Genomic DNA, 144,179 nt, shown 5'->3' with positions numbered 1-144,179 from the left:
GATACCATAATGTGTATACAGCCATAATGTGTATACAGCCATAATATATAGATACCATAATATGTATACAGCCATAATATATAGATACCATAATATGTATACAGCCATAATATATAGATACCATAATGTGTATACAGCCATAATATATAGATACCATAATATATAGATACCATAATATATAGATACCATAATATGTATACAGCCATAATGTGTATACAGCCATAATGTATAGATACCATAATATGTATACAGCCATAATGTGTATACAGCCATAATATATAGATACCATAATATATAGATACCATAATATATAGATACCATAATGTGTATACAGCCATAATATATAGATACCATAATATATAGATACCATAATATATAGATACCATAATGTGTATACAGCCATAATATATAGATACCATAATGTGTATACAGCCATAATGTGTATACAGCCATAATATGTAGATACCATAATATATAGATACCATAATGTGTATACAGCCATAATATATAGATACCATAATATATAGATACCATAATATGTATACAGCCATAATGTGTATACAGCCATAATATATAGATACCATAATGTGTATACAGCCATAATATATAGATACCATAATGTGTATACAGCCATAATATATAGATACCATAATATGTATACAGCCATAATATATAGATACCATAATATGTATACAGCCATAATGTGTATACAGCCATAATATATAGATACCATAATATGTATACAGCCATAATGTGTATACAGCCATAATATATAGATACCATAATATATAGATAACCATAATGTGTATACAGCCATAATATATAGATACCATAATATGTAGATACCATAATATATAGATACCATAATGTTTATACAGCCATAATGTGTATACAGCCATAATATATAGATACCATAATATGTATACAGCCATAATGTGTATACAGCCATAATATATAGATACCATAATGTGTATACAGCCATAATATATAGATACCATAATATGTAGATACCATAATATATAGATACCATAATGTTTATACAGCCATAATGTGTATACAGCCATAATATATAGATACCATAATGTTTATACAGCCATAATATATAGATACCATAATGTTTATACAGCCATAATATATAGATACCATAATGTTTATACAGCCATAATGTGTATACAGCCATAATATATAGATACCATAATGTTTATACAGCCATAATATATAGATACCATAATGTTTATACAGCCATAATATATAGATACCATAATGTTTATACAGCCATAATGTGTATACAGCCATAATATATAGATACCATAATGTGTATACAGCCATAATATATAGATACCATAATGTTTATACAGCCATAATATATAGATACCATAATGTTTATACAGCCATAATGTGTATACAGCCATAATATATAGATACCATAATGTTTATACAGCCATAATATATAGATACCATAATGTTTATACAGCCATAATGTGTATACAGCCATAATATATAGATACCATAATGTTTATACAGCCATAATATATAGATACCATAATGTTTATACAGCCATAATATATAGATACCATAATGTGTATACAGCCATAATATATAGATACCATAATGTTTATACAGCCATAATATATAGATACCATAATGTGTATACAGCCATAATATATAGATACCATAATGTGTATACAGCCATAATGTGTATACAGCCATAATATATAGATACCATAATATATAGATACCATAATATGTATACAGCCATAATATATAGATACCATAATGTGTATACAGCCATAATATATAGATACCATAATGTGTATACAGCCATAATATATAGATACCATAATGTGTATACAGCCATAATATATAGATACCATAATATATAGATACCATAATATATAGATACCATAATATATAGATACCATAATATGTATACAGCCATAATATATAGATACCATAATATATAGATACCATAATATATAGATACCATAATGTGTATACAGCCATAATATATAGATACCATAATGTGTATACAGCCATAATGTGTATACAGCCATAATATATAGATACCATAATATATAGATACCATAATATATAGATACCATAATATATAGATACCATAATATATAGATACCATAATATATAGATACCATAATATGTATACAGCCATAATATATAGATACCATAATATATAGATACCATAATATATAGATACCATAATGTGTATACAGCCATAATATATAGATACCATAATATATAGATACCATAATATATAGATACCATAATATGTATACAGCCATAATATATAGATACCATAATGTGTATACAGCCATAATATATAGATACCATAATATATAGATACCATAATATATAGATACCATAATTATAGATACCATAATATGTATACAGCCATAATATATAGATACCATAATGTGTATACAGCCATAATATATAGATACCATAATATATAGATACCATAATATATAGATACCATAATATATAGATACCATAATGTATAGATACCATAATATATAGATACCATAATATATAGATACCATAATGTGTATACAGCCATAATATATAGATACCATAATATGTATACAGCCATAATATATAGATACCATAATATATAGATACCATAATATATAGATACCATAATATATAGATACCATAATATATAGATACCATAATGTGTATACAGCCATAATATATAGATACCATAATATATAGATACCATAATATATAGATACCATAATATATAGATACCATAATATGTATACAGCCATAATATATAGATACCATAATGTGTATACAGCCATAATATATAGATACCATAATATATAGATACCATAATATATAGATACCATAATATATAGATACCATAATTATAGATACCATAATATATAGATACCATAATATATAGATACCATAATGTGTAGATACCATAATATATAGATACCATAATATATAGATACCATAATGTGTATACAGCCATAATATATAGATACCATAATGTGTATACAGCCATAATATATAGATACCATAATGTGTATACAGCCATAATATATAGATACCATAATATATAGATACCATAATGTGTATACAGCCATAATATATAGATACCATAATATATAGATACCATAATATATAGATACCATAATATATAGATACCATAATGTGTATACAGCCATAATATATAGATACCATAATGTATACAGCCATAATGTGTATACAGCCATAATATATAGATACCATAATGTGTATACAGCCATAATGTGTATACAGCCATAATATATAGATACCATAATATATAGATACCATAATATGTATACAGCCATAATATATAGATACCATAATGTGTATACAGCCATAATATATAGATACCATAATGTGTATACAGCCATAATATATAGATACCATAATGTGTATACAGCCATAATATATAGATACCATAATTATAGCCATAATGTATACAGCCATAATGTGTATACAGCCATAATATATAGATACCATAATATGTATACAGCCATAATATATAGATACCATAATATATAGATACCATAATGTGTATACAGCCATAATATATAGATACCATAATATATAGATACCATAATATATAGATACCATAATATATAGATACCATAATATATAGATACCATAATATATAGCCATAATGTGTATACAGCCATAATATATAGATACCATAATATGTATACAGCCATAATGTGTATACAGCCATAATATATAGATACCATAATGTGTATACAGCCATAATATATAGATACCATAATGTGTATACAGCCATAATATATAGATACCATAATATATAGATACCATAATATATAGATACCATAATATATAGATACCATAATATATAGATACCATAATGTGTATACAGCCATAATATATAGATACCATAATGTGTATACAGCCATAATATATAGATACCATAATATATAGATACCATAATATATAGATACCATAATATATAGATACCATAATATATAGATACCATAATATATAGATACCATAATGTGTATACAGCCATAATGTGTATACAGCCATAATATATAGATACCATAATATATAGATACCATAATATGTAGATACCATAATATGTAGATACCATAATATATAGATACCATAATATGTATACAGCCATAATATATAGATACCATAATGTATACAGCCATAATGTGTATACAGCCATAATATATAGATACCATAATGTGTATACAGCCATAATATATAGATACCATAATATATAGATACCATAATATATAGATACCATAATATTAGATACCATAATATATAGATACCATAATGTGTATACAGCCATAATATATAGATACCATAATGTGTATACAGCCATAATATATAGATACCATAATATATAGATACCATAATATACAGCCATAATATATAGATACCATAATATAAGCCATAATATATAGATACCATAATATATAGATACCATAATGTGTATACAGCCATAATATATAGATACCATAATGTGTATACAGCCATAATATATAGATACCATAATGTGTATACAGCCATAATATATAGATACCATAATATATAGATACCATAATATGTAGATACCATAATATGTAGATACCATAATATATAGATACCATAATATATACAGCCATAATATATAGATACCATAATGTGTATACAGCCATAATATATAGATACCATAATATATAGATACCATAATATGTATACCATAATATATAGATACCATAATATATAGATACCATAATATGTATACAGCCATAATATATAGATACCATAATGTGTATACAGCCATAATATATAGATACCATAATGTGTATACAGCCATAATGTGATACCATAATATATAGATACCATAATATGTATACAGCCATAATATATAGATACCATAATATGTATACAGCCATAATATATAGATACCATAATGTGTATACAGCCATAATATATAGATACCATAATATATAGATACCATAATATATAGATACCATAATATGTATACAGCCATAATGTGTATACAGCCATAATGTATAGATACCATAATATGTATACAGCCATAATGTGTATACAGCCATAATATATAGATACCATAATATATAGATACCATAATATATAGATACCATAATGTGTATACAGCCATAATATATAGATACCATAATGTGTATACAGCCATAATATATAGATACCATAATATATAGATACCATAATATATAGATACCATAATATATAGATACCATAATATATAGATACCATAATATATAGATACCATAATATATAGATACCATAATGTGTATACAGCCATAATATATAGATACCATAATGTGTATACAGCCATAATATATAGATACCATAATGTGTATACAGCCATAATATATAGATACCATAATATATAGATACCATAATATATAGATACCATAATATATAGATACCATAATATATAGATACCATAATATATAGATACCATAATATATAGATACCATAATGTGTATACAGCCATAATATATAGATACCATAATATATAGATACCATAATATGTATACAGCCATAATATATAGATACCATAATATATAGATACCATAATATGTATACAGCCATAATATATAGATACCATAATGTGTATACAGCCATAATATATAGATACCATAATGTGTATACAGCCATAATATATAGATACCATAATATATAGATACCATAATATGTATACAGCCATAATATATAGATACCATAATATGTATACAGCCATAATATATAGATACCATAATGTGTATACAGCCATAATATATAGATACCATAATATATAGATACCATAATATATAGATACCATAATATGTATACAGCCATAATGTGTATACAGCCATAATATATAGATACCATAATATGTATACAGCCATAATGTGTATACAGCCATAATATATAGATACCATAATATATAGATACCATAATATATAGATACCATAATGTGTATACAGCCATAATATATAGATACCATAATATATAGATACCATAATATATAGATACCATAATGTGTATACAGCCATAATATATAGATACCATAATGTGTATACAGCCATAATGTGTATACAGCCATAATATGTAGATACCATAATATATAGATACCATAATGTGTATACAGCCATAATATATAGATACCATAATATATAGATACCATAATATGTATACAGCCATAATGTGTATACAGCCATAATATATAGATACCATAATGTGTATACAGCCATAATATATAGATACCATAATGTGTATACAGCCATAATATATAGATACCATAATATGTAGATACCATAATATATAGATACCATAATGTTTATACAGCCATAATGTGTATACAGCCATAATATATAGATACCATAATATGTATACAGCCATAATGTGTATACAGCCATAATATATAGATACCATAATATATAGATACCATAATGTGTATACAGCCATAATATATAGATACCATAATATGTAGATACCATAATATATAGATACCATAATGTTTATACAGCCATAATGTGTATACAGCCATAATATATAGATACCATAATATGTATACAGCCATAATGTGTATACAGCCATAATATATAGATACCATAATGTGTATACAGCCATAATATATAGATACCATAATATGTAGATACCATAATATATAGATACCATAATGTTTATACAGCCATAATGTGTATACAGCCATAATATATAGATACCATAATGTGTATACAGCCATAATATATAGATACCATAATGTTTATACAGCCATAATATATAGATACCATAATGTTTATACAGCCATAATGTGTATACAGCCATAATATATAGATACCATAATGTTTATACAGCCATAATATATAGATACCATAATGTTTATACAGCCATAATATATAGATACCATAATGTTTATACAGCCATAATGTGTATACAGCCATAATATATAGATACCATAATGTTTATACAGCCATAATATATAGATACCATAATGTTTATACAGCCATAATATATAGATACCATAATGTTTATACAGCCATAATGTGTATACAGCCATAATATATAGATACCATAATGTTTATACAGCCATAATATATAGATACCATAATGTTTATACAGCCATAATGTGTATACAGCCATAATATATAGATACCATAATGTTTATACAGCCATAATATATAGATACCATAATGTGTATACAGCCATAATATATAGATACCATAATGTGTATACAGCCATAATATATAGATACCATAATGTTTATACAGCCATAATATATAGATACCATAATGTTATACAGCCATAATGTGTATACAGCCATAATATATAGATACCATAATGTGTATACAGCCATAATATATAGATACCATAATGTGTATACAGCCATAATATATAGATACCATAATATGTAGATACCATAATATATAGATACCATAATGTTTATACAGCCATAATGTGTATACAGCCATAATATATAGATACCATAATGTGTATACAGCCATAATATATAGATACCATAATATGTAGATACCATAATATATAGATACCATAATGTGTATACAGCCATAATATATAGATACCATAATATATAGATACCATAATATGTATACAGCCATAATATATAGATACCATAATGTGTATACAGCCATAATATATAGATACCATAATGTGTATACAGCCATAATATATAGATACCATAATATATAGATACCATAATATGTATACAGCCATAATATATAGATACCATAATGTGTATACAGCCATAATATATAGATACCATAATGTGTATACAGCCATAATATATAGATACCATAATATATAGATACCATAATATATAGATACCATAATGTGTATACAGCCATAATATATAGATACCATAATATATAGATACCATAATGTGTATACAGCCATAATATATAGATACCATAATATATAGATACCATAATATATAGATACCATAATGTGTATACAGCCATAATATATAGATACCATAATGTGTATACAGCCATAATGTGTATACAGCCATAATATATAGATACCATAATATGTATACAGCCATAATATATAGATACCATAATGTGTATACAGCCATAATATATAGATACCATAATGTGTATACAGCCATAATATATAGATATCATAATGTGTATACAGCCATAATGTGTATACAGCCATAATATATAGATACCATAATGTGTATACAGCCATAATATATAGATACCATAATATATAGATACCATAATATGTATACAGCCATAATATATAGATACCATAATGTGTATACAGCCATAATATATAGATACCATAATGTGTATACAGCCATAATATATAGATACCATAATGTGTATACAGCCATAATATATAGATACCATAATGTGTATACAGCCATAATATGTATACAGCCATAATATATAGATACCATAATGTGTATACAGCCATAATGTGTATACAGCCATAATATATAGATACCATAATATATAGATACCATAATGTTTATACAGCCATAATATATAGATACCATAATGTGTATACAGCCATAATATATAGATACCATAATATATAGATACCATAATGTGTATACAGCCATAATGTGTATACAGCCATAATGTGTATACAGCCATAATATATAGATACCATAATATGTATACAGCCATAATATATAGATACCATAATATATAGATACCATAATATATAGATACCATAATATGTATACAGCCATAATATATAGATACCATAATATGTATACAGCCATAATATATAGATACCATAATATATAGATACCATAATATATAGATACCATAATGTATAGATACCATAATGTGTATACAGCCATAATGTGTATACAGCCATAATATATAGATATCATAATGTGTATACAGCCATAATATATAGATACCATAATATATAGATACCATAATGTGTATACAGCCATAATATATAGATACCATAATATGTAGATACCATAATATATAGATACCATAATGTTTATACAGCCATAATGTGTATACAGCCATAATATATAGATACCATAATATGTATACAGCCATAATGTGTATACAGCCATAATATATAGATACCATAATGTGTATACAGCCATAATATATAGATACCATAATATGTAGATACCATAATATATAGATACCATAATGTTTATACAGCCATAATGTGTATACAGCCATAATATATAGATACCATAATGTGTATACAGCCATAATATATAGATACCATAATGTTTATACAGCCATAATATATAGATACCATAATGTTTATACAGCCATAATGTGTATACAGCCATAATATATAGATACCATAATGTTTATACAGCCATAATATATAGATACCATAATGTTTATACAGCCATAATATATAGATACCATAATGTTTATACAGCCATAATGTGTATACAGCCATAATATATAGATACCATAATGTTTATACAGCCATAATATATAGATACCATAATGTTTATACAGCCATAATATATAGATACCATAATGTTTATACAGCCATAATGTGTATACAGCCATAATATATAGATACCATAATGTTTATACAGCCATAATATATAGATACCATAATGTTTATACAGCCATAATGTGTATACAGCCATAATATATAGATACCATAATGTTTATACAGCCATAATATATAGATACCATAATGTTTATACAGCCATAATATATAGATACCATAATGTGTATACAGCCATAATATATAGATACCATAATGTTTATACAGCCATAATATATAGATACCATAATGTTTATACAGCCATAATGTGTATACAGCCATAATATATAGATACCATAATGTTTATACAGCCATAATATATAGATACCATAATGTTTATACAGCCATAATATATAGATACCATAATATGTAGATACCATAATATATAGATACCATAATGTTTATACAGCCATAATGTGTATACAGCCATAATATATAGATACCATAATGTGTATACAGCCATAATATATAGATACCATAATATGTAGATACCATAATATATAGATACCATAATGTTTATACAGCCATAATATATAGATACCATAATATATAGATACCATAATATGTATACAGCCATAATATATAGATACCATAATGTGTATACAGCCATAATATATAGATACCATAATGTGTATACAGCCATAATATATAGATACCATAATATATAGATACCATAATATGTATACAGCCATAATATATAGATACCATAATGTGTATACAGCCATAATATATAGATACCATAATGTGTATACAGCCATAATATATAGATACCATAATATATAGATACCATAATATATAGATACCATAATGTGTATACAGCCATAATATATAGATACCATAATATATAGATACCATAATGTGTATACAGCCATAATATATAGATACCATAATATATAGATACCATAATATATAGATACCATAATGTGTATACAGCCATAATATATAGATACCATAATGTGTATACAGCCATAATGTGTATACAGCCATAATATATAGATACCATAATATGTATACAGCCATAATATATAGATACCATAATGTGTATACAGCCATAATATATAGATACCATAATGTGTATACAGCCATAATATATAGATATCATAATGTGTATACAGCCATAATGTGTATACAGCCATAATATATAGATACCATAATGTGTATACAGCCATAATATATAGATACCATAATATATAGATACCATAATATGTATACAGCCATAATATATAGATACCATAATGTGTATACAGCCATAATATATAGATACCATAATGTGTATACAGCCATAATATATAGATATCATAATGTGTATACAGCCATAATATATAGATACCATAATGTGTATACAGCCGTAATATGTATACAGCCATAATATATAGATACCATAATGTGTATACAGCCATAATGTGTATACAGCCATAATATATAGATACCATAATATATAGATACCATAATGTTTATACAGCCATAATATATAGATACCATAATGTGTATACAGCCATAATATATAGATACCATAATATATAGATACCATAATGTGTATACAGCCATAATGTGTATACAGCCATAATGTGTATACAGCCATAATATATAGATACCATAATATGTATACAGCCATAATATATAGATACCATAATATATAGATACCATAATATATAGATACCATAATATGTATACAGCCATAATATATAGATACCATAATGTGTATACAGCCATAATATATAGATACCATAATATATAGATACCATAATATATAGATACCATAATATATAGATACCATAATGTGTATACAGCCATAATATATAGATACCATAATATGTATACAGCCATAATATATAGATACCATAATATGTATACAGCCATAATATATAGATACCATAATGTGTATACAGCCATAATGTTTATACAGCCATAATGTGTATACAGCCATAATATATAGATACCATAATGTGTATACAGCCATAATGTTTATACAGCCATAATGTGTATACAGCCATAATATATAGATACCATAATATATAGATACCATAATGTGTATACAGCCATAATATATAGATACCATAATATGTATACAGCCATAATATATAGATACCATAATATATAGATACCATAATGTGTATACAGCCATAATGTTTATACAGCCATAATGTGTATACAGCCATAATGTGTATACAGCCATAATATATAGATACCATAATATATAGATACCATAATATGTATACAGCCATAATATATAGATACCATAATGTGTATACAGCCATAATATATAGATACCATAATATATAGATACCATAATGTGTATACAGCCATAATATATAGATACCATAATATGTATACAGCCATAATATATAGATATCATAATGTGTATACAGCCATAATATATAGATACCATAATATATAGATACCATAATATATAGATACCATAATGTGTATACAGCCATAATATATAGATACCATAATATATAGATACCATAATATATAGATACCATAATATATTGATACCATAATATATAGATACCATAATGTGTATACAGCCATAATATATAGATACCATAATATATAGATACCATAATGTGTATACAGCCATAATATATAGATACCATAATATATAGATACCATAATATATAGATACCATAATATATAGATACCATAATATATAGATACCATAATATATAGATACCATAATGTGTATACAGCCATAATATATAGATACCATAATATATAGATACCATAATATATAGATACCATAATATATAGATACCATAATATATAGATACCATAATGTGTATACAGCCATAATATATAGATACCATAATATATAGATACCATAATGTGTATACAGCCATAATATATAGATACCATAATGTGTATACAGCCATAATATATAGATACCATAATGTGTATACAGCCATAATGTGTATACAGCCATAATATATAGATACCATAATGTGTATACAGCCATAATGTGTATACAGCCATAATATATAGATACCATAATGTGTATACAGCCATAATGTGTATACAGCCATAATGTGTATACAGCCATAATATATAGATACCATAATATATAGATACCATAATATGTATACAGCCATAATATATAGATACCATAATATGTATACAGCCATAATATATAGATATCATAATGTGTATACAGCCATAATATATAGATACCATAATGTGTATACAGCCATAATATATAGATACCATAATGTGTATACAGCCATAATATATAGATACCATAATATATAGATACCATAATGTGTATACAGCCATAATGTTTATACAGCCATAATGTGTATACAGCCATAATGTGTATACAGCCATAATATATAGATACCATAATATGTATACAGCCATAATATATAGATATCATAATGTGTATACAGCCATAATATATAGATACCATAATATATAGATACCATAATATATAGATACCATAATGTGTATACAGCCATAATATATAGATACCATAATATATAGATACCATAATATATAGATAAGATAATATATAGATACCATAATATATAGATACCATAATGTGTATACAGCCATAATATATAGATACCATAATATATAGATACCATAATGTGTATACAGCCATAATATATAGATACCATAATATATAGATACCATAATATATAGATACCATAATATATAGATACCATAATATATAGATACCATAATATATAGATACCATAATATATAGATACCATAATGTGTATACAGCCATAATATATAGATACCATAATATATAGATACCATAATATATAGATACCATAATGTGTATACAGCCATAATATATAGATACCATAATATATAGATACCATAATGTGTATACAGCCATAATATATAGATACCATAATGTGTATACAGCCATAATATATAGATACCATAATGTGTATACAGCCATAATGTGTATACAGCCATAATATATAGATACCATAATGTGTATACAGCCATAATGTGTATACAGCCATAATATATAGATACCATAATGTGTATACAGCCATAATGTGTATACAGCCATAATGTGTATACAGCCATAATATATAGATACCATAATATATAGATACCATAATATGTATACAGCCATAATATATAGATACCATAATATGTATACAGCCATAATATATAGATATCATAATGTGTATACAGCCATAATATATAGATACCATAATGTGTATACAGCCATAATATATAGATACCATAATGTGTATACAGCCATAATATATAGATACCATAATGTGTATACAGCCATAATATATAGATACCATAATATATAGATACCATAATATGTATACAGCCATAATATATAGATACCATAATGTGTATACAGCCATAATATATAGATACCATAATATGTATACAGCCATAATATATAGATATCATAATGTGTATACAGCCATAATATATAGATACCATAATATATAGATACCATAATATATAGATACCATAATGTGTATACAGCCATAATATATAGATACCATAATATATAGATACCATAATATATAGATACCATAATATATAGATACCATAATATATAGATACCATAATGTGTATACAGCCATAATATATAGATACCATAATATATAGATACCATAATGTGTATACAGCCATAATATATAGATACCATAATATATAGATACCATAATGTATAGATACCATAATATATAGATACCATAATATATAGATACCATAATATATAGATACCATAATGTGTATACAGCCATAATATATAGATACCATAATATATAGATACCATAATATATAGATACCATAATATATAGATACCATAATATATAGATACCATAATGTGTATACAGCCATAATATATAGATACCATAATATATAGATACCATAATGTGTATACAGCCATAATATATAGATACCATAATGTGTATACAGCCATAATATATAGATACCATAATGTGTATACAGCCATAATGTGTATACAGCCATAATATATAGATACCATAATGTGTATACAGCCATAATGTGTATACAGCCATAATATATAGATACCATAATGTGTATACAGCCATAATGTGTATACAGCCATAATGTGTATACAGCCATAATATATAGATACCATAATATATAGATACCATAATATGTATACAGCCATAATATATAGATACCATAATATGTATACAGCCATAATATATAGATATCATAATGTGTATACAGCCATAATATATAGATACCATAATGTGTATACAGCCATAATATATAGATACCATAATGTGTATACAGCCATAATATATAGATACCATAATGTGTATACAGCCATAATATATAGATACCATAATATATAGATACCATAATATGTATACAGCCATAATATATAGATACCATAATATATAGATACCATAATATATAGATACCATAATGTGTATACAGCCATAATATATAGATACCATAATGTGTATACAGCCATAATATATAGATACCATAATATATAGATACCATAATATATAGATACCATAATATGTATACAGCCATAATATATAGATACCATAATATATAGATACCATAATATATAGATACCATAATGTGTATACAGCCATAATATATAGATACCATAATGTGTATACAGCCATAATATATAGATACCATAATGTGTATACAGCCATAATATATAGATACCATAATATATAGATACCATAATATATAGATACCATAATATATAGATACCATAATATATAGATACCATAATGTGTATACAGCCATAATATATAGATACCATAATATATAGATACCATAATATATAGATACCATAATATATAGATACCATAATATATAGATACCATAATATATAGATACCATAATGTGTATACAGCCATAATATATAGATACCATAATATATAGATACCATAATGTGTATACAGCCATAATATATAGATACCATAATGTGTATACAGCCATAATATATAGATACCATAATGTGTATACAGCCATAATGTGTATACAGCCATAATATATAGATACCATAATATATAGATACCATAATATGTATACAGCCATAATATATAGATACCATAATATATAGATACCATAATATGTATACAGCCATAATATATAGATACCATAATGTGTATACAGCCATAATATATAGATACCATAATGTGTATACAGCCATAATATATAGATACCATAATATATAGATACCATAATATATAGATACCATAATGTTTATACAGCCGTAATATATAGATACCATAATGTGTATACAGCCATAATATATAGATACCATAATGTGTATACAGCCATAATATATAGATACCATAATATATAGATACCATAATGTGTATACAGCCATAATATATAGATACCATAATGTTTATACAGCCGTAATATATAGATACCATAATGTGTATACAGCCATAATATATAGATACCATAATGTGTATACAGCCATAATATATAGATACCATAATATATAGATACCATAATATATAGATACCATAATATATAGATACCATAATGTGTATACAGCCATAATATATAGATACCATAATGTGTATACAGCCATAATATATAGATACCATAATGTGTATACAGCCATAATGTGTATACAGCCATAATATATAGATACCATAATGTTTATACAGCCATAATGTGTATACAGCCATAATATATAGATACCATAATGTGTATACAGCCATAATATATAGATACCATAATGTGTATACAGCCATAATATATAGATACCATAATATATAGATACCATAATATATAGATACCATAATATATAGATACCATAATATATAGATACCATAATATATAGATACCATAATATGTATACAGCCATAATATATAGATACCATAATATATAGATACCATAATGTGTATACAGCCATAATATATAGATACCATAATGTGTATACAGCCATAATATATAGATACCATAATATATAGATACCATAATATATAGATACCATAATGTGTATACAGCCATAATATATAGATACCATAATATGTATACAGCCATAATATATAGATACCATAATGTGTATACAGCCATAATATATAGATACCATAATGTGTATACAGCCATAATATATAGATACCATAATGTGTATACAGCCGTAATATGTAGATATCATAATGTGTATACAGCCATAATATATAGATACCATAATGTGTATACAGCCATAATATATAGATACCATAATATGTATACAGCCATAATATATAGATATCATAATGTGTATACAGCCATAATATATAGATACCATAATGTGTATACAGCCGTAATATGTATACAGCCATAATATATAGATACCATAATGTGTATACAGCCATAATGTGTATACAGCCATAATATATAGATACCATAATATATAGATACCATAATATGTATACAGCCATAATATATAGATACCATAATGTGTATACAGCCATAATGTTTATACAGCCATAATGTGTATACAGCCATAATGTGTATACAGCCATAATATATAGATACCATAATATATAGATACCATAATATGTATACAGCCATAATGTGTATACAGCCATAATATATAGATACCATAATATATAGATACCATAATATGTATACAGCCATAATATATAGATACCATAATGTGTATACAGCCATAATGTGTATACAGCCATAATGTGTATACAGCCATAATATATAGATACCATAATATATAGATACCATAATATGTATACAGCCATAATATATAGATACCATAATATATAGATACCATAATATATAGATACCATAATATATAGATACCATAATATATAGATACCATAATGTGTATACAGCCATAATATATAGATACCATAATGTGTATACAGCCATAATATATAGATACCATAATGTGTATACAGCCATAATGTGTATACAGCCATAATGTGTATACAGCCATAATATATAGATACCATAATGTGTATACAGCCATAATGTGTATACAGCCATAATGTGTATACAGCCATAATATATAGATACCATAATATATAGATACCATAATATGTATACAGCCATAATATATAGATACCATAATGTGTATACAGCCATAATGTGTATACAGCCATAATATATAGATACCATAATGTGTATACAGCCATAATGTGTATACAGCCATAATGTGTATACAGCCATAATATATAGATACCATAATATATAGATACCATAATATGTATACAGCCATAATATATAGATACCATAATGTGTATACAGCCATAATATATAGATACCATAATGTGTATACAGCCATAATATATAGATACCATAATATGTATACAGCCATAATATATAGATACCATAATATATAGATACCATAATATATAGATACCATAATATATAGATACCATAATATGTATACAGCCATAATATATAGATACCATAATATATAGATACCATAATATATAGATACCATAATGTGTATACAGCCATAATATATAGATACCATAATGTGTATACAGCCATAATGTGTATACAGCCATAATATATAGATACCATAATATATAGATACCATAATATATAGATACCATAATATATAGATACCATAATATGTATACAGCCATAATATATAGATACCATAATATATAGATACCATAATATATAGATACCATAATGTGTATACAGCCATAATATATAGATACCATAATATATAGATACCATAATATATAGATACCATAATATATAGATACCATAATATGTATACAGCCATAATATATAGATACCATAATGTGTATACAGCCATAATATATAGATACCATAATATATAGATACCATAATATATAGATACCATAATATATAGATACCATAATATGTATACAGCCATAATATATAGATACCATAATATGTATACAGCCATAATATATAGATACCATAATGTGTATACAGCCATAATATATAGATACCATAATATATAGATACCATAATATATAGATACCATAATATATAGATACCATAATGTATAGATACCATAATATATAGATACCATAATATATAGATACCATAATATATAGATACCATAATATATAGATACCATAATATGTATACAGCCATAATATATAGATACCATAATATATAGATACCATAATATATAGATACCATAATATATAGATACCATAATATATAGATAACCATAATGTGTATACAGCCATAATATATAGATACCATAATATATAGATACCATAATATATAGATACCATAATATATAGATACCATAATATGTATACAGCCATAATATATAGATACCATAATGTGTATACAGCCATAATATATAGATACCATAATATATAGATACCATAATATATAGATACCATAATATATAGATACCATAATATATAGATACCATAATGTATAGATACCATAATGTATAGATACCATAATATATAGATACCATAATGTATAGATACCATAATGTATAGATACCATAATATATAGATACCATAATATGTATACAGCCATAATATATAGATACCATAATGTGTATACAGCCATAATGTGTATACAGCCATAATATATAGATACCATAATGTTTATACAGCCATAATGTGTATACAGCCATAATATATAGATACCATAATGTTTATACAGCCATAATGTGTATACAGCCATAATGTGTATACAGCCATAATATATAGATACCATAATGTTTATACAGCCATAATGTGTATACAGCCATAATATATAGATACCATAATGTGTATACAGCCATAATGTGTATACAGCCATAATATATAGATACCATAATATATAGATACCATAATATGTATACAGCCATAATATATAGATACCATAATGTTTATACAGCCATAATGTGTATACAGCCATAATATATAGATACCATAATGTGTATACAGCCATAATGTGTATACAGCCATAATATATAGATACCATAATATATAGATACCATAATATGTATACAGCCATAATATATAGATACCATAATGTGTATACAGCCATAATATATAGATACCATAATGTGTATACAGCCATAATATATAGATACCATAATGTGTATACAGCCATAATATATAGATACCATAATGTGTATACAGCCATAATGTGCATACAGCCATAATGTGTATACAGCCATAATATATAGATACCATAATATGTATACAGCCATAATATATAGATACCATAATATATAGATACAATAATGTGTATACAGCCATAATATATAGATACCATAATATATAGATACCATAATGTGTATACAGCCATAATGTGTATACAGCCATAATATGTATACAGCCATAATATATAGATACCATAATATATAGATACCATAATATGTATACAGCCATAATATATAGATACCATAATATATAGATACCATAATATGTATACAGCCATAATGTGTATACAGCCGTAATATGTAGATATCATAATGTGTATACAGCCATAATATATAGATACCATAATATGTATACAGCCATAATATATAGAAACCATAATATATAGATACCATAATGTGTATACAGCCATAATGTGTATACAGCCATAATATGTATACAGCCATAATATATAGATACCATAATATGTATACAGCCATAATATATAGATACCATAATATGTATACAGCCATAATATATAGATACCATTATATATAGATACCATAATGTGTATACAGCCATAATGTGTATACAGCCATAATATGTATACAGCCATAATATATAGATACCATAATATGTATACAGCCATAATATATAGATACCATAATATATAGATACCATAATATATAGATACCATAATATATAGATACCATAATGTGTATACAGCCATAATATATAGATACCATAATATATAGATACCATAATATATAGATACCATAATATGTATACAGCCATAATGTGTATACAGCCATAATGTATAGATACCATAATATGTATACAGCCATAATGTGTATACAGCCATAATATATAGATACCATAATATATAGATACCATAATATATAGATACCATAATATATAGATACCATAATATGTATACAGACATAATATATAGATACCATAATGTGTATACAGCCATAATATATAGATACCATAATATATAGATACCATAATATATAGATACCATAATATATAGATACCATAATATGTATAAAGCCATAATATATAGATACCATAATATGTATACAGCCATAATATATAGATACCATAATGTGTATACAGCCATAATATATAGATACCATAATATATAGATACCATAATATATAGATACCATAATATATAGATACCATAATGTATAGATACCATAATATATAGATACCATAATATATAGATACCATAATATATAGATACCATAATATATAGATAACCATAATATGTATACAGCCATAATATATAGATACCATAATATATAGATACCATAATATATAGATACCATAATATATAGATACCATAATATATAGATAACCATAATGTGTATACAGCCATAATATATAGATACCATAATATATAGATACCATAATATATAGATACCATAATATATAGATACCATAATATGTATACAGCCATAATATATAGATACCATAATGTGTATACAGCCATAATATATAGATACCATAATATATAGATACCATAATATATAGATACCATAATATATAGATACCATAATATATAGATACCATAATGTATAGATACCATAATGTATAGATACCATAATATATAGATACCATAATGTATAGATACCATAATGTATAGATACCATAATATATAGATACCATAATATGTATACAGCCATAATATATAGATACCATAATGTGTATACAGCCATAATGTGTATACAGCCATAATATATAGATACCATAATGTTTATACAGCCATAATGTGTATACAGCCATAATATATAGATACCATAATGTTTATACAGCCATAATGTGTATACAGCCATAATGTGTATACAGCCATAATATATAGATACCATAATGTTTATACAGCCATAATGTGTATACAGCCATAATATATAGATACCATAATGTGTATACAGCCATAATGTGTATACAGCCATAATATATAGATACCATAATATATAGATACCATAATATGTATACAGCCATAATATATAGATACCATAATGTTTATACAGCCATAATGTGTATACAGCCATAATATATAGATACCATAATGTGTATACAGCCATAATGTGTATACAGCCATAATATATAGATACCATAATATATAGATACCATAATATGTATACAGCCATAATATATAGATACCATAATGTGTATACAGCCATAATATATAGATACCATAATGTGTATACAGCCATAATATATAGATACCATAATGTGTATACAGCCATAATATATAGATACCATAATGTGTATACAGCCATAATGTGCATACAGCCATAATGTGTATACAGCCATAATATATAGATACCATAATATGTATACAGCCATAATATATAGATACCATAATATATAGATACCATAATGTGTATACAGCCATAATATATAGATACCATAATATATAGATACCATAATGTGTATACAGCCATAATGTGTATACAGCCATAATATGTATACAGCCATAATATATAGATACCATAATATATAGATACCATAATATGTATACAGCCATAATATATAGATACCATAATATATAGATACCATAATATGTATACAGCCATAATGTGTATACAGCCGTAATATGTAGATATCATAATGTGTATACAGCCATAATATATAGATACCATAATATGTATACAGCCATAATATATAGAAACCATAATATATAGATACCATAATGTGTATACAGCCATAATGTGTATACAGCCATAATATGTATACAGCCATAATATATAGATACCATAATATGTATACAGCCATAATATATAGATACCATAATATGTATACAGCCATAATATATAGATACCATTATATATAGATACCATAATGTGTATACAGCCATAATGTGTATACAGCCATAATATGTATACAGCCATAATATATAGATACCATAATATGTATACAGCCATAATATATAGATACCATAATATATAGATACCATAATATATAGATACCATAATATATAGATACCATAATGTGTATACAGCCATAATATATAGATACCATAATGTGTATACAGCCATAATATATAGATACCATAATGTGTATACAGCCATAATATATAGATACCATAATATATAGATACCATAATATATAGATACCATAATGTGTATACAGCCATAATATATAGATACCATAATATGTATACAGCCATAATATATAGATACCATAATATATAGATACCATAATAAATAGATACCATAATGTGTATACAGCCATAATATATAGATACCATAATATATAGATACCATAATGTGTATACAGCCATAATGTGTATACAGCCATAATATATAGATACCATAATATATAGATACCATAATATATAGATACCATAATATGTATACAGCCATAATATATAGATACCATAATGTGTATACAGCCATAATATATAGATACCATAATGTGTATACAGCCATAATGTGTATACAGCCATAATATATAGATACCATAATATATAGATACCATAATATATAGATACCATAATGTGTATACAGCCATAATATATAGATACCATAATGTGTATACAGCCATAATGTGTATACAGCCATAATATATAGATACCATAATATGTATACAGCCATAATATATAGATACCATAATGTGTATACAGCCATAATATATAGATACCATAATGTGTATACAGCCATAATGTTTATACAGCCATAATGTGTATACAGCCATAATATGTATACAGCCATAATATATAGATACCATAATATATAGATACCATAATGTGTATACAGCCATAATATATAGATACCATAATATATAGATACCATAATATATAGATACCATAATGTGTATACAGCCATAATATATAGATACCATAATATATAGATACCATAATATGTATACAGCCATAATATATAGATACCATAATATATAGATACCATAATATGTATACAGCCATAATATATAGATACCATAATATATAGATACCATAATATATAGATACCATAATATGTATACAGCCATAATATATAGATACCATAATATATAGATACCATAATGTGTATACAGCCATAATATATAGATACCATAATGTGTATACAGCCATAATATATAGATACCATAATGTGTATACAGCCATAATGTGTATACAGCCATAATATATAGATACCATAATGTGTATACAGCCATAATATATAGATACCATAATATATAGATACCATAATGTGTATACAGCCATAATATATAGATACCATAATGTGTATACAGCCATAATATATAGATACCATAATATATAGATACCATAATGTGTATACAGCCATAATATATAGATACCATAATATATAGATACCATAATGTGTATACAGCCATAATATATAGATACCATAATGTGTATACAGCCATAATATATAGATACCATAATATGTAGATACCATAATATATAGATACCATAATATGTATACAGCCATAATATATAGATACCATAATATATAGATACCATAATATATAGATACCATAATATATAGATACCATAATGTGTATACAGCCATAATATATAGATACCATAATATATAGATACCATAATATATAGATAACCATAATGTGTATACAGCCATAATATATAGATACCATAATATATAGATACCATAATATATAGATACCATAATGTTTATACAGCCGTAATATATAGATACCATAATGTGTATACAGCCATAATATATAGATACCATAATGTGTATACAGCCATAATATATAGATACCATAATATATAGATACCATAATATATAGATACCATAATATATAGATACCATAATATATAGATACCATAATATGTATACAGCCATAATATATAGATACCATAATATATAGATACCATAATATATAGATACCATAATGTGTATACAGCCATAATATATAGATATCATAATGTGTATACAGCCATAATATATAGATACCATAATATATATATACCATAATATATAGATACCATAATATGTATACAGCCATAATATATAGATACCATAATATATAGATACCATAATATATAGATACCATAATATATAGATACCATAATATATAGATACCATAATATGTATACAGCCATAATATATAGATACCATAATATATAGATACCATAATATATAGATACCATAATGTGTATACAGCCATAATATATAGATACCATAATGTGTATACAGCCATAATATATAGATACCATAATATATAGATACCATAATATATAGATACCATAATATATAGATACCATAATATATAGATACCATAATATATAGATACCATAATATATAGATACCATAATGTGTATACAGCCATAATATATAGATACCATAATATATAGATACCATAATATATAGATACCATAATATATAGATACCATAATATATAGATACCATAATGTGTATACAGCCATAATATATAGATATCATAATGTGTATACAGCCATAATATATAGATACCATAATATATAGATACCATAATATATAGATACCATAATATATAGATACCATAATATATAGATACCATAATATATAGATACCATAATGTGTATACAGCCATAATGTGTATACAGCCATAATATATAGATACCATAATATATAGATACCATAATATATAGATACCATAATGTGTATACAGCCATAATATATAGATACCATAATATGTATACAGCCATAATATATAGATACCATAATATATAGATACCATAATATATAGATACCATAATATATAGATACCATAATATGTATACAGCCATAATATATAGATACCATAATATATAGATACCATAATATATAGATACCATAATGTGTATACAGCCATAATATATAGATACCATAATATATAGATACCATAATGTGTATACAGCCATAATATATAGATACCATAATGTGTATACAGCCATAATGTATAGATACCATAATGTGTATAAAGCCATAATATATAGATACCATAATATATAGATACCATAATGTATAGATACCATAATGTGTATACAGCCATAATGTGTATACAGCCATAATATATAGATACCATAATATATAGATACCATAATGTGTATACAGCCATAATATATAGATACCATAATATATAGATACCATAATGTATAGATACCATAATGTGTATACAGCCATAATGTGTATACAGCCATAATATATAGATACCATAATATATAGATACCATAATATATAGATACCATAATGTGTATACAGCCATAATATATAGATACCATAATATATAGATACCATAATGTATAGATACCATAATGTGTATACAGCCATAATGTGTATACAGCCATAATATATAGATACCATAATATATAGATACCATAATGTGTATACAGCCATAATATATAGATACCATAATGTGTATACAGCCATAATATATAGATACCATAATGTGTATACAGCCATAATATATAGATACCATAATATATAGATACCATAATGTATAGATACCATAATGTGTATACAGCCATAATATGTATACAGCCATAATATATAGATACCATAATATATAGATACCATAATATGTATACAGCCATAATATATAGATACCATAATATGTATACAGCCATAATATATAGATACCATAATATATAGATACCATAATATATAGATACCATAATATATAGATACCATAATGTATAGATACCATAATATATAGATACCATAATATATAGATACCATAATATATAGATACCATAATGTGTATACAGCCATAATATATAGATACCATAATGTGTATACAGCCATAATATATAGATACCATAATATATAGATACCATAATATATAGATACCATAATATATAGATACCATAATGTGTATACAGCCATAATATATAGATACCATAATGTGTATACAGCCATAATATATAGATACCATAATGTGTATACAGCCATAATGTGTATACAGCCATAATATATAGATAACCATAATGTTTATACAGCCATAATGTGCATATAGCCATAATATGTACAGTTGAAGTCAGAAGTTTACATACACTTAGGTTGGAATCATTAAAACTAATTTTCCAACCACTCCACACATTTTTTGTGAACAAACTATAGTTTTGGCAAGTCGGTTAGGATATCTACTTTGTGCATGACACTAGTCATTTTTCCAACAATTGTTTACAGCCAGATTATTTCACTTAAAATTCACTATCACAAATCCAGTGGGTCAGAAGTTTACATACACTAAGTTGACTGTGCCTTTAAACAGCTTGGAAAATTCCAGAAAATTATGTCATAGCTTTAGAAGCTTCTGATAGGCTAATTGACATCATTTGAGTCAGTTGGAGGTGGATGTATTTCAAGGCTAAACTTCAAACTCAGTGCCTCTTTGCTTATCATGGGAAAATAAAAAGAAATAAGCCAAAACTTCAGAAAACAAATTGTCGACCTCCACAAGTCTGGTTCATCCTTGGGAGCAATGTCCAAACGCTTGAAGGTACCACGTTCAGCTGTACTAACAATAGTACGCAAGTATAAACACCATGGGACCACGCAGCCGTCATACCGCTCAGGAAGGAGACGCCTTCTATCTGGGTAGATTTATGGGACTACAGTTCAACCCCTATTACAGCTCCATGATTAGTGAGGATCAGGGTAGATTTATAGGACTACTGTTTAACCCCTATTACAGATCCATGATTAGTGAGGATCAGGGTAGATTTATAGGACTACTGTTTAACCCCTATTACAGCTCCATGATTAGTGAGGATCAGGGTAGATTTATAGGACTACTGTTTAACCCCTATTACAGCTCCATGATTAGTGAGGATCAGCGTAGATTTATAGGACTACTGTTTAACCCCTATTACAGGTCCATGATTAGTGAGGATCAGGGTAGATTTATGGGACTACTGTTTAACCCCTATTACAGCTCCATGATTAGTGAGGATCAGGGTAGATTTATAGGACTACTGTTTAACCCCTATTACAGATCCATGATTAGTGAGGATCAGGGTAGATTTACAGGACTACTGTTTAACCCCTATTACAGTTCCATGATTAGTGAGGATCAGGGTAGATTTATAGGACTACTGTTTAACCCCTATTACAGTTCCATGATTAGTGAGGATCAGGGTAGATTTATAGGACTACTGTTTAACCCCTATTACAGCTCCATGATTAGTGAGGATCAGGGTAGATTTATAGGACTACTGTTTAACCCCTATTACAGTTCCATGATTAGTGAGGATCAGGGTAGATTTATAGGACTACTGTTTAACCCCTATTACAGTTCCATGATTAGTGAGGATCAGGGTAGATTTATAGGACTACTGTTTAACCCCTATTACAGCTCCATGATTAGTGAGGATCAGGGTAGTTTATAGGACTACTGTTTAACCCCTATTACAGCTCCATGATTAGTGAGGATCAGGGTAGTTTATAGGACTACTGTTTAACCCCTATTACAGTTCCATGATTAGTCAGGTCAGGGTAGATTTACAGGACTACTGTTCAACCCCTATTACAGTTCCATGATTAGTGAGGATCAGGGTAGATTTATAGGACTACTGTTTAACCCCTATTACAATTCCATGATTAGTCAGGTCAGGGTAGATTTACAGGACTACTGTTTAACCCCTATTACAGATCCATGATTAGTGAGGATCAGGGTAGCTTTACAGGACTACTGTTTAACCCCTATTACAGTTCCATGATTAGTGAGGATCAGGGTAGATTTACAGGACTACTGTTTAACCCCTATTACAGTTCCATGATTAGTGAGGATCGGGGTAGATTTACAGGACTACTGTTTAACCCCTATTACAGCTCCATGATTAGTGAGGATCAGGGTAGATTTACAGGACTACTGTTTAACCCCTATTACAGATCCATGATTAGTGCGGATCAGGGTAGATTTACAGGACTACTGTTTAACCCCTATTACAGTTCCATGATTAGTGAGGATCAGGGTAGATTTATAGGACTACTGTTTAACCCCTATTACAGTTCCATGATTAGTGAGGATCAGGGTAGATTTATAGGACTACTGTTTAACCCCTATTACAGTTCCATGATTAGTGAGGATCAGGGTAGATTTATGGGACTATTGATCAACCCCTATTGTACACTTTTCTCACCTTCCAATTGATTGATTGATTGAACTTCAATATGGCAACTTTCAGAATGAATCAAACCACCATTTTTGATTCATCAATATATTTGGTGGTAAAGGCTTTCCAAACCTGTTTAAAAAAAAAAGATTCTTACTTTCCTAATCCTGCCTAAATAATCTACAAAATCTGCTAAATTATGAAAATAATATGTATATACAGTACCTTCAAAACTATTCAGACCCTTTGGATTTCTTCACAAGTAGGATTAAAATTAATTGAAATGTAATTTTTTTGTCAACAATCTACACAAAATACTCTCGTGTCAAAGTGGAAGATTTTAAAAACAAGTTTATATAAATAAAAAAATCATAACTAAAATAGTCATTGTATAAGTATTCAGACCCTTTGTTATGTCAAGCCTAAATGAGTTGAGTAAAATGTGGTTTAACAAATCACATAATAAATGATCAATAATCTTTGAATGACTTCCTCTGTCCCCCATACAGACAACATCGGTCCCTCAGTCAAGTATTGCATTTCAAGCACAGATTCAACTACAAAGACCAGGGAGCTTTACGAAAGGCTCATAAAGAAGGACAGCGATTGGTAGCTGCGTAACAATAACAAATCAGACATTTGAATATCTCTTTAAGCATGGTTAAGTTAATAATTATGCTGTGGATTATACACTCACATGACAGTTTATTAGGTACACCCATCTAGTACCGGGTCAGACCTCCAGAACAACCTGAATTATTTGGGGCATTCTACAAGGTACCAGAAACGTTCCACAGGAATGTCGGGCCACGCGATAGCATCACGCAACAAGGCACTAAAGTCATATAAATACAAAAAGGAAAATAAATACACTTTTTGGTCTAAATGCAAAGCCTAACAGCCTCATGAACAACTTCTATCCCCAAGCCATAAGACTGCTATATAGCTGACAGCATGGACTCTCTGAGTTGACCCTTGTATTTTATTTTTGCACTGTCTCTATGTACACTCTCACACACTAGTTCCCTTCCCCCTACACATATATACCTCCATCACTCCAGTATCCCCTTCCCCCTATACATATCTACCTCCATCACTCCAGTATCCCTGTCTCCTTCCCCCTATACATATCTACCTCCATCACTCCAGTATCCCTGTCTCCTTCCCCCTATACATATCTACCTCCATCACTCCAGTATCCCTGTCCCCTTCCCCCTATACATATCTACCTCCATCACTCCAGTATCCCTGTCTCCTTCCCCCTATACATATATACCTCCATCACTCCAGTATCCCCTTCCCCCTATACATATCTACCTCCATCACTCCAGTATCCCTGTCTCCTTCCCCCTATACATATCTACCTCCATCACTCCAGTATCCCTGTCCCCTTCCCCCTATACATATCTACCTCCATCACTCCAGTATCCCCTTCCCCCTATACATATCTACCTCCATCACTCCAGTGTCCCCTTCCCCCTATACATATCTACCTCCATCACTCCAGTATCCCTGTCTCCTTCCCCCATACATATCTACCTCCATCACTCCAGTATCCCTGTCCCCTTCCCCCTATACATATCTACCTCCATCACTCCAGTATCCCTGTCTCCTTCCCCCTATACATATCTACCTCCATCACTCCAGTATCCCTGTCTCCTTCCCCCATACATATCTACCTCCATCACTCCAGTATCCCTGTCCCCTTCCCCCTATACATATCTACCTCCATCACTCCAGTATCCCTGTCTCCTTCCCCCTATACATATCTACCTCCATCACTCCAGTATCCCTGTCCCCTTCCCCCTATACATATCTACCTCCATCACTCCAGTATCCCTGTCTCCTTCCCCCTATACATATCTACCTCCATCACTCCAGTATCCCTGTCTCCTTCCCCCTATACATATCTACCTCCATCACTCCAGTATCCCTGTCCCCTTCTCCCTATACATATCTACCTCCATCACTCCAGTATCCCTGTCTCCTTCCCCCTATACATATCTACCTCCATCACTCCAGTATCCCTGTCTCCTTCCCCCTATACATATCTACCTCCATCACTCCAGTATCCCTGTCTCCTTCCCCCTATACATATCTACCTCCATCACTCCAGTATCCCCTTCCCCCTATACATATCTACCTCCATCACTCCAGTATCCCTGTCCCCTTCTCCCTATACATATCTACCTCCATCACTCCAGTATCCCTGTCTCCTTCCCCCTATACATATCTACCTCCATCACTCCAGTATCCCTGTCTCCTTCCCCCTATACATATCTACCTCCATCACTCCAGTATCCCTGTCTCCTTCCCCCTATACATATCTACCTCCATCACTCCAGTATCCCTGTCTCCTTCCCCCTATACATATCTACCTCCATCACTCCAGTATCCCTGTCTCCTTCCCCCTATACATATCTACCTCCATCACTCCAGTATCCCTGTCTCCTTCCCCCTATACATATCTACCTCCATCACTCCAGTATCCCTGTCTCCTTCCCCCTATACATATCTACCTCCATCACTCCAGTATCCCTGTCTCCTTCCCCCTATACATATCTACCTCCATCACTCCAGTATCCCTGTACCCTTACCCCTATACATATCTACCTCCATCACTCCAGTATCCCTGTCTCCTTCCCCCTATACATATCTACCTCCATCACTCCAGTATCCCTGTCTCCTTCCCCCTATACATATCTACCTCCATCACTCCAGTATCCCTGTACCCTTACCCCTATACATATCTACCTCCATCACTCCAGTATCCCTGTCTCCTTCCCCCTATACATATCTACCTCCATCACTCCAGTATCCCTGTCTCCTTCCCCCTAGAAGGATTCTATATTCTGAACCTGTTCTCTAGGTGATTCTACAATTCTAATTAAAAGGTATTTAAAGGGATGGCTGAAGATACATGTATTGAAAACCCTGCTGTATGAAAACTCCACAAGAAAATCTGTCGCCCAGCAAGTGGGAGGGTTTTCAGCGGTTTAATTAAATGTATTCAGCGAGCTCAAAAGAAAAGCCCGTTACACACCTTCATAAGTTAAGTCTGAATACCAACTACTGAAGTGGGTATGAAAGGCGTCCTAAGTCTGAATACCAACTACTGAAGTGGGTATGAAAGGCGTCCTAAGTCGGAATCGGGCTTTCATGAATTGGAAATATGCACAATTTCAATTCACTTCCTGAATTGACTACATTAAAAAGTGAATTGACCCCAACTCAGATTCAAACGCATAAAAAGTATATAATAACTATACTGAACAAAAATATAAACACAACATTTAAAGTTGTGCACAAATTAATTTACATCCCTGTTAGTGAGCATTTCTACTTTGCCAAGATAATCCATCTACCTGACAGGTGTGGCATATCAAGAAGATGATTTAACAGCATGATCATTAAATAGGTGCACCTTGTGCTGGGGACAATAAAAGGCCACTCTAAAATGTTTGTCACACAACACAATGCCACAGATGTCTCAGGTTTTGAGGGAGTGTGGAATTGGCATGCTGACTGTAGGAATGTCCACCAGAGCAGTTGCCAGAGAATGTAATGTTCATGTCTCTACCATAAGCCACCTCCAACGTCGTTTTAGAGAATTTGGCAGTACGTCCAGCCGGCCTCAACCGCAGACCACTTGTAACCAGGCCAGCCCAGGACCTCCACATCCGGCTTCTTCACCTGCAGGATCATCTGAGACCAGCCACCTGGACAGGTGATGAAACTGAGGAGTATTTCTGTCTGTAATAAAGCCCTTTTGTGGGGAAAAATGTATTCTGATTAGCCACCCATGACTGTGCCCCTGCCCAGTCATGCAAATTCAATAGATTAATGAATTTATTTCAATTGAGTTAATATGAACTGTAATTGTTCATATTGTTGCATGTTGTGTTTATATCTTTGTTCAGTATACATACATCGGCTGAGTCCCAAATGGCACCCTATTCCAGATATAGTGCACCACTTTTGACCCAAATGGCACCCTATTCTAGATATAGTGCACTACTTTTGACCCAAATGGCACCCTATTCCAGATATAGTGCACTACGTTTGACCCAAATGGCACCCTATTCCAGATATAGTGCACTACTTTTGACCCAAATGGCACTCTATTCCAGATATAGTGCACTACTTTTGACCCAAATGGCACCCTATTCCAGATATAGTGCACTACTTTTGACCAGAGCCCTGGAAGACAATAGGGTGCCATTTCGGAGGCAAACACACTGTGCTTCATCTTCAACTCTGACTGAGAGACAATCTCAGCTCCTCCTCCCTGGCACTCCTATCCAATCGGTGTGTCTCTGACTCCAGCACAGAAGGGATTGGTTGCTGCGAGACCAACACCAGAGAATCAGTCAAGTCTTGGCGAAGAGACACCAGCCATTGGTTGTTCCTGGAGGAGTGTTGGATAAACTCCACCCTCTCCCGGTGGTCGAGGACGAGTGTCAGCTGTAGGTAGTGTACCTGCAAGGTCAGGGAACGTTCAACATGAATATAAAGGTGTATCGTTCAATCACCTTGATAAATGAAGATTAAATAAGCATGGAGAAATCATAGTATACACCTGAAATGACAGTTATAGTTATGATCTATAATGATTAGACACCGTGGTCAATAGTTATGATCTATAATGATCAGACACCGTGGTCAATAGTTATGATCTATAATGATCAGACACTGTGGTCAATAGTTATGATCTATAATGATTAGACACCGTGGTCAATAGTTATGATCTATAATGATCAGACACCGTGGTCAATAGTTATGATCTATAATGATCAGACACTGTGGTCAATAGTTATGATCTATAATGATCAGACACTGTGGTCAAAAGGACACTGTTCTGAACTCTGATGAGCCCTGAAGGGAAGTGGATACAGATTGGGACACAGGTGACCTACCTGGTCCTCTAGCTCCTTCACCTTGGTCCTAAGACGTCCCAACTCCTCTGTTTCTATACCAACCAAGCCCCTGGAATCCTGCAGAAGAGAAAGGAGTTAACGCCCTGTCTAAAGTCAGCAAAATTCAGGGGGGGGGCGGGGGTTCCCCCGAGTGAGCCTCCGTGCAGATTCCCCCCCAGAGTGAGCCTCCGTGCAGATTCCCCCCCCAGAGTGAGCCTCCGTGCAGATTCCCCCCCAGAGTGAGCCTCCGTGCAGATTCCCCCCCCAGAGTGAGGCTCCGTGCAGATTCCCCCCCCCCAGAGTGAGCCTCCGTGCAGATTCCCCCCCAGAGTGAGCCTCCGTGCAGATTCCCCCCCAGAGTGAGCCTCCGTGCAGATTCCCCCCCCCCAGAGTGAGCCTCCGTGCTGATTCCCCCCCCCCCAGAGTGAGCCTCCGTGCAGATTCCCCCCCAGAGTGAGCCTCCGTGCAGATTCCCCCCCCCCCAGAGTGAGCGTCCGTGCAGATCCCCCCCCCCCAGAGTGAGGCTCCGTGCAGATTCCCCCCCCCAGAGTGAGCCTCCGTGCAGATTCCCCCCCAGAGTGAGCCTCCGTGCAGATTCCCCCCCCAGAGTGAGCGTCCGTGCAGATTCCCCCCCCCAGAGTGAGCCTCCGTGCAGATTCCCCCCCCCCCCCAGAGTGAGCCTCCGTGCAGATTCCCCCCCAGAGTGAGCCTCCGTGCAGATTCTCCCCCCAGAGTGAGGCTCCGTGCAGATTCCCCCCCCCAGAGTGAGCCTCCGTGCAGATTCCCCCCAGAGTGAGCCTCCGTGCAGATTCCCCCCCAGAGTGAGCCTCCGTGCAGATTTCCCCCCCCAGTGAGCCTCCGTGCAGATTCCCCCCCCCCAGAGTGAGCCTCCGTGCAGATTCCCCCCCCAGAGTGAGCCTCCGTGCAGATTCCCCCCCCAGAGTGAGGCTCCGTGCAGATTCCCCCCCCAGAGTGAGCCTCCGTGCAGATTCCCCCCCAGAGTGAGCCTCCGTGCAGATTCCCCCCCAGAGTGAGCCTCCGTGCAGATTCCCCCCCCCCAGTGAGCCTCCGTGCAGATTCCCCCCCAGAGTGAGCCTCCGTGCAGATTCCCCCCCCAGAGTGAGCCTCCGTGCAGATTCCCCCCCCCCAGAGTGAGCCTCCGTGCAGATTCCCCCCCCCCCAGAGTGAGCCTCCGTGCAGATTCCCCCCTCAGAGTGAGCCTCCGTGCAGATTCCCCCCCAGAGTGAGGCTCCGTGCAGATTCCCCCCCAGAGTGAGGCTCCGTGCAGATTCTCCCCCCCAGAGTGAGCCTCCGTGCAGATTCCCCCCCAGAGTGAGCCTCCGTGCAGATTCCCCCCCCAAGAGTGAGGCTCCGTGCAGATTCCCCCCCAGAGTGAGCCTCCGTGCAGATTCCCCCCCCAGAGTGAGGCTCCGTGCAGATTCCCCCCCCAGAGTGAGCCTCCGTGCAGATTCCCCCCCAGAGTGAGGCTCCGTGCAGATTCCCCCCCAGAGTGAGGCTCCGTGCAGATTCTCCCCCCCAGAGTGAGCCTCCGTGCAGATTCCCCCCCAGAGTGAGGCTCCGTGCAGATTCCCCCCCAGAGTGAGCCTCCGTGCAGATTCCCCCCCCAGAGTGAGGCTCCGTGCAGATTCCCCCCCCAGAGTGAGCCTCCGTGCAGATTCCCCCCCAGAGTGAGGCTCCGTGCAGATTCCCCCCCAGAGTGAGGCTCCGTGCAGATTCTCCCCCCCAGAGTGAGCCTCCGTGCAGATTCCCCCCCAGAGTGAGGCTCCGTGCAGATTCCCCCCCCCAGAGTGAGCCTCCGTGCAGATTCCCCCCCAGAGTGAGCCTCCGTGCAGATTCCCCCCCAGAGTGAGCCTCCGTGCAGATTCCCCCCCCCAGAGTGAGGCTCCGTGCAGATTCCCCCCCAGAGTGAGCCTCCGTGCAGATTCCCCCCCAGAGTGAGCCTCCGTGCATGTTCCCCCCCCAGTGAGCCTCCGTGCAGATTCCCCCCAGAGTGAGCCTCCGTGCAGATTCCCCCCCAGAGTGAGCCTCCGTGCAGATTTCCCCCCCCAGTGAGCCTCCGTGCAGATTCCCCCCCAGAGTGAGCCTCCGTGCAGATTCCCCCCCAGTGAGCCTCCGTGCAGATTCCCCCCCAGAGTGAGCCTCCGTGCAGATTCCCCCCCCAGAGTGAGCCTCCGTGCAGATTCCCCCCCCAGAGTGAGGCTCCGTGCAGATTCCCCCCCCAGAGTGAGCCTCCGTGCAGATTCCCCCCCAGAGTGAGGCTCCGTGCAGATTCCCCCCCAGAGTGAGGCTCCGTGCAGATTCTCCCCCCCAGAGTGAGCCTCCGTGCAGATTCCCCCCCAGAGTGAGCCTCCGTGCAGATTCCCCCACAGAGTGAGCCTCCGTGCAGATTCCCCCCCCAGAGTGAGCCTCCGTGCAGATTCCCCCCCCCAGAGTGAGCCTCCGTGCAGATTCCCCCCTCAGAGTGAGCCTCCGTGCAGATTCCCCCCCAGAGTGAGGCTCCGTGCAGATTCCCCCCCAGAGTGAGGCTCCGTGCAGATTCCCCCCCCCAGAGTGAGCCTCCGTGCAGATTCCCCCCCAGAGTGAGCCTCCGTGCAGATTCCCCCCCAGAGTGAGCCTCCGTGCAGATTCCCCCCCCAAGAGTGAGGCTCCGTGCAGATTCCCCCTAAGAGTGAGCCTCCGTGCAGATTCCCCCCCAGAGTGAGCCTCCGTGCATGTTCCCCCCCCAGTGAGCCTCCGTGCAGATTCCCCCCAGAGTGAGCCTCCGTGCAGATTCCCCCCCAGAGTGAGCCTCCGTGCAGATTTCCCCCCCCAGTGAGCCTCCGTGCAGATTCCCCCCCAGAGTGAGCCTCCGTGCAGATTCCCCCCCAGAGTGAGCCTCCGTGCAGATTCCCCCCCCAGAGTGTGGCTCCGTGCAGATTCCCCCCCCAGAGTGAGCCTCCGTGCAGATTCCCCCCCAGAGTGAGCCTCCGTGCAGATTCCCCCCCAGAGTGAGCCTCCGTGCAGATTCCCCCCCCCAGAGTGAGCCTCCGTGCAGATTCCCCCCCAGAGTGAGGCTCCGTGCAGATTCCCCCCCAGAGTGAGCCTCCGTGCAGATTCCCCCCCAGAATGAGCCTCCGTGCAGATTCCCCCCCAGAGTGAGCCTCCGTGCAGATTCCCCCCCCCAGTGAGCCTCCGTGCAGATTCCCCCCCCCCAGAGTGAGCCTCCGTGCAGATTCCCCCCCCCCAGAGTGAGCCTCCGTGCAGATTCCCCCCCCCCAGAGTGAGCCTCCGTGCAGATTCCCCCCCCCCAGAGTGAGTCTCCGTGCAGATTCCCCCCCAGAGTGAGCCTCCGTGCAGATTCCCCCCCAGAGTGAGCCTCCGTGCATGTTCCCCCCCCAGTGAGCCTCCGTGCAGATTCCCCCCAGAGTGAGCCTCCGTGCAGATTCCCCCCCAGAGTGAGCCTCCGTGCAGATTTCCCCCCCCAGTGAGCCTCCGTGCAGATTCCCCCCCAGAGTGAGCCTCCGTGCAGATTCCCCCCCCCAGAGTGAGCCTCCGTGCAGATTCCCCCCCAGAGTGAGGCTCCGTGCAGATTCCCCCCCCAGAGTGAGCCTCCGTGCAGATTCCCCCCCAGAGTGAGCCTCCGTGCAGATTCCCCCCCAGAGTGAGCCTCCGTGCAGATTCCCCCCCCCCAGTGAGCCTCCGTGCAGATTCCCCCCCAGAGTGAGCCTCCGTGCAGATTCCCCCCCCAGAGTGAGCCTCCGTGCAGATTCCCCCCCCCAGAGTGAGCCTCCGTGCAGATTCCCCCCCCCCAGAGTGAGCCTCCGTGCAGATTCCCCCCCCAGTGAGCCTCCGTGCAGATTCCCCCCCAGAGTGAGGCTCCGTGCAGATTCCCCCCCAGAGTGAGGCTCCGTGCAGATTCTCCCCCCCAGAGTGAGCTTCCGTGCAGATTCCCCCCCAGAGTGAGGCTCCGTGCAGATTCCCCCCCCAGAGTGAGCCTCCGTGCAGATTCCCCCCCCAGAGTGAGCCTCCGTGCAGATTCCCCCCCAGAGTGAGCCTCCGTGCAGATTCCCCCCCAGAGTGAGCCTCCGTGCAGATTCCCCCCCCCCCAGTGAGCCTCCGTGCAGATTCCCCCCCAGAGTGAGCCTCCGTGCAGATTCCCCCCCCAGAGTGAGCCTCCGTGCAGATTCCCCCCCCCAGAGTGAGCCTCCGTGCAGATTCCCCCCCCCCAGCGTGAGCCTCCGTGCAGATTCCCCCCCCAGAGTGAGCCTCCGTGCAGATTCCCCCCCAGAGTGAGGCTCCGTGCAGATTCCCCCCCAGTGTGAGGCTCCGTGCAGATTCTCCCCCCCAGAGTGAGCCTCCGTGCAGATTCCCCCCCAGAGTGAGGCTCCGTGCAGATTCTCCCCCCCAGAGTGAGCCTCCGTGCAGATTCCCCCCCAGAGTGAGGCTCCGTGCAGATTCCCCCCCCAGAGTGAGGCTCCGTGCAGATTCCCCCCCAGAGTGAGCCTCCGTGCAGATTCCCCCCCAGAGTGAGCCTCCGTGCAGGTTCCCCCCCAGTGAGCCTCCGTGCAGATTTCCCCCCCCAGTGAGCCTCCGTGCAGGTTCCCCCCCAGTGAGCCTCCGTGCAGATTCCCCCCCAGAGTGAGCCTCCGTGCAGATTTGCCACTCACATAATTACTGAACTTATTTGGGATTTGTACATGAGTTATTGGGGCGGCAGGTAGCCTAGTGGTTAGAGCGGCAGGTAGCCTAGTGGTTAGAGCGTTGGACCAGTAACCAGCAGGTAGCCTAGTGGTTAGAGCGTTGGACTAGTAACCAGCAGGTAGCCTAGTGGTTAGTGTTGGACCAGTAACCAGCAGGTAGCCTAGTGGTTAGAGTGTTGGACTAGTAACCAGCAGGTAACCTAGTGGTTAGAGCGTTGGACTAGTAACCAGCAGGTAGCCTAGTGGTTAGAGCGTTGGGCCAGTAACCAGCAGGTAGCCTAGTGGTTAGAGCGTTGGACCAGTAACCAGCAGGTAGCCTAGTGGTTAGACCGTTGGACCAGTAACCAGCAGGTAGCCTAGTGGTTAGAGCGTTGGACCAGTAACCAGCAGGTAGCCTAGTGGTTAGAGCGTTGGACTGGTAACCGAAAGGTTGCAAGTTCAAATCCCCGAGCTGACAAGGTACAACTCTGTCGTTCTGACCCTGAACAAGGCAGTTAACCCACTGTTCCTAGGCCGTCATTGTAAATAAGAATTTGTTCTTAACTGACTTGCCTCGTTAAATAAAGGTTAAATACATTTTGGTTCAGCACGATAGTAGCGCATTGAGTTGTAGATATGTAGTTAGTAGACGGTTGATGACCAACCTGAGCTCGGTCTCTGGGGCTGCTGGAGGACAACTCATCAAGTGATGATCCTCTCTCCGTCTTTAAAACAAACCACATCAGAAGTATCATTCTAAAGAGTAAGGTAACTGGTTCTGAATTATCCAAGTCTGGGACTCAAAAACAGGCAAGTGTGAGGGCACCTCCTTTCTATTCGGGATCTGAAATCAGGTGAATGGATGATTCATTTAGCCGTTAGTTGTGCAGCTAAATAAGGTAGAAACCAAGGAGGATCAGTATACCTGTGTCAGCATCTCTCTGAGGTGTTTCCTCTCAGTCTTCAGTCTGTCAGTGCGTTGCTCCAGTTGTGTGTTCCTCGTCTGTAGCCGTCTATGGTCTATCTCTAGCTGGGCCACGGCCCTCTGTAGGACAGACAGACGCTCCTGGACCACAGGGTCCATCTCTAGCTGGGCCACGGCCCTCTGTAGGACAGACAGACAGTCTTTTACACCAGGGTCTATCTCTAGCTGGGCCACGGCCCTCTGTAGGACAGACAGACGTTCCTGGACCACAGGGTCTATCTCTAGCTGGGCCACGGCCCTCTGCAGGACAGACAGACAGTCTTTTACACCAGGGTCTATCTCTAGCTGGGCCACGGCCCTCTGTAGGACAGACAGACGCTCCTGGACCACAGGGTCCATCTCTAGCTGGGCCACGGCCCTCTGTAGGACAGACAGACAGTCTTTTACACCAGGGTCTATCTCTAGCTGGGCCACGGCCCTCTGTAGGACAGACAGACGCTCCTGGACCACAGGGTCCATCTCTAGCTGGGCCACGGCCCTCTGTAGGACAGACAGACAGTCTTTTACACCAGGGTCTATCTCTAGCTGGGCCACGGCCCTCTGTAGGACAGACAGACGCTCCTGGACCACAGGGTCCATCTCTAGCTGGGCCACGGCCCTCTGTAGGACAGACAGACGCTCCTGGACGACAGGGTCTATCTCTAGCTGGGCCACGGCCCTCTGTAGGACAGACAGACAGTCTTTTACACCAGGGTCCATCTCTAGCTGGGCCACGGCCCTCTGTAGGACAGACAGACGTTCCTGGACCACAGGGTCTATCTCTAGCTGGGCCACGGCCCTCTGCAGGACAGACAGACAGTCTTTTACACCAGGGTCTATCTCTAGCTGGGCCACGGCCCTCTGTAGGACAGACAGACGCTCCTGGACCACAGGGTCCATCTCTAGCTGGGCCACGGCCCTCTGTAGGACAGACAGACAGTCTTTTACACCAGGGTCTATCTCTAGCTGGGCCACGGCCCTCTGTAGGACAGACAGACGTTCCTGGACCACAGGGTCTATCTCTAGCTGGGCCACGGCCCTCTGCAGGACAGACAGACAGTCTTTTACACCAGGGTCTATCTCTAGCTGGGCCACGGCCCTCTGTAGGACAGACAGACGCTCCTGGACCACAGGGTCCATCTCTAGCTGGGCCACGGCCCTCTGTAGGACAGACAGACAGTCTTTTACACCAGGGTCTATCTCTAGCTGGGCCACGGCCCTCTGTAGGACAGACAGACGCTCCTGGACCACAGGGTCCATCTCTAGCTGGGCCACGGCCCTCTGTAGGACAGACAGACAGTCTTTTACACCAGGGTCTATCTCTAGCTGGGCCACGGCCCTCTGTAGGACAGACAGACGCTCCTGGACCACAGGGTCCATCTCTAGCTGGGCCACGGCCCTCTGTAGGACAGACAGACGCTCCTGGACCACAGGGTCTATCTCTAGCTGGGCCACGGCCCTCTGTAGGACAGACAGACAGTCTTTTACACCAGGGTCCATCTCTAGCTGGGCCACGGCCCTCTGTAGGACAGACAGACGTTCCTGGACCACAGGGTCTATCTCTAGCTGGGCCACGGCCCTCTGTAGGACAGACAGACAGTCTTTTACACCAGGGTCTATCTCTAGCTGGGCCACGGCCCTCTGTAGGACAGACAGACGTTCCTGGACCACAGGGTCTATCTCTAGCTGGGCCACGGCCCTCTGTAGGACAGACAGACAGTCTTTTACACCAGGGTCTATCTCTAGCTGGGCCACGGCCCTCTGTAGGACAGACAGACAGTCTTTTACACCAGGGTCTATCTCTAGCTGGGCCACGGCCTTCTGCAGGACAGACAGACGCTCCTGGACCACAGGGTCCATCTCTAGCTGGGCCACGGCCCTCTGCAGGACAGACAGACAGTCTTTTACACCAGGGTCCATCTCTAGCTGGGCCACGGCCCTCTGTAGGACAGACAGACGTTCCTGGACCACAGGGTCTATCTCTAGCTGGGCCACGGCCCTCTGTAGGACAGACAGACGTTCCTGGACCACAGGGTCTATCTCTAGCTGGGCCACGGCCCTCTGTAGGACAGACAGACGTTCCTGGACCACAGGGTCTATCTCTAGCTGGGCCACGGCCCTCTGTAGGACAGACAGACAGTCTTTTACACCAGGGTCTATCTCTAGCTGGGCCACGGCCCTCTGTAGGACAGACAGACGCTCCTGGACCACAGGGTCCATCTCTAGCTGGGCCACGGCCCTCTGTAGGACAGACAGACGCTCCTGGACGACAGGGTCTATCTCTAGCTGGGCCACGGCCCTCTGTAGGACAGACAGACAGTCTTTTACACCAGGGTCCATCTCTAGCTGGGCCACGGCAGTCTGTAGGACAGACAGACGTTCCTGGACCACAGGGTCTATCTCTAGCTGGGCCACGGCCCTCTGCAGGACAGACAGACAGTCTTTTACACCAGGGTCTATCTCTAGCTGGGCCACGGCCCTCTGTAGGACAGACAGACGCTCCTGGACCACAGGGTCCATCTCTAGCTGGGCCACGGCCCTCTGTAGGACAGACAGACAGTCTTTTACACCAGGGTCTATCTCTAGCTGGGCCACGGCCCTCTGTAGGACAGACAGACGTTCCTGGACCACAGGGTCTATCTCTAGCTGGGCCACGGCCCTCTGCAGGACAGACAGACAGTCTTTTACACCAGGGTCTATCTCTAGCTGGGCCACGGCCCTCTGTAGGACAGACAGACGCTCCTGGACCACAGGGTCCATCTCTAGCTGGGCCACGGCCCTCTGTAGGACAGACAGACAGTCTTTTACACCAGGGTCTATCTCTAGCTGGGCCACGGCCCTCTGTAGGACAGACAGACGCTCCTGGACCACAGGGTCCATCTCTAGCTGGGCCACGGCCCTCTGTAGGACAGACAGACAGTCTTTTACACCAGGGTCTATCTCTAGCTGGGCCACGGCCCTCTGTAGGACAGACAGACGCTCCTGGACCACAGGGTCCATCTCTAGCTGGGCCACGGCCCTCTGTAGGACAGACAGACGCTCCTGGACCACAGGGTCTATCTCTAGCTGGGCCACGGCCCTCTGTAGGACAGACAGACAGTCTTTTACACCAGGGTCCATCTCTAGCTGGGCCACGGCCCTCTGTAGGACAGACAGACGTTCCTGGACCACAGGGTCTATCTCTAGCTGGGCCACGGCCCTCTGTAGGACAGACAGACAGTCTTTTACACCAGGGTCTATCTCTAGCTGGGCCACGGCCCTCTGTAGGACAGACAGACGTTCCTGGACCACAGGGTCTATCTCTAGCTGGGCCACGGCCCTCTGTAGGACAGACAGACAGTCTTTTACACCAGGGTCTATCTCTAGCTGGGCCACGGCCCTCTGTAGGACAGACAGACAGTCTTTTACACCAGGGTCTATCTCTAGCTGGGCCACGGCCTTCTGCAGGACAGACAGACGCTCCTGGACCACAGGGTCCATCTCTAGCTGGGCCACGGCCCTCTGCAGGACAGACAGACAGTCTTTTACACCAGGGTCCATCTCTAGCTGGGCCACGGCCCTCTGTAGGACAGACAGACGTTCCTGGACCACAGGGTCTATCTCTAGCTGGGCCACGGCCCTCTGTAGGACAGACAGACGTTCCTGGACCACAGGGTCTATCTCTAGCTGGGCCACGGCCCTCTGTAGGACAGACAGACGTTCCTGGACCACAGGGTCTATCTCTAGCTGGGCCACGGCCCTCTGTAGGACAGACAGACAGTCTTTTACACCAGGGTCCATCTCTAGCTGGGCCACGGCCTTCTGCAGGACAGACAGACAGTGTCTTTTACATCAGGGTCGTGTACTGAACTGTACTGGGCAGACAGGTCTGACAGGTACTCACCAGAGAGACACTGAATTGCTGCCCACAACTGGAAAACTGTGTGGGGGGGGGGGTTATAATGTCCCTGGGGGGGGGGGGTTATAATGTCCCTTGGGGGGTTATAATGTCCCTTGGGGGAGGTTATAATGTCCCTTGGGGGGGTTATAATGTCCCTTGGGGGGAGGTTATAATGTCCCTTGGGGGGAGGTTATAATGTCCCTTGGGGCAGGTTATAATGTCCCTTGGGGGAGGTTATAATGTCCCTTAGGGGGGTTATAATGTTCCTTGGGAGGTTATACTGTTCCTTGGGGGTTATAATGTCCCTTGGGGGGGTTATAATGTCCCTTGGGGGGGTTATAATGTTTGGAGGTTATAATGTCCCTTGGGGAGGTTATAATGTCCCTTGAGGGGGGTTATAATGTCCCTTGGGGGGTTATAATGTTTGGGGGGTTATAATGTCCCTGGGGGGTGTTATAATGTCCCTTGGGGGGGTTATTATAATGTCCCTTGGGGGGGGGGGGGGTTTATAATGTCCCTTGGGGGAGGTTATAATGTCCCTTGGGGGGTTATAATGTCCTTTGTGGGGTTATAATGTCCCTTGGGGGGGTTATCATGTTCGGGGGATTATAATGTCCCTGGGGGAGGTTATAATCTTTGGGGGGTTATAATGTCCCTTGGGGGGGTTATAATGTCCCTTGGGGGGAGGTTATAATGTCCCTTGGGGGGTTATAATGTCCCTTGGGGGAGGTTATAATGTCCCTTGGGGGGGTTATAATGTCCCTTGGGGGGGTTATAATGTCCCTTGGGGGGGGTTATAATGTCCCTTGGGGGGTTATAATGTCCCTTAGGGAGGTTATAATGTTCCTTGGGAGGTTATAATGTTCCTTGGGGGGGTTATAATGTCCCTTGGGGGGGTTATAATGTTTGGGGGGTTATAATGTTCCTTGGGAGGTTATAATGTTCCTTGGGGGTTATAATGTCCCTTGGGGGGGTTATAATGTTTGGGGGGTTATAATGTCCCTTGGGGGGGATTATAATGTTTGGAGGTTATAATGTCCCTTGGGGGGGTGTTATAATGTCCCTTGGGGGGGTTATTATAATGTCCCTGGGGGGGGGGGGGGGGTTATAATGTCCCTTGGGGGGGGGGGGGGGTTTATAATGTCCCTTGGGGGGTTATAATGTTCCTTGGGGGGTTATAATGTCCCTTGGGGGGGTTATCATGTTCGGGGGATTATAATGTTCTTTGGGGGGGTTATAATCTTTGGGGGGTTATAATGTCCCTTGGGGGGGTTATAATGTTTGGGGGGTTATAATGTTCTTTGGGGGGGTTTTAATGTTTGGGGGGTTATAATGTCCCTTGGGGGGAGGTTATAATGTCCCTTGGGGGGAGGTTATAATGTCCCTTGGGGGGGTTATAATCTTTGGGGGGTTATAATGTCCCTTGGGGGGGTTTTAATGTTTGGGGGGTTATAATGTTCCTTGGGGGGGTTATAATGTTTGGGGGGTTATAATGTTCCTTGGGGGGGTTATAATGTTTGGGGGGTTATAATGTCCCTTGGGGGGGTTTTAATGTTTGGGGGGTTATAATGTCCCTTGGGGGGGTTATAATGTTTGGGGGGTTATAATGTTCCTTGGGGGGGTTTTAATGTTTGGGGGGTTATAATGTCCCTTGGGGGGGTTATAATGTCCCTTGGGGGGGGGGGTTATAATGTCCCTTGGGGGGGATATAACGTGTCTTGGGGGGGATATAACGTGTCTTGGGGGGGGTTATAATGTCCCTTGGGGGGGGTTATAATGTCCCTTGGTGGGGGTTATAATGTCCCTTGGTGGGGGTTATAATGTCCCTTGGTGGGGGTTATAATGTCCCTTGGGAGGGGGTTATAATGTCCCTTGGGAGGTTATAACGTGTCTGGGGGGGGGGGGGGGGGGGTTATAACGTGTCTTGGGGGGGGGGTTATAACGTGTCTTGGGGGGGGGGGGGGGTTTATAACGTGTCTTGGGGAGTTATAATGTTTACTGGGGAGTTATAACAGCTGACATGTTAATACATGGGTCCCGGTCTAAAGTAGTGCACTATATAGGGGATAAGATGTAATTTGTAAATAGTGTCTGGTCCAGTCCCTTCTCCTGATCAGCTCAGACACCAGACCAACTGTCCTCTCACATCCTCTACCTACAGACACCAGACCGACTGTCCTCTCACATCCTTTACCTACAGACACCAGACCAACTGTCCTCTCACATCCTCTACCTACAGACACCAGACCAACTGTGTCCTCTCACATCCTCTACCTACAGACACCAGACCAACTGTCCTCTCACATCCTTTACCTACAGACACCAGACCAACTGTCCTCTCACATCCTCTACCTACAGACACCAGACCAACTGTGTCCTCTCACATCCTTTACCTACAGACACCAGACCAACTGTCCTCTCACATCCTCTACCTACAGACACCAGACCAACTGTCCTCTCACATCCTTTACCTACAGACACCAGACCAACTGTCCTCTCACATCCTCTACCTACAGACACCAGACCAACTGTCCTCTCACATCCTCTACCTACAGACACCAGACCAACTGTCCTCTCACATCCTTTACCTACAGACACCAGACCAACTGTCCTCTCACATCCTCTACCTACAGACACCAGACCAACTGTGTCCTCTCACATCCTCTACCTACAGACACCAGACCAACTGTGTCCTCTCACATCCTCTACCTACAGACACCAGACCAACTGTCCTCTCACATCCTCTACCTACAGACACCAGACCAACTGTCCTCTCACATCCTTTACCTAGACACCAGACCAACTGTGTCCTCTCACATCCTTTACCTACAGACACCAGACCAACTGTGTCCTCTCACATCCTCTACCTACAGACACCAGACCAACTGTCCTCTCACATCCTCTACCTACAGACACCAGACCAACTGTCCTCTCACATCCTCTACCTACAGACACCAGACCAACTGTCCTCTCACATCCTTTACCTACAGACACCAGACCAACTGTCCTCTCACATCCTTTACCTACAGACACCAGACCAACTGTATCCTCTGTCACCCTATTCCCTATATAGTGCACTACTTTAGACCAGAGCCCTATGGCACCCTATATAGTGCACTACTTTAGACCAGAGCCCTATGGCACCCTTTATAGTGCACTACTACTGACCAGGGTCCATAGGGGTCATTTGGGGCGCAGCCATAGAGAGTTGTACTAACCTCAGATCCCGCCCCTCTGCTCTGCTCCTGTTGGTGGGCTCTGTCCCGGTAGCCAATCATGGTAGCCTCAGTCTTCTCCAGGGCAGCTGTGACACGGTCTCTGTCCTTACTGAGTTCCTCTACTCTGTCTCTCAGGGTGTACAGCTCTGTCTCTCTCTGTTTCAACAGTCTAAGACTCTTCTGGCTCTCCTCTTCTCTCTGTCTCAACAGTCTCTCTCTTTCCTCTCTGTCCAGGAGCTGGGAGGACACTCTCTTCCTCAGAGTATCTACCTCGTCCTGAAGCCAGACCTCTCTTCCTGGACCCTCCTGACTTCCTTCTCCTCTCTTCTGGTCTGTGGCCTCCCTTTGTTCCCCAGGCTCTCTCAATCTCCTCTGTTCATCTGTCTCCTCTTTCTCCAGACTCTCCAGTTTCACTTCCTCCGTGTCTCTCTTCCTCTCCTCCAGTTTATCTTTCTCCTCTCTGTAAGCATTCTCTCTCACCCTCTCCAGCTCTGTCTCCTTCTCTCTCAGCATGTCCGTGACTAACTCTACACGCCTCAGGCTCTCCTGCTCCCTTAGTTTCAGACTCTCCCTCCTCTCCTCCTCTTCCTGTCTCAACGTCTCCATCTTCCGCTGAAGCCTCTCGATCTCTCTCTTCTTGTCTTCTCTCACTCCCTCCATCTCTCCCTCCACCTCTCTGATCCTCTCTCGGAGCTGTGTAACTGCCTGACTCTTCTCAGCAGCCAGACATCTGAGCTCTGTTCTCTGTTTCTCCAGGACATCCAGTCTGGCCCTGGTGGTGGTCATCTCAGCCTCCATCTCCTTCTGTCTCCTCTCCTTCTCTCCCAACACCTCCTCCATCTCCTTCTGTCTCCTCTCCTTCTCTCCCAACACCTCCTCCATCTCCTTCTGTCTCCTCTCCTTCTCTCTCACTACCTCCTCCATCTCCTTCTGTCTCCTCTCCTTCTCTCCCAACACCTCCTCCATCTCCTTCTGTCTCCTCTCCTTCTCTCCCAACACCTCCTCTATCTCCTTCTGTCTCCTCTCCTTCTCTCCCAACACCTCCTCCATCTCCTTCTGTCTCCTCTTCTTCTCTCCCAACACCTCCTCCATCTCCTTCCGTCTCCTCTCCTTCTCTCTCACTTCCTTCTCTCTCACTGCCTCCTCCATCTCCTTCTGTCTCCTCTCCTTCTCTCCCAACACCTCCTCCATCTCCTTCTGTCTCCTCTCCTTCTCTCCCAACACCTCCTCCATCTCCTTCTGTCTCCTCTCCTTCTCTCCCAACACCTCCTCCATCTCCTTCTGTCTCCTCTCCTTCTCTCCCAACACCTCCTCCATCTCTTTCTGTCTCCTCTCCTTCTCTCTCACTGCCTCATCCAGCTCCTCCTCTCTGTCTCTGAGCTTCCTCTCCACCTCCCTTTTCTCATGCTCCACAGCCCTGGTCCTCCCTCGCAGCTCCTCCACCTCCCCCCGGGCAGCACGCAGGCTCTCCTCCCTGCTCTTCACCATCTCCTCTTTCCTCTCCTGCAGGAGGCTCCTTAGCCTCTCCCCCTCCCTGTGGCTCTCCTCCAGCAGCTGGTTCAGGGTAGCCATCTCCTGCATGGCTGTCTTCAGCCCCTCTCTCATCTTCTGGTTGTCCCCCTCCTTCTGCTGCACCTCCTTCCTGCTTCTCTCCCTGCTCCTGGTCATCTCTGCTCCCTGCTCCTTCAGGGTGACCAGACTGAGGGCCAGCGCCTCCCTGCTCTCCTTCAACTCCTCCTCCATCCTTCTCAGTGAGGAGCCAGTCCTCTCCTTCTCTCTCCTCTCTTTGTGAGTCTCATCCTTCAGGATCCCAGCCTCTCTCTCCTTCTTCCTGATCTCAGCTAGGAGGTGGTCTCTCTCCTCCTCCAGGGCTTTAACCTGAGCCCCAAGCCTCTCCACGCGACATCCTCTATCCTCCTGCAGGAGGCGTTGTCCTCTCTGCACCTCCTCTAGTCTGGACCTCAGTTTCTCTCCCTCCGCCTGTTCCTCTCTCAGCTGGGCACCCAACCATTCCCTCTCCTCCTCACTCCCTTTCAGTTCCTCCTTCTGTCTCTGTCTTACTCCAGCGCTCTCTACCGCTCTCACCCTAAAGTCCTCCACCTCCTCCTCTCTCTCCTTCAGGAGCTGTGAGAACCTTGCTACTTCTTTTATCCGTTCCTCCACTCTTGCTGTCCATTTCTTCACCTCCTCTTCCAGTCTCTCTTTGTGCTGCTCTGTTTCCTGTGCCCATTCTCTCTCCCTCTCGTCCTTGGCCAGCTGTAGAGCTTTATTCCGGTCTCTGCTCTGACTCCTCTCGGTCTCTAGTAAAGACTCCGTCTCTATCAGAAGGTCTGAGACGTGTTTCTCTGAGAGCTCTGACTGGTGCAATCTGTCTTTCAGATTCCTCAACTCTTCCTCTCTCTGCTGTAGCCTAGCCCCTGTCTCCTCTTCCTCCTCCCTCAGTTTCTCTACCTCCTCTTCTCTTTCCCTCAGCTGAGCCATCTGTCTCTCCATCTTCACCTCTAGTGTCTGCTGCTCTCTCTTCCCCTCATCCCTCTCTTCTTCTAAGACAATCAACTTCACTCTCAAGACCTCAACCTCTCCTTCTCTCAGCTCCAGCTTTCCTCTCAGTCTCTCCTCTCGCTCCCTTCCATCTGACTCCTTCCTCCTCTTTCTCAGACTCTCCTCCTGGTATCTTTCTCTCTCCCTCTCTCTGAGCTGTGAGTTCTCTCTCTCCGCGGCAAAGATTTTGTTCTCCAATAGTTCATTTTTCTTCAGTTCTGCCTCCAGAGTGTCTCTTTCTTCCTCCAGTGAGATGATTCTCGTTCTCAGCTCCTGTATCTCCTCTAATCTCTCCCTTCCATCTACCTCCTCCTTTTTCAGTTGTTCCGCTATCTTCTCACTCTCTCTTTTTACAGCCTTTAGTTGTTCACTGTTATTCTTCTCATTTTCAGTGAACCTCTGACTCAGTCTCGCATTTTCTCTCTCCCACTCCTCTGCTTTCTCCCTCCATCTCTCTCCCTCCTCTGCTCTCGTTCTCCATCTCTCCCCCTCGTCCTTCAGTTTTCTCTCTCTGTGTTGGTGGCTCTTGTGTTCTGCGGTTAGTCTCTCCAGCTCTGCATCTCTCTCCTCCAACAGACAGGACATCTCCTCCTTCTCCTTCTCCAATTCTTCCATCCTGCTCCGGAGCTCCTGTACCTCCACATCTTTCTGTGCCAGCTCTTCTGTCAATCTCTCCGCCCTCTCCCTCTCTTCTGCCCCTCTCTTTTCCGTCTTCTTGTCTTCCTCTATCTCCTTGTCCCGGAGTTTGGTGTTGGCCTCTTCTAAAGCCTGAACGTTTCCCTTTAATATCTCAATGTCCTTCAACTCTTCCTCCAGAGAGATGACCATGGCTTTCAGCTCTGTCATCTCCTCCTCTCTCTTTCTCATCTCTGCTTCCCTTGTTCTCAGAAGTTCTGCCACCTTCTCCATCTCTCTTCTTCTGTCTTTCAGTTGTTCACTCTCTTTATTCTCTGTTTCTTTAAACCTCTGACTCATTTCATCCATTTCCCTCTCCAGAGTGTCTCTTTCTTCCTCCAGTGAGATCATTCTCAGTTTCAGCTCCTCTATCTCCTCTAATCTCTCCCTTCCCTCCGACTCCTTCCTCCTCTTTCTCAGACTCTCCTCCTGGTATCTTTCTCTCTCCCTCTCTCTGAGCTGTGAGTTCTCTCTCTCCGCGGCAAAGATTTTGTTCTCCAATAGTTCATTTTTCTTCAGTTCTGCCTCCAGAGTGTCTCTTTCTTCCTCCAGTGAGATGATTCTCGTTCTCAGCTCCTGTATCTCCTCTAATCTCTCCCTTCCATCTACCTCCTCCTTTTTCAGTTGTTCCGCTATCTTCTCACTCTCTCTTTTTACAGCCTTTAGTTGTTCACTGTTATTCTTCTCATTTTCAGTGAACCTCTGACTCAGTCTCGCATTTTCTCTCTCCCACTCCTCTGCTCTCTCCCTCCATCTCTCCCCCTCTTCTGCTCTCTCCTCTGCTCTCTCCCTACATCTCTCTCCCTCCTCTGCTCTCTCCTCTGCTTTCTCCCTCCATCTCTCCCCCTCTTCTGCTCTCTCCTCTGCTCTCTCCCTCCATCTCTCTCCCTCCTCTGCTTTCTCCCTCCATCTCTCTCCCTCTGCTCTCTCCCTCCATCTCTCTCCCTCCTCTGCTCTCGTTCTCCATCTCTCCCCCTCGTCCTTCAGTTTTCTCTCTCTGTGTTGGTGGCTCTTGTGTTCTGCGGTTAGTCTCTCCAGCTCTGCATCTCTCTCCTCCAACAGACAGGACATCTCCTCTTTCTCCTTCTCCAATCCCTCCATCCTGTTCTTCATTGCCACCACCTCTCCATCTCTGTGCCCCAGCTCCGAGCTCAACGCCATCCTCTCTCGCTGCCATCCGTCCCTCTCTTCTCTCCGTTCCTCCTCTTCTCTCGTCCTTTTCTCTGTTGTCTGATCTACCAGTAACTGCAGCCTTTCCAGGTCAGCCTGCCAGACCTCCCTTTCTCTCTGGCTCCTCTCTCTCTCCTCTCGCTCCTCCTGTTTCTTCTTCTCTGTCTGGCTCCTGCCTCTCTCCATCTCTCCCCTCAGACACTGGACCTCCCCTGGAGGATAGAGATATCGCGGACCAATACAACAAAGCCATGATGAGTTGAATAACTCTTGAAAATGAACACATACAAGATGTGGATAAATGGGCTGGTTCTGGTGTAATTTATTGGGGTCTGGAGAAACCCAACTCACAGAGAGGTAAATCTGTGGCACTTTGGTCATATTTTCATTGTAGGCTACAGTAGGCTTGGATTCTGGAAGTAAGCTCCTAGACTTTCTGTCTCCTGCCAAATGGAAATTTACATTCATCTTTAAGGCAACAAGTGTCACTGCTCACCCTGCATCACATCCTTGGTCTGGAGCAGAGTGGTGACCTGGACCTGTAGCTGCCTACTGTGTACCTCCAGCCCTGAGACCTGCTGTTGGGCCTGGGTTAACTGGTGCTGCTGGGACACCGTCAGGATCCTGGAGAGACAAATACAGCTCAAACATACAGGGAGAGCCCACAACAACACTACTACCACTACTATGCTACTACCACTACTATACTACTACCACTACAATGCTACTACCACTACTATACTACTACCACTACTATACTACTACCACTACGATAGTACTACCACTACGATGCTACTACCACTACTATACTACTACCACTACGATGCTACTACCACTACGATAGTACTACCACTACAATGCTACTACCACTACTATACTACTACCACTACTATACTACTACCACTACTATACTACTACCACTACTATACTACTACCACTACAATGCTACTACCACTTCTATACTACTACCACTACAATGCTACTACCACTTCTATACTACTACCACTACAATGCTACTACCACTACTATACTACTACCACTACAATGCTACTACTACCACTACAATGCTACTACCACTACTATACTACTACCACTACGATGCTACTACCACTACAATGCTACTACCACTACAATGCTACTACCACTACTATACTACTACCACTACGATACTACTACCACTACAATACTAATACCACTACAATACTACTACCACTACTATGCTACTTCCACTACAATGCTACTACCACTACTATAATACTACCACTACTATACTACTACCACTACTATACTACTACCACTACGATACTACTACCACTACTTTACTACTACCACTACTATGCTACTTCCACTACAATGCTACTACCACTACTATAATACTACCACTACTATACTACTACCACTACTATGCTACTACCACTACGATACTACTACCACTACAATACTACTACCACTACTTTACTACTACCACTACGATGCTACTACCACTACAATGCTACTACCACTACAATGCTACTACCACTACTATACTACTACCACTACGATACTACTACCACTACAATACTACTACCACTACTATACTACTACCACTACTATACTACTACCACTACTATACTACTACCACTACGATGCTACTTCCACTACAATGCTACTACCACTACTATACTACTACCACTACTATACTACTACCACTACGATACTACTACCACTACGATACTACTACCACTACAATACTACTACCACTACTATACTACTACCACTACTATACTACTACCACTACTATACTACTACCACTACAATACTACTACCACTACTATACTACTACCACTACAATACTACTACCACTACTATACTACTACCACTACAATGCTACTACCACTTCTATACTACTACCACTACAATGCTACTACCACTTCTATACTACTACCACTACAATGCTACTACCACTACTATACTACTACCACTACTATACTACTACCACTACAATGCTACTACCACTACTATACTACTACCACTACTATACTACTACTACCACTACAATGCTACTACCACTACTATACTACTACCACTACGATGCTACTACCACTACAATGCTACTACCACTACAATGCTACTACCACTACTATACTACTACCACTACTATACCACTACCACTACTATACTACTACCACTACTATACTACTACCACTATTATACTACTACCACTACAATGCTACTACCACTTCTATACTACTACCACTACAATGCTACTACCACTTCTATACTACTACCACTACAATGCTACTACCACTACTATACTACTACCACTACTATACTACTACCACTACAATGCTACTACCACTACTATACTACTACCACTACTATACTACTACTACCACTACAATGCTACTACCACTACAATGCTACTACCACTACTATACTACTACCACTACGATGCTACTACCACTACAATGCTACTACCACTACAATGCTACTACCACTACTATACTACTACCACTACGATACTACTACCACTACAATACTAATACCACTACAATACTACTACCACTACTATGCTACTTCCACTACAATGCTACTACCACTACTATAATACTACCACTACTATACTACTACCACTACTATACTACTACCACTACGATACTACTACCACTACAATACTACTACCACTACTTTACTACTACCACTACGATGCTACTACCACTACAATGCTACTACCACTACTATACTACTACCACTACGATACTACTACCACTACAATACTACTACCACTACTATACTACTACCACTACTATACTACTACCACTACTATACTACTACCACTACGATGCTACTTCCACTACAATGCTACTACCACTACTATACTACTACCACTACTATACTACTACCACTACGATACTACTACCACTACGATACTACTACCACTACAATACTACTACCACTACTATACTACTACCACTACTATACTACTACCACTACTATACTACTACCACTACAATACTACTACCACTACTATACTACTACCACTACGATATTACTACCACTACAATACTACTACCACTACTATACTACTACCACTACTATACTACTACCACTACTATACTACTACCACTACTATACTACTACCACTACGATACTACTACCACTACTATACTACTACCACTACGATGCTACTTCCACTACAATGCTACTATTACTACTATACTACTACCACTACTATACTACTACCACTACGATACTACTACCACTACGATACTACTACCACTACAATACTACTACCACTACTATACTACTACCACTACGATGCTACTACCACTACGATGCTACTTCCACTACTATACTACTACCACTACAATACTACTACCACTACAATACTACTACCACTACTACCACTACGATGCTACTACCACTACGATGCTACTACCACTACGATGCTACTACCACCACGATGCTACTACCACTACGATGCTACTACCACTACGATGCTACTACCACTACGATGCTACTACCACTACTATACTACTACCACTACGATGCTACTTCCACTACAATGCTACTTCCACTACAATGCTACTACCACTACTATACTACTACCACTACTACCACTACAACTACGATACTACTACCACTACGATGCTACTACCACTACTACCACTACGATACTACTACCACTACGATGCTAATACCACTACGATACTACTACCACTACGATTCTACTACCACTACGATGCTACTACCACTACGATGCTACTACCACTACGATGCTACTACCACTACTATACTACTACCACTACTATACTACTACCACTACTATACTACTACCACTACTATACTACTACCACTACAATGCTACTACCACTACTATACTACTACCACTACTATACTACTACCACTACTATACTACTACCACTACTATACTACTACCACTACAATGCTACTACCACTACGATGCTACTACCACTACAATGCTACTACCACTACAATGCTACTACCACTACGATGCTACTACGATACTACTACCACTACGATGCTACTACCACTACGATTCTACTACCACTACTATACTACTACCACTACGATACTACTACCACTACGATGCTACTACCACTACTACCACTACGATGCTACTACCACTACGATACTACTACCACTACAATGCTACTACCACTACTATACTACTACCACTACTATACTACTACCACTACGATACTACTACCACTACAATGCTACTACCACTACTATACTACTACCACTACTATACTACTACCACTACGATACTACTACCACTACGATGCTACTACCACTACTATACTACTACCACTACTATACTACTACCACTACAATGCTACTACCACTACTATACTACTACCACTACGATGCTACTACCACTACGATACTACTACCACTACGATGCTACAACCACTACAATACTACTACTACTACGATACCACTACAACTACGATACTACTACCACTACGATGCTACTACCACTACGATTCTACTACCACTACGATACTACTACCACTACGATACTACTACCACTACGATACTACTACCACTACGATGCTACTACCACTACGATGCTACTACCACTACGATGCTACTACCACTACTATACTACTACCACTACGATGCTACTACCACTACTATACTACTACCACTACGATACTACTACCACTACAATGCTACTACCACTACAATGCTACTACGATACTACTACCACTACAATGCTACTACCACTACAATGCTACTACCACTACTATACTACTACCACTACGATGCTACTACCACTACGATGCTACTACGATACTACTACCACTACGATACTACTACCACTACGATTCTACTACCACTACTACCACTACTACCACTACGATGCTACTACCACTACGATGCTACTACCACTACGATGCTACTACCACTACAATGCTACTACCACTACGATGCTACTACCACTACTATACTACTACCACTACGATGCTACTACCACTACAATGCTACTACCACTACAATGCTACTACCACTACGATGCTACTACGATACTACTACCACTACGATACTACTACCACTACGATTCTACTACCACTACGATACTACTACCACTACGATGCTACTACCACTACTACCACTACCACTACGATACTACTACCACTACTACCACTACCACTACGATACTACTACCACTACTACCACTACCACTACGATACTACTACCACTACTACCACTACCACTACGATACTACTACCACTACGATGCTACTACCACTACGATGCTACTACCACTACAATGCTACTACCACTACAATGCTACTACCACTACGATGCTACTACCACTACAATGCTACTACCACTACAATGCTACTACCACTACGATGCTACTACGATACTACTACCACTACGATGCTACTACCACTACGATGCTACTACCACTACGATGCTACTACCACTACGATGCTACTACCACTACGATACTACTACCACTACTATACTACTACCACTACTATACTACTACCACTACGATGCTACTACCACTACGATGCTACTACCACTACGATGCTACTACCACTACTACCACTACGATGCTACTACCACTACGATGCTACTACCACTACGATGCTACTACCACTACTACCACTACCACTACTATACTACTACCACTACGATACTACTACCACTACTACCACTACCACTACTACCACTACGATACTACTACCAGTACGATGCTACTACCACTACGATGCTACTACCACTACTATACTACTACCACTACGATGCTACTACCACTACAACCACTACGATGCTACTACCACTACGATACTACTACCACTACGATGCTACTACCACTACAATGCTACTACCACTACGATGCTACTACCACTACGATGCTACTACCACTACTATACTACTACCACTACGATGCTACTACCACTACAACCACTACGATGCTACTACCACTACGATACTACTACCACTACGATGCTACTACCACTACAATGCTACTACCACTACGATGCTACTACCACTACAATGCTACTACCACTACGATACTACTACCACTACTACCACTACCACTACTACCACTACGATACTACTACCACTACAACCACTACCACTACTACCACTACGATACTACTACCACTACTACCACTACGATACTACTACCACTACGATACTACTACCACTACTATACTACTACCACTACAACCACTACGATGCTACTACCACTACAATGCTACTACCACTACTATACTACTACCACTACAATGCTACTACCACTACAATGCTACTACCACTACAACCACTACGATGCTACTACCACTACAATGCTACTACCACTACTATACTACTACCACTACAATGCTACTACCACTACGATACTACTACCACTACAACCACTACGATGCTACTACCACTACAACCACTACTATACTACTACCACTACGATGCTACTACCACTACTACCACTAAGATACTACTACCACTACTACCACTACGATGCTACTACCACTACGATGCTACTACCACTACGATGCTACTACCACTAAGATGCTACTACCACTACGATGCTACTACCACTACGATGCTACTACCACTACGATAGTACTACCACTACAATGCTACTACCACTACGATGCTACTACCACTACGATACTACTACCACTACGATGCTACTACCACTACGATGCTACTACCACTACGATGCTACTACCACTACTATACTACTACCACTACGATGCTACTACCACTACTACCACTAAGACACTACTACCACTACTACCACTACGATGCTACTACCACTACGATGCTACTACCACTACGATACTACTACCACTACGATGCTACTACCACTAAGATGCTACTACCACTACGATACTACTACCACTACTACCACTACCACTACGATACTACTACCACTACGATGCTACTACCACTACGATGCTACTACCACTACAATGCTACTACCACTACAATGCTACTACCACTACGATGCTACTACCACTACAATGCTACTACCACTACAATGCTACTACCACTACGATGCTACTACGATACTACTACCACTACGATGCTACTACCACTACGATGCTACTACCACTACGATGCTACTACCACTACGATACTACTACCACTACTATACTACTACCACTACTATACTACTACCACTACGATGCTACTACCACTACGATGCTACTACCACTACGATGCTACTACCACTACTACCACTACGATGCTACTACCACTACGATGCTACTACCACTACTACCACTACCACTACTATACTACTACCACTACGATACTACTACCACTACTACCACTACCACTACTACCACTACGATACTACTACCAGTACGATGCTACTACCACTACGATGCTACTACCACTACTATACTACTACCACTACGATGCTACTACCACTACAACCACTACGATGCTACTACCACTACGATACTACTACCACTACGATACTACTACCACTACGATGCTACTACCACTACAATGCTACTACCACTACGATGCTACTACCACTACGATGCTACTACCACTACTATACTACTACCACTACGATGCTACTACCACTACAACCACTACGATGCTACTACCACTACGATACTACTACCACTACGATGCTACTACCACTACAATGCTACTACCACTACGATGCTACTACCACTACAATGCTACTACCACTACGATAATACTACCACTACTACCACTACCACTACTACCACTACGATACTACTACCACTACAACCACTACCACTACTACCACTACGATACTACTACCACTACTACCACTACGATACTACTACCACTACGATACTACTACCACTACTATACTACTACCACTACAACCACTACGATGCTACTACCACTACAATACTACTACCACTACTATACTACTACCACTACAATGCTACTACCACTACAATGCTACTACCACTACAACCACTACGATGCTACTACCACTACAATGCTACTACCACTACTATACTACTACCACTACAATGCTACTACCACTACGATACTACTACCACTACAACCACTACGATGCTACTACCACTACAACCACTACTATACTACTACCACTACGATGCTACTACCACTACTACCACTAAGATACTACTACCACTACTACCACTACGATGCTACTACCACTACGATGCTACTACCACTACGATGCTACTACCACTAAGATGCTACTACCACTACGATGCTACTACCACTACGATGCTACTACCACTACGATAGTACTACCACTACAATGCTTCTACCACTACGATGCTACTACCACTACGATACTACTACCACTACGATGCTACTACCACTACGATGCTACTACCACTACGATGCTACTACCACTACTATACTACTACCACTACGATGCTACTACCACTACTACCACTAAGATACTACTACCACTACTACCACTACGATGCTACTACCACTACGATGCTACTACCACTACGATGCTACTACCACTAAGATGCTACTACCACTACGATACTACTACCACTACGATGCTACTACCACTACGATACTACTACCACTACGATGCTACTACCACTACGATACTACTACCACTACGATGCTACTACCACTACTACCACTACGATACTACTACCACTACGATGCTACTACCACTACGATACTACTACCACTACGATGCTACTACCACTACTATACTACTACCACTACTATACTACTACCACTACTATACTACTACCACTACGATGCTACTACCACTACGATTCTACTACCACTACTACCACTACCACTACGATGCTACTACCACTACTATACTACTACCACTACAATGCTTCTACCACTACGATACTACTACCACTACTATACTACTACCACTACGATGCTACTACCACTACGATTCTACTACCACTACTACCACTACCACTACGATGCTACTACCACTACTATACTACTACCACTACTATACTACTACCACTACTATACTACTACCACTACGATGCTACTACCACTACTACCACTACAATGCTTCTACCACTACGATGCTACTACCACTACTATACTACTACCACTACTATACTACTACCACTACTATACTACTACCACTACGATGCTACTACCACTACTACCACTACAATGCTTCTACCACTACGATACTACTACCACTACTATACTACTACCACTACGATGCTACTACCACTACGATTCTACTACCACTACTACCACTACCACTACGATGCTACTACCACTACTATACTACTACCACTACTATACTACTACCACTACTATACTACTACCACTACGATGCTACTACCACTACTACCACTACGATGCTTCTACCACTACTACCACTACGATGCTTCTACCACTACTACCACTACGATGCTACTACCACTACGATACTACTACCACTACGATACTACTACCACGATAATTCAAGTCATGGGACCAAACATGTCCAAAACATCCGAAAGCATCTAAAATTGATTGTGAAACTCACCAGTCACTTCAAGATGATTTGAACATGATGCTAATATCGGTCCCACTACTTGAATGGGTTGGAAACACTGTCAGCCACTGCCAAGGAAACTGAACCAAAGCATGGACAAACTGTCAAGCCTTTTACATAGACTGCTTACAGGGTGAGGACAAACTGTCAAGCCTTTTACATAGACTGCTTACAGGGTGAGGACAAACTGTCAAGCCTTTTACATAGACTGCTTACAGGGCGAGGACAAACTGTCAAGCCTTTTACATAGACTGCTTACAGGGCGAGGACAAACTGTCAAGCCTTTTACATAGACTGCTTACAGGGCGAGGACAAACTGTCAAGCCTTTTACATAGACTGCTTACAGGGCGAGGACAAACTGTCAAGCCTTTTACATAGACTGCTTACAGGGCGAGGACAAACTGTCAAGCCTTTTACATAGACTGCTTACAGGGCGAGGACAAACTGTCAAGCCTTTTACATAGACTGCTTACAGGGCGAGGACAAACTGTCAAGCCTTTTACATAGACTGCTTACAGGGCGAGGACAAACTGTCAAGCCTTTTACATAGACTGCTTACAGGGCGAGGACAAACTGTCAAGCCTGTTACATAGACTGCTTACAGGGCGAGGACAAACTGTCAAGCCTTTTACATAGACTGCTTACAGGGCGAGGACAAACTGTCAAGCCTTTTACATAGACTGCTTACAGGGTGAGGACAAACTGTCAAGCCTTTTACATAGACTGCTTACAGGGTGAGGACAAACTGTCAAGCCTTTTACATAGACTGCTTACAGGGCGAGGACAAACTGTCAAGCCTTTTACATAGACTGCTTACAGGGCGAGGACAAACTGTCAAGCCTTTTACATAGACTGCTTACAGGGCGAGGACAAACTGTCAAGCCTTTTACATAGACTGCTTACAGGGCGAGGACAAACTGTCAAGCCTTTTACATAGACTGCTTACAGGGCGAGGACAAACTGTCAAGCCTTTTAAATAGACTGCTTACAGGGCGAGGACAAACTGTCAAGCCTTTTACATAGACTGCTTACAGGGCGAGGACAAACTGTCAAGCCTTTTACATAGACTGCTTACAGGGCGAGGACAAACTGTCAAGCCTTTTACATAGACTGCTTACAGGGCGAGGACAAACTGTCAAGCCTTTTACATAGACTGCTTACAGGGCGAGGACAAACTGTCAAGCCTTTTACATAGACTGCTTACAGGGTGAGGACAAACTGTCAAGCCTTTTACATAGACTGCTTACAGGGTGAGGACAAACTGTCAAGCCTTTTACATAGACTGCTTACAGGGTGAGGACAAACTGTCAAGCCTTTTACATAGACTGCTTACAGGGTGAGGACAAACTGTCAAGCCTTTTACATAGACTGCTTACAGGGCGAGGACAAACTGTCAAGCCTTTTACATAGACTGCTTACAGGGCGAGGACAAACTGTCAAGCCTTTTACATAGACTGCTTACAGGGCGAGGACAAACTGTCAAGCCTTTTACATAGACTGCTTACAGGGCGAGGACAAACTGTCAAGCCTTTTACAAAGACTGCTTACAGGGCGAGGACAAACTGTCAAGCCTTTTACATAGACTGCTTACAGGGCGAGGACAAACTGTCAAGCCTTTTACATAGACTGCTTACAGGGCGAGGACAAACTGTCAAGCCTTTTACATAGACTGCTTACAGGGTGAGGACAAACTGTCAAGCCTTTTACATAGACTGCTTACAGGGCGAGGACAAACTGTCAAGCCTTTTACATAGACTGCTTACAGGGCGAGGACAAACTGTCAAGCCTTTTACATAGACTGCTTACAGGGCGAGGACAAACTGTCAAGCCTTTTACATAGACTGCTTACAGGGTGAGGACAAACTGTCAAGCCTTTTACATAGACTGCTTACAGGGCGAGGACAAACTGTCAAGCCTTTTACATAGACTGCTTACAGGGCGAGGACAAACTGTCAAGCCTTTTACATAGACTGCTTACAGGGCGAGGACAAACTGTCAAGCCTTTTACATAGACTGCTTACAGGGCGAGGACAAACTGTCAAGCCTTTTACATAGACTGCTTACAGGGTGAGGACAAACTGTCAAGCCTTTTACATAGACTGCTTACAGGGCGAGGACAAACTGTCAAGCCTTTTACATAGACTGCTTACAGGGTGAGGACAAACTGTCAAGCCTTTTACATAGACTGCTTACAGGGCGAGGACAAACTGTCAAGCCTTTTACATAGACTGCTTACAGGGCGAGGACAAACTGTCAAGCCTTTTACATAGACTGCTTACAGGGCGAGGACAAACTGTCACGCCTTTTACATAGACTGCTTACAGGGCGAGGACAAACTGTCAAGCCTTTTACATAGACTGCTTACAGGGCGAGGACAAACTGTCAAGCCTTTTACATAGACTGCTTACAGGGTGAGGACAAACTGTCAAGCCTTTTACATAGACTGCTTACAGGGCGAGGACAAACTGTCAAGCCTTTTACATAGACTGCTTACAGGGCGAGGACAAACTGTCAAGCCTTTTACATAGACTGCTTACAGGGTGAGGACAAACTGTCAAGCCTTTTACATAGACTGCTTACAGGGCGAGGACAAACTGTCAAGCCTTTTACATAGACTGCTTACAGGGCGAGGACAAACTGTCAAGCCTTTTACATAGACTGCTTACAGGGTGAGGACAAACTGTCAAGCCTTTTACATAGACTGCTTACAGGGTGAGGACAAACTGTCAAGCCTTTTACATAGACTGCTTACAGGGCGAGGACAAACTGTCAAGCCTTTTACATAGACTGCTTACAGGGTGCGGACAAACTGTCAAGCCTTTTACATAGACTGCTTACAGGGTGAGGACAAACTGTCAAGCCTTTTACATAGACTGCTTACAGGGTGAGGACAAACTGTCAAGCCTTTTACATAGACTGCTTACAGGGTGAGGACAAACTGTCAAGCCTTTTACATAGACTGCTTACAGGGCGAGGACAAACTGTCAAGCCTTTTACATAGACTGCTTACAGGGCGAGGACAAACTGTCAAGCCTTTTACATAGACTGCTTACAGGGCGAGGACAAACTGTCAAGCCTTTTACATAGACTGCTTACAGGGCGAGGACAAACTGTCAAGCCTTTTACATAGACTGCTTACAGGGCGAGGACAAACTGTCAAGCCTTTTACATAGACTGCTTACAGGGCGAGGACAAACTGTCACGCCTTTTACATAGACTGCTTACAGGGCGAGGACAAACTGTCAAGCCTTTTACATAGACTGCTTACAGGGCGAGGACAAACTGTCAAGCCTTTTACATAGACTGCTTACAGGGTGAGGACAAACTGTCAAGCCTTTTACATAGACTGCTTACAGGGCGAGGACAAACTGTCAAGCCTTTTACATAGACTGCTTACAGGGTGAGGACAAACTGTCAAGCCTTTTACATAGACTGCTTACAGGGTGAGGACAAACTGTCAAGCCTTTTACATAGACTGCTTACAGGGTGAGGACAAACTGTCAAGCCTTTTACATAGACTGCTTACAGGGTGAGGACAAACTGTCAAGCCTTTTACATAGACTGCTTACAGGGCGAGGACAAACTGTCAAGCCTTTTACATAGACTGCTTACAGGGCGAGGACAAACTGTCAAGCCTTTTACATAGACTGCTTACAGGGCGAGGACAAACTGTCAAGCCTTTTACATAGACTGCTTACAGGGCGAGGACAAACTGTCAAGCCTTTTACATAGACTGCTTACAGGGCGAGGACAAACTGTCAAGCCTTTTACATAGACTGCTTACAGGGCGAGGACAAACTGTCAAGCCTTTTACATAGACTGCTTACAGGGCGAGGACAAACTGTCAAGCCTTTTACATAGACTGCTTACAGGGTGAGGACAAACTGTCAAGCCTTTTACATAGACTGCTTACAGGGCGAGGACAAACTGTCAAGCCTTTTACATAGACTGCTTACAGGGCGAGGACAAACTGTCAAGCCTTTTACATAGACTGCTTACAGGGCGAGGACAAACTGTCAAGCCTTTTACATAGACTGCTTACAGGGCGAAGACAAACTGTCAAGCCTTTTACATAGACTGCTTACAGGGTGAGGACAAACTGTCAAGCCTTTTACATAGACTGCTTACAGGGCGAGGACAAACTGTCAAGCCTTTTACATAGACTGCTTACAGGGTGAGGACAAACTGTCAAGCCTTTTACATAGACTGCTTACAGGGCGAGGACAAACTGTCAAGCCTTTTACATAGACTGCTTACAGGGCGAGGACAAACTGTCAAGCCTTTTACATAGACTGCTTACAGGGCGAGGACAAACTGTCACGCCTTTTACATAGACTGCTTACAGGGCGAGGACAAACTGTCAAGCCTTTTACATAGACTGCTTACAGGGCGAGGACAAACTGTCAAGCCTTTTACATAGACTGCTTACAGGGTGAGGACAAACTGTCAAGCCTTTTACATAGACTGCTTACAGGGCGAGGACAAACTGTCAAGCCTTTTACATAGACTGCTTACAGGGTGCGGACAAACTGTCAAGCCTTTTACATAGACTGCTTACAGGGCGAGGACAAACTGTCAAGCCTTTTACATAGACTGCTTACAGGGTGAGGACAAACTGTCAAGCCTTTTACATAGACTGCTTACAGGGCGAGGACAAACTGTCAAGCCTTTTACATAGACTGCTTACAGGGTGAGGACAAACTGTCAAGCCTTTTACATAGACTGCTTACAGGGCGAGGACAAACTGTCAAGCCTTTTACATAGACTGCTTACAGGGTGAGGACAAACTGTCAAGCCTTTTACATAGACTGCTTACAGGGTGAGGACAAACTGTCAAGCCTTTTACATAGACTGCTTACAGGGCGAGGACAAACTGTCAAGCCTTTTACATAGACTGCTTACAGGGTGAGGACAAACTGTCAAGCCTTTTATATAGACTGCTTACAGGGTGAGGACAAACTGTCAAGCCTTTTACATAGACTGCTTACAGGGTGAGGACAAACTGTCAAGCCTTTTACATAGACTGCTTACAGGGCGAGGACAAACTGTCAAGCCTTTTACATAGACTGCTTACAGGGTGCGGACAAACTGTCAAGCCTTTTACATAGACTGCTTACAGGGTGAGGACAAACTGTCAAGCCTTTTACATAGACTGCTTACAGGGTGAGGACAAACTGTCAAGCCTTTTACATAGACTGCTTACAGGGTGAGGACAAACTGTCAAGCCTTTTACATAGACTGCTTACAGGGCGAGGACAAACTGTCAAGCCTTTTACATAGACTGCTTACAGGGCGAGGACAAACTGTCAAGCCTTTTACATAGACTGCTTACAGGGCGAGGACAAACTGTCAAGCCTTTTACATAGACTGCTTACAGGGCGAGGACAAACTGTCAAGCCTTTTACATAGACTGCTTACAGGGCGAGGACAAACTGTCAAGCCTTTTACATAGACTGCTTACAGGGCGAGGACAAACTGTCAAGCCTTTTACATAGACTGCTTACAGGGCGAGGACAAACTGTCAAGCCTTTTACATAGACTGCTTACAGGGTGAGGACAAACTGTCAAGCCTTTTACATAGACTGCTTACAGGGCGAGGACAAACTGTCAAGCCTTTTACATAGACTGCTTACAGGGCGAGGACAAACTGTCAAGCCTTTTACATAGACTGCTTACAGGGCGAGGACAAACTGTCAAGCCTTTTACATAGACTGCTTACAGGGCGAAGACAAACTGTCAAGCCTTTTACATAGACTGCTTACAGGGTGAGGACAAACTGTCAAGCCTTTTACATAGACTGCTTACAGGGCGAGGACAAACTGTCAAGCCTTTTACATAGACTGCTTACAGGGCGAGGACAAACTGTCAAGCCTTTTACATAGACTGCTTACAGGGCGAGGACAAACTGTCAAGCCTTTTACATAGACTGCTTACAGGGCGAGGACAAACTGTCAAGCCTTTTACATAGACTGCTTACAGGGCGAGGACAAACTGTCACGCCTTTTACATAGACTGCTTACAGGGCGAGGACAAACTGTCAAGCCTTTTACATAGACTGCTTACAGGGCGAGGACAAACTGTCAAGCCTTTTACATAGACTGCTTACAGGGTGAGGACAAACTGTCAAGCCTTTTACATAGACTGCTTACAGGGCGAGGACAAACTGTCAAGCCTTTTACATAGACTGCTTACAGGGTGAGGACAAACTGTCAAGCCTTTTACATAGACTGCTTACAGGGTGAGGACAAACTGTCAAGCCTTTTACATAGACTGCTTACAGGGTGAGGACAAACTGTCAAGCCTTTTACATAGACTGCTTACAGGGCGAGGACAAACTGTCAAGCCTTTTACATAGACTGCTTACAGGGTGAGGACAAACTGTCAAGCCTTTTACATAGACTGCTTACAGGGTGAGGACAAACTGTCAAGCCTTTTACATAGACTGCTTACAGGGCGAGGACAAACTGTCAAGCCTTTTACATAGACTGCTTACAGGGCGAGGACAAACTGTCAAGCCTTTTACATAGACTGCTTACAGGGTGAGGACAAACTGTCAAGCCTTTTACATAGACTGCTTACAGGGTGAGGACAAACTGTCAAGCCTTTTACATAGACTGCTTACAGGGTGAGGACAAACTGTCAAGCCTTTTACATAGACTGCTTACAGGGCGAGGACAAACTGTCAAGCCTTTTACATAGACTGCTTACAGGGTGAGGACAAACTGTCAAGCCTTTTACATAGACTGCTTACAGGGTGAGGACAAACTGTCAAGCCTTTTACATAGACTGCTTACAGGGCGAGGACAAACTGTCAAGCCTTTTACATAGACTGCTTACAGGGTGAGGACAAACTGTCAAGCCTTTTACATAGACTGCTTACAGGGTGAGGACAAACTGTCAAGCCTTTTACATAGACTGCTTACAGGGTGAGGACAAACTGTCAAGCCTTTTACATAGACTGCTTACAGGGCGAGGACAAACTGTCAAGCCTTTTACATAGACTGCTTACAGGGTGCGGACAAACTGTCAAGCCTTTTACATAGACTGCTTACAGGGTGAGGACAAACTGTCAAGCCTTTTACATAGACTGCTTACAGGGTGAGGACAAACTGTCAAGCCTTTTACATAGACTGCTTACAGGGTGAGGACAAACTGTCAAGCCTTTTACATAGACTGCTTACAGGGTGAGGACAAACTGTCAAGCCTTTTACATAGACTGCTTACAGGGTGAGGACAAACTGTCAAGCCTTTTACATAGACTGCTTACAGGGTGAGGACAAACTGTCAAGCCTTTTACATAGACTGCTTACAGGGTGAGGACAAACTGTCAAGCCTTTTACATAGACTGCTTACAGGGTGAGGACAAACTGTCAAGCCTTTTACATAGACTGCTTACAGGGCGAGGACAAACTGTCAAGCCTTTTACATAGACTGCTTACAGGGTGAGGACAAACTGTCAAGCCTTTTACATAGACTGCTTACAGGGTGAGGACAAACTGTCAAGCCTTTTACATAGACTGCTTACAGGGCGAGGACAAACTGTCAAGCCTTTTACATAGACTGCTTACAGGGCGAGGACAAACTGTCAAGCCTTTTACATAGACTGCTTACAGGGTGAGGACAAACTGTCAAGCCTTTTACATAGACTGCTTACAGGGTGAGGACAAACTGTCAAGCCTTTTACATAGACTGCTTACAGGGCGAGGACAAACTGTCAAGCCTTTTACATAGACTGCTTACAGGGTGAGGACAAACTGTCAAGCCTTTTACATAGACTGCTTACAGGGTGAGGACAAACTGTCAAGCCTTTTACATAGACTGCTTACAGGGTGAGGACAAACTGTCAAGCCTTTTACATAGACTGCTTACAGGGCGAGGACAAACTGTCAAGCCTTTTACATAGACTGCTTACAGGGTGCGGACAAACTGTCAAGCCTTTTACATAGACTGCTTACAGGGTGAGGACAAACTGTCAAGCCTTTTACATAGACTGCTTACAGGGTGAGGACAAACTGTCAAGCCTTTTACATAGACTGCTTACAGGGTGAGGACAAACTGTCAAGCCTTTTACATAGACTGCTTACAGGGTGAGGACAAACTGTCAAGCCTTTTACATAGACTGCTTACAGGGTGAGGACAAACTGTCAAGCCTTTTACATAGACTGCTTACAGGGTGAGGACAAACTGTCAAGCCTTTTACATAGACTGCTTACAGGGTGAGGACAAACTGTCAAGCCTTTTACATAGACTGCTTACAGGGTGAGGACAAACTGTCAAGCCTTTTACATAGACTGCTTACAGGGCGAGGACAAACTGTCAAGCCTTTTACATAGACTGTTTACAGGGTGAGGACAAACTGTCAAGCCTTTTACATAGACTGCTTACAGGGTGAGGACAAACTGTCAAGCCTTTTACATAGACTGCTTACAGGGCGAGGACAAACTGTCAAGCCTTTTACATAGACTGCTTACAGGGTGAGGACAAACTGTCAAGCCTTTTACATAGACTGCTTACAGGGTGAGGACAAACTGTCAAGCCTTTTACATAGACTGCTTACAGGGTGAGGACAAACTGTCAAGCCTTTTACATAGACTGCTTACAGGGCGAGGACAAACTGTCAAGCCTTTTACATAGACTGCTTACAGGGTGCGGACAAACTGTCAAGCCTTTTACATAGACTGCTTACAGGGTGAGGACAAACTGTCAAGCCTTTTACATAGACTGCTTACAGGGTGAGGACAAACTGTCAAGCCTTTTACATAGACTGCTTACAGGGTGAGGACAAACTGTCAAGCCTTTTACATAGACTGCTTACAGGGTGAGGACAAACTGTCAAGCCTTTTACATAGACTGCTTACAGGGTGAGGACAAACTGTCAAGCCTTTTACATAGACTGCTTACAGGGTGAGGACAAACTGTCAAGCCTTTTACATAGACTGCTTACAGGGTGAGGACAAACTGTCAAGCCTTTTACATAGACTGCTTACAGGGTGAGGACAAACTGTCAAGCCTTTTACATAGACTGCTTACAGGGTGAGGACAAACATGTTTGGGTCAACTATCCCTTTAAGGTAGTGTTTTCTTTATAACATTTCCTGCTTTTAACCTTTATACATTTGTAAAGCATGAAAAGTATATTCACCTGAGTTCCTCTATGTCCTGCCCCAGCTGGTCTCTCTCTCTCTCCAGTGAGAGGACATTCCCCGTCACATCCTGGTTCTCTCTTAGTAGTTCCTCGGTCTCTCTCTCTGCCCTCCTCTGCTGCTCTGTCGCTTGGCACAGCTCTGCCTGTAGACCTCTCAACTCCTCACACACTGCACCGTGCTGCGCAGACAGCTGTAAACCCACATCCAGAACAATACGCAAAAAAAATGATCACGTGAATAGAAGCAACACAAACCATGGAGAGGAAGGCACTGTTCTCCTTCACCTCTTCCAGTTGTTTTTCATCCCGTCCTCTCTCCTCCAGCAGAGCGGTGACTTCTCTCTCCTTGTCCTCCCGTAGGGTCTCCACCTCTCTCCCCAGCTCCCTCTCTCTGTCCCTCAGCTGCTGCAGGGAGCTCAGCTCTGATCCTCGACGAGTCCTGTACACGGCCAAATACATCGATTGATTGTCACACACAGCCTAATCACTGACGGAACTATCACGATCACAAATCAGCCCTCACAGACAGGCACTGAGGGAAATAAATGTTCATACATTAGTCTTCAAAACAGATGTAATTGACATTATTTGAAACAGTTGTAATGGACATAAAGGTCTACTTTGAGGAAGTCGCATCATGTCCTACCTTAACTCTGTGCTCTCATTGGACTGGGTGTTGAGCTCCCTACGAAGGGTCACGACCTTTGCCTCTAGTCCCTGTAGCTGGGCCTGGAGGTCAGCCATCTCCATCTCAAGCTAGAGGGGAAGAAGAACAAGGCTGTTCTCTGTGGTTCCAGAGCAGATGTATGTTCTCAGTGGTTCTAGAGCAGATGTCTGTTCTCTGTGGTTCTAGAGCAGATGTCTGTTCTCTGTGGTTCTAGAGCAGATGTCTGTTCTCTGTGGTTCCAGAGCAGATGTCTGTTCTCTGTGGTTCTAGAGCAGATGTCTGTTCTCTGTGGTTCTAGAGCAGATGTCTGTTCTCTGTGGTTCTAGAGCAGATGTCTGTTCTCTGTGGTTCTAGAGTAGATGTCTGTTCTCTGTGGTTCTAGAGCAGATGTCTGTTCTCTGTGGTTCTAGAGTAGATGGCTGTTCTCTGTGGTTCCAGAGCAGATGTCTGTTCTCTGTGGTTCTAGAGTAGATGGCTGTTCTCTGTGGTTCTAGAGCAGATGTCTGTTCTCTGTGGTTCTAGAGCAGATGTCTGTTCTCTGTGGTTCTAGAGCAGATGTCTGTTCTCTGTGGTTCTAGAGTAGATGTCTGTTCTCTGTGGTTCCAGAGCAGATGTATGTTCTCTGTGGTTCCAGAGCAGATGTCTGTTCTCTGTGGTTCTAGAGTAGATGTCTGTTCTCTGTGGTTCTAGAGTAGATGTCTGTTCTCTGTGGTTCTAGAGCAGATGTCTGTTCTCTGTGGTTCTAGAGCAGATGTCTGTTCTCTGTGGTTCTAGAGCAGATGTCTGTTCTCTGTGGTTCCAGAGCAGATGTCTGTTCTCTGTGGTTCTAGAGCAGATGTCTGTTCTCTGTGGTTCTAGAGTAGATGTCTGTTCTCTGTGGTTCTAGAGCAGATGTCTGTTCTCTGTGGTTCTAGAGCAGATGTCTGTTCTCTGTGGTTCTAGAGCAGATGTCTGTTCTCTGTGGTTCTAGAGCAGATGTCTGTTCTCTGTAGTTCTAGAGCAGATGTCTGTTCTCTGTGGTTCCAGAGCAGATGTCTGTTCTCTGTGGTTCCAGAGCAGATGTCTGTTCTCTGTGGTTCCAGAGCAGATGTCTGTTCTCTGTGGTTCTAGAGCAGATGTCTGTTCTCTGTGGTTCTAGAGCAGATGTCTGTTCTCTGTGGTTCTAGAGCAGATGTCTGTTCTCTGTGGTTCTAGAGCAGATGTCTGTTCTCTGTGGTTCTAGAGTAGATGTCTGTTCTCTGTGGTTCTAGAGCAGATGTCTGTTCTCTGTGGTTCTAGAGCAGATGTCTGTTCTCTGTGGTTCTAGAGCAGATGTCTGAGACAGTTTAGCAGTATTTACTATGTTAGGGGTTAATGTATACCTGTAGTGGGTTAATGTATACCTGTAGTGGGTTAATGTATACCTGTAGTGGGTTAATGTATACCTGTAGTGGGTTAATGTAGTTAGGGTTAATGTATACCTGTAGGGGTTAATGTATACCTGTAGTGGGTTAATGTATACTTGTAGTGGGTTAATGTATACCTGTAGGGGTTAATGTATACCTGTAGTGGGTTAATGTATACCTGTAGTGGGTTAATGTATACCTGTAGTGGGTTAATGTAGTTAGGGTTAATGTATACCTGTAGTGGGTTAATGTATACCTGTAGTGGGTTAATGTATACCTGTAGTGGTTAATGTATACCTGTAGTGGGTTAATGTATACCTGTAGTGGTTAATGTATACCTGTAGTGGGTTAATGTATACCTGTAGTGGGTTAATGTATACCTGTAGTGGGTTAATGTATACCTGTAGTGGGTTAATGTATACCTGTAGTGGGTTAATGTATACCTGTAGTGGGTTAATGTATACCTGTAGTGGGTTAATGTAGTTAGGGTTAATGTATACCTGTAGTGGGTTAATGTATACCTGTAGTGGGTTAATGTATACCTGTAGTGGGTTAATGTATACCTGTAGTGGGTTAATGTAGTTAGGGTTAATGTATACCTGTAGTGGGTTAATGTATACCTGTAGTGGGTTAATGTATACCTGTAGTGGGTTAATGTAGTTAGGGGTAATGTATACCTGTAGTGGGTTAATGTAGTTAGGGGTAATGTATACCTGTAGTGGGTTAATGTATACCTGTAGTGGGTTAATGTATACCTGTAGTGGGTTAATGTATACCTGTAGTGGGTTAATGTAGTTAGGGTTAATGTATACCTGTAGTGGGTTAATGTAGTTAGGGTTAATGTATACCTGTAGTGGGGTAATGTATACCTGTAGTGGGGTAATGTATACCTGTAGTGGGTTAATGTAGTTAGGGTTAATGTATACCTGTAGTGGGTTAATGTATACCTGTAGAGGGGTAATGTATACCTGTAGTGGGTTAATGTATACCTGTAGTGGGGTAATGTATACCTGTAGTGGGTTAATGTATACCTGTAGTGTTTTAATGTATACCTGTAGTGGGTTAATGTATACCTGTAGTGGGTTAATGTAGTTAGGGTTAATGTATACCTGTAGTGGGTTAATGTAGTTAGGATTAATGTATACCTGTAGTGGGTTAATGTAGTTAGGGTTAATGTATACCTGTAGTGGGTTAATGTATACCTGTAGTGGGTTAATGTAGTTAGGGGTAATGTATACCTGTAGTGGGTTAATGTATACCTGTAGAGGGTTAATGTATACCTGTAGTGGGTTAATGTATACCTGTAGTGGGTTAATGTAGTTAGGGGTAATGTATACCTGTAGTGGGTTAATGTATACCTGTAGAGGGTTAATGTATACCTGTAGTGGGTTAATGTATACCTGTAGTGGGTTAATGTATACCTGTAGTGGGTTAATGTATACCTGTAGGGGTTAATGTATACCTGTAGTGGGTTAATGTATACCTGTAGTGGGTTAATGTATACCTGTAGTGGGTTAATGTAGTTAGGATTAATGTATACCTGTAGTGGGTTAATGTAGTTAGGGTTAATGTATACATGTAGTGGGTTAATGTATACCTGTAGTGGGTTAATGTAGTTAGGGTTAATGTATACCTGTAGTGGGTTAATGTAGTTAGGATTAATGTATACCTGTCGTTAGGGGTTAATGTATACCTGTAGTGGGTTAATGTATACCTGTAGTGGGTTAATGTAGTTAGGGTTAATGTATACCTGTAGTGGGTTAATGTAGTTAGGGTTAATGTATACCTGTAGTGGGTTAATGTATACCTGTAGTGGGTTAATGTAGTTAGGGTTAATGTAGTTAGGGTTAATGTATACCTGTAGTGGGTTAATGTATACCTGTAGTGGGTTAATGTATACCTGTAGTGGGTTAATGTAGTTAGGGTTAATGTATACCTGTAGTGGGTTAATGTATACCTGTAGGGGTTAATGTAGTTAGGGTTAATGTATACCTGTAGTGGGTTAATGTATACCTGTAGTGGGTTAATGTATACCTGTAGTGGGTTAATGTAGTTAGGGTTAATGTATACCTGTAGGGGTTAATGTAGTTAGGGTTAATGTATACCTGTAGTGGGTTAATGTATACCTGTAGTGGGTTAATGTATACCTGTAGTGGGTTAATGTAGTTAGGGGTAATGTATACCTGTAGTGGGTTAATGTAGTTAGGGGTTAATGTATACCTGTAGTGGGTTAATGTATACCTGTAGTGGGTTAATGTAGTTAGGGGTAATGTATACCTGTAGTGGGTTAATGTAGTTAGGGTTAATGTATACCTGTAGTGGGTTAATGTAGTTAGGGTTAATGTATACCTGTAGGGGTTAATGTAGTTAGGGTTAATGTATACCTGTAGGGGTTAATGTAGTTAGGGTTAATGTATACCTGTAGTGGGTTAATGTATACCTGTAGGGGTTAATGTATACCTGTAGTGGGTTAATGTAGTTAGGGTTAATGTATACCTGTAGTGGGTTAATGTAGTTAGGGTTAATGTATACCTGTAGTGGGTTAATGTAGTTAGGGTTAATGTATACCTGTAGGGGTTAATGTAGTTAGGGTTAATGTCTACCTGTAGTGGGTTAATGTATACCTGTAGGGGTTAATGTAGTTAGGGTTAATGTATACCTGTAGTGGGTTAATGTATACCTGTAGTGGGTTAATGTATACCTGTAGTGGGTTAATGTATACCTGTAGTGGGTTAATGTAGTTAGGGTTAATGTATACCTGTAGTGGGTTAATGTATACCTGTAGTGGGTTAATGTAGTTAGGGTTAATGTATACCTGTAGTGGGTTAATGTAGTTAGGGTTAATGTATACCTGTAGTGGGTTAATGTAGTTAGGGGTTAATGTATACCTGTAGTGGGTTAATGTATACCTGTAGTGGGTTAATGTAGTTAGGGTTAATGTATACCTGTAGTGGGTTAATGTAGTTATGGTTAATGTATACCTGTAGGGGTTAATGTATACCTGTAGTGGGTTAATGTATACCTGTAGAGGGGTAATGTATACCTGTAGTGGGTTAATGTATACCTGTAGAGGGGTAATGTATACCTGTAGTGGGTTAATGTATACCTGTAGAGGGGTAATGTATACCTGTAGTTAGGGTTAATATATACCTGTAGAGGGGTAATGTATACCTGTAGTTAGGGTTAATGTATACCTGTAGAGGGGTAATGTATACCTGTAGTTAGGGTTAATGTATACCTGTAGAGGGGTAATGTATACCTGTAGTTAGGGTTAATGTATACCTGTAGAGGGGTAATGTATACCTGTAGTTAGGGTTAATGTATACCTGTAGAGGGGTAATGTATACCTGTAGTTAGGGTTAATGTATACCTGTAGTGGGTTAATGTAGTTATGGTTAATGTATACCTGTAGGGGTTAATGTATACCTGTAGTGGGTTAATGTATACCTGTAGTGGGTTAATGTATACCTGTAGTGGGTTAATGTAGTTATGGTTAATGTATACCTGTAGGGGTTAATGTATACCTGTAGTGGGTTAATGTATACCTGTAGGGGGTTAATGTATACCTGTAGTGGGTTAATGTATACCTGTAGTGGGTTAATGTATACCTGTAGTGGGTTAATGTATACCTGTAGTGGGTTAATGTATACCTGTAGTGGGTTAATGTAGTTAGGGTTAATGTATACCTGTAGGGGTTAATGTATACCTGTAGTGGGTTAATGTATACCTGTAGTGGGTTAATGTATACCTGTAGTGGGTTAATGTATACCTGTAGTGGGTTAATGTATACCTGTAGGGGGTTAATGTATACCTGTAGTGGGTTAATGTATACCTGTAGTGGGTTAATGTATACCTGTAGTGGGTTAATGTAGTTAGGGTTAATGTATACCTGTAGTGGGTTAATGTATACCTGTAGTGGGTTAATGTATACCTGTAGTGGGTTAATGTATACCTGTAGTGGGTTAATGTATACCTGTAGTGGGTTAATGTATACCTGTAGGGGGTTAATGTATACCTGTAGTGGGTTAATGTATACCTGTAGTGGGTTAATGTATACCCGTAGTGGGTTAATGTATACCTGTAGTGGGTTAATGTATACCTGTAGTGGGTTAATGTATACCTGTAGTGGGTTAATGTATACCTGTAGGGGGTTAATGTATACCTGTAGTGGGTTAATGTATACCTGTAGGGGGTTAATGTATACCTGTAGTGGGTTAATGTATACCTGTAGTGGGTTAATGTATACCTGTAGTGGGTTAATGTATACCTGTAGTGGGTTAATGTATACCTGTAGTGGGTTAATGTAGTTAGGGTTAATGTATACCTGTAGGGGTTAATGTATACCTGTAGTGGGTTAATGTATACCTGTAGTGGGTTAATGTATACCTGTAGTGGGTTAATGTAGTTATGGTTAATGTATACCTGTAGGGGTTAATGTATACCTGTAGTGGGTTAATGTATACCTGTAGTGGGTTAATGTATACCTGTAGAGGGTTAATGTATACCTGTAGTGGGTTAATGTATACCTGTAGAGGGTTAATGTATACCTGTAGAGGGTTAATGTATACCTGTAGTGGGTTAATGTATACCTGTAGTGGGTTAATGTATACCTGTAGAGGGTTAATGTATACCTGTAGTGGGTTAATGTATACCTGTAGAGGGGTAATGTATACCTGTAGTGGGTTAATGTATACCTGTAGAGGGTTAATGTATACCTGTAGAGGGGTAATGTATACCTGTAGAGGGTTAATGTATACCTGTAGAGGGTTAATGTATACCTGTAGGGGTTAATGTATACCTGTAGAGGCTTAATGTATACCTGTAGTGCCTGGGCGTTGAGCTCTCTCTTGTCCTTGGCTAAGGCTTCGTTTAAGGCAGCCATCTTCTCTAGGGCGTCACGGTGCTCTGACACTTCTCTCTTCAGAAGGGTTTGACCGGACAACAGGGTTAACACTGACTCACGGGCCTGGAGAGAAGGACAGGGAGGAGTGAGGGAGGAGAGAGGAAGGAGGAGGAGAGGACAGAAGGAGGAGGGAGGAAGTGGGAGGAGAGAGAGGGAGGAGAGAGGAAGGAGGAGGAGAGGACAGGAGGAGGAGAGAGGAGGGAGGAAGCGGGAGAGGACAGATGAGAGAGGGAGAGAGGGAGGAGAGAGGAAGGAAGCGGGAGGAGAGAGAGGGAGAGAGGAAGCGGGAGGAGAGGACAGATGGAGGAGAGAGGGAGGAGGAGAGGACAGAAGGAGGGAGGAAGCGGGAGGAGAGAGAGGGAGGAGAGAGGAAGCGGGAGGAGAGGACAGATGGAGGAGAGAGGAAGCGGGAGGATAGGACAGATGGAGGAGAGAGGGAGGAGGAGAGGACAGAAGGAGGGAGGAAGCGGGAGGAGAGAGAGGGAGGAGAGAGGACAGATGGAGGAGAGAGGGAGGAGGAGAGGACAGATGGAGGAGAGAGGAAGGAAGCGGGAGAGGACAGATGAGAGAGGGAGAGAGGGAGGAGAGAGGAAGGAAGCGGGAGGAGAGAGAGGGAGGGAGGAAGCGGGAGGAGAGGACAGATGGAGGAGAGAGGAAGCGGGAGGATAGAGAGAGAGGAGAGGACAGATGGAGGAGAGAGGAAGGAGGAGGAGAGGACAGATGGAGGAGAGAGGAAGCGGGAGGATAGAGAGAGAGGAGAGGACAGATGGAGGAGAGAGGAAGGAGGAGGAGAGGACAGATGGAGGAGAGAGGAAGCGGGAGGAGGAGAGAGGGAGGAGAGGACAGATGGAGGAGAGAGGAAGGAGGAGAGAGAAGCAAGTACTCTATATTATAGGGTGTCCACCACTCTGCCCAGAGTGGGTGAAAACACACTTTGGTGATGAAACTTCAGTTCCTGATGTAATGAAACACATTTTACCAAAACAAATATGATTCTTCATTTTCTGAATCGTTCAGTGGGGTCTCTAACAACATTACCATTATATCCCAAAAGACGGATTTCGTAACCTATTACACCCCATAATAAGCACCGAGCTCTGTTGTAACCTATTACACCCGATAATAAGCACTGAGCTCTGTTGTAACCTATTACACCCGATAATAAGCACTGAGCTCTGTTGTAACCTATTACACCCGATAATAAGCACTGAGCTCTGTTGTAACCTATTACACCCCATAATAAGCACCGAGCTCTGTTGTAACCTATTACACCCCATAATAAGCACTGAGCTCTGTTGTAACCTATTACACCCCATAATAAGCACCGAGCTCTGTTGTAACCTATTACACCCCATAATAAGCACCGAGCTCTGTTGTAACCTATTACACCCCATAATAAGCACTGAGCTCTGTTGTAACCTATTACACCCCATAATAAGCACTGAGCTCTGTTGTAACCTATTACACCCCATAATAAGCACTGAGCTCTGTTGTAACCTATTACACCCCATAATAAGCACTGAGCTCTGCTGTAACCTATTACACCCCATAATAAGCACTGAGCTCTGCTGTAACCTATTACACCCGATAATAAGCACTGAGCTCTGTTGTAACCTATTACACCCGATAATAAGCACTGAGCTCTGCTGTAACCTATTACACCCGATAATAAGCACTGAGCTCTGCTGTAACCTATTACACCCGATAATAAGCACTGAGCTCTGTTGTAACCTATTACACCCCATAATAAGCACTGAGCTCTGTTGTAACCTATTACACCCCATAATAAGCACTGAGCTCTGTTGTAACCTATTACACCCCATAATAAGCACTGAGCTCTGTTGTAACCTATTACACCCCATAATAAGCACTGAGCTCTGTTGTAACCTATTACACCCCATAATAAGCACTGAGCTCTGTTGTAACCTATTACACCCCATAATAAGCACTGAGCTCTGTTGTAACCTATTACACCCCATAATAAACACTGAGCTCTGTTGTAACCTATTACACCCCATAATAAACACTGAGCTCTGCTGTAACCTATTACACCCCATAATAAACACTGAGCTCTGCTGTAACCTATTACACCCCATAATAAGCACTGAGCTCTGCTGTAACCTATTACACCCCATAATAAACACTGAGCTCTGCTGTAACCTATTACACCCCATAATAAGCACTGAGCTCTGCTGTAACCTATTACACCCCATAATAAACACTGAGCTCTGCTGTAACCTATTACACCCCATAATAAACACTGAGCTCTGCTTTAACCTATTACACCCCATAATAAGCACTGAGCTCTGCTGTAACCTATTACACCCCATAATAAACACTGAGCTCTGCTGTAACCTATTACACCCCATAATAAACACTGAGCTCTGCTGTAACCTATTACACCCCATAATAAGCACTGAGCTCTGCTGTAACCTATTACACCCCATAATAAGCACTGAGCTCTGCTGTAACCTATTACACCCCATAATAAACACTGAGCTCTGCTGTAACCTATTACACCCCATAATAAGCACTGAGCTCTGCTGTAACCTATTACACCCCATAATAAGCACTGAGCTCTGCTGTAACCTATTACACCCCATAATAAGCACTGAGCTCTGCTGTAACCTATTACACCCCATAATAAGCACTGAGCTCTGCTGTAACCTATTACACCCCATAATAAGCACTGAGCTCTGCTGTAACCTATTACACCCCATAATAAGCACTGAGCTCTGCTGTAACCTATTACACCCCATAATAAGCACTGAGCTCTGTTAACAGTCATTTTTTTAGGATTTGACATGTTGTGGTCGTTGTCTGCAAAGTTGTTTCCGCGGGTCACAAAAAGCTAAATTAGCGTGACACGAGCTGGATTAAATTAGCGTGACACGAGCTGGATTAAATTAGCGTGACACGAGCTGGATTAAATTAGCGTGACACGAGCTGGATTAAATTAGCGTGACACGAGCTGGATTAAATTAGCGTGACACGAGCTGGATTAAATTAGCGTGACACGAGCTGGATTAAATTAGCGTGACACGAGCTGGATTAAATTAGCGTGACACGAGCTGGATTAAATTAGCGTGACACGAGCTGGATTAAATTAGCGTGACAGGAGCTGGATTAAATTAGCATGACACGAGCTGGATTAAATTAGCGTGACACGAGCTGGATTAAATTAGCGTGACACGAGCTGGATTAAATTAGCGTGACACGAGCTGGATTAAATTAGCGTGACACGAGCTGGATTAAATTAGCGTGACACGAGCTGGATTAAATTAGCGTGACACGAGCTGGATTAAATTAGCGTGACACGAGCTGGATTAAATTAGCGTGACACGAGCTGGATTAAATTAGCGTGACACGAGCTGGATTAAATTAGCGTGACACGAGCTGGATTAAATTAGCGTGACACGAGCTGGATTAAATTAGCGTGACACGAGCTGGATTAAATTAGCGTGACAGGAGCTGGATTAAATTAGCATGACACGAGCTGGATTAAATTAGCGTGACACGAGCTGGATTAAATTAGCGTGACACGAGCTGGATTAAATTAGCGTGACACGAGCTGGATTAAATTAGCGTCACACGAGCTGGATTAAATTAGCATGACACGAGCTGGATTAAATTAGCATGACACGAGCTGGATTAAATTAGCGTGACACGAGCTGGATTAAATTAGCGTGACACGAGCTGGATTAAATTAGCGTGACACGAGCTGGATTAAATTAGTATGACACGAGCTGGATTAAATTAGCATGACAAGAGCTGGATTAAATTAGCATGACACGAGCTGGATTAAATTAGCATGACACGAGCTGGATTAAATTAGCATGACACGAGCTGGATTAAATTAGCATGACACGAGCTGGATTAAATGGAAAAGGCTTTGAAATAAAAAGCTTGTGGTACTCTGAGCTACGTTAACTCTACGTAAACACTTCACAGAGATACGCTTCTTTCTTGTGAGTAATCTTTAAAAAACATCAGGAATTACGCATTAATATGAAAGATGTATACTAAAATATTAAAATACCACATGCTGTCTCAAAATCAACAACAAACAACAACAACATTTTTAATATATATATTTTTTAATTTAACCTTTATTTAAGTAGGCAAGTCAGTTAAGAACTAATTCTTATTTACAATGACGGCCTAGGAACAGTGGGTTAACTGCCTTGTTCAGGGGCAGAACGACAGATTTTCACCTTGTCAGCTCTGGGATTTGATCCAGCAACCTTTCAGTTACTGGCCCAACGCTCTAACCACTAGGCTACCTGCCGCCCTTGAAGGCATATTCCCTGACCGGGAATCGAACCCGGGCCGCGGCGGTGAGAGCGCCGAATCCTAACCAATCATGTAAACAAAGGCCGACGAAATACACCGATCATGTGTCAGATTCAATCAAAGACTCAGAGGTTAGAGGTCAGAGGTGATAGTAGTACCTTGCTTAGAGCATCCTTAGCATCAGCAGCTTCCTCCTCTGCCCTCTCCCTGTCCAGCTGTTCTCTCTGCAGCGCTCCCTGTAGAACATGCAGCTCCATGCGGATACAGGCCTCACGCTCACTGAGATGGGCACTCTCTACCAGGTCAGCCTCCAACCTGTCAATCAAATGGTTTATAAAGCCCGTGGTACATCAACAGTTGTCAAAAAAGTGCTTTACAGTAACTTTACAGTAACTTTACAGTAACCTGGACTAGGTACCGTCTCTGCCTCTCGCTCTCCAGCTCGTTCCTCTGCTCCTCCTCTCTCTCTCTCTCCAGTCTCAGGCGTTCGTTCTCCTTCCTCCTCTCCTCACTCTGTCTCTCTTCGTCCTCCAGCTGACTCCTCAGGGAGCCCACCATCTCTCTCTCACTGACACACAAACAACATCAACAACAAACAACATCAACATTAACAGCAACAACAAACAACAGCAGCAACAGAAACTGAATGTCTTACCTGAGTAACATATCCTGTATGTCTTACCTGAGTAACATGTCCTGTATGTCTTACCTGAGTAACATCCTGTATGTCTTACCTGAGTAACATGTCCTGTATGTCTTACCTGAGTAACATCCTGTATGTCTTACCTGAGTAACATCCTGTATGTCTTACCTGAGTAACATCCTGTATGTCTTACCTGAGTAACATATCCTGTATGTCTTACCTGAGTAACATCCTGTATGTCTTACCTGAGTAACATCCTGTATGTCTTACCTGAGTAACATGTCCTGTATGTCTTACCTGAGTAACATCCTGAATGTCTTACCTGAGTAACATCCTGTATGTCTTACCTGAGTAACATCCTGTATGTCTTACCTGAGTAACATCCTGTATGTCTTACCTGAGTAACATCCTGTATGTCTTACCTGAGTAACATATCCTGTATGTCTTACCTGAGTAACATCCTGTATGTCTTACCTGAGTAACATATCCTGTATGTCTTACCTGAGTAACATCCTGTATGTCTTACCTGAGTAACATCCTGTATGTCTTACCTGAGTAACATCCTGTATGTCTTACCTGAGTAACATCCTGTATGTCTTACCTGAGTAACATGTCCTGTATGTCTTACCTGAGTAACATCCTGAATGTCTTACCTGAGTAACATGTCCTGTATGTCTTACCTGAGTAACATCCGGAATGTCTTACCTGAGTAACATCCTGTATGTCTTACCTGAGTAACATCCTGAATGTCTTACCTGAGTAACATCCTGTATGTCTTACCTGAGTAACATCCTGTATGTCTTACCTGAGTAACATCCTGTATGTCTTACCTGAGTAACATCCTGTATGTCTTACCTGAGTAACATCCCAACATCCTGAATGTCTTACCTGAGTAACATCCTGTATGTCTTACCTGAGTAACATCCTGTATGTCTTAAAAAGGTAACATCCTGTATGTCTTACCTGAGTAACATCCTGTATGTCTTACCTGAGTAACATCCTGAATGTCTTACCTGAGTAACATCCTGTATGTCTTACCTGAGTAACATCCTGTATGTCTTACCTGAGTAACATGTCCTGTATGTCTTACCTGAGTAACATCCTGAATGTCTTACCTGAGTAACATGTCCTGTATGTCTTACCTGAGTAACATCCTGTATGTCTTACCTGAGTAACATCCTGTATGTCTTACCTGAGTAACATCCTGTATGTCTTACCTGAGTAACATCCTGTATGTCTTACCTGAGTAACATCCTGTATGTCTTACCTGAGTAACATGTCCTGTATGTCTTACCTGAGTAACATCCTGTATGTCTTACCTGAGTAACATGTCCTGTATGTCTTACCTGAGTAACATCCTGTATGTCTTACCTGAGTAACATCCCAACATCCTGAATGTCTTACCTGAGTAACATCCTGTATGTCTTACCTGAGTAACATCCTGTATGTCTTAAAAAGGTAACATCCTGTATGTCTTACCTGAGTAACATCCTGTATGTCTTACCTGAGTAACATCCTGAATGTCTTACCTGAGTAACATCCTGTATGTCTTACCTGAGTAACATCCTGTATGTCTTACCTGAGTAACATGTCCTGTATGTCTTACCTGAGTAACATCCTGAATGTCTTACCTGAGTAACATGTCCTGTATGTCTTACCTGAGTAACATCCTGTATGTCTTACCTGAGTAACATCCTGTATGTCTTACCTGAGTAACATCCTGTATGTCTTACCCGAGTAACATCCTGTATGTCTTACCCGAGTAACATCCTGTATGTCTTACCTGAGTAACATCCTGTATGTCTTACCTGAGTAACATCCTGTATGTCTTACCTGAGTAACATCCTGTATGTCTTACCTGAGTAACATGTCCTGTATGTCTTACCTGAGTAACATCCTGAATGTCTTACCTGAGTAACATCCTGTATGTCTTACCTGAGTAACATCCTGAATGTCTTACCTGAGTAACATCCTGTATGTCTTACCTGAGTAACATCCTGTATGTCTTACCTGAGTAACATCCTGTATGTCTTACCTGAGTAACATCCTGTATGTCTTACCTGAGTAACATCCCAACATCCTGAATATCTTACCTGAGTAACATCCTGTATGTCTTACCTGAGTAACATCCTGTATGTCTTAAAAAGGTAACATCCTGTATGTCTTACCTGAGTAACATCCTGTATGTCTTACCTGAGTAACATCCTGTATGTCTTACCTGAGTAACATGTCCTGTATGTCTTACCTGAGTAACATCCTGAATGTCTTACCTGAGTAACATCCTGTATGTCTTACCTGAGTAACATCCTGTATGTCTTAAAAAGGTAACATCCTGTATGTCTTACCTGAGTAACATCCTGTATGTCTTACCTGAGTAACATCCTGTATGTCTTACCTGAGTAACATGTCCTGTATGTCTTACCTGAGTAACATCCTGTATGTCTTACCTGAGTAACATCCTGTATGTCTTACCTGAGTAACATCCTGTATGTCTTACCCGAGTAACATCCTGTATGTCTTACCCGAGTAACATCCTGTATGTCTTACCCGAGTAACATCCTGTATGTCTTACCTGAGTAACATCCTGTATGTCTTACCTGAGTAACATCCTGTATGTCTTACCTGAGTAACATCCTGTATGTCTTACCTGAGTAACATCCTGTATGTCTTACCTGAGTAACATCCTGTATGTCTTACCTGAGTAACATCCTGAATGTCTTACCTGAGTAACATATCCTGTATGTCTTACCTGAGTAACATATCCTGTATGTCTTACCTGAGTAACATCCTGTATGTCTTACCTGAGTAACATGTCCTGTATGTGCGTGAGCTCCTGTCCTTCATGCAGGCTCTGTTTCTGCCTCTCCTCTGTGTCCGTCTCCAGCTGTCTGACTCTCTGTTCCAGCCCTGCCCTCTCCTCAGCCAGCCTCCGCAGGCTCGCCGCAGCCTCCTGAAGGGACATGGACACTGGTTGGTTGTTTGTTCTTAACTAGTTCACGGTGAAACAGGAAGAGATATCTTCGCTACTCAGGAGGGAAAAAACAGGTTGAAATGACATCAGTAGAACACGCTTGGCCTGCTGGGTGCTGTCTTCAAACAGCCAATCGGAACAGCGGGACAGATATACGTCATCAACAGACCTGTACTTCCTGGTGCCGCCACAGCAGGTTGGTCTCAGCCTGGGCCAATACAGCCAGCACCTGGGTGAGCCCTCGAGTCAACAGGTCTGGTCCTAACCAATCACTGGACAGAGTAGGGCTACTGCTACTCTGTCCATCCAGACTCTGGGAGCTCAGCACCTTGGACTGGACAAGAGAAACAACCACATTAAACAGGCCATTATAATGGACCAATACAGTGGGCTGGGGGGTGTGTTCATTTATAACATTAAACAGGCTATTATAATGGACCAATACAGTGGGCTGGGGGGTGTGTTCATTTATAACATTAAACAGGCTATTATAATGGACCAATACAGTGGGCTGGGGGGTGTGTTCATTTATAACATTAAACAGGCTATTATAATGGACCAATACAGTGGGCTGGGGGGTGTGTTCATTTATAACATTAAACAGGCTATTATAATGGACCAATACAGTGGGCTGGGGGGTGTGTTCATTTATAACATTAAACAGGCTATTCTAATAGACCAATACAGTGGGATGTGTTCATTTATAACATTAAACAGGCTATTATAATAGACCAATACAGTGGGCTGGGGGATGTGTTCATTTATAACATTAAACAGGCTATTATAATAGACCAATACAGTGGACTGGGTGTGTTCATTTATAACATTAAACAGGCTATTATAATGGACCAATACAGTGGGATGTGTTCATTTATAACATTAAACAGGCTATTCTAATGGACCAATACAGTGGGCTGGGGGGTGTGTTCATTTATAACATTAAACAGGCTATTATAATGGACCAATACAGTGGACTGGGTGTGTTCATTTATAACATTAAACAGGCTATTATAATAGACCAATACAGTGGGATGTGTTCATTTATAACATTAAACAGGCTATTATAATAGACCAATACAGTGGGCTGGGGGGTGTGTTCATTTATAACATTAAACAGGCTATTCTAATGGACCAATACAGTGGGATGTGTTCATTTATAACATTAAACAGGCTATTATAATGGACCAATACAGTGGGATGTGTTCATTTATAACATTAAACAGGCTATTATAATGGACCAATACAGTGGGATGTGTTCATTTATAACATTAAACAGGCTATTATAATGGACCAATACAGTGGGCTGGGTGTGTTCATTTATAACATTAAACAGGCTATTATAATGGACTAATACAGTGGGCTGGGTGTGTTCATTTCTATGCAGTGTTTTAACTACTGTTCAATGGATTTGTAAAATGGATTAAATATTTTCTTCTTTTTTTTTTTACACACGATATCCCATAATGACAAAACGAAAACATTTTAGCAAATTTATAAAAAATGTATAACAGAAATACCTTATTTACATAAGTATTCAAACCCTTTGCTATGAGACTAGAAATTGAGCTCAGGTGCATCCTGTTGCCATTGATCATCTGAGATGTTTCTACAACTTGATTGGAGTCCACCTGTGGTAAATTCTATTAATTGGACATGATTTGGAAAGGAACACACCTGTCTATATAAGGTCCCACAGTTGACAGTACATGTCAGAGCAAAAACCAAGCCATGAGGTCGAAGGAAATGTCCGTAGAGCTCCGAGACAGGATTGTGTCGAGGCACAGATCTGGGGAAGGGTACCAAAACGTTTCTGCTGCATTGAAGGTCCCCAACAACACAGTGGCCTCCATCATTCTGAAATGGAAGAAGTTAGGAACCACCAAGACTCTTCCTAGAGCTGGCCGCCCGGCCAAACTGAGCAATCTGGGGAGAAGGGCTTTGGTCAGGGAGGTGACCAAGAACCCAATGGTCACTCTGACAGAGCTCCAGAAATCCTCTGTGGAGATGGGAGAACCTTCCAGAAGGACAAACATCTCTGCAGCACTCCACCAATCAGGCCTTTATAGTAGAGTGTCCAGACGGAAGCCACTCCTCAGTAAAAGGCACGACAGCCCGCTTGGAGTTTGCCAAAGGCACCTAAAGGACCTAAAGGAGAAACAAGATTCTCTGGGCTGAAGAAACCAAGATTGAACTCTTTGGCCTGAATACCAAGCGTCACGTCTGGAGGAAACCTGGCACCATCTTTACGGTGAAGCATGATGGTGGTAGCTTCATGCTGTGGGGATGTTTTTCAGTGGCAGGGAGACTAGTCAGGATCGAGGGAAAGATGAACGGAGCAAAGTACAGAGAGATCCTTGATGAAAACCTGCTCCAGATCGCTCAGGACCTCAAACTGGGGCGAAGGTTCACCTTCCAACAGGACAACGACCATAAGCACACAGGCAAGACCACGCAGGAGTGACTTCGGGACAAGTCTCTGAATGTCATTGAGTGGTCCAGCCAGAGCCCGGACTTGAACCCGATTCGAACAACTCTAGAGAAACCTGAAAATAGTTGTGCAGTGACACTCCCCATCCAACCTGACAGAGCTTGAGAGGATCTGCAGAGAAGAACGGGAGAAACTCCCCAAATACAGGTGTGCCAAGCTTGTAGCGTCATACCCAAGAAGACTTGAGGTTGTAATCGCTGCCTTAGGTGCTTCAACAAAGTACTGAGTAAAAGGTCTGAATACTTATGTGATATTTCATTTTTTGTATTTTTATAAATTAACAAAAATTTATAAAAACCCTGTTTGGCTTTGTGATTATGGAGTATTTGTGATTATGGAGTATTGTCTTGACTGATGAAGGAAAACAAACATTTAATCCATTTTAGAATGAGTCTGTAACGTAACAAAATGTTGAAAATGTCAAGGGGTCTGAATACTTTCCAAATGCACCGAACATTCTGATCTGATTGGTCAGTCTTACCAGTTTTAGAACGGCCTGACAGACCTGTATATTCTGATCTGATTGGTCAGTCTTACCAGTTTTAGAACGGCCTGACAGACCTGTATATTCTGATCTGATTGGTCAGTCTTACCAGTTTTAGAACGGCCTGACAGACCTGTATATTCTGATCTGATTGGTCAGTCTTACCAGTTTTAGAACGGCCTGACAGACCTGTATATTCTGATCTGATTGGTCAGTCTTACCAGTTTTAGAACGGCCTGATAGACCTGTATATTCTGATCTGATTGGTCAGTCTTACCAGTTTTATAACGACCTGATAGACCTGTATATTCTGATCTGATTGGTCAGTCTTACCAGTTTTAGAACGGCCTGATAGACACACTCTAGAGTTCTCTCTGTGTTTGTCTGTCTCTCCTTTTCTCTCTCCTCTTTCTTCTCCAAAGCCATCCCTCGCTCCATCTTCCTCTCCTCCTCCAGTCCTTCTATCTTTTGATCCTGAATGGTACGAGATAACTCTGAGATCCTGTGGAAGCAGAGAGGAGGACGGTTGGAGGAGTGCAGAAACAACCCTGTCTACCTCCAGACAACGAGAAACAGGATGTATCATGTCTGAGGCAGAGACAAAGGCTGTGTCCCAAATGACACCCTGTTCCCAGGGAGAGCCCCCCGGTCAAAGGGAGAGCCCCCCGGTCAAAGGGAGAGCCCCCTGGTCAAAGGGAGAGCCCCCTGGTCAAAGGGAGAGCCCCCCGGTCAAAGGGAGAGCGCCCCCCGGTCAAAGGGAGAGCCCCCCGGTCAAAGGGAGAGCGCCCCCCGGTCAAAGGGAGAGCCCCCTGGTCAAAGGGAGAGTTCCCCGGTCAAAGGGAGAGCCCCCCGGTCAAAGGGAGAGCCCCCCGGTCAAAGGGAGAGGCCCCTGGTCAAAGGGAGAGGCCCCTGGTCAAAGGGAGAGCCCCCCGGTCAAAGGGAACGCCCCCCGGTCAAAGGGAGAGGCCCCTGGTCAAAGGGAGAGGCCCCTGGTCAAAGGGAGAGCCCCCTGGTCAAAGGGAGAGCCCCCTGGTCAAAGGGAGAGCCCCCCGGTCAAAGGGAGAGCCCCCCGGTCAAAGGGAGAGCCCCCCGGTCAAAGGGAGAGCCCCCTGGTCAAAGGGAGAGCCCCCCGGTCAAAGGGAGAGCCAGATCCAAAGCAGTGAGTAGTGTTCTCAGATGGTGGTGAAGGCAGGAAAGGCAGGGTGCCCCCTTTAGGACTGGAGTAACATTTTAGTCTGACCTGTTATTCAGATGCAGGGTCTCAGCTTCATAGAGGGCTCTGAGCTCTGTCAGCTCCCTCTCTCTCTCCTTCTCTCTCTCCTCTCTCTCCCTCTCCTTATGGTCGTGGTCCAGATCCTGCAAGGAGAGAGGGCCCAGGGTGGAGGAGAGAGGAGGTGAGCCCAGGGTGGAGGAGTGGGGTGGGGCGGAGGCAGAGCGGGGAGCAGGAGGAAGGTTGGTTGTAGGGTCACTGGGACGTAGAGATAGAGACACCACTGAACCACAGTGGGAGAGGAGAGAGGAAGACAGACGAGAGAACTCAGCTCTAAGCTCCCAGAGGTCCCTGTGGATGGGACAAACAACAATCATTATCAACTATATACCAGAAGTACGTCCAGAATGGCACTCTAATCCCTATACAGTGCACTACTTTAGACCAGAGGCATAGGGCTCTTTTAACCAGAGCTCGAGTCAAAAGTAGTGCACTATATAGGGAGTAGGGTGCCACTTCAGACACAACCGTAGAGATAGAGTTTTGAAGATACTGCTTTGAAATGTTTTCCAGGCATCAGTTTTACCTGTCAGTGGCAGTCTTCATGGTGTGACAGTGTCGTCTCAAAGTGACCACATCTCCCCATATGGACATCAGATGACCCTGCCCCCGGTCTACATGACCGGTCAGTCTCTGAAGAAGGGACGAGAGAAAAGAGGGGACGAGAGACAAGAAGGGGACGAGAGACAAGAAGGGGACGAGAGACAAGAGGGGACGAGAGAAAAGAGGGGACGAGAGACAAGAAGGGCACGAGAGACAAGAGGGGACGAGAGACAAGAGGGGACGAGAGAAAAGAAGGGACGAGAGAAAAGAAGGGACGAGAGACAAGAGGGGACGAGAGACAAGAGGGGACGAGAGACAAGAGGGGACGAGAGAAAAGAAGGGACGAGAGACAAGAAGGGACGAGAGACAAGAAGGGGACGAGAGACAAGAGGGGACGAGAGACAAGAAGGGGACGAGAGAAAAGAGGGGACGAGAGACAAGAAGGGGACGAGAGACAAGAGGGGACGAGAGACAAGAGGGGACGAGAGACAAGAGGGGACGAGAGACAAGAAGGGGACGAGAGAAAAGAGGGGACGAGAGACAAGAAGGGGACGAGAGACAAGAAGGGGACGAGAGACAAGAGGGGACGAGAGACAAGAGGGGACGAGAGACAAGAGGGGACGAGAGAAAAGAGGGGACGAGAGAAAAGAGGGGACGAGAGACAAGAAGGGGACGAGAGACAAGAGGGGACGAGAGAAAAGAGGGGACGAGAGACAAGAAGGGGACGAGAGACAAGAGGGGACGAGAGACAAGAGGGGACGAGAGAAAAGAAGGGACGAGAGACAAGAGGGGACGAGAGACAAGAGGGGACGAGAGACAAGAGGGGACGAGAGACAAGAGGGGACGAGAGACAAGAGGGGACGAGAGACAAGAAGGGACGAGAGACAAGAAGGGACGAGAGACAAGAAGGGGACGAGAGACAAGAGGGGACGAGAGAAAAGAAGGGACGAGAGAAAAGAAGGGACGAGAGACAAGAAGGGACGAGAGACAAGAAGGGACGAGAGACAAGAAGGGGACGAGAGACAAGAGGGGACGAGAGAAAAGAAGGGACGAGAGAAAAGAAGGGACGAGAGACAAGAAGGGACGACAGACAAGAAGGGGACGAGGGACAAGAGGGGACGAGAGACAAGAGGGGACGAGAGACAAGAGGGGACGAGAGACAAGAGGGGACGAGAGACAAGAGGGGACGAGAGACAAGAAGGGGACGAGGGACAAGAGGGGACGAGAGACAAGAGGGGACGAGAGACAAGAGGGGACGAGAGACAAGAGGGGACGAGAGACAAGAAGGGACGAGAGACAAGAAGGGACGAGAGACAAGAAGGGACGAGAGACAAGAAGGGACGAGAGACAAGAAGGGACGACAGACAAGAAGGGGACGAGGGACAAGAGGGGACGAGAGACAAGAGGGGACGAGAGACAAGAGGGGACGAGAGACAAGAGGGGACGAGAGACAAGAGGGGACGAGAGACAAGAGGGGACGAGAGACAAGAAGGGACGAGAGACAAGAAGGGACGAGAGACAAGAAGGGACGAGAGACAAGAAGGGACGAGAGACAAGAAGGGACGAGAGACAAGAAGGGACGAGAGACAAGAAGGGACGAGAGACAAGAGGGGACGAGAGACAAGAAGGGGACGAGAGACAAGAGGGGACGAGAAAAAAGAGGGGACGAAAGACAAGAAGGGACGAGAGACAAGAGGGGACGAGAGACAGGAAGAAGAGAGGGTCCGCATGATGAAACAGCTCCGGTAATTTAGGAAACATGAAACAAGAATGAAACACATCTCCTATTCAGTCTGTCAATCAGTCTACCTCGTTATCTTTCTGCCACTCCATCTCCCTCAGTCCCGCCTCCTCCACGGCTTTGGACCAATCAGTAGTCAGTTTGCAAAGGTCCTCTCTCAGTGCTTCATTTACCTGGCCTGATTGGCTGAGCTGGCCACGAAGGAGAGAGTTCAGATCTGCCAGCCCTACACTCCTGCTCACCCAAACACACCCAACACACCCAACACACCCAAACACACCAAACACACCCAAACACACCCAAAGGGAATAGAGCGTCACCATCTTGTCAAGGTACCTTATTATATTGATTGTAAAATATATACAGTATATAGTTGTTTTTCGTGGGTGTGGGTTACAGGTACTATATACAAATTCCTATAATTTAATAGGCAGTTCATATCATATTTACATGTGAGCTGCCACTCGAAAAGAAACTAAACATTTAGGAAAATTACATAAATACAAGTTGAAAAAGTTTAACACAGTCAGTATATAACAAACCCGCTTTGGTCCGTGTGGACCCATTTGGGTAAGTCTAGAGATGAACAGTTTAATGTCGGTATTTATCAAACATAGGAGGAGAACACGGGGAACGCGCCGAGTGAGAACACGGGGAACGCGGCGAGTGAGAACACGTGGAACGCGGCGAGTGAGAACACGTGGAACGCGGCGAGTGAGAACACGGGGAACGCGGCGAGTGAGAACACGGGGAACGCGGCGAGTGAGAACACGGGGAACGCGGCGAGTGAGAACACGGGGAACACGGCGAGTGAGAACACGGGGAACGCGGCGAGTGAGAACACGGGGAACGCGGCGAGTGAGAACACGGGGAACACGGTGAACACGGGGAACACGGGAAACACGGCGAGTGAGGACACGGGGAACGCGGCGAGTGAGAACACGGGGAACGCGGCGAGTGAGAACACGGGGAACGCGGCGAGTGAGAACACGGGGAACACGGCGAGTGAGAACACGGGGAACGCGGCGAGTGAGAATACGGGGAACGCGGCGAGTGAGAACACGGCGAGTGAGAACACAGGGAACACGGCGAGTGAGAACACGGGGAACACGGCGAGTGAGAACACGGGGAACGCGGCGAGTGAGAACACGGGGAACGCGGCGAGTGAGAACACAGGGTGGCTTTCTTACCTTTCGTAATAAAAGCTAAATTAGTGATGTATTCACATCTCTCTGGTCTCTGTCTTTTCAATAAATGAAGTTCTGTCTTAACTTTGGAAAGACGAACAGCTACCTGGTCTGAAAAGAGTGTTTGTTGACAACCCTCTACCTCAGTTAACAACATTTCCAACTCTGACATTTTCTTTAACTGTGATTTATTCAACTCATACGCAGTTTGAGCTTCTGTGTCTGTTTAACACGTGATGTGTCCCACACCCACCTCTGCTGTTCCTCCTCCAGCCTGATGAGGGCGCTCTCTAAGGAGTCACTGTGCTCATTCCTGATCCTCCTCTGCACAACAACAGAAGAAGACAAAACACTAAATTAACTGATATCACAGATTATCCATTATACTGACCGGATACTGTAGTGGCTGCTCTAACAATGGAAAAAATGATTTACAAAATGGAAGGCAGTCGGGAGGAGGCGAGATCAGGTGGGACCATTCTAGCCAATGAGAGAGCAGATATAGGTGTGAACAACAGGCACAATGGATTCCACTAGTTACCACAGCCACAAATTCAAAATGGCTACATCCTAAAAAGTCATAAAAACAAACATTTTGCTTGTAGGTCTTAATTTAAGGTTCGGCGTAAGGTTAGCAGTGTGGTCAGGGTTTAAAATCACATTTTAATAAAATAAATTGTAGAAATAGCATGGGTTTCTGACTTTGTGTCTGTGGTACCTAGTGACGACCAGGCACAACGCAGATATAAAGTGTTGTCAAGATGTCACAATTATATCAGTACACTCGTAACAACCTAATCATTACAAAACTTATATTCGATCAAATAAGCCACACATATCAAATAAGATATTAATATTTTATTTTTTTAAACAAATTCGACACTCTTTCATCTTATCGCTTGGTGAGCGAAACAACGCCACCTGCTGGAAAAGACAGATTTTGTTTTATCCCACTCGTGTCGCCTCTTCCTCTCTGATGACGTGCAGATTCAAATAACTACAGCTTCATCAAGAACTCCCTTGAAAAAGAGATATCTTCATGGGTTTGACCTGGTTAAATAAAGGATTCATCAAATGATAGATTTCCCCTCTAACCTCGCGTTTCAGGAGCTCTCTTTCTTCAGTCTTCACCTGGTATTCCAAACCCTGACAGCGATCCCGGTATTCCAGCACCTGACAACAGACCGTATGATCACAGTGTAAACAAGAGAGCAACAATTATTTTCTTTGCCATGTTTAAGAGCGTCAATTCTGCTCAGTCGCTGACGACTTTATGCTGTTAAAACAAGTCCATTATAGCCCCACAGCGCCAACCCTTTCAACCCTGACCTTGTTCTGCAGTTTGTGGATGAGTAGAGCCTGCCGGGCCTCCCTCTCTCTGCCATCTCGCATCTTCCTTCTCAACTCACTGTCCAGACGCAGAGGAACACACAGGGACGGGTCCAGGGACTGGGACAGCTAACCAAGGGGACAGAGACAGAGAGTTAGTTACACTACCGTTCAAAAAGTTTGGGGTCACTTAGAAAATGTCCTTGTTTTTTAAAGAAAAGCAAATTTTTTGTCCATTAAAATAACATCAAATTGATCAGAAATGCAGTGTAGACATTGTTAATGTTGTAAATGACTATTGTAGCTGGAAACGGCTGATTTTAATGGAATATCTACATAGGCGTACAGAGGCCCATTATCAGCAACCATCACTCCTGTGTTCCAATGGCACGTTGTGTTAGCTAATCCAAGTTTATCATTTTAAAAAGGGTAATTGATCATTAGAAAACCCTTTTGCAATTATGTTAGCACAGCTGAAAACTGTTGTTTTGATTAAAGAAGCAATAAAACTGGCCTTCTTTAGACTAGTTGAGTATCTGGAGCATCAGCATTTGTGGGTTCGATTACAGGCTCAAAATGGCCAGAAACAAATACTTTCTTCTGAAACTCGTCAGTCTATTCTTGTTCTGAGAAATGAAGGCTATTCCATGTGAGAAATTGCCAAGAAACTGAAGATCTCGTACAACGCTGTGTACTACTCCCTTCACAGAACAGCGCAAACTGGCTCTAACCAGAATAGAAAGAGGAGTGGGAGGCCCCGGTGCACAACTGAGCAAGAAGACAAGTACATTAGAGTGTAGTTTGACAAACAGATGCCTCACAGGTCCTCAACTGGCAGCTTCATTAAATAATACCCACAAAACACGTCTCAACATCAACAGTGAAGAGGCGACTCCGGGATGCTGACCTTCTAGGCAGAGTTGCAAAGAAAACGCCATATCTCAGACTGGCCAATAAAAATAAAAGATTAAGACGGGCAAAAGAACACAGACACTGGACAGAGGAATATTGGAAAAAAGTGTTATGGACAGACGAATCTAAGTTTGAGGTGTTCGGATCACAAAGAGGAACATTCGTGAGACACAGTAAAAATGAAAAGATGCTGGAGGAGTCCTTAACGCCATCTGTCAAGCAAGGTGGAGGCAATGTGATGGTCTGGGGCTGCTTGGTGGTTGACGCCATCTGTCATGGTGGAGGCAATGTGATGGTCTGGGGCTGCTTGGTGGTTGACGCCATCTGTCATGGTGGAGGCAATGTGATGGTCTGGGGCTGCTTGGTGGTTGACGCCATCTGTCATGGTGGAGGCAATGTGATGGTCTGGGGCTGCTTGGTGGTTGACGCCATCTGTCAAGCATGGTGGAGGCAATGTGATGGTCTGGGGCTGCTGTGGTGGTTGACGCCATCTGTCAACATGATGGAGGCAATGTGATGGTCTGGGGCTGCTTGGTGGTTGACGCCATCTGTCATCATGGTGGAGGCAATGTGATGGTCTGGGGCTGCTTGGTGGTTGACGCCATCTGTCATGGTGGAGGCAATGTGATGGTCTGGGGCTGCTTGGTGGTTGACGCCATCTGTCATGGTGGAGGCAATGTGATGGTCTGGGGCTGCTTGGTGGTTGACGCCATCTGTCAAGCATGGTGGAGGCAATGTGATGGTCTGGGGCTGCTTGGTGGTTGACGCCATCTGTCATGGTGGAGGCAATGTGATGGTCTGGGGCTGCTTGGTGGTTGACGCCATCTGTCAAGCATGGTGGAGGCAATGTGATGGTCTGGGGCTGCTGTGGTGGTTGACGCCATCTGTCAACATGGTGGAGGCAATGTGATGGTCTGGGGCTGCTTGGTGGTTGACGCCATCTGTCAAGCAAGGTGGAGGCAATGTGATGGTCTGGGGCTGCTTGGTGGTTGACGCCATCTGTCATGGTGGAGGCAATGTGATGGTCTGGGGCTGCTTGGTGGTTGACGCCATCTGTCATCATGGTGGAGGCAATGTGATGGTCTGGGGCTGCTTGGTGGTTGACGCCATCTGTCATGGTGGAGGCAATGTGATGGTCTGGGGCTGCTTGGTGGTTGACGCCATCTGTCATGGTGGAGGCAATGTGATGGTCTGGGGCTGCTTGGTGGTTGACGCCATCTGTCAAGCATGGTGGAGGCAATGTGATGGTCTGGGGCTGCTGTGGTGGTTGACGCCATCTGTCAACATGGTGGAGGCAATGTGATGGTCTGGGGCTGCTTGGTGGTTGACGCCATCTGTCAAGCAAGGTGGAGGCAATGTGATGGTCTGGGGCTGCTTGGTGGTTGACGCCATCTGTCATGGTGGAGGCAATGTGATGGTCTGGGGCTGCTTGGTGGTTGACGCCATCTGTCATCATGGTGGAGGCAATGTGATGGTCTGGGGCTGCTTGGTGGTTGACGCCATCTGTCAAGCAAGGTGGAGGCAATGTGATGGTCTGGGGCTGCTTGGTGGTTGACGCCATCTGTCATGGTGGAGGCAATGTGATGGTCTGGGGCTGCTTGGTGGTTGACGCCATCTGTCAAGCATGGTGGAGGCAATGTGATGGTCTGGGGCTGCTGTGGTGGTTGACGCCATCTGTCAACATGGTGGAGGCAATGTGATGGTCTGGGGCTGCTTGGTGGTTGACGCCATCTGTCAAGCAAGGTGGAGGCAATGTGATGGTCTGGGGCTGCTTGGTGGTTGACGCCATCTGTCATGGTGGAGGCAATGTGATGGTCTGGGGCTGCTTGGTGGTTGACGCCATCTGTCATCATGGTGGAGGCAATGTGATGGTCTGGGGCTGCTTGGTGGTTGACGCCATCTGTCATCATGGTGGAGGCAATGTGATGGTCTGGGGCTGCTTGGTGGTTGACGCCATCTGTCAAGCAAGGTGGAGGCAATGTGATGGTCTGGGGGTGCTTTGGTGGTGGTAAAGTGGGAGATTTGTACAGGGTAACAGGGATCTTGAAGAAGGAAGGCTATCACTCCATTTTGCAACGCCATGCCATACCCTGCGGACGGCTCTTAATTGGAGCCAATTTCCTCTTACAACAAGACAATGACCTGCGTCTATGAGGCTGTTGTGTAAATGAATTGAAAGAAAGTAGGGCTGTGACCCAAAGCACAGCTCCAAACTATGTAAGAACTATTTAGGGAAGAAGCAGTCAGCTGGTATTCTGTCTATAATGGAGTGGCCAGCACAGTCACCGGATCACAACCCTATTGAGCTGCTGTGGGAGCAGCGTGACCGTACGGTACGTCAGAAGTGCCCATCAAGCCAATCCGACTTGTGGGAGGTGCTTCAGGAAGCATGGGGTGAAATCTGTTAAGATTATCTCAACAAATTGACAACCAAAGGTCTGCAAGGCTGTAATTGCTGTAAATGGAGGATTCTTTGACGAAAGCCACGTTTGAAGGACACCATTATTTCAATTAAAAATCATTATTTATAACCTTGTCAACGTTTTAACTATATTTCCTATTCATTTTGCAACTCATTTCATGTTTGTTTTCAAGGAAAACAAGGACTTTTCTAAGTGACGCAAAACTTTTGACCTGTGTCTATGAGGCTGTTGTGTAAATGGATTGAAAGAAAGTAGGGCTGTCCCTGACTAAAACAAATCTTGGTCGACCGAAAGTTGTCTGTTCAAAATATTTAAACAAGTATTTCTCCGTATGTACACACACCCTATGCGTTTTAAATCAAATCAACTATATGCATTGAGCTTGTCTGATGCATTATTTAAGGTTTGATGAAATGGGACAAATGCCTCAAGAGGATGCCAGAGATCTAGATAACCAGAAGAGAAAATCCTTAACCCAACTATTCTCCTCTCACTTTCTCAGATTGTAATTTAAATTATATTTATTTGGATTTCATGTAATGGACATACACAAAATAGTCCAAATTGGTGAAGGGAAATGAACAAAATAACTTGTTAAATTATAATTTTTTTAAATAAAAATGTGCATATGTATTCACCCCCTTTGCTATGAAGCCCCAAAATAAGTTCTGGTGCAACCAATTACCTTCAGAAGTCACATAATTAGTTAGATTGCACACAGGTGGACATTATATAAGTGTCACATGATCTCAGTATATATACACCTGTTCTGAAAGGCCCCAGAGTCTGCAACACCACTAAGGGTCAACACCAAGCAAGCGGCACCATGAAGACCAAGGAGCTCTCCAAACACGTCAGGGATAAAGTTGAGGAGAAGTACAGATCAGGGTTGGGTTATAAAAAAATATCAGAAACTTTGAACATCCCACGGAGCACCATTAAATCCATTATTAAAAAATGGAAAGAATATGGCACCACAACAAACCTGCCAAGAGAGGGCCGTTCACCAAAACTCACGGACCAGGCAAGGAGGGCATTAATCAGAGAGGCAACAAAGAGACCAAAGGTAACCCTGAAGGAGCTGCACAGCTCCACAGCGGAGATTGGAGTATCTGTCCATAGGACCACTTTAAACCGTACACTCCACAGAGCTGGGCTACGGAAGAGTGGCCAGAAAAAAGCCATTGCTTAAAGAAAAAAAATAACACGTCTGGTGTTCGCCAAAAGGCAGGTGGGAGACTCCCCAAACATATGGAAGAAGGTACTCTGGTCAGATAAGACTAAAATTGAGCTTTTTGGCCATCAAGGAAAATGCTATGTCTGGCACAAAGCCAACACCTCTCATCACCCCGAGAACCCTATCCCCAAAGTGAAGCATGGTGGTGGCAGCATCATGCTGTGGGGATGTTTTTCCTCAGCAGGGACTGGGAAACTGGTCAGAATATGTATTTCAAGGCCTACCTTCAAACTCAGTGCCTCTTTGCTTGACATCATGGGAAAATCAAAAGAAATCAGCCAAATCCTCAGAAAAGAATTGTAGACCTCCACAAGTCTGGTTCATCCTTGGGAGCAATTTCCAAACGCCTGAAGGAACCACGCTCATCTGTACAAACAATAATACGCAAGTATAAACACCATGGGACCACGCATCCGTCATACCGCTCAGGAAGGAGACGCGTTCTGTCTCCTAGAGATGAACGTACTTTGGTGCGAAAAGTGCAAATCAATCCCAGAACAACAGCAAAGGACCTTGTGAAGATGCTGGAGGAAACAGGTACAAAAGTATCTATATCCACAGTAAAACGAGTCCTATATCGACATAACCTGAAAGGCCGCTCAGCAAGGAAGAAGCCACTGCTCCAAAACCGCCATAAAAAAGCCAGTCTACGGTTTGCAACTGCACATGCGGACAAAGATCGTACTTTTTGGAGAAATGTCCTCTGGTCTGATGAAACAAAAATAGAACTGTTTGGTCATAATGACCATCGTTATGTTTGGAGGAAAAAGGGGGAGACTTGCAAGCCGAAGAACACCATCCCAACCGTGAAGCATGGGGGTGGCAGCATCATGTTGTGGGGGTGCTTTGCTGCAGGAGGGACTGGTGTACTTCACAAAATACATGGCATCATGAGGCAGGAAAATTATGTGGATATATTGAAGCAACACCTCAAGACATCAGTCAGGAAGTTAAAGCTTGGTCGCAAATGGGTCATCCAAATGGACAATGACCCCAAGCATACTTCCAAAGTTGTGGCAAAGTGGCTTAAGGACAACAAAGTCAAGCTATTGGAGTGGCCATCACAAAGCCCTGACCTCAATCCTATAAAAAATGTGTGGGCAGAACTGGAAAAGTGTGTGCGATTAAGGAGGCCTACAAAGCTGACTCAGTTACACCAGCTCTGTCTGGAGGAATGGGCCAAAATTCACCCAAATTATTGTGGGAGCTTGTGGAAGACTACCCAAAATGTTTGACCCAAGTTAAACAATTTAAAGGCAATGCTACCAAATACTAATTGAGTGTATGTAAACATCTGATCCACTGGGAATGTGATGAAAGAAATAAAAGCTGAAAAAAATAATTCTCTCTACTATTATTCTGACATTTCACATTATTAAAATAAGAGTGGTGATCCTAACTGATCTAAGAGAGGGAATTTTTACTAGAATTAAATGTCAGGAATTGTAAAAAACTGAGTTTAAATGTAGTTGGCTACAATGTATGTAAACTTCTGACTTCAACTGTATATATATATATATATATATATATATATATATATATATATATATATATATATATATATATATATATATATTTGTTACTGCTCGACTAAAACAATCTGGGTCGACCAACAGTATAACGACCAAACCACCAACCAGTCCACTAAATGGAGTCCGTCCTAAAAGAAAGCCTTGACTCCAGAAATGGTAGGTTTCTCCAGAAGACCAGAACTCAACCCATTCTCCAACGAGAATAAAGTGTTGAGGTCTGGTCCCACAAGACTAGAATACAGTGTTGAGGTCTGGTCCCTCAAGACTAGAATACAGTGTTGAGGTCTGGTCCCACAAGACTAGAATACAGTGTTGAGGTCTGGTCCCTCAAGACTAGAATACAGTGTTGAGGTCTGGTCCAGCAAGACTAGAATACAGTGTTGAGGTCTGGTCCCTCAAGACTAGAATACAGTGTTGAGGTCTGGTCCCAGAAGACTAGAATACAGTGTTGAGGTCTGGTCCCGCAAGACTAGAATACAGTGTTGAGGTCCCACAAGACTAGAATACAGTGTTGAGGTCTGGTCCAGCAAGACTAGAATACAGTGTTGAGGTCTGGTCCAACAAGACTAGAATACAGTGTTGAGGTCTGGTCCCGCAAGACTAGAATACAGTGTTGAGGTCTGGTCCCGCAAGACTAGAATACAGTGTTGAGGTCTGGTCCCGCAAGACTAGAACACAGTGTTGAGGTCCCTCAAGACTAGAATACAGTGTTAAGGTCTGGTCCCGCAAGACTAGAATACAGTGTTGAGGTCTGGTCCCTCAAGACTAGAATACAGTGTTGAGGTCCCTCAAGACTAGAATACAGTGTTGAGGTCCAGCAAGACTAGAATACAGTGTTGAGGTCTGGTCCCTCAAGACTAGAATACAGTGTTGAGGTCCCGCAAGACTAGAATACAGTGTTGAGGTCTGGTCCAGCAAGACTAGAATACAGTGTTGAGGTCCCTCAAGACTAGAATACAGTGTTGAGGTCTGGTCCCTCAAGACTAGAATACAGTGTTGAGGTCTGGTCCCGCAAGACTAGAATACAGTGTTGAGGTCTGGTCCCGCAAGACTAGAATACAGTGTTGAGGTCCCTCAAGACTAGAATACAGTGTTGAGGTCTGGTCCCTCAAGACTAGAATACAGTGTTGAGGTCTGGTCCCGCAAGACTAGAATACAGTGTTGAGGTCTGGTCCCGCAAGACTAGAATACAGTGTTGAGGTCCCTCAAGACTAGAATACAGTGTTGAGGTCTGGTCCCGCAAGACTAGAATACAGTGTTGAGGTCTGGTCCCGCAAGACTAGAATACAGTGTTGAGGTCCCTCAAGACTAGAATACAGTGTTGAGGTCTGGTCCCGCAAGACTAGAATACAGTGTTGAGGTCTGGTCCCGCAAGACTAGAATACAGTGTTGAGGTCTGGTCCAACAAGACTAGAATACAGTGTTGAGGTCTGGTTCCGCAAGACTAGAATACAGTGTTGAGGTCTGGTCCCGCAAGACTAGAATACAGTGTTGAGGTCTGGTCCAGCAAGACTAGAATACAGTGTTGAGGTCCAGCAAGACTAGAATACAGTGTTGAGGTCCCTCAAGACTAGAATACAGTGTTGAGGTCCCGCAAGACTAGAATACAGTGTTGAGGTCCCTCAAGACTAGAATACAGTGTTGAGGTCTGGTCCCGCAAGACTAGAATACAGTGTTGAGGTCCCTCAAGACTAGAATACAGTGTTGAGGTCTGGTCCCGCAAGACTAGAATACAGTGTTGAGGTCTGGTCCCGCAAGACTAGAATACAGTGTTGAGGTCTGGTCCAGCAAGACTAGAATACAGTGTTGAGGTCCAGCAAGACTAGAATACAGTGTTGAGGTCTGGTCCAGCAAGACTAGAATACAGTGTTGAGGTCTGGTCCCTCAAGACTAGAATACAGTGTTGAGGTCCCTCAAGACTAGAATACAGTGTTGAGGTCCCTCAAGACTAGAATACAGTGTTGAGGTCTGGTCCCTCAAGACTAGAATACAGTGTTGAGGTCCCTCAAGACTAGAATACAGTGTTGAGGTCTGGTCCCGCAAGACTAGAATACAGTGTTGAGGTCTGGTCCAGCAAGACTAGAATACAGTGTTGAGGTCTGGTCCCTCAAGACTAGAATACATTGTTGAGGTCTGGTCCCGCAAGACTAGAATACAGTGTTGAGGTCCCGCAAGACTAGAATACAGTGTTGAGGTCCCTCAAGACTAGAATACAGTGTTGAGGTCCCGCAAGACTAGAATACAGTGTTGAGGTCCCTCAAGACTAGAATACAGTGTTGAGGTCTGGTCCCGCAAGACTAGAATACAGTGTTGAGGTCCCTCAAGACTAGAATACAGTGTTGAGGTCTGGTCCCGCAAGACTAGAATACAGTGTTGAGGTCTGGTCCCGCAAGACTAGAATACAGTGTTGAGGTCTGGTCCAGCAAGACTAGAATACAGTGTTGAGGTCCAGCAAGACTAGAATACAGTGTTGAGGTCTGGTCCAGCAAGACTAGAATACAGTGTTGAAGTCTGGTCCCTCAAGACTAGAATACAGTGTTGAGGTCCCTCAAGACTAGAATACAGTGTTGAGGTCCCTCAAGACTAGAATACAGTGTTGAGGTCTGGTCCCTCAAGACTAGAATACAGTGTTGAGGTCCCTCAAGACTAGAATACAGTGTTGAGGTCTGGTCCCGCAAGACTAGAATACAGTGTTGAGGTCTGGTCCAGCAAGACTAGAATACAGTGTTGAGGTCTGGTCCCTCAAGACTAGAATACATTGTTGAGGTCTGGTCCCGCAAGACTAGAATACAGTGTTGAGGTCCCGCAAGACTAGAATACAGTGTTGAGGTCCCGCAAGACTAGAATACAGTGTTGAGGTCTGGTCCCGCAAGACTAGAATACAGTGTTGAGGTCTGGTCCCGCAAGACTAGAATACAGTGTTGAGGTCTGGTCCCTCAAGACTAGAATACAGTGTTGAGGTCTGGTCCCGCAAGACTAGAATACAGTGTTGAGGTCCCGCAAGACTAGAATACAGTGTTGAGGTCCCTCAAGACTAGAATACAGTGTTGAGGTCTAGTCCCGCAAGACTAGTTGAAATGGAACTTGTGAATGTGTTGGTGCTCTGTGAGGGCCTGGGGAGGTGGGGACTCAGCCTGTCTGTGAGGGCCTGGGGAGGTGGGGACTCACCCTGTCTGTGAGGGCCTGGGAAGGTGGGGACTCACCCTGTCTGTGAGGGCCTGGGGAGGTGGGGACTCACCCTGTCTGTGAGGGCCTGGGGAGGTGGGGACTCACCCTGTCTGTGAGGGCCTGGGGAGGTGGGGACTCACCCTGTCTGTGAGGGCCTGGGAAGGTGGGGACTCACCCTGTCTGTGAGGGCCTGGGAAGGTGGGGACTCACCCTGTCTGTGAGGGCCTGGGAAGGTAGGGACTCACCCTGTCTGTGAGGGCCTGGGGAGGTGGGGACTCACCCTGTCTGTGAGGGCTTGGGGAGGTGGGGACTCACCCTGTCTGTGAGGGCCTGGGGAGGTGGGGACTCACCCTGTCTGTGAGGGCCTCGGGAGGTGGGGACTCACCCTGTCTGTGAGGGCCTGGGGAGGTGGGGACTCACCCTGTCTGTGAGGGCCTGGGGAGGTGGGGACTCACCCTGTCTGTGAGGGCCTGGGGAGGTGGGGACTCACCCTGTCTGTGAGGGCCTGGGGAGGTGGGGACTCACCCTGTCTGTGAGGGCCTGGGGAGGTGGGGACTCACCCTGTCTGTGAGGGCTTGGGGAGGTGGGGACTCACCCTGTCTGTGAGGGCTTGGGCACGTGACTCCAGCTCCTCTCTCTCAGCGTGACTCTCAGCCAGCTCATTCTGCAGGCGAGACACGTCCGCCCTCAGCTCCGCCCTCTCCTCCTTCCAGCCATCCAACAGTGCCGACTCCATCTTGGTCCTGGGCACTCAACACGCCCAAGAGACTCAGGAAGCTGGGGAGGAATTACAAGTCAAACTCCCCCTCACATCACTTAGGATGTATCATGGTCCACACACACCAACACAGTCATGAAGAAGGCAAGTCTGGGACCTACAGGACCCTGAACAGATTCTACCCCCCCAAGCCTTTAGTCTGCTAAATAGTAAGTTCAATAGTTATCCAAATAGCTATCCGGGACTGTCTGCATTAACCCTTTCTGCACCAACTCTTTAGACTCCTCACATACGCTGCTGGTATTGTTTATTATCTATCCTGTTGCCTCGTCACTTTATTCCTAGTTCTGGTACTGGTACCCTGTTTAAACAGCCATGTTATCGTTACTCATTGACTCGGTACTGGTACTGGTACCCTGTTTATACAGCCATGTTATCATTACTCATTGACTCGGTACCGGTACCCTGTTTAAACAGCCATGTTATCGTTACTCATTGACTCGGTACTGGTACCCTGTTTATACAGCCATGTTATCGTTACTCATTGACTCGGTACTGGTACCCTGTTTATACAGCCATGTTATCGTTACTCATTGACTCGGTACTGGTACTGGTACCCTGTTTATACAGCCATGTTATCGTTACTCATTGACTCGGGACTGGTACCCTGTGTATACAGCCATGTTATCGTTACTCATTGACTCGGTACTGGTACCCTGTTTATACAGCCATGTTATCGTTACTCATTGACTCGGTACTGGTACCGTCTAGGAACAGTGGGTTAACTGCCTTGTTCAGGGGAACAGCGGGTTAACTGGTCTAGGAACAGTGGGTTAACTGGTCTAGGAACAGCGGGTTAACTGGTCTAGGAACAGCGGGTTAACTGGTCTAGGAACAGCGGGTTAACTAGTCTAGGAACAGCGGGTTAACTGGTCTAGGAACAGCGGGTTAACTGGTCTAGGAACAGCGGGTTAACTGGACTAGGAACAGCGGGTTAACTGGTCTAGGAACAGCGGGTTAACTGGTCTAGGAACAGCGGGTTAACTGGTCTAGGAACAGCGGGTTAACTGGTCTAGGAACAGCGGGTTAACTGGTCTAGGAACAGCGGGATAACTGGTCTAGGAACAGCGGGTTAACTGGTCTAGGAACAGCGGGTTAACTGGTCTAGGAACAGCGGGTTAACTGGTCTAGGAACAGGGGGTTAACTGGTCTAGGAACAGTGGGTTAACTGGTCTAGGAACAGGGGGTTAACTGGTCTAGGAACAGGGGGTTAACTGGTCTAGGAACAGCGGGTTAACTGGTCTAGGAACAGGGGGTTAACTGGTCTAGGAACAGCGGGTTAACTGGTCTAGGAACAGCGGGTTAACTGGTCTAGGAACAGCGGGTTAACTGGTCTAGGAACAGCGGGTTAACTGGTCTAGGAACAGGGGGTTAACTGGTCTAGGACCAGGGGGTTAACTGGTCTAGGAACAGTGGGTTAACTGGTCTAGGAACAGCGGGTTAACTGGTCTAGGAACATCGGGTTAACTGGTCTAGGAACAGCGGGTTAACTGGTCTAGGAACAGCGGGTTAACTGCCTTGTTCAGGGGCTGACCGACAGATTATTACCTTGTCAGCTCGGGGGATTCGATCTTGCAACCTTACACCTTTCGGTAAATAGTCCAACGCTCTAACCACTATGCTACCTGCCTCCTCTACACTCTAACCACTAGGCTACCTGCCTCCTCTACACTCTAACCACTAGGCTACCTGCCGCCCCTACACTCTAACCACTAGGCTACCTGACGCCTCTACTCTCTAACCACTAGGCTACCTGCCTCCTCTACACTCTAACCACTAGGCTACCTGCCTCCTCTACACTCTAACCACTAGGCTACCTGCCTCCTCTACACTCTAACCACTAGGCTACCTGCCTCCTCTACACTCTAACCACTAGGCTACCTGCCTCCCCTACACTCTAACCACTAGGCTACCTGCCGCCCCTACACTCTAACCACTAGGCTACCTGTCTCCCCTACACTCTAACCACTAGGCTACCTGCCGTCCCTACACTCTAACCACCAGGCTACCTGCCGTCCCTACGCTCTAACCACTAGGCTACCCTGCCTCCCCTACACTCTAACCACTAGGCTACCTGCCGCCCCTACGCTCTAACCACTAGACTACCTGCCGTCCCTACACTCTAACCACTAGGCTACCTGCCGCCCCTACACTCTAACCACTAGACTACCTGCCCCCCCTCCACTCTAACCACTAGGCTACCTGCCCCCCCTCCACTCTAACCACTAGGCTACCTGCCCCCCCTCCACTCTAACCACTAGACTACCTGCTGCCCCTCCACTCTAACCACTAGGCTACCTGCTGCCCCTCTACTCTAACCACTAGGCTACCTGCTGCCCCTCTACTCTATCCACTAGACTACCTGCTGCCCCTCCACTCTAACCACTAGGCTACCTGCAGCCCCTCCACTCTAACCACTAGGCTACCTGCTGCCCCTCCACTCTAACCAATAGACTACCTGCTGCCCCTCCACTCTAACCACTAGGCTACCTGCTGCCCCTCCACTCTAACCACTAGACTACCTGCTGCCCCTCCACTCTAACCACTAGGCTACCTGCCGCCCCTCCACTCTAACCACTAGGCTACCTGCCGCCCCTCCACTCTAACCACTAGGCTACCTGCCACCTCTACACTCTAACCACTAGGCTACCTGCCACCTCTACACTCTAACCACTAGACTACCTGCCGCCCCTACACTCTAACCACTAGGCTACCTGCCGCCCCTACACTCTAACCACTAGGCTACCTGCCGCCCCTACACTCTAACCACTAGGCTACCTGCCACCTATACACTCTAACCACTAGGCTACCTGCCGTCCCTACGCTCTAACAACTAGGCTACCTGCCTCCCCTACGCTCTAACCACTAGGCTACCTGCCGTCCCTACGCTCTAACCACTAGGCTACCTGCCGCCCCCACACTCTAACCACTAGGCTACCTGCCGCCCCTACACTCTAACCACTAGGCTACCTGCCTTCCCTACACTCTAACCACTAGGCTACCTGTCTCCCCTACACTCTAACCACTAGGCTACCTGCCGTCCCTACACTCTAACCACCAGACTACCTGCCGCCCCTACACTCTAACCACTAGGCTACCCTGCCTCCCCTACACTCTAACCACTAGGCTACCTGCCGCCCTTACGTTCTAACCACTAGACTACCTGCAGTCCCTACGCTCTTACCACTAGGCTACCTGCCGTCCCCACGCTCTAACCACTAGGCTACCTGCCGTCCCTACGCTCTAACCACTAGGCTACCTGCCTTCCCTACGCTCTAACCACTAGGCTACCTGCCGTCCCTACGCTCTAACCACTAGGCTACCTGCCGCCCCTACACTCTAACCACTAGGCTACCTGTCTCCCCTACACTCTAAAAACTAGGCTACCTGCCGTCCCTACACTCTAACCACCAGACTACCTGCCGCCCCTACACTCTAACCACCAGACTACCCTGCCACCCCTACACTCTAACCACTAGACTACCTGCTGCCCCTCCACTCTAACCACTAGGCTACCTGCTGCCCCTTCACTCTAACCACTAGGCTACCTGCTGCCCCTCCACTCTAACCACTAGACTACCTGCTGGCCCTCCACTCTAACCACTAGGCTACCTGCTGCCCCTCTACTCGAACCACTAGGCTACCTGCTGCCCCTCTACTCTAACCACTAGGCTACCTGCTGCCCCTCTACTCTAACCACTAGACTACCTGCTGCCCCTTCACTCTAACCACTAGGCTACCTGCTGCCCCTCCACTCTAACCACTAGACTACCTGCTGGCCCTCCACTCGAACCACTAGGCTACCTGCTGCCCCTCTACTCGAACCACTAGGCTACCTGCTGCCCCTCTACTCTAACCACTAGGCTACCTGCTGCCCCTCTACTCTAACCACTAGACTACCTGCAGCCCCTCCACTCTAACCACTAGGCTACCTGCTGCCACTCCGCTCTAACCACTAGACTACCTGCCGTCCCTACGCTCTAACCACTAGGCTACCTGCCGCCCCTCCACTCTAACCACTAGACTACCTGCCGCCCCTACACTCTAACCACTAGACTACCTGCCCCCCCTCCACTCTAACCACTAGGCTACCTGCCCCCCCTCCACTCTAACCACTAGGCTACCTGCCACCTCTACACTCTAACCACTAGACTACCTGCTGCCCCTCCACTCTAACCACTAGGCTACCTGCTGCCCCTCCACTCTAACCACTAGGCTACCTGCCGCCCCTACACTCTAACCACTAGGCTACCTGCCCCCCTCCACTCTAACCACTAGACTACCTGCCGCCCCTCCACTCTAACCTTTAGGCGACAAGCCGCCCCTACACTCTAACCACTAGGCTACCTGCCCCCCCTACACTCTAACCACTAGGCTACCTGCCGCCGCTATACTCTAACCACTAGGCTACCTGCCTCCTCTACACTCTAACCACTAGACTACCTGCCGTCCCTACACTCTAACCACTAGGCTACCTGCCTCCTCTACACTCTAACCACTAGACTACCTGCCGTCCCTACACTCTAACCACTAGGCTACCTGCCTCCTCTACACTCTAACCACTAGGATACCTGCCACCCCTAAACTCTAAAAACTAGGCTACCTGCCGTCCCTACACTGTAAACCACTAGGCTACCTGCCGCCGCTACACTCTAACCACTAGGCTACCTGCCTCCTCTACACTCTAACCACTAGGATACCTGCCACCCCTAAACTCTAACCACTAGGCTACCTGCCGTCCCTACACTGTAAACCACTAGGCTACCTGCCGTCCCTACACTCTAACCACTAGACTACCTGCCGTCCCTACACTCTAACCACTAGGCTACCTGCCTCCTCTACACTCTAACCACTAGGATACCTGCCACCCCTAAACTCTAACCACTAGGCTACCTGCCGTCCCTACACTGTAAACCACTAGGCTACCTGCCGTCCCTACACTCTAACCACTAGGCTACCTGCCGCCCCTACACTCTAACCACTAGGCTACCTGCCGCCCCTACACTCTAACCACTAGGCTACCTGCCGCCCCTACACTCTAACCACTAGGCTACCTGCCTTCCCTACACTCTAACCACTAGGCTACCTGTCTCCCCTACACTCTAACCACTAGGCTACCTGCCGTCCCTACACTCTAACCACTAGACTACCTGCTGCCCCTCCACTCTAACCACTAGGCTACCTGCTGCCCCTCCACTCTAACCACTAGGCTACCTGCTGCCCCTCCACTCTAACCACTAGGCTACCTGCCCCCCCTCCACTCTAACCACTAGGCTACCTGCCGCCCCTCCACTCTAACCACTAGGCGACAAGCCGCCCCTACACTCTAACCACTAGGCTACCTGTCCCCCCTACACTCTAACCACTAGGCTACCTGCCGCCGCTACACTCTAACCACTAGGCTACCTGCCTCCTCTACACTCTAACCACTAGACTACCTGCCGTCCCTACACTCTAACCACTAGGCTACCTGCCTTCCCTACACTCTAACCACTAGGCTACCTGTCTCCCCTACACTCTAACCACTAGGCTACCTGCCGTCCCTACACTCTAACCACCAGACTACCTGCCGCCCCTACACTCTAACCACTAGGCTACCTGCCTCCTCTACACTCTAACCACTAGACTACCTGCCGTCCCTACACTCTAACCACTAGGCTACCTGCCTTCCCTACACTCTAACCACTAGGCTACCTGTCTCCCCTACACTCTAACCACTAGGCTACCTGCCGTCCCTACACTCTTACCACCAGACTACCTGCCGCCCCTACACTCTAACCACTAGGCTACCCTGCCTCCCCTACACTCTAACCACTAGGCTACCTGCCGCCCCTACGCTCTAACCACTAGGCTACCTGCCGCCCCTACACTCTAACCACTAGGCTACCTGCCCCCCCTCCACTCTAACCACTAGGCTACCTGCCGCCCCTCCACTCTAACCACTAGGCGACAAGCCGCCCCTACACTCTAACCACTAGGCTACCTGCCCCCCCTACACTCTAACCACTAGGCTACCTGCCGCCGCTACACTCTAACCACTAGGCTACCTGCCTCCTCTACACTCTAACCACTAGACTACCTGCCGTCCCTACACTCTAACCACTAGGCTACCTGCCTTCCCTACACTCTAACCACTAGGCTACCTGTCTCCCCTACACTCTAACCACTAGGCTACCTGCCGTCCCTACACTCTAACCACCAGACTACCTGCCGCCCCTACACTCTAACCACTAGGCTACCTGCCTCCTCCACACTCTAACCACTAGACTACCTGCCGCCCCTACACTCTAACCACCAGACTACCTGCCGCCCCTACACTCTAACCACTAGGCTACCTGCCGTCCCTACACTCTAACCACTAGACTACCTGCCGCCCCTACACTCTAACCACTAGGCTACCCTGCCTCCCCTACACTCTAACCACTAGGCTACCTGCCGCCCCTACGCTCTAACCACTAGACTACCTGCTGTCCCTACGCTCTAACCACTAGGCTACCTGCCGCCCCTACACTCTAACCACTAGGCTACCTGCCCCCCCTCCACTCTAACCACTAGGCTACCTGCCGCCCCTCCACTCTAACCACTAGGCGACAAGCCGCCCCTACACTCTAACCACTAGGCTACCTGCCCCCCCTACACTCTAACCACTAGGCTACCTGCCGCCGCTACACTCTAACCACTAGGCTACCTGCCCCCCCTCCACTCTAACCACTAGACTACCTGCCGTCCCTACACTCTAACCACTAGGCTACCTGCCTTCCCTACACTCTAACCACTAGGCTACCTGTCTCCCCTACACTCTAACCACTAGGCTACCTGCCGTCCCTACACTCTAACCACCAGGCTACCTGCCGCCCCTACACTCTAACCACTAGGCTACCTGCCTCCTCTACACTCTAACCACTAGACTACCTGCCGCCCCTACACTCTAACCACCAGACTACCTGCCGCCCCTACACTCTAACCACTAGGCTACCTGCCGTCCCTACACTCTAACCACCAGACTACCTGCCGCCCCTACACTCTAACCACTAGGCTACCCTGCCTCCCCTACACTCTAACCACTAGGCTACCTGCCGCCCCTACGCTCTAACCACTAGACTACCTGCTGTCCCTACACTCTAACCACTAGGCTACCTGCCCCCCCTCCACTCTAACCACTAGACTACCTGCCGCCCCTACACTCTAACCACTAGACTACCTGCCCCCCCTCCACTCTAACCACTAGGCTACCTGCCCCCCCTCCACTCTAACCACTAGGCTACCTGCCGCCCCTCCACTCTAACCACTAGACTACCTGCTGCCCCTCCACTCTAACCGCTAGGCTACCTGCTGCCCCTCCACTCTAACCGCTAGACTACCTGCTGCCCCTCTACTCTAACCGCTAGGCTACCTGCTGCCCCTCTACTCTAACCGCTAGGCTACCTGCTGCCCCTCCACTCTAACCACTAGGCTACCTGCTGTCCCTTCACTCTAACCACTAGACTACCTGCTGCCCCTCCACTCTAACCACTAGGCTACCTGCCGCCCCTCCACTCTAACCACTAGTCTACCTGCCGCCCCTCCACTCTAACCACTAGACTACCTGCCGCCCCTCCACTCTAACCACTAGGCTACCTGCCACCTCTACACTCTAACCACTAGACTACCTGCCTCCTCTACACTCTAACCACTAGACTACCTGCTGCCCCTCCACTCTAACCACTAGGCTACCTGCTGCCCCTCCACTCTAACCACTAGGCTACCTGCTGTCCCTTCACTCTAACCACTAGACTACCTGCTGCCCCTCCACTCTAACCACTAGGCTACCTGCTGCCCCTCCACTCTAACCACTAGTCTACCTGCCGCCCCTCCACTCTAACCACTAGACTACCTGCCGCCCCTCCACTCTAACCACTAGGCTACCTGCCACCTCTACACTCTAACCACTAGACTACCTGCCTCCTCTACACTCTAACCACTAGACTACCTGCTGCCCCTCCACTCTAACCACTAGACTACCTGCTGCCCCTCCACTCTAACCACTAGTCTACCTGCTGCCCCTCCACTCTAACCACTAGACTACCTGCCTCCTCTACACTCTAACCACTAGACTACCTGCTGCCCCTCCACTCTAACCACTAGACTACCTGCTGCCCCTCCACTCTAACCACTAGTCTACCTGCTGCCCCTCCACTCTATCCACTAGGCTACCTGCTGCCCCTCCACTCTAACCACTAGTCTACCTGCTGCCCCTCCACTCTAACCACTAGACTACCTGCCGCCCCTCCACTCTAACCACTAGGCTACCTGCCACCTCTACACTCTAACCACTAGACTACCTGCCTCCTCTACACTCTAAACACTAGACTACCTGCCGCCCCTCCACTCTAACCACTAGGCTACCTGCCTCCTCTACACTCTAACCACTAGGCTACCTGCCTCCTCTACACTCTAACCACTAGACTACCTGCCGCCCCTACACTCTAACCACCAGACTACCTGCCGCCCCTACACTCTAACCACTAGGCTACCTGCCGTCCCTACACTCTAACCACCAGACTACCTGCCGCCCCTACACTCTAACCACTAGGCTACCCTGCCTCCCCTACACTCTAACCACTAGGCTACCTGCCGCCCCTACGCTCTAACCACTAGACTACCTGCTGTCCCTACGCTCTAACCACTAGGCTACCTGCCCCCCCTCCACTCTAACCACTAGGCTACCTGCCGCCCCTCCACTCTAACCACTAGACTACCTGCTGCCCCTCCACTCTAACCACTAGGCTACCTGCTGCCCCTCCACTCTAACCGCTAGACTACCTGCTGCCCCTCTACGCTAACCGCTAGGCTACCTGCTGCCCCTCTACTCTAACCACTAGGCTACCTGCTGCCCCTCCACTCTAACCACTAGGCTACCTGCTGTCCCTTCACTCTAACCACTAGACTACCTGCTGCCCCTCCACTCTAACCACTAGACTACCTGCTGCCCCTCCACTCTAACCACTAGACTACCTGCTGCCCCTCCACTCTAACCACTAGACTACCTGCTGCCCCTCCACTCTAACCACTAGGCTACCTGCTGCCCCTCCACTCTAACCACTAGTCTACCTGCCGCCCCTCCACTCTAACCACTAGACTACCTGCCGCCCCTCCACTCTAACCACTAGGCTACCTGCCACCTCTACACTCTAACCACTAGACTACCTGCCTCCTCTACACTCTAACCACTAGACTACCTGCTGCCCCTCCACTCTAACCACTAGACTACCTGCTGCCCCTCCACTCTAACCACTAGTCTACCTGCTGCCCCTTCACTCTAACCACTAGGCTACCTGCCTCCTCTACACTCTAACCACTAGACTACCTGCTGCCCCTCCACTCTAACCACTAGACTACCTGCTGCCCCTCCACTCTAACCACTAGTCTACCTGCTGCCCCTCCACTCTATCTACTAGGCTACCTGCTGCCCCTCCACTCTAACCACTAGTCTACCTGCTGCCCCTCCACTCTAACCACTAGACTACCTGCCGCCCCTCCACTCTAACCACTAGGCTACCTGCCACCTCTACACTCTAACCACTAGACTACCTGCCCCCCCTCCACTCTAACCACTAGGCTACCTGCCGCCCCTCCACTCTAACCACTAGACTACCTGCTGCCCCTCCACTCTAACCACTAGGCTACCTGCTGCCCCTCCACTCTAACCACTAGGCTACCTGCCCCCCCTACACTCTAACCACTAGGCTACCTGCCTCCTCTACACTCTAACCACTAGGCTACCTGCCTTCCCTACACTCTAACCACTAGGCTACCTGTCTCCCCTACACTCTAACCACTAGGCTACCTGCCCCCCCTCCACTCTAACCACTAGGCTACCTGCCGCCCCTCCACTCTAACCACTAGGCGACAAGCCGCCCCTACACTCTAACCACTAGGCTACCTGCCCCCCCTACACTCTAACCACTAGGCTACCTGCCGCCGCTACACTCTAACCACTAGGCTACCTGCCTCCTCTACACTCTAACCACTAGACTACCTGCCGTCCCTACACTCTAACCACTAGGCTACCTGCCTTCCCTACACTCTAACCACTAGGCTACCTGTCTCCCCTACACTCTAACCACTAGGCTACCTGCCGTCCCTACACTCTAACCACCAGACTACCTGCCGCCCCTACACTCTAACCACTAGGCTACCTGCCTCCTCCACACTCTAACCACTAGACTACCTGCCGCCCCTACACTCTAACCACCAGACTACCTGCCGCCCCTACACTCTAACCACTAGGCTACCTGCCGTCCCTACACTCTAACCACTAGACTACCTGCCGCCCCTACACTCTAACCACTAGGCTACCCTGCCTCCCCTACACTCTAACCACTAGGCTACCTGCCGCCCCTACGCTCTAACCACTAGACTACCTGCTGTCCCTACGCTCTAACCACTAGGCTACCTGCCGCCCCTACACTCTAACCACTAGGCTACCTGCCCCCCCTCCACTCTAACCACTAGGCTACCTGCCGCCCCTCCACTCTAACCACTAGGCGACAAGCCGCCCCTACACTCTAACCACTAGGCTACCTGCCCCCCCTACACTCTAACCACTAGGCTACCTGCCGCCGCTACACTCTAACCACTAGGCTACCTGCCCCCCCTCCACTCTAACCACTAGACTACCTGCCGTCCCTACACTCTAACCACTAGGCTACCTGCCTTCCCTACACTCTAACCACTAGGCTACCTGTCTCCCCTACACTCTAACCACTAGGCTACCTGCCGTCCCTACACTCTAACCACCAGGCTACCTGCCGCCCCTACACTCTAACCACTAGGCTACCTGCCTCCTCTACACTCTAACCACTAGACTACCTGCCGCCCCTACACTCTAACCACCAGACTACCTGCCGCCCCTACACTCTAACCACTAGGCTACCTGCCGTCCCTACACTCTAACCACCAGACTACCTGCCGCCCCTACACTCTAACCACTAGGCTACCCTGCCTCCCCTACACTCTAACCACTAGGCTACCTGCCGCCCCTACGCTCTAACCACTAGACTACCTGCTGTCCCTACACTCTAACCACTAGGCTACCTGCCCCCCCTCCACTCTAACCACTAGACTACCTGCCGCCCCTACACTCTAACCACTAGACTACCTGCCCCCCCTCCACTCTAACCACTAGGCTACCTGCCCCCCCTCCACTCTAACCACTAGGCTACCTGCCGCCCCTCCACTCTAACCACTAGACTACCTGCTGCCCCTCCACTCTAACCGCTAGGCTACCTGCTGCCCCTCCACTCTAACCGCTAGACTACCTGCTGCCCCTCTACTCTAACCGCTAGGCTACCTGCTGCCCCTCTACTCTAACCGCTAGGCTACCTGCTGCCCCTCCACTCTAACCACTAGGCTACCTGCTGTCCCTTCACTCTAACCACTAGACTACCTGCTGCCCCTCCACTCTAACCACTAGGCTACCTGCCGCCCCTCCACTCTAACCACTAGTCTACCTGCCGCCCCTCCACTCTAACCACTAGACTACCTGCCGCCCCTCCACTCTAACCACTAGGCTACCTGCCACCTCTACACTCTAACCACTAGACTACCTGCCTCCTCTACACTCTAACCACTAGACTACCTGCTGCCCCTCCACTCTAACCACTAGGCTACCTGCTGCCCCTCCACTCTAACCACTAGGCTACCTGCTGTCCCTTCACTCTAACCACTAGACTACCTGCTGCCCCTCCACTCTAACCACTAGGCTACCTGCTGCCCCTCCACTCTAACCACTAGTCTACCTGCCGCCCCTCCACTCTAACCACTAGACTACCTGCCGCCCCTCCACTCTAACCACTAGGCTACCTGCCACCTCTACACTCTAACCACTAGACTACCTGCCTCCTCTACACTCTAACCACTAGACTACCTGCTGCCCCTCCACTCTAACCACTAGACTACCTGCTGCCCCTCCACTCTAACCACTAGTCTACCTGCTGCCCCTCCACTCTAACCACTAGACTACCTGCCTCCTCTACACTCTAACCACTAGACTACCTGCTGCCCCTCCACTCTAACCACTAGACTACCTGCTGCCCCTCCACTCTAACCACTAGTCTACCTGCTGCCCCTCCACTCTATCCACTAGGCTACCTGCTGCCCCTCCACTCTAACCACTAGTCTACCTGCTGCCCCTCCACTCTAACCACTAGACTACCTGCCGCCCCTCCACTCTAACCACTAGGCTACCTGCCACCTCTACACTCTAACCACTAGACTACCTGCCTCCTCTACACTCTAAACACTAGACTACCTGCCGCCCCTCCACTCTAACCACTAGGCTACCTGCCTCCTCTACACTCTAACCACTAGGCTACCTGCCTCCTCTACACTCTAACCACTAGACTACCTGCCGCCCCTACACTCTAACCACCAGACTACCTGCCGCCCCTACACTCTAACCACTAGGCTACCTGCCGTCCCTACACTCTAACCACCAGACTACCTGCCGCCCCTACACTCTAACCACTAGGCTACCCTGCCTCCCCTACACTCTAACCACTAGGCTACCTGCCGCCCCTACGCTCTAACCACTAGACTACCTGCTGTCCCTACGCTCTAACCACTAGGCTACCTGCCCCCCCTCCACTCTAACCACTAGGCTACCTGCCGCCCCTCCACTCTAACCACTAGACTACCTGCTGCCCCTCCACTCTAACCACTAGGCTACCTGCTGCCCCTCCACTCTAACCGCTAGACTACCTGCTGCCCCTCTACGCTAACCGCTAGGCTACCTGCTGCCCCTCTACTCTAACCACTAGGCTACCTGCTGCCCCTCCACTCTAACCACTAGGCTACCTGCTGTCCCTTCACTCTAACCACTAGACTACCTGCTGCCCCTCCACTCTAACCACTAGACTACCTGCTGCCCCTCCACTCTAACCACTAGACTACCTGCTGCCCCTCCACTCTAACCACTAGACTACCTGCTGCCCCTCCACTCTAACCACTAGGCTACCTGCTGCCCCTCCACTCTAACCACTAGTCTACCTGCCGCCCCTCCACTCTAACCACTAGACTACCTGCCGCCCCTCCACTCTAACCACTAGGCTACCTGCCACCTCTACACTCTAACCACTAGACTACCTGCCTCCTCTACACTCTAACCACTAGACTACCTGCTGCCCCTCCACTCTAACCACTAGACTACCTGCTGCCCCTCCACTCTAACCACTAGTCTACCTGCTGCCCCTTCACTCTAACCACTAGGCTACCTGCCTCCTCTACACTCTAACCACTAGACTACCTGCTGCCCCTCCACTCTAACCACTAGACTACCTGCTGCCCCTCCACTCTAACCACTAGTCTACCTGCTGCCCCTCCACTCTATCTACTAGGCTACCTGCTGCCCCTCCACTCTAACCACTAGTCTACCTGCTGCCCCTCCACTCTAACCACTAGACTACCTGCCGCCCCTCCACTCTAACCACTAGGCTACCTGCCACCTCTACACTCTAACCACTAGACTACCTGCCCCCCCTCCACTCTAACCACTAGGCTACCTGCCGCCCCTCCACTCTAACCACTAGACTACCTGCTGCCCCTCCACTCTAACCACTAGGCTACCTGCTGCCCCTCCACTCTAACCACTAGGCTACCTGCCCCCCCTACACTCTAACCACTAGGCTACCTGCCTCCTCTACACTCTAACCACTAGACTACCTGCCGTCCCTACACTCTAACCACTAGGCTACCTGCCGCCGCTACACTCTAACCACTAGGCTACCTGCCTCCTCTACACTCTAACCACTAGGATACCTGCCACCCCTAAACTCTAACCACTAGGCTACCTGCCGTCCCTACACTGTAAACCACTAGGCTACCTGCCGTCCCTACACTCTAACCACTAGACTACCTGCCGTCCCTACACTCTAACCACTAGGCTACCTGCCTCCTCTACACTCTAACCACTAGGATACCTGCCACCCCTAAACTCTAACCACTAGGCTACCTGCCGTCCCTACACTGTAAACCACTAGGCTACCTGCCGTCCCTACACTAACCACTAGGCTACCTGCCGCCCCTACACTCTAACCACTAGGCTACCTGTCGCCCCTACACTCTAACCACTAGGCTACCTGCCGCCCCTACACTCTAACCACTAGGCTACCTGCCTTCCCTACACTCTAACCACTAGGCTACCTGTCTCCCCTACACTCTAACCACTAGGCTACCTGCCGTCCCTACATTCTAACCACTAGACTACCTGCTGCCCCTCCACTCTAACCACTAGGCTACCTGCTGCCCCTCCACTCTAACCACTAGGCTACCTGCTGCCCCTCCACTCTAACCACTAGGCTACCTGCTGCCCCTCCACTCTAACCACTAGGCTACCTGCTGCCCCTCTACTCTAACCACTAGGCTACCTGCTGCCCCTCTACTCTAACCACTAGGCTACCTGCCGCCCCTACACTCTAACCACTAGGCTACCTGCCCCCCCTCCACTCTAACCACTAGGCTACCTGCCGCCCCTCCACTCTAACCACTAGGCGACAAGCCGCCCCTACACTCTAACCACTAGACTACCTGACGTCCCTACACTCTAACCACTAGGCTACCTGCCTTCCCTACACTCTAACCACTAGGCTACCTGTCTCCCCTACACTCTAACCACTAGGCTACCTGCCGTCCCTACACTCTTACCACCAGACTACCTGCCGCCCCTACACTCTAACCACTAGGCTACCCTGCCTCCCCTACACTCTAACCACTAGGCTACCTGCCGCCCCTACGCTCTAACCACTAGGCTACCTGCCGCCCCTACACTCTAACCACAAGGCTACCTGCCCCCCCTCCACTCTAACCACTAGGCTACCTGCCGCCCCTCCACTCTAACCACTAGGCGACAAGCCGCCCCTACACTCTAACCACTAGGCTACCTGCCCCCCCTACACTCTAACCACTAGGCTACCTGCCGCCGCTACACTCTAACCACTAGGCTACCTGCCTCCTCTACACTCTAACCACTAGACTACCTGCCGTCCCTACACTCTAACCACTAGGCTACCTGCCTTCCCTACACTCTAACCACTAGGCTACCTGTCTCCCCTACACTCTAACCACTAGGCTACCTGCCGTCCCTACACTCTAACCACCAGACTACCTGCCGCCCCTACAATCTAACCACTAGGCTACCTGCCTCCTCTACACTCTAACCACTAGACTACCTGCCGCCCCTACACTCTAACCACCAGACTACCTGCCGCCCCTACACTCTAACCACCAGGCTACCTGCCGTCCCTACACTCTAACCACCAGACTACCTGCCGCCCCTACACTCTAACCACTAGGCTACCCTGCCTCCCCTACACTCTAACCACTAGGCTACCTGCCGCCCCTACGCTCTAACCACTAGACTACCTGCTGTCCCTACACTCTAACCACTAGGCTACCTGCCGTCCCTACACTCTAACCACTAGACTACCTGCCGCCCCTACACTCTAACCACTAGACTACCTGCCCCCCCTCCACTCTAACCACTAGGCTACCTGCCCCCCCTCCACTCTAACCACTAGGCTACCTGCCGCCCCTCCACTCTAACCACTAGACTACCTGCTGCCCCTCCACTCTAACCACTAGGCTACCTGCTGCCCCTCCACTCTAACCGCTAGACTACCTGCTGCCCCTCTACTCTAACCGCTAGGCTACCTGCTGCCCCTCTACTCTAACCACTAGGCTACCTGCTGCCCCTCCACTCTAACCACTAGGCTACCTGCTGTCCATTCACTCTAACCACTAGACTACCTGCTGCCCCTCCACTCTAACCACTAGACTACCTGCTGCCCCTCCACTCTAACCACTAGACTACCTGCTGCCCCTCCACTCTAACCACTAGACTACCTGCTGCCCCTCCACTCTAACCACTAGGCTACCTGCTGCCCCTCCACTCTAACCACTAGTCTACCTGCCGCCCCTCCACTCTAACCACTAGACTACCTGCCGCCCCTCCACTCTAACCACTAGGCTACCTGCCACCTCTACACTCTAACCACTAGACTACCTGCCTCCTCTACACTCTAACCACTAGACTACCTGCTGCCCCTCCACTCTAACCACTAGTCTACCTGCTGCCCCTTCACTCTAACCACTAGACTACCTGCCTCCTCTACACTCTAACCACTAGACTACCTGCTGCCCCTCCACTCTAACCACTAGACTACCTGCTGCCCCTCCACTCTAACCACTAGTCTACCTGCTGCCCCTCCACTCTATCCACTAGGCTACCTGCTGCCCCTCCACTCTAACCACTAGTCTACCTGCTGCCCCTCCACTCTAACCACTAGACTACCTGCCGCCCCTCCACTCTAACCACTAGGCTACCTGCCACCTCTACACTCTAACCACTAGACTACCTGCCTCCTCTACACTCTAACCACTAGACTACCTGCTGCCCCTCCACTCTAACCACTAGTCTACCTGCTGCCCCTTCACTCTAACCACTAGACTACCTGCCTAATCTACACTCTAACCACTAGACTACCTGCTGCCCCTCCACTCTAACCACTAGACTACCTGCTGCCCCTCCACTCTAACCACTAGTCTACCTGCTGCCCCTCCACTCTATCCACTAGGCTACCTGCTGCCCCTCCACTCTAACCACTAGTCTACCTGCTGCCCCTCCACTCTAACCACTAGACTACCTGCCGCCCCTCCACTCTAACCACTAGGCTACCTGCCACCTCTACACTCTAACCACTAGACTACCTGCCTCCTCTACACTCTAACCACTAGACTACCTGCCGCCCCTCCACTCTAACCACTAGGCTACCTGCCTCCTCTACACTCTAACCACTAGGCTACCTGCTGCCCCTCCACTCTAACCACTAGACTACCTGCTGCCCCTCCACTCTAACCACTAGACTACCTGCTGCCCCTCCACTCTAACCACTAGGCTACCTGCCTCCTCTACACTCTAACCACTAGGCTACCTGCTGCCCCTCCACTCTAACCACTAGGCTACCCTGCCTCCCCTACACTCTAACCACTAGACTACCTGCTGCCCCTCCACTCTAACCACTAGACTACCTGCTGCCCCTCCACTCTAACCACTAGTCTACCTGCTGCCCCTTCACTCTAACCACTAGGCTACCTGCCTCCTCTACACTCTAACCACTAGACTACCTGCTGCCCCTCCACTCTAACCACTAGACTACCTGCTGCCCCTCCACTCTAACCACTAGTCTACCTGCTGCCCCTCCACTCTATCCACTAGGCTACCTGCTGCCCCTCCACTCTAACCACTAGTCTACCTGCTGCCCCTCCACTCTAACCACTAGACTACCTGCCGCCCCTCCACTCTAACCACTAGGCTACCTGCCACCTCTACACTCTAACCACTAGACTACCTGCCTCCTCTACACTCTAACCAATAGACTACCTGCCGCCCCTCCACTCTAACCACTAGGCTACCTGCCTCCTCTACACTCTAACCACTAGACTACCTGCCTTCCCTACACTCTAACCACTAGACTACCTGCCACCTCTACACTCTAACCACTAGGCTACCTGCCGCCTCTACACTCTAACCACTAGGCTACCTGCCGTCCCTACACTCTAACCACTAGACTACCTGCCGTCCCTACGCTCTAACCACTAGGCTACCTGCCACCTCTACACTCTAACCACTAGGCTACCTGCCGCCCCTACACTCTAACCACTAGGCTACCTGCCGCCCCTACACTCTAACCACTAGGCTACCTGCCACCCCTACACTCTAACCACTAGACTACCTGCCACCCCTACACTCTAACCACTAGGCTACCTGCCACCCCTACACTCTAACCACTAGACTACCTGCCACCTCTACACTCTAACCACTAGACTACCTGCCACCTCTACACTCTAACCACTAGACTACCTGCCCCCCCTCCACTCTAACCACTAGGCTACCTGCCACCTCTACACTCTAACCACTAGGCGACAAGCCACCCCTACACTCTAACCACTAGGCTACCTGCCCCCCCTACACTCTAACCACTAGGCTACCTGCCGCCGCTACACTCTAACCACTAGGCTACCTGCCTCCTCTACACTCTAACCACTAGACTACCTGCCGTCCCTACACTCTAACCACTAGGCTACCTGCCTTCCCTACACTCTAACCACTAGGCTACCTGTCTCCCCTACACTCTAACCACTAGGCTACCTGCCGTCCCTACACTCTAACCACCAGACTACCTGCCGCCCCTACACTCTAACCACTAGGCTACCTGCCTCCTCTACACTCTAACCACTAGACTACCTGACGTCCCTACACTCTAACCACTAGGCTACCTGCCTTCCCTACACTCTAACCACTAGGCTACCTGTCTCCCCTACACTCTAACCACTAGGCTACCTGCCGTCCCTACACTCTTACCACCAGACTACCTGCCGCCCCTACACTCTAACCACTAGGCTACCCTGCCTCCCCTACACTCTAACCACTAGGCTACCTGCCGCCCCTACGCTCTAACCACTAGGCTACCTGCCGCCCCTACACTCTAACCACAAGGCTACCTGCCCCCCCTCCACTCTAACCACTAGGCTACCTGCCGCCCCTCCACTCTAACCACTAGGCGACAAGCCGCCCCTACACTCTAACCACTAGGCTACCTGCCCCCCCTACACTCTAACCACTAGGCTACCTGCCGCCGCTACACTCTAACCACTAGGCTACCTGCCTCCTCTACACTCTAACCACTAGACTACCTGCCGTCCCTACACTCTAACCACTAGGCTACCTGCCTTCCCTACACTCTAACCACTAGGCTACCTGTCTCCCCTACACTCTAACCACTAGGCTACCTGCCGTCCCTACACTCTAACCACCAGACTACCTGCCGCCCCTACAATCTAACCACTAGGCTACCTGCCTCCTCTACACTCTAACCACTAGACTACCTGCCGCCCCTACACTCTAACCACCAGACTACCTGCCGCCCCTACACTCTAACCACTAGGCTACCTGCCGTCCCTACACTCTAACCACCAGACTACCTGCCGCCCCTACACTCTAACCACTAGGCTACCCTGCCTCCCCTACACTCTAACCACTAGGCTACCTGCCGCCCCTACGCTCTAACCACTAGACTACCTGCTGTCCCTACACTCTAACAACTAGGCTACCTGCCCCCCCTCCACTCTAACCACTAGACTACCTGCCGCCCCTACACTCTAACCACTAGACTACCTGCCCCCCCTCCACTCTAACCACTAGGCTACCTGCCCCCCCTCCACTCTAACCACTAGGCTACCTGCCGCCCCTCCACTCTAACCACTAGACTACCTGCTGCCCCTCCACTCTAACCACTAGGCTACCTGATGCCCCTCCACTCTAACCGCTAGACTACCTGCTGCCCCTCTACTCTAACCGCTAGGCTACCTGCTGCCCCTCTACTCTAACCACTAGGCTACCTGCTGCCCCTCCACTCTAACCACTAGGCTACCTGCTGTCCCTTCACTCTAACCACTAGACTACCTGCTGCCCCTCCACTCTAACCACTAGACTACCTGCTGCCCCTCCACTCTAACCACTAGACTACCTGCTGCCCATCCACTCTAACCACTAGACTACCTGCTGCCCCTCCACTCTAACCACTAGGCTACCTGCCGCCCCTCCACTCTAACCACTAGACTACCTGCCGCCCCTCCACTCTAACCACTAGGCTACCTGCCACCTCTACACTCTAACCACTAGACTACCTGCCTCCTCTACACTCTAACCACTAGACTACCTGCTGCCCCTCCACTCTAACCACTAGACTACCTGCTGCCCCTCCACTCTAACCACTAGTCTACCTGCTGCCCCTTCACTCTAACCACTAGACTACCTGCCTCCTCTACACTCTAACCACTAGACTACCTGCTGCCCCTCCACTCTAACCACTAGACTACCTGCTGCCCCTCCACTCTAACCACTAGTCTACCTGCTGCCCCTCCACTCTATCCACTAGGCTACCTGCTGCCCCTCCACTCTAACCACTAGTCTACCTGCTGCCCCTCCACTCTAACCACTAGACTACCTGCCGCCCCTCCACTCTAACCACTAGGCTACCTGCCACCTCTACACTCTAACCACTAGACTACCTGCCTCCTCTACACTCTAACCACTAGACTACCTGCCGCCCCTCCACTCTAACCACTAGGCTACCTGCCTCCTCTACACTCTAACCACTAGGCTACCTGCTGCCCCTCCACTCTAACCACTAGACTACCTGCTGCCCCTCCACTCTAACCACTAGACTACCTGCTGCCCCTCCACTCTAACCACTAGTCTACCTGCCGCCCCTACACTCTAACCACCAGACTACCTGCCGCCCCTACACTCTAACCACTAGGCTACCTGCCGTCCCTACACTCTAACCACCAGACTACCTGCCGCCCCTACACTCTAACCACTAGGCTACCCTGCCTCCCCTACACTCTAACCACTAGACTACCTGCTGCCCCTCCACTCTAACCACTAGACTACCTGCCGCCCCTCCACTCTAACCACTAGGCTACCTGCCTCCTCTACACTCTAACCACTAGACTACCTGCCTTCCCTACACTCTAACCACTAGGCTACCTGCCGTCCCTACACTCTAACCACTAGGCTACCTGCCTCCTCTACACTCTAACCACTAGGATACCTGCCGTCCCTACACTCTAACCACTAGACTACCTGCCGTCCCTACGCTCTAACCACTAGGCTACCTGCCACCTCTACACTCTAACCACTAGGCTACCTGCCGCCCCTACACTCTAACCACTAGACTACCTGCTGCCCCTACACTCTAACCACTAGGCTACCTGCCTTCCCTACACTCTAACCACTAGGCTACCTGTCTCCCCTACACTCTAACCACTAGGATACCTGCCACCCCTACACTCTAACCACCAGGCTACCTGCCGCCTCTACACTCTAACCACTAGACTACCTGCCTTCCCTACACTCTAACCACTAGACTACCTGCCGCCCCTACACTCTAACCACTAGTCTACCTGCTGCCCCTCCACTCTAACCACTAGACTACCTGCCACCTCTACACTCTAACCACTAGACTACCTGCTGCCCCTCCACTCTAACCACTAGACTACCTGTCACCTCTACACTCTAACCACTAGACTACCTGCTGCCCCTCCACTCTAACCACTAGACTACCTGCCACCTCTACACTCTAACCACTAGACTACCTGCTGCCCCTCCACTCTAACCACTAGACTACCTGCCACCTCTACACTCTAACCACTAGACTACCTGCCGCCCCTACACTCTAACCACTAGGATACCTGCCACCCCTACACTCTAACCACCAGGCTACCTGCCGCCTCTACACTCTAACCACTAGACTACCTGCCTTCCCTACACTCTAACCACTAGACTACCTGCCTTCCCTACACTCTAACCACTAGACTACCTGCTGCCCCTACACTCTAACCACTAGGCTACCTGCCTTCCCTACACTCTAACCACTAGGCTACCTGTCTCCCCTACACTCTAACCACTAGGATACCTGCCACCCCTACACTCTAACCACTAGGCTACCTGCCTCCTCTACACTCTAACCACTAGACTACCTGCTGCCCCTCCACTCTAACCACTAGGCTACCTGCTAGTAAGAGAAAACGTAATTAGCGATACAGTGCCTTTGGAAAGTATGCAGTCTTTTTACACATTTTGTTACGTTACAGACTTATCCTAAAATTTATTTTTTAAATAAATCCACCGCTATCTACACACAATACCCCATAATGATAAAGCGAAAACAGGTTCATAGACATTTTTGCAAATGTATTAAAAATAAAAAACAGAAATACCTTATTTACATAAGTATTCAGACCGTTTGCTATGAGACTCCAAATTGAGCTCAGGTGCTTCCTGTTTCCATGGATTATCCTTGAGATGTTTCTACAACTTGATTGGAGTCCACCTGTGGTAAATTCAACTGATTGGACATGATTTGAAAAGGCACACACCTGTCTATATAAGGTCCCACAGTTGACAGTGCATGTCAGAGCAAAAACCAAGCCATGAGGTCAAAGGAATTGTCCATAGAGCTCCGAGACAGGATTGTGTCGAGGCACAGATCTGGGGAAGGGTACCAAAACATTTCTGAAGCATTGAAGGTCCAAGAACACAGTGGCCTCCATCATTGTTTTATTGAAGAAGTTTGGAACCACCAAGACTCTTCCTAGAGCTGGCCGCCCGGCCAAACTGAGCAATCGTGGGGAGAAGGGCTTTGGACAGGGAGGTGACCAAGAACCCAATGGTCATTTTGACAGAGCTCCAGAGTTCCTCTGTGGAGATGGAAGAACCTTTCAGAAGGACAACCATCTCTACACCACTCCACCAATCAGGCCTTTATGGTAGAGTGGCCAGACGGAAGCCACTCCTCAGTAAAAGGCACATGATTGCCCGCTTGGAGTTTGCCAAAAGGCACCTAAAGGACTCTGAGACCATGAGAAACAAGATTCTCTGGTCTGATGAAACCAATAGTGAACAGTTTGGCCTGAATGCCAAGCGTCACGTCTGGAGGAATCCTGGCACCAACCCTACGGTGAAGCATGATGGTGGGAGAATCATGCTGTGGGCGTGTTTTTCAGTGGCAGGGAGACTAGTCAGGATCGAGGCAAAGATGAACAGAGCAAAGTACAGAGAGATCCTTGATGAAAACCTGCTCCAGAGCCCTCAGGACCTCAGACTGGAGTAAAGGTTCACCTTCCAACAGGACAACGACCCTAAGCACACAGCCAAGACAACACAGGAGTTGCTTCAGGACAAGTCTCTGAATGTCCTTGAGTGGCCCAGCCAGAGCCTGGACTTGAACCCGATCGAACATCTCTGGAGAGACCTAAAAATAGCTGTGCAGCAACGCTCTCCATCCAACCTGACAGAGCTTGAGAGGAACTGCAGAGAAGAATGGGAGAAACTCCCCAAATACAGGTGTGCCAAGCTCGTAGCGTCATACCCAAGAAGACTTGAGACTGTAATCGCTGTCAAAGGTGCTTCAACAACGTACTGAGTAAAAGGTCTGAATAGTTATGTTAATGTGATTTTTGTGGGGTAATAAATTAGCACAAATTTCTAATAACCTGTTTTTGTGGGGTAGTGTGTATAGATTGAGGGGGAAAAACGATTTAATCAATTTTAGAATAAGGCCGTAACCTAATAAAATGTGAGAAAAGTAAAGGGGTCTGAATACTTTCCAAAGGGACTGTACAGCCTGATAATACCAGTGATGTTGTAAACCTAAACCAAAGAGGAACACGCTAAGCAACAATATGTTATGTTAACTACATGAAGTAGCTAAGTGAAAACATGCAATGTAGCCAAAAATTATAGGGTCCCCTAGGAAACACTTATCAACACTGTGGTTCCTACCCTGTCACAATAACTCCTCCCTGGCATATTCATTTGTTGTCATGTCAAATTGTATTCAAAGTGCCCACTATTATATTCTAACTATAGAATTAAAATCATCTTTATTTTCCACAAATTGCAATGCCAACATGTGTTTAAAAATAAGGTCTAGATTGTTTTGCCCATGTCGTGCAGCCCTACGTGGCAGAGTGGAAATGATCTCACATGAGTGCAGGAAATGCAGAAATTGATTTAAATGCTGAAAATAATTTTGTGTCAAAGTTTAATTGAACAGTATATAACGATCAGAATGAAGAAAGACTCATTGAAATCATTTAGAATGTACAGTCAGTATGTGTCGCCAACATTTTAAACTTGTATTATTCAAAAACATAGAATACCGTATAACCGTCTGATTAAAAAAACACACGATATGATATTTTGGCCATATCGTCCAGCCCTAATTTGATTTGAAGTGGGTCAGATCACGTGGACAGTGAGTAAAACTCCGATACATTGTGAGCCTCCTTTATTCGGCAATCCATAATGTTACATTAGTTCTTGTTAGAGATATCAGTTCAGCAGAAAAGTAATTCGTAAGCAGAACCACAAGGATAAAAGGCGAAACATTGAACCAGGCAGAGCCCCATAGACCCAGAGTTGGTTAGTAGCGAAGATACTGTAGATGGCTAGCTTTAAAAGCTCAACCATGACCCACATTTTTTTTTATTATTTTTTAACCTTTATTTTAACTAGGCAAGTCAGTTAAGAACAAACTATTATTTACAATGACGGCCCGCCCCGGTCAAACCCGGCGGCGCTATGGGACTCCCAATCACAGCCGGATGTGATGCAGCCAGGATTCGAACCAGGGACTGCAGTGACGCCTCTTGAACTGAGATGCAGTGTCTTCGCCACTCGGGAGCCCATAAGAAGATTAGTAGCTAGAAGCATAGCAAGGTAGTTTTGACATTGGAGAGATGAGCTCCTCATAATCAGCTTGCTAAGTAACGTTAGCGTTAGTTGGCTAGCTAGCTAGCGCTAGTTTACAGTGAGATGAATCATACTCTAAACTAGTTAGCTAGCATCATCTAAATTAGCTAACAATCAAGATAGCAAGTAGACAGCTTTCCTACCTTTAAAAGCAGATCCTTCGAAACATACTGTGAACGTAAACAAACGCTTTCTGTAACCTTAAAAAAAAAACGAATGAAACATATGCATAATATTTATTAAATTCCTTTTGATGATCCTAAACACTTCATCACAAAAGGATTCAAAACTGTAAACTTTACCTCTAACATGAAAACAGAGGAACCATGCAGACGCTGCAATGTAGAAAGAAAACAAGAGGATCACTTCACACGCAGACAGCGCCACCGTGTGGCCGGAGGAGTAGTCTCCTCTAGTTTAGTGGATGGTGAGCATGTCCAGCAGGCGCCACAGATCTACCACAGAATTGACTGTTAATGGTTCTACCACAGAGTTGACTGTTTTTGGTTCTACCACAGGAGCCAGATAATTCTCAGAATGTACAAGGAGTGGGTGTGTCTAAAGCAGTGGGTGTGTCTAAAGCAGTGGGTGTGTCTAAAGCAGTGGGTGTGTCTAAAGCAGTGGGCATGTTGGAAGGAGTGGGTGTGTCTAAAGCAGTGGGTGTGTCTAAAGCAGTGGGCGTGTTGGAAGGAGTGGGCGTGTTAGGAGTGGGCGTGTCTAAAGCAGTGGGCATGTTGGAAGGAGTGGGCGTGTCTAAAGCAGAGGGCGTGTCGGAAGGAGTGGGCGTGTCTAAAGCAGTGGGCATGTTGGAAGGAGTGGGCGTGTTGGAAGGAGTGGGCGTGTCTAAAGCAGAGGGCGTGTTGGAAGGAGTGGGCGTGTCTAAAGCGGTGGGCGTGTTGGAAGGAGTGGGCGTGTTGGAAGGAGTGGGCGTGTCTAAAGCAGTGGGCGTGTTGGAAGGAGTGGGCGTGTCTAAAACTGTGGGCGTGTTGGAAGGAGTGGGCGTGTCTAAAGCAGTGGGCGTGTTGGAAGGAGTGGGCATGTTGGAAGGAGTGGGCGTGTCTAAAGCAGTGGGCGTGTCTAAAGCAGTGGGCGTGTTGGAAGGAGCGGGCGTGTTGGAAGGAGTGGGCGTGTCTAAAGCAGTGGGCGTGTCTAAAGCAGTGGGCGTGTTGGAAGGAGTGGGCGTGTTGGAAGGAGTGGGCGTGTCTAAAGCAGTGGGCGTGTTGGAAGGAGTGGGCGTGTCTAAAGCAGTGGGCGTGTCTAAAGCAGTGGGCGTGTTGGAAGGAGTGGGCGTGTCTAAAGCGGTGGGCGTGTCTAAAGCAGTGGGCGTGTCTAAAGCAGTGGGCGTGTTGGAAGCAGTGGGCGTGTCTAAAGCAGTGGGCGTGTTGGAAGCAGTGGGCGTGTTGGAAGGAGTGGGCGTGTTGGAAGGAGTGGGCGTGTCTAAAACAGTGGGCGTGTCTAAAGCAGTGGGCGTGTTGGAAGCAGTGGGCGTGTTGGAAGGAGTGGGCGTGTTGGAAGGAGTGGGCGTGTCTAAAACAGTGGGCGTGTCTAAAGCAGTGGGCGTGTCTAAAGCAGTGGGCGTGTTGGAAGGAGTGGGCGTGTCTAAAGCACACTGCTATAGGTTAGACACTCTTGTATTGAATGGTGTTGTGTATGACATTAAAGGTGCTCCTTTACATCGGTCAACGGTCAATTCCAGACCGTTCTTTACCTGATGTTACGGAGATTTCTGACATTTCTGATGCGTTACTTTGTAGCTAATATATGAACGATCAATAGATAGACAGAATAACATCATTATATATAGGTAATAACAAGCACAGAAATCAGACATATAAGGCTGAAAGTGCTTAAGTCCATTAGGATCATCAGAAAGATTAGTGGTTTGGTTTATCAATTACACATCCTTCAAAATAAATTTGCAAGACTAGCCACCTCCTCTGACTACAATTGTCTCCATCTGCCCTTCTATTTAAGAAACTCAATATCATGTTCATCTACAACATGAATATCCTCCAATGAACGACCTTCATTTACAAATTCACATGCATTACATTTACTATATGTGGACACCCCTTCAAATGAGTGGATTCTATTTCAGCCACACCTGTTGCTGCCAGGTGTATGAAATCGAAAACACACAACCATGCAATCTCCATAGACAAACACTGTGTCTAACCTCTGAGGTAGGAACTATTAAAGTGGGAACAGGTAACTGAAACTGCTAGGTGACTTGGCTGTGTGTCTAACCTACACTAAGTTCACTGGAAACATGACTTAGAGAAGTGATTCAGTAGCCTACACTAAGTTCACTGGAGAAAAAAAATTCGAACTGCACATAGCTTCTCTCCATAGAGTGAATGAGTTTCTACTTTCAAAAATCCACCTTTCCAGAAACAAGTCTCTCGCCGTTGCCGCTCGTTATAGACCTCCCTCTGCCCCCAGCTGTGCCCTGGACACCAGATGGGAATTGATTGCCCCCCATCTATGTTCAGAGTTTGTTCTGTTAGGTGATCTAAACTGGGACATGCTTAACACCCCGGCCGTCCTACAATCTAAGCTAGATGCCCTCAATCTCACCCAAATTATCATGGAACCTACCAGGTACAACCCTAAATCCGTAACCAAGGGCACCCTCTTAGATATCATCCTTACCAACCTGCCCTCTAAATTCACCTCTGCTGTATTCAACCAGGATCTCAACGATCACTGCCTCATTGCCTGCGTCTGTAATGGGTCCGCGGTCAAACGACCACCCCTCATCACTGTCAAATGCTCCCTAAAACACTTCAGCGAGCAGGCCCTTCTAATCGACCTGGCCCGGGTATCCTGGTAGGATATTGACCTCATTCCGTCAGTAGTGGATGCCTGGTTATTCTTCAAAACTTCTTTCCTCACCATCTTAAATAAGCCCCATTCAAAAAAAATTGAACTAAGAACAGATATAGCCCTTGGTTCACTCCAGACCTGTCTGCCCTTGACCAGCTCAAAAACATCCTGTGGCGTTCTGCATTAGCATCGAATAGCCCCCGCGATATGCAACTTTTCAGGGAAGTCAGGAACCAACCAGTCAGTTAGGTAGGCTTAGGCTAGCTTTTTCAAACAGAAATTTGCTTCCTGTAGCACTAATTCCAAAAAGTTTTGGGACACTGTAAAGTCCATGGAGAATGAGAGCACCTCCTCCCAGCTGCCCACTGCACTGAGGTTAGGAAACACTGTCACCACCGATAAATCTACGATAATCGATCACTTCAATACGCATTTCTCTACGGCTGACCATGCTTTCCACCTGGCTACCCCAACCCTGGCCAACAACATCTCAGCACCCCCTGCAGCAACTTGCCCAACTTGCTTCTCCTTCACAAAATCCAGACAGCTGATGTTCTGAAAGAGCTGCAAAATCTGGATCCCTACAAATCACCTGGGCTAGACAATCTGGACCCTCTCTTTCTAAATTATCCGCCGAAATTGTTGCAACCCCTATTACTAGCCTGTTCAACCTCTCTTTCGTATCGTCTGAGATCCCCAAAGATTGGAAAGCTGCCGCGGTCATCCCCCTCTTCAAAGGGGGAGACACTCTAGACCCAAACTGCTACAGACCTATATCCATCCTGCCCTGCCTTTCTAAGGTCTTCGAAAGCCAAGTTAATAAACAGATCACAGACCATTTCGAATCCCACCGTACCTTCTCCACTTTGCAATCTGGTTTCCAAGCTGGTCATGGGTGCACCTCAGCCACGCTCAAGGTCCTAATCTATATGGTCCAAATCAGGATGATCCACACTTCTTCGAAAACATTTATACCAATTTATTTAATTTACAGGCAACAAATGATCTAATCATTATGGTAGGAGACTATAACACAGTGTTAAGTACCTCAATGGACCGTAAAGGTAATCACTCTACAAACTATCATCACTGTGCCCTTAAGGAAATCACAAATATTATGGACACATTAGAAATAGTGGATATTTGGAGACTAAAAAACCCAGACCTAGTGAGATATACATGGAGGAGACTTAATCAAGCTATTCGTATTGTCTAATTTCTTGTCTCTTTCTCTCTTGCATCAAAGGTTAAAAAAGTTTTAATATGAGACAGAATGCGATCAGATCATCATCTAATTGGCATTCACATAACTCTTATAGATTTTCCACGTGGACGGGGATATTGGAAATTTAATCAAAGTTTACTGGAGGACAACTTATTTTTAACTAAGACAAAATAATTTATAACTGAATTTTTCCAGTATAATATAGGTTCAGCAAATCCCCTTATTGTTTGGGATACCTTTAAATGTACCTTCAGGGGTCATTCATTTCAATATTCATCAATAATAAAAAGCAGTTTCTGGCTAAAGAGACAAGACTAACAAGGGAAATCAATGAACTAATAGTACAGGTAGATGGCAATAAAAATTATACTACAGAGATACACAGTAAGTTAGAGGAAAAACAAAAAGAACTGGAGGAACTTATTCAAGAAAGATCTAATGTAATCTATTACAGAAATAAAGCAAACTGTATGGAATACAGAGAAAAATGCACAAAATTCTTCCTGAATCTCCAATACAGGAACGCTAACAAAAATAATTTGCAGAAACTCGTTACTAAAGACGGAGTCATCTATGATTCTCTGAATTATATTTTAAAAGAGGAAGCTAATTATTTTAGGCAGATGTTCTCTTTTCCGTCTCATCCTCTCCCAAAGAATGAAGATTACGGTAAGGAATTCTTTCCAAATAATATACAAAATGGAATATTAACAAATGTACAGAAAGATCAGTACGAAGGCCAAATTACAGAGGAATAACTTTTTGAGGCTATTAAATCCTTTCAGTCTGGAAAAACCCCAGGGCTTGATGGCATACCGGTAGAGGTATATCAAGTATTTTTTGATATACTAAAAGCTCCATTGTTAGATTGTTTTAACTACTCCTATAGAAATGGCAGTCTGTCAGGTACTCAGCAGGAAGGTCTGATTTCTCTATTATTTAAACAAGACCCAGATGGCAAATATAAAGACCCAGTCTATCTAAAAAACTGGAGGCCCCTTACACTTCAATGTTGTGATGCAAAAATACTAGCAAAATGCATAGCACTCAGAATTAAAAGGGTTTTTACCAGGTATTGTTCATCCTGATCAGACAGGTTTCTTACATGGATGACACATTGGAGATAATATACAACAACTACTAGAAATAATAGAACATCATGAAACATATAAGAAGTCAGGAATGGTATTTATAGCAGATTTTGAAAAGGCATTTGATAAAGTAAGACTGGATTTTATTTCTAAATGACTGGATTTTTTCAATTTCGGTAATTCTCTTATAAAATGGGTAAAATGATGTATTGCAACCCCAGGGGTAAAATAGTAAATAACGGCTACTTCTCAGAGAGTTTTGAATTGTCAAGAGGAGTTAAACAAGGATGTCCGCTGTCACCATATCTATTCGTTATGGCCATTGAAATGCTAGCTATTAAAATCAGATCCAATAACAACATTAGAGGATTAGAAATCCAAGGCTTAAAAACAAAGGTGTCCATGTATGCCGATTACTCAAGTTTTATTTTAAGTCCGCAAGCTAGATCCCTGCAATGTCTCATTAAAGATCTAGATAACTTTTCTGTACTCTCTGGACTAAAACAATATTACGTATTGGATCCTTAAAAAATACAACTTTTACATTACCCTGCAGTTTACCTATAAACTGGGATGATGGTGAGGTAGACATACTCGGTATTCATATTACAAAATATATAAATAAGCTCTCCACAATGAATTTCAATAGAAAACTTGTAAAAATAGACAAGATCCTGCAACCATGGAGAGGTAAATACCTGTCTGTTTATGGAAAAATTGCCCTGATTAACTCCTTAGTCATATCTCAGTTTACTCACTTACTTGATGGAGCTGCCAACTCCTGGTGATTCGTTTTCAAATCATATGAGCAAAAAATATTTTGCTTTATCTGGGACGCTAAACCAGACAAAATAAAACGAGCGTATCTATATAATGAATATGAATTGGGTGGGTTGAGATTATTACATATAACAGCACTAAACCTCTCTCTAAAAGCTTCACTCATTCAAAAGTTTTATTTGAACCCTAAATGATTCTCAAGTAGATTAATAAGAAAAGCTCATCCATTGTTTAAAAATAGCCTTTTTGCCTTTGTCCAGATTGTCATGTCTCATTTTAGATTAATTGAAAATTATACTTTTTTCAAATTATCTCTCTTTTTCAAACAAGCATTTCAGAGCTGACTACAATTTAAATTTCATCCCCCTGAAAAGATAGAACAAATATTACAACAGATATTTGAACTCAAATGTGCTGGTTGATAAAATACCTGTATTTATGGAAAAGATGTTTGAAAAGGGTATTTTATTCTTAAATGATATTGTAAATTGTAATGGTAGAGTTATGTACTTCATTGAGTTATCAGAATTGTTCGGGAAGGTCTGCTCAATCCAGGATTACAACCAATTGATTACAGCATTGCCCCAAAAATGGAGGAGGCGGGTGGCAGCGGGAGGAGGGAGGGAACTGGTCTGTCTGCCCAATATAAAGGATCAAACTGGAGGAGGTCGGGAACTGGTCTGTCTGCCCAATATAAAGGATCAAAACTGGAGGAGGTCGGGAACTGGTCTGTCTGCCCAATATAAAGGATCATAACTGGAGGAGGTCGGGAACTGGTCTGTCTGCCCAATATAAAGGATCATAACTGGAGGAGGTCGGGAACTGGTCTGTCTGCCCAATATAAAGGATCATAACTGGAGGAGGCAGGGAACTGGTCTGTCTGCCCAATATAAAGGATCATAACTGGAGGAGGCAGGGAACTGGTCTGTCTGCCCAATATAAAGGATCAAAACTGGCGGAGGAATAAAAATAGCATAAATAGGAAAGTATACCAGTTTCATTTGAGGACCAGGATGTTGACAACTGTGCCATACAGATTGCAAAATAGTTGGGAAGAGATTTTTGATGTACCGATTCCATGGTACAGGGTGCATGAGTTGATATATAAAACAACGCAAGATTCAGGACTTTGTGCTTTTCAGCTAAAATTATTATATAAAATTCTTGCCACCAACAAAATGTTGAATATTTGGCGCATAAAATCATTGAAGCTCTGCAGATTTTGTTGTGAGGATACAGAATCAATAGACCATTTATTTTGGTATTGCCCTAAGGTATCCTGTTTCTGGTCTCAGGTTCAGGAATGTCTGAAAATGCATAGCATTGATCTAAAATTTACCCTAGAAATAGTACTGTTATGAGATCTGGAGAGACCGGGTCAGTCAATTACAAATATACTAATACTCTTATTATAAGTATTTATCTTCAACACGCAATCTGTAGATTATTTTCGATTAGATAGATTGAAATTGTACGTTAAACATCACAGCATAGTTGAAAGATATGTGTTGCGTAGGAACCCGAAGAGGGTGGCCAGCAGAGATAGATGGGATGGGCCGAGGGTGTCCAGCAGAGATAGATGGGATGGGCTGAGGGTGGCCAGCAGAGATAGATGGGATGGGCCGAGGGTGGCCAGCAGAGATAGATGGGATGGGCCGAGGGTGGCCAGCAGAGATAGATGGGATGGGCTGAGGGTGGCCAGCAGAGATAGATGGGATGGCCGAGGGTGGCCAGCAGAGATAGATGGGATGGGCTGAGGGTGGCCAGCAGAGATAGATGGGATGGGCTGAGGGTGGCCAGCAGAGATAGATGGGATGGCCGAGGGTGGCCAGCAGAGATAGATGGGATGGGCTGAGGGTGGCCAGCAGAGATAGATGGGATGGGCTGAGGGAAGCTGAGGGTGTCCAGCAGAGATAGATGGGATGGGCCGAGGGAAGCTGAGGGTGTCCAGCAGAGATAGATGGGATGGGCCGAGGGTGTCCAGCAGAGATAGATGGGATGGGCTGAGGGTGTCCAGCAGAGATAGATGGGATGGGCCGAGGGTGGCCAGCAGAGATAGATGGGATGGGCCGAGGGTGGCCAGCAGAGATAGATGGGATGGGCCGAGGGTGTCCAGCAGAGATAGATGGGATGGGCTGAGGGTGTCCAGCAGAGATAGATGGGATGGGCCGAGGGTGGCCAGCAGAGATAGATGGGATGGGCCGAGGGTGTCCAGCAGAGATAGATGGGATGGGCTGAGGGAAGCTGAGGGTGGCCAGCAGAGATAGATGGGATGGGCCGAGGGTGGCCAGCAGAGATAGATGGGATGGGCTGAGGGTGTCCAGCAGAGATAGATGGGATGGGCCGAGGGTGGCCAGCAGAGATAGATGGGATGGGCCGAGGGTGTCCAGCAGAGATAGATGGGATGGGCCGAGGGTGGCCAGCAGAGCTAGATGGGATGGGCCGAGGGTGGCCAGCAGAGATAGATGGGATGGGCCGAGGGTGGCCAGCAGAGATAGATGGGATGGGCCGAGGGTGGCCAGCAGAGATAGATGGGATGGGCCGAGGGTGGCCAGCAGAGATAGATGGGATGGGCCGAGGGTGGCCAGCAGAGATAGATGGGATGGGCCGAGGGTGTCCAGCAGAGATAGATGGGATGGGCCGAGGGTGTCCAGCAGAGATAGATGGGATGGGCCGAGGGTGTCCAGCAGAGATAGATGGGATGGGCTGAGGGTGGCCAGCAGAGATAGATGGGATGGGCCGAGGGTGGCCAGCAGAGATAGATGGGATGGGCTGAGGGTGTCCAGCAGAGATAGATGGGATGGGCCGAGGGTGGCCAGCAGAGATAGATGGGATGGGCTGAGGGAAGCTGAGGGTGGCCAGCAGAGATAGATGGGATGGGCCGAGGGTGTCCAGCAGAGATAGATGGGATGGGCTGAGGGAAGCTGAGGGTGGCCAGCAGAGATAGATGGGATGGGCTGAGGGAAGCTGAGGGTGGCCAGCAGAGATAGATGGGATGGGCCGAGGGTGTCCAGCAGAGATAGATGGGATGGGCCGAGGGTGGCCAGCAGAGATAGATGGGATGGGCCGAGGGTGTCCAGCAGAGATAGATGGGATGGGCTGAGGGAAGCTGAGGGTGGCCAGCAGAGATAGATGGGATGGGCCGAGGGTGGCCAGCAGAGATAGATGGGATGGGCCGAGGGTGTCCAGCAGAGATAGATGGGATGGGCCCAGGGTGTCCAGCAGAGATAGATGGGATGGGCCGAGGGTGTCCAACAGAGATAGATGGGATGGGCTGAGGGAAGCTGAGGGTGGCCAGCAGAGATAGATGGGATGGGCCGAGGGTGGCCAGCAGAGATAGATGGGATGGGCCGAGGGTGTCCAGCAGAGATAGATGGGATGGGCCGAGGGTGTCCAGCAGAGATAGATGGGATGGGCCGAGGGTGTCCAACAGAGATAGATGGGATGGGCTGAGGGAAGCTGAGGGTGGCCAGCAGAGATAGATGGGATGGGCTGAGGGTGGCCAGCAGAGATAGATGGGATGGGCCGAGGGTGGCCAGCAGAGATAGATGGGATGGGCTGAGGGTGTCCAGCAGAGATAGATGGGATGGGCCGAGGGTGGCCAGCAGAGATAGATGGGATGGGCCGAGGGAAGCTGAGGGTGGCCAGCAGAGATAGATGGGATGGGCCGAGGGTGTCCAGCAGAGATAGATGGGATGGGCCGAGGGTGGCCAGCAGAGATAGATGGGATGGGCCGAGGGTGTCCAGCAGAGATAGATGGGATGGGCTGAGGGAAGCTGAGGGTGGCCAGCAGAGATAGATGGGATGGGCCGAGGGTGTCCAGCAGAGATAGATGGGATGGGCCCAGGGTGTCCAGCAGAGATAGATGGGATGGGCCGAGGGTGGCCAGCAGAGATAGATGGGATGGGCCGAGGGTGTCCAGCAGAGATAGATGGGATGGGCCGAGGGTGTCCAGCAGAGATAGATGGGATGGGCCGAGGGTGTCCAACAGAGATAGATGGGATGGGCTGAGGGAAGCTGAGGGTGGCCAGCAGAGATAGATGGGATGGGCTGAGGGTGGCCAGCAGAGATAGATGGGATGGGCCGAGGGTGGCCAGCAGAGATAGATGGGATGGGCTGAGGGTGTCCAGCAGAGATAGATGGGATGGGCCGAGGGTGGCCAGCAGAGATAGATGGGATGGGCTGAGGGAAGCTGAGGGTGGCCAGCAGAGATAGATGGGATGGGCCGAGGGTGTCCAGCAGAGATAGATGGGATGGGCCGAGGGTGGCCAGCAGAGATAGATGGGATGGGCCGAGGGTGTCCAGCAGAGATAGATGGGATGGGCCGAGGGTGTCCAGCAGAGATAGATGGGATGGGCCGAGGGTGTCCAACAGAGATAGATGGGATGGGCTGAGGGAAGCTGAGGGTGGCCAGCAGAGATAGATGGGATGGGCCGAGGGTGGCCAGCAGAGATAGATGGGATGGGCCGAGGGTGTCCAGCAGAGATAGATGGGATGGGCTGAGGGTGGCCAGCAGAGATAGATGGGATGGGCCGAGGGTGTCCAGCAGAGATAGATGGGATGGGCTGAGGGAAGCTGAGGGTGGCCAGCAGAGATAGATGGGATGGGCCGAGGGTGGCCAGCAGAGATAGATGGGATGGGCCGAGGGTGTCCAACAGAGATAGATGGGATGGGCTGAGGGAAGCTGAGGGTGGCCAGCAGAGATAGATGGGATGGGCCGAGGGTGGCCAGCAGAGATAGATGGGATGGGCCGAGGGTGTCCAGCAGAGATAGATGGGATGGGCCGAGGGTGTCCAGCAGAGATAGATGGGATGGGCCGAGGGTGTCCAACAGAGATAGATGGGATGGGCTGAGGGAAGCTGAGGGTGGCCAGCAGAGATAGATGGGATGGGCCGAGGGTGGCCAGCAGAGATAGATGGGATGGGCCGAGGGTGTCCAGCAGAGATAGATGGGATGGGCCGAGGGTGTCCAGCAGAGATAGATGGGATGGGCCGAGGGTGTCCAACAGAGATAGATGGGATGGGCTGAGGGAAGCTGAGGGTGGCCAGCAGAGATAGATGGGATGGGCTGAGGGTGGCCAGCAGAGATAGATGGGATGGGCTGAGGGAAGCTGAGGGTGGCCAGCAGAGATAGATGGGATGGGCTGAGGGAAGCTGAGGGTGGCCAGCAGAGATAGATGGGATGGGCCGAGGGTGTCCAGCAGAGATAGATGGGATGGGCTGAGGGAAGCTGAGGGTGGCCAGCAGAGATAGATGGGATGGGCTGAGGGTGGCCAGCAGAGATAGATGGGATGGGCTGAGGGAAGCTGAGGGTGGCCAGCAGAGATAGATGGGATGGGCTGAGGGAAGCTGAGGGTGGCCAGCAGAGATAGATGGGATGGGCCGAGGGTGTCCAGCAGAGATAGATGGGATGGGCCGAGGGTGGCCAGCAGAGATAGATGGGATGGGCCGAGGGTGTCCAGCAGAGATAGATGGGATGGGCTGAGGGAAGCTGAGGGTGGCCAGCAGAGATAGATGGGATGGGCCGAGGGTGTCCAGCAGAGATAGATGGGATGGGCCGAGGGTGTCCAACAGAGATAGATGGGATGGGCTGAGGGAAGCTGAGGGTGGCCAGCAGAGATAGATGGGATGGGCCGAGGGTGGCCAGCAGAGATAGATGGGATGGGCCGAGGGTGTCCAGCAGAGATAGATGGGATGGGCTGAGGGTGGCCAGCAGAGATAGATGGGATGGGCCGAGGGTGTCCAGCAGAGATAGATGGGATGGGCTGAGGGAAGCTGAGGGTGGCCAGCAGAGATAGATGGGATGGGCCGAGGGTGGCCAGCAGAGATAGATGGGATGGGCCGAGGGTGTCCAGCAGAGATAGATGGGATGGGCCGAGGGTGTCCAGCAGAGATAGATGGGATGGGCCGAGGGTGTCCAACAGAGATAGATGGGATGGGCTGAGGGAAGCTGAGGGTGGCCAGCAGAGATAGATGGGATGGGCCGAGGGTGGCCAGCAGAGATAGATGGGATGGGCCGAGGGTGTCCAACAGAGATAGATGGGATGGGCTGAGGGAAGCTGAGGGTGGCCGGCAGAGATAGATGGGATGGGCTGAGGGAAGCTGAGGGTGGCCAGCAGAGATAGATGGGATGGGCCGAGGGTGGCCAGCAGAGATAGATGGGATGGGCCGAGGGTGTCCAGCAGAGATAGATGGGATGGGCCGAGGGTGTCCAGCAGAGATAGATGGGATGGGCTGAGGGTGGCCAGCAGAGATAGATGGGATGGGCCGAGGGTGTCCAGCAGAGATAGATGGGATGGGCTGAGGGAAGCTGAGGGTGGCCAGCAGAGATAGATGGGATGGGCCGAGGGTGGCCAGCAGAGATAGATGGGATGGGCCGAGGGTGTCCAGCAGAGATAGATGGGATGGGCCGAGGGAAGCTGAGGGTGGCCGGCAGAGATAGATGGGATGGGCCGAGGGAAGCTGAGGGTGGCCAGCAGAGATAGATGTGATGTGATGGGCTGAGGGAAGCTGAGGGTGTCCAGCAGAGATAGATGGGATGGGCTGAGGGAAGCTGAGGGTGGCCAGCAGAGATAGATGGGATGGGCTGAGGGAAGCTGAGGGTTGCCAGCAGAGATAGATGGGATGGGCTGAGGGAAGCTGAGGGTGGCCAGCAGAGATAGATGGGATGGGCTGAGGGAAGCTGAGGGATGGCCAGCAGAGATAGATGGGATGGGCTGAGGGAAGCTGAGGGTGGCCAGCAGAGATAGATGGGATGGGCTGAGGGAAGCTGAGGGTTGCCAGCAGAGATAGATGGGATGGGCTGAGGGAAGCTGAGGGATGGCCAGCAGAGATAGATGGGATGGGCTGAGGGAAGCTGAGGGTGGCCAGCAGAGATAGATGGGATGGGCTGAGGGAAGCTGAGGGATGGCCAGCAGAGATAGATGGGATGGGCTGAGGGAAGCTGAGGGTTGCCAGCAGAGATAGATGGGATGGGCTGAGGGAAGCTGAGGGTGTCCAGCAGAGATAGATGGGATGGGCTGAGGGAAGCTGAGGGTGGCCAGCAGAGATAGATGGGATGGGCCGAGGGTGTCCAGCAGAGATAGATGGGATGGGCCGAGGGTGTCCAGCAGAGATAGATGGGATGGGCCGAGGGTGTCCAGCAGAGATAGATGGGATGGGCCGAGGGTGTCCAGCAGAGATAGATGGGATGGGCCGAGGGTGTCCAGCAGAGATAGATGGGATGGGCCGAGGGTGGCCAGCAGAGATAGATGGGATGGGCTGAGGGTGGCCAGCAGAGATAGATGGGATGGGCTGAGGGTGTCCAGCAGAGATAGATGGGATGGGCCGAGGGAAGCCGAGGGTGTCCAGCAGAGATAGATGGGATGGGCTGAGAGAAGCTGAGGGTTGCCAGCAGAGATAGATGGGATGGGCTGAGGGAAGCTGAGGGTTGCCAGCAGAGATAGATGGGATGGGCTGAGGGAAGCTGAGGGTGTCCAGCAGAGATAGATGGGATGGGCTGAGGGAAGCTGAGGGTGGCCAGCAGAGATAGATGGGATGGGCCGAGGGTGTCCAGCAGAGATAGATGGGATGGGCCGAGGGTGTCCAGCAGAGATAGATGGGATGGGCCGAGGGTGTCCAGCAGAGATAGATGGGATGGGCCGAGGGTGTCCAGCAGAGATAGATGGGATGGGCCGAGGGTGTCCAGCAGAGATAGATGGGATGGGCCGAGGGTGTCCAGCAGAGATAGATGGGATGGGCCGAGGGTGTCCAGCAGAGATAGATGGGATGGGCCGAGGGTGTCCAGCAGAGATAGATGGGATGGGCTGAGGGAAGCTGAGGGTGGCCGGCAGAGATAGATGGGATGGGCCGAGGGAAGCTGAGGGTGGCCAGCAGAGATAGATGTGATGGGCTGAGGGAAGCTGAGGGTGTCCAGCAGAGATAGATGGGATGGGCTGAGGGAAGCTGAGGGTGGCCAGCAGAGATAGATGGGATGGGCTGAGGGAAGCTGAGGGTTGCCAGCAGAGATAGATGGGATGGGCTGAGGGAAGCTGAGGGTGGCCAGCAGAGATAGATGGGATGGGCTGAGGGAAGCTGAGGGATGGCCAGCAGAGATAGATGGGATGGGCTGAGGGAAGCTGAGGGTGGCCAGCAGAGATAGATGGGATGGGCTGAGGGAAGCTGAGGGTTGCCAGCAGAGATAGATGGGATGGGCTGAGGGAAGCTGAGGGATGGCCAGCAGAGATAGATGGGATGGGCTGAGGGAAGCTGAGGGTGGCCAGCAGAGATAGATGGGATGGGCTGAGGGAAGCTGAGGGATGGCCAGCAGAGATAGATGGGATGGGCTGAGGGAAGCTGAGGGTTGCCAGCAGAGATAGATGGGATGGGCTGAGGGAAGCTGAGGGTGGCCAGCAGAGATAGATGGGATGGGCTGAGGGAAGCTGAGGGTTGCCAGCAGAGATAGATGGGATGGGCTGAGGGAAGCTGAGGGTTGCCAGCAGAGATAGATGGGATGGGCTGAGAGAAGCTGAGGGTGGCCAGCAGAGATAGATGGGATGGGCTGAGGGAAGCTGAGGGTGGCCAGCAGAGATAGATGGGATGGGCTGAGGGAAGCTGAGGGTGGCCAGCAGAGATAGATGGGATGGGCTGAGGGAAGCTGAGGGTTGCCAGCAGAGATAGATGGGATGGGCTGAGGGAAGCTGAGGGTGTCCAGCAGAGATAGATGGGATGGGCTGAGGGAAGCTGAGGGTTGCCAGCAGAGATAGATGGGATGGGCTGAGGGAAGCTGAGGGTGGCCAGCAGAGATAGATGGGATGGGCTGAGGGAAGCTGAGGGTGGCCGGCAGAGATAGATGGGATGAGCTGAGGGAAGCTGAGGGTGGCCAGCAGAGATAGATGGGATGGGCTGAGCGAAGCTGAGGGTTGCCAGCAGAGATAGATGGGATGAGCTGAGGGAAGCTGAGGGTGGCCAGCAGAGATAGATGGGATGGGCTGAGGGAAGCTGAGGGTTGCCAGCAGAGATAGATGGGATGGGCCGAGGGTGTCCAGCAGAGATAGATGGGATGGGCTGAGGGAAGCCAGCAGAGATAGATGGGATGGGCTGAGGGAAGCTGAGGGTGGCCAGCAGAGATAGATGGGATGGGCCGAGGGAAGCTGAGGGTGGCCAGCAGAGATAGATGGGATGGGCTGAGGGAAGCTGAGGGTGGCCAGCAGAGATAGATGGGATGGGCTGAGGGTGGCCAGCAGAGATAGATGGGATGGGCTGAGGGAAGCTGAGGGTGGCCAGCAGAGATAGATGGGATGGGCCGAGGGAAGCTGAGGGTGGCCAGCAGAGATAGATGGGATGGGCTGAGGGAAGCTGAGGGGTGGCCAGCAGAGATAGATGGGATGGGCTGAGGGAAGCTGAGGGTGGCCGGCAGAGATAGATGGGATGGGCCGAGGGAAGCTGAGGGTGGCCAGCAGAGATAGATGGGATGGGCTGAGGGAAGCTGAGGGTGGCCAGCAGAGATAGATGGGATGGGCTGAGGGAAGCTGAGGGTGTCCAGCAGAGATAGATGGGATGGGCTGAGGGAAGCTGAGGGTGGCCAGCAGAGATAGATGGGATGGGCTGAGGGAAGCTGAGGGTGGCCAGCAGAGATAGATGGGATGGGCTGAGGGAAGCTGAGGGTTGCCAGCAGAGATAGATGGGATGGGCTGAGGGAAGCTGAGGGTGGCCAGCAGAGATAGATGGGATGGGCTGAGGGAAGCTGAGGGATGGCCAGCAGAGATAGATGGGATGGGCTGAGGGAAGCTGAGGGTGGCCAGCAGAGATAGATGGGATGGGCTGAGGGAAGCTGAGGGTTGCCAGCAGAGATAGATGGGATGGGCTGAGGGAAGCTGAGGGATGGCCAGCAGAGATAGATGGGATGGGCTGAGGGAAGCTGAGGGTGGCCAGCAGAGATAGATGGGATGGGCTGAGGGAAGCTGAGGGATGGCCAGCAGAGATAGATGGGATGGGCTGAGGGAAGCTGAGGGTTGCCAGCAGAGATAGATGGGATGGGCTGAGGGAAGCTGAGGGTGGCCAGCAGAGATAGATGGGATGGGCTGAGGGAAGCTGAGGGTTGCCAGCAGAGATAGATGGGATGGGCTGAGGGAAGCTGAGGGTTGCCAGCAGAGATAGATGGGATGGGCTGAGAGAAGCTGAGGGTGGCCAGCAGAGATAGATGGGATGGGCTGAGGGAAGCTGAGGGTGGCCAGCAGAGATAGATGGGATGGGCTGAGGGAAGCTGAGGGTTGCCAGCAGAGATAGATGGGATGGGCTGAGGGAAGCTGAGGGTGGCCAGCAGAGATAGATGGGATGGGCTGAGGGAAGCTGAGGGATGGCCAGCAGAGATAGATGGGATGGGCTGAGGGAAGCTGAGGGTGGCCAGCAGAGATAGATGGGATGGGCTGAGGGAAGCTGAGGGTTGCCAGCAGAGATAGATGGGATGGGCTGAGGGAAGCTGAGGGATGGCCAGCAGAGATAGATGGGATGGGCTGAGGGAAGCTGAGGGTGGCCAGCAGAGATAGATGGGATGGGCTGAGGGAAGCTGAGGGATGGCCAGCAGAGATAGATGGGATGGGCTGAGGGAAGCTGAGGGTTGCCAGCAGAGATAGATGGGATGGGCTGAGGGAAGCTGAGGGTGGCCAGCAGAGATAGATGGGATGGGCTGAGGGAAGCTGAGGGT

The 144,179-nt window shown here is 44.9% G+C and overlaps 1 protein-coding gene across 1 annotated transcript; it reads right to left on the bottom strand.

Annotated features, from left to right (window-relative positions):
• Positions 1-28,924: 28,924 nt before the first annotated feature.
• Positions 28,925-127,900, bottom strand: LOC129821558 (rootletin-like). Its single transcript, XM_055879220.1, has 24 exons — positions 127,718-127,900; positions 103,037-103,218; positions 93,170-93,298; positions 92,936-93,013; positions 92,094-92,164; positions 90,722-90,887; positions 88,896-89,002; positions 88,340-88,660; positions 87,433-87,601; positions 84,297-84,461; positions 83,958-84,106; positions 80,932-81,081; positions 80,672-80,828; positions 76,137-76,283; positions 69,912-70,021; positions 69,551-69,704; positions 69,263-69,456; positions 51,130-51,257; positions 46,248-50,845; positions 39,111-42,650; positions 38,851-38,910; positions 33,507-33,584; positions 31,392-33,069; positions 28,925-30,269 (listed from the first exon to the last, which is right to left on the bottom strand). Exons 2-23 carry the CDS (start codon positions 103,175-103,177, stop codon positions 32,842-32,844), a joined length of 11,040 nt encoding a protein of 3,679 aa, XP_055735195.1. The 5' UTR covers positions 103,178-103,218; positions 127,718-127,900; the 3' UTR covers positions 28,925-30,269; positions 31,392-32,841.
• Positions 127,901-144,179: the final 16,279 nt, after the last annotated feature.

Source organism: Salvelinus fontinalis, chromosome 23, assembly GCF_029448725.1.
Source record: "Salvelinus fontinalis isolate EN_2023a chromosome 23, ASM2944872v1, whole genome shotgun sequence".
Lineage (NCBI taxonomy): Eukaryota > Metazoa > Chordata > Actinopteri > Salmoniformes > Salmonidae > Salvelinus > Salvelinus fontinalis.
Note: the sequence above shows the minus strand (reverse complement) of the source record. Positions and strands in the feature narration are given on the sequence as shown.

What these genes read in the sequence shown, in the direction of transcription:
- LOC129821558 (XM_055879220.1), bottom strand. Translation starts at nt 103,177, where the DNA reads ATGGAGTCGGCACTGTTGGATGGCTGGAAGGAGGAGAGGGCGGAGCTG. An exon ending in ACCCTGCATCTGAATAACAG is followed by an intron (nt 87,602 to 88,339) that starts GTCAGACTAAAA and finishes CTGCTTCCACAG; the next exon opens with GATCTCAGAGTTATCTCGTA. An exon ending in ATGAAAAACAACTGGAAGAG is followed by an intron (nt 69,457 to 69,550) that starts GTGAAGGAGAAC and finishes GTGGGTTTACAG; the next exon opens with CTGTCTGCGCAGCACGGTGC.